Source organism: Xenopus laevis, chromosome 1S (genome assembly GCF_017654675.1).
Source record: "Xenopus laevis strain J_2021 chromosome 1S, Xenopus_laevis_v10.1, whole genome shotgun sequence".
NCBI classification, from domain to species: Eukaryota; Metazoa; Chordata; class Amphibia; order Anura; family Pipidae; genus Xenopus; species Xenopus laevis.
The window spans coordinates 161043866-161177788 of record NC_054372.1 but is presented as its reverse complement, the minus strand read 5'-3'; the positions used below and the strand labels follow the sequence as shown (position 1 = coordinate 161177788).

At 39.3% G+C, this 133923-nt stretch overlaps 3 protein-coding genes across 11 annotated transcripts; 2 read left to right on the top strand and 1 right to left on the bottom strand.

Annotated features, from left to right (window-relative positions):
* The first annotated feature begins 19529 nt into the window (after positions 1-19529).
* Positions 19530-86688, top strand: apc.S (adenomatous polyposis coli S homeolog). 6 transcript variants are annotated; one of them, XM_018244328.2, is made up of 18 exons: positions 19643-19800; positions 35756-35873; positions 55480-55632; positions 58545-58629; positions 59315-59516; positions 60379-60487; positions 60780-60893; positions 62793-62879; positions 69429-69536; positions 72655-72753; positions 74594-74972; positions 75660-75755; positions 75857-75996; positions 76760-76837; positions 78309-78425; positions 78893-79107; positions 79348-84989; positions 85099-85239. In XM_018244328.2, the coding sequence occupies exons 3-18, from the start codon at positions 55498-55500 to the stop codon at positions 85107-85109; spliced, it is 7617 nt and encodes a 2538-aa protein (XP_018099817.1). In that variant the 5' UTR covers positions 19643-19800; positions 35756-35873; positions 55480-55497; the 3' UTR covers positions 85110-85239. The 6 variants fall into 6 exon arrangements, with proteins under 6 accessions (XP_018099813.1, XP_018099816.1, XP_018099817.1 ...); XM_018244324.2 differs by lacking the exon at positions 19643-19800 and adding an exon at positions 19530-19636 and having other exon boundaries at positions 79348-86688; XM_018244323.2 differs by having other exon boundaries at positions 79348-86688.
* Positions 86689-100152: 13464 nt separating this feature from the next.
* On the top strand, positions 100153-106754 carry srp19.S (signal recognition particle 19kDa S homeolog). Of its 3 annotated transcripts, none has more exons than XM_018244319.2 (6): positions 100153-100304; positions 101013-101084; positions 103153-103228; positions 104453-104524; positions 104605-104716; positions 106029-106754. In XM_018244319.2, exons 2-6 carry the CDS (start codon positions 101047-101049, stop codon positions 106157-106159), a joined length of 429 nt encoding a protein of 142 aa, XP_018099808.1. In that variant the 5' UTR covers positions 100153-100304; positions 101013-101046; the 3' UTR covers positions 106160-106754. The 3 variants fall into 3 exon arrangements, with proteins under 3 accessions (XP_018099808.1, XP_018099811.1, XP_018099810.1); XM_018244322.2 differs by having other exon boundaries at positions 100209-100300; XM_018244321.2 differs by having other exon boundaries at positions 100247-100442.
* A 2939-nt stretch (positions 106755-109693) lies between these two features.
* Positions 109694-129823, bottom strand: reep5.S (receptor accessory protein 5 S homeolog). Of its 2 annotated transcripts, none has more exon segments than NM_001091154.1 (5): positions 109694-110119; positions 111834-112002; positions 113277-113415; positions 118787-118880; positions 129330-129823. In NM_001091154.1, coding segments are annotated over 5 exon segments (570 nt in total). In that variant the 5' UTR covers positions 129448-129823; the 3' UTR covers positions 109694-110069.
* Between the last annotated feature and the right edge of the window lie 4100 nt (positions 129824-133923).

Below are 133923 nucleotides of genomic sequence, written 5' to 3'. Positions count from 1 at the left end.
TTACCATATTATAACAACATTATAGTGTAAAAAAAATATTTTTTTTAACCCCCATCGAAGTGAAAAAAATTGTGAGTTAATAAAAATTCGAGAACCAGTAAATTAAAGTGAATAAAATCTGGTGTATAGGTATGTGATTCCATCAAAGTGTCAGAAATGGCTTGTAACCCCATATCGTGAGGGATCGTGGAGTATAAGGATTTAACATCCATAGAAATCCAATGGTATGTGTTCAACCAGGTGAGCGTGGATAATTTTTCAGTGAGGTGTCCCGTGTCCCTAATGTATGAACCCAAGAGTGGGACTAGAGGTTTCAAGTTCCAATCAAGCCAGTCTGAGAGCCCCTCATTAGCCGAACCAATACTGGCGACTATGGGCCTGCCCTCCGGTGCATGGAAAGATTTGTGTATCTTTGGGAGATGGTGGAAAATGGGGACGATAGGAGTACGTCTGACCAAATAATCTCTGTCACGTGTGTCCACCACTCCCAAAGATATGCCATAAAACACCAATTCTTCTATGGCCGTCATGAATTTTTCTTGAGGATTGAAAGTAAGGGCAGATTAGGTTTCAAGGTCGTTAAGCTGTCTCTTAGCCTCTGCTATGTAATCAACTGTGTTCATGACAACCACACTCCCTCCTTTATCTGCCTGCCGTATAGTAATGTCAGTGGCTGACTTCAAGAATTTGAGGGCTTTTCGTTCCTCAAGGGAGATGTTCCAGTTGTCTCTATATGAAACATTAGTATTCAATTTTTTAAGGTCCTGTTCCACCAGGTCCTGGAACATATCCATTGAGGAACATCTGGACTGGAGAGGATAGAAATCGGAATTGCTTTTTTTGTTAATTAGGGTCGACTTGCCAATTAGGGGCTCCCCTGGGGAGTTAACATTAATGCTCTCATTTTCTAGCGTACTTAAATCAGAAAGGCAACAAAGCTCCTTAAACGTCTCGAAACAAACATCCTGTTTAGATGTCCCTTTGTCCCTCAGTTCTATACTGTAATTTCGGTGGGGGGGGGAGGACTAGATCCACTCCTTCCCCTCCAGGCCCAAAATGTCTCCTAAGGGTTAATTTTCGGACAAATCTATTCACATCTAATATTGTGTTAAATAGGCTGAAGTGGTGTGTTGGAGCAAAAGATAGCCCTTTGCTCAGTACAGAGTTCTGCGCTGGAGTCAGAGTGGTAGAGGATAAATTGACTACATTCAAGAGGTTCTGTCCTTCTTCTTGGGGTTGGTTCTTAATTTGTAGGGTTTTTCCCTGGAACCGTTTCCCCCCTCTTCTTGTCTTCTTCCTGACTTGTCGTTCTTCCTGTTCCAGTCTGTTCTCTCCTGTTTCTTCCGATTGGTGTACTGATCCTGACCGTGATAGTTTTTTGGCTTCCTAGTATCCTCCTTTGGCTCCATATCCTCTAAATCCGCCACTGTAGGTGCACGTCTGTTTTGGCGTAAAGAGGTTAAGTCGTCAGTGCAGAAGGAAGTTTCTTCCCCCGAATCACTCGAGAAGGAAACTGATTTAGTACGATCACGTTGATAGCTTTTGGATCTTAGAATAGATTTTGGCCGTTTCCATATATACACCATGTTATTCTCATAATCGATTCGATCCCTATTCAGTTTTCGCTTTTTCCGTGTGCTAACTGTTTGTTCCAGATGTGAGAGGTGCTCCTTTAGATTCTTATCCAGCTCTCCCAGGTCGGGCAAGTTCTCCATGCTTGACAGGAGAAGTTGAGATTCATTAATATTCTCCCTGGTGTCAATTAAATCATTTTTCTTATGGTTGATGATCAATGCCATCAATTCAAAGGAGCATCTTGACAGAGTATCATTCCATTTATTCACAAACACCTCATCATCTCTAGCGAACGTGGGGAACTTCCTAATCCTCAGGCCCCTCGGTATTCTATTCAAGGCCACATATTTCTCAAGTGTTATGATATCCCAGCACAATAACAGTTCTTGTGACATATATTTTTCTAAATTTTTAAAAATTTCTGGAATAATGTTATCAGCATCTTCCTCCACGTTGTCGTTGTTAAAAGCTGTCTCGAGCTGGTTAAACCGTGACACCCTATCCTCAAGTTTCTCAAGGGCATACAGTTTGTTTGGTATTAAAAGTTCAGCAGGCTGATAGTTTGCCATTACTTTAATATTAAAAAAAAGGACCTCTAGTTGGCAATACTCCAAAATATCACTTAAAATAAAGTGAAAAAACCCCAGAGGGGGAAAAAAGGGGAAAAAGGAAAAAACGAGAGAAGTAGGTCTTCCTTGAAAGCTTAGCACTCCAAAGGTTCGAATGGTATGTATATAACCATTAAACCAAATGAGCTTGTTTGGCAATAGATGTGGGTAATGTCCTTTCGTCCTCCAAGGATTTAGAGCAAATGTGGGGTTTATTTTAGGGAAACTCTCAATATGCAGGATGAGTGAAATCCCAAGTGGGTCGTGTTCCCTTTAGTTAGGATGTGTTCAGTGTAGCCTTCTATAGTGAAATCATAGGCTCAAAGGCATCAAGAGATGGACACTGATACAAAGCCAACCCTACCCCGACACGTGTATTAGTAATGAACTTGCATTATTGTGGACTCCAGACGCCACAGAATATCCCCAGAGTTGCCAAAAGTCAGTATAGAAACAGTGCACTCAAGCTTAATACTTGCGTGTAGCCCGCCACATAGTATCGAAGATAATTAGTCAGTACAGTACCTTGATTTGGCCGGCTATTAACAATGCAAGCGAATAGGCAAACAGTCTCCCCTTTATCCGTATTCGGCGTGCGCCACTTTAGTTTGCGCTGTAGCTGCTCCACTGGCCGGCAATACGGTACTATTACCTCAAGGAATCGGGCGTGGTGCTGGTGCGCCTCACAGTGCGCCTGGCCCCGTGTCAGCAAACTTGCCGTATTAAACGTCGGGTCCTCCGAGGGCTGATCGGTTGAGTCCGTTGATGGAGGTAGTCGGCTTGCTTCACTCCATGCTACTCTTCCGAGCCCGGTACGCCACGTCCGTCCAACTCTCGTCCAACTCTCGCGGGAGCGTGCAGGTCCAGGGACTGTAGAACAATAAGTAGAAAAAGAGATAAGGACTGCACAGCTCACCGTTCCCCCCTCGATTCAGGTGCACAGTCCAACAGTGTCCCCACTGTGAATTCAACGAAAAGCTCAGGAAAAGAGACGGCACTTCTGAAAATTGGGATTTAAACCTCAGAGAGGCTTTTTGGATCCTTAAATTGGATACAAGGATCCCGAATGGTCTAAATTATAGACATGATATTAGTTACCTGTTCTAATAAGTTTAATATAGGGGCCCCTATTGAATTTATCTGATAAGCCGCATTTAAATAGCAAGGATCTCCAGACCTCTCGTGGCTAGTGATTTTCATTAGAAAGGCAGGATACCCGCATTATCCCAGCTACAGAAGCCGTCTCGACAGTTTGTTTGGTTTTTAATCACCTAAAGAACACTGTTCTCAGGAAATTCCTTTTTTTAATATGTTTTTATGTTTCACTTCGTTTCAGATTTTAAGGGATCTAAATAAAGTTGGAATTTTATGGATAGCCCACTAGAGGGCATCATCACCTTGTGTATAAAAAATCCAGTTGTAACAAGTGAACTCTTGACCTATGACTAAGGGATAACTCCCGAAACGCGTAAGGTTTTTTTGCAGGAACTCGAATAAATCCCAATTTTCAGAAGTGCCGTCTCTTTTCCTGAGCTTTTCGTTATATATATATATATATATTTATAAATACTTAAAATAAAAAATACTTAGTTTCAGTGGTCTTTAATCGGAGTAATATTCTTATTCATATTGGATGAGAGCATCAATGTCTCCAAAATAGGCAGCAGTCTGATTTTTAATTATCTTGTGCTCCATTTGGATGTAATCAGCTTTTCCTTAAGGGCAAGAATGGGGTCAAAACAGGGTGAATGTGGATTTGTTGGAATGGGTGAGTAACCAACAGTATAGAAATTTACTAATTGTGTAGACTTTAATTGGATTGATGTGCATCCTTTGGGACTAGTCTCATTTGCTGAAATGTTACTAATGACAAATGCAAAAATATGTTGTATACATAGGAAAATATTACCAATGTTACTAATTGCTCATCACATTACCCAGCACACAGTTGTAGAACTGACATAACTGATACTGCAGAGAAGAATATAATCCCAGAATCATATTGGCAAACAGTATTGGAATGTGAAATGGGTGCATTAGGGGTGAATATTTGTAGATTTGCAAGTTGCAGACATTTTCATGCCAACACCTAGAAAAGAATACAAGGCCCATATAGCTCTTCTCTTGCACTGAGCACAGAGTAAATCCGTACACCAGCTCAGACAAGTTGAAAATATTGACTGAGACTGAACAAAAATACATCACTGCTGATTTGAAAGACCCTTGAGTATAATGTCAACAACAGAAGGATCTTTGAGTTTGGCAGATTTTTAGGTGTGAGTTGCTACTCATGCTTTGCATCCCATGCCCACTGTTACCTAACACATTAGAGAAAGATAACTATAGCATAAAAATTGCAATCTTTTCTATGACAGAGGGATGTGGGGAAAATTGTTTGGTAGACAGAAAGTTTAGAAAACAAAATGTAACAATGTGAAAAAGGATGGTTTAATTGCAATAGTCATGTAGAAAACACAGGTAGAGCACCTGTCAGACACACCAACAATTTCCAACCTGTTGATTTATGAACCAAGTGATATCCATAATATGAATTTATTGGTTGCTTTGCTGAATATGAGTACTGAAATTCATATACAATTTAGAAAGACCTCTACGAGAAGCACAAAGATTCTAATGTATACACTGGTGTGTACCAAAAAGAGAGCCACTATATTTATTTTGTGCTAAACAAGTAAATTACAACAAACATACATACAAATTTCACTGTAATAGACACAGCTTGCACAACAGCATGATATTTACAAATAACACATGACTAGCCATAGGTATATGTTAGGAAGGGGATATATTTCACCATTGGAGAAAAATACCTAAGGCATCTCAACTGACACTATCAAATATAAATATGTCATGAGGCTAGCTTTGTAATGCTATTGTTTATTTTTTTGTCGTCCAAACAATCAGACTGTAGTCTTACCAACACTGGACAGAACAGAATTAAAACTTTAAATTTTTTTTAAAAAAGTTTGAAAAAAAAATATGCATATTGTATAACCAGCTTAGAATGTCTTTGTCTAAATCAAGTTTACAGAAAGGCAAATTAACCCTTTCAGGCATAGCTCTGGAACTTCTGAACAGGAGGTTGAGTTTATGGCATGGTGATAAGTTTCTTATGTAGCTAAAATATTTATAAGATACAATGTACTAGGACCACTAGGAGGCAGAATTGAACAAAACAACTGCCAATGAGCTGCACTTTTAACAGATGAATGAGTGCTCTCATGCTTATATAAAAAATATGAGGCTGTCGGTAAGCAAATCAGTAGGGTAGCCAAAATTAAAAATAAGACATTGGGTAAAATTAAGAAATTCTGAAACATTATCTCTCCCCATCTCTCATTATCTCTCTCAGTAGATATATTTTTTATATTATATTTCACAAAGGACACCAGCAATCAACATTAATATACATAGTGATTAGATTCTACCAACTGCTAAATACAAAAGGGCTCATTTACATGTTTCCATCCCCACTCTGAAATGATCTGCTGCAACTTATCTGATTCACAAAAGTGAGCATTCATTTGCACCTGTATTGGCTCTTCACAGGTAATTGTGAAGAACAGTACCACAATGTAGGAATTGTATGAAAAATGCTGTTGCATTGCTGCTTTGTGAGTAAAAATAAGTAAGATTTGTGTCAGAATTGTTTACAATACAAGAGCTAAGGGATTTTGTATACTGTATCTTCATAAAGTTTCACTATACTTTCAAAACATCTACAAATGGGGGCGTGGCCAAGATGCAGACCTAAGCAGACGCGTTTTTCACCTCTCCGCTCCTGAAGGACCCCTTTAGCTACAATTTTTAGCACCTATACTTGCACTACAAAGGGACTATCTGGCGGTTGTCCCCCCATACAATGCCAAAAGGCTTTAAAACCAAAAAATCCCTGGCTTCGAATCAAAAACCACCGCTGCCTGTCTCACCTTCTCCACCATGCCTGGTTTCCAAAATGTCTGACACGGCAGATTCCTCACTGCGAACTTCCCCTCAGTCTGCATGGGAGTCAGATGAGCCAGACTCTGAGCAAGGGGCCCCACAGACGTATTAGGGCGATGCTACCCTGATAGGCCGATTTTATAAAGCAACACCGTTCACAAGTAAAATGGCGTTAAATTGTATTACTAATGTTAAAGGTTTTAATTCGCCCTCTAAAAGATCCCTAGCTATGAGACAGTACACCAGAATGAGGTCAGATATTCATTTCATTCAAGAGACCCATTTCTCTAAATCTTCTGCACCAAAATATCTCCATTATTCTTACCCCCAATTTTATCTAGCGTGAGCAGATAGAAAACATAGAGGGCTGGCCATTTGCTTTCATAGGTGACTTAACTTTAATCTTCAATCTTCCATAGTTGACCCGAAAGGGAGATATTTAATACTAGTTGGACATCTCCAAGATAATCCGATTACATTAACAGTTGCGCATGGTCCTAATGAGAATCAAACATCATTTTATAAAGATTTTTTTAAACTTTTAGAAGAGGAAAGCAGAGGTCCGGGGATACTCGGTGGTGATTTTAACGAAGTTGTAAATCCCTCCATGGACAGACATCCTTTTACCCCAAGTCACAAAAGCAGGGTAAACATTGTTTCGCCAAACTACTAGACCAATATTCATGGGTAGATGCTTGGAAAGAATTTCATCCATTTAAGAAGGATTACACTTTCCCCATAATGCATATTCCCGCATAGACTCCTTTCTGGTACATAAGCCAACTATCCCACTGATCCTGAATTCGAACATAAAATCCTGCCCATGGTCAGACCATTCTATCGTTACCCTCCAACTATACAACTTAATTAATGTCCCAACCAAGTTTAGATGGAGGTTAGACAATTCCTTACTATACTTCCCAGCCAACATGGAGACAATCACTAAAGAACTTGAAAATTATTATAACACCAACAGTACTCCAGACATTAGCAATTCCACTTTATGGGCAGCCCACAAAACCTACATGCGAGGAATCTTCATACAATTGAAGTCCAAAATAAAAAAAGAGAGAGAACAGAAATTAAAACAACAAATGGAATTATTACAACTCTTGGTGGCCATACATGGGCCGATAAAAGCTGCCGACAGACCGAGTCGGCAGCTTATTGGCCCGTTTATGGGGCCCACCGACGGGCTTCCCCGATCAATATCTGGCCGAAAGTTGTTGTCATTATGTAAAAACCATATGGAAGGAGAATACCTTTCCCCGCCCGACTCCTTTTGAGCTGATGTTCTTACAGAAACGGTCAATTTCTACTCTATATGATTACATGGTTCACCAGGCGGACATTAAAGACTTACAATTTGTTAAACGCTGGGAGCGTGACTTTGAAAAGAAAGTTTGCTACGACAATGATACTTGGAGAGATATTATAACAGCATCAATTCACTGCTCTATCAATATTGAGATCCAGGAAACCTCTCAAAAAGTTCTACACCAATGGTACCCGTTCCCCACTACATTTTCGAAATGGTACCCATCTTCCTCACCTCTGTTTTAGAAATTGCGGCCAAATTGGCTCCTTTTTACACATTTGGTGAGAATGTCCGAAAGTGGTGAGATTTTGGATCCGAGTGTATTCTATGATTACTAATGTCACAGGTCCCCTCTCCAACAAACACATATCTGGTGGCAACAAGTACCTAAGGGCATTAATCACTCACATATTTTCTGCCGCAAAGCAAATAATAGCAAAGGCATGGAAGACTCCCACTTTGGACAGTCTACCTGACAATACTTTACTACTGTACATACTGGTTGTCACATGAAACTTAACATGTCCACGACTGAGCTGCTTATATTCCCACCTAAACAAGCCCTCTCCCTTCATTTAAAATTACAGTTGGCAATGTCACCCTACATTTAGTCTCCCAAGGCAGGTGTCTAGGTGTCACTCTATGGAAGGTTTCCACAGAGTAAGTGTCATGACAGCAAAAGTCTTTTAAAGAAAAAATGGCTTTTATTTCAGCTGGCAGCAACAAGTTGCAAGATAAAGGCAGTTTTCTCCCAAAAACAACAAAAATAGCTTTCAGCAGCAATGTATGTGTATTTTTATTTGTATAGCGTTCCTTGAGTGCAAAGTACTGTACAGCAAAACAATAAATTTGTAGTAACAAACAAGGGGTTACTGCAGTAATAAGTAACAATAAGTGGATTATTAGAGAATACAATTCTGGATGGCGGACCTTACACTGTAGGGCTTACAGTCTAAATGGGAGGGAAACTTAAAGACACAATTCTGAGGGGTATTAAAGTGCTACACAGCAACTTGTTTATATAAACTTTAACTGTGTTTCAGAAGCAAGCACATCAGTTTTACCAGTGCAGTGCAACACAGGCCTGGACTGGCAATCTGTGGGTTCTGGCAAATGCCAGAAGGACTGCTGTAAAAAGCCATAGAAAGTGACTATTGAGGGGGCTGGTGGGGGCTGTTTGGGCCTCTGTATACTAGGATTGCCAGGGCCAATTTTGAATCCTAGTCCAGTCCTGGTGCAACAGGACATTATAGCTTCATATACTATACCCCCAAACAATGGTGGTCTCTATAAAAAGATATTGCATAAAACAGCTCATATTTTAAACCCTGTTTCATGTAAAATAAACCATTTTCATAATAATATATTTTTCTAGTAGTATGTGCCATTTGGTTATCATAAATAGAAAATTGCCATTTTAAAAAATAAGGGCTGCCCCCTGGGATCGTATGATTCACTCTACACACAAACAAACCAAACAAACTATACTTCTTAGGTCACTTGAGCCAATTAATAGACAGAGTTGTGTCTTTTGCTTCAACACTTCTTCCTGTTACAGTTAGAGCTGCAGTATTTCTGGTCAGGTGATCTCTGAGGCAGCACTAAGACCATCATGAAATGGTGGTTTAAGGCAAGAGATGTAAAAGGGCAATATTAAATTAAATATATATTGCAGTTTGATAAGATTCTTTAATATGCCATTTAATATGATATAAACTATCTGTTGCTTAAAGATTCATTTTGGGTGTATAGTTTACCTTTAAAACACTTTAATTTTTTGGTGTTAATGTTCCTTTAAACAAAAGCTAAAGGGCTGTCATTTGGGCAACACTGCTATACCCGTTATACTCTAGTCTTATACCTACTTTCTCTTACTTTTATATTTGCAATCCCCTACTCTTCCTACCTGCAATCCCCTACTATTCCTACCTGTTATACCCTACTTTTTCCTACCTACATTAGCTGTTCCTCTGAACAGTCACAACCTGTTTGCCACATCCTTTAGGGTAAGGCCAGACGAGGAGATTTGGGGAGATTTTGTCGCCTGGCGACTTATCGCCACGTCTTTTGCGCGACTATCTCCCCGAACTGCCTCAGCGTCTTTTCCCCATAGGCTACAGCGCAAAATCGCCTGCGCTAATGCACACGCGGCGATGCGTTTTCAATAGTCGCCTAAAGTTGCCTCAGTGAGGCAACTTTGGGCGACTATTGAAAACGCATCGCCGCGTGTGCATTAGCGCAGGCGACTATTCATTCTAGCCTATGGGGAAAAAACGCTGAGGCAGTTCGGGGAGATAGTCGCGCAAAAGACATGGCGATAAGTAGCCAGGCAACAAAATCTCCCCGAATCTCCTCGTCTGGCCTTACCCTAATACAGATCTGACCATGTGTTCATGCTAAGTTGACCAATTATTAAAATGTTAAAACCTAATTGGTACAATTAAAACTTGTTTTTGTATACCCAATGGACTAGCTTGTAAGGAAAGTAACCCATCCACACAAGTTAGGGTCCCCTTATAAGTGAAAAAGAAAAACATTGACGCTGGGGCCCCCCATAAAATTTAAAAAAAATCATTGTTGCCAAGGCCCCCCTTACAAGTTAAAAAAATTTGGGCTCCAAAGAATATTTTTTTAAAAAAAACATTGGTGCCAGGGCCCCCCCTACAAGTTACAAAAAAAATTGGGGCCCGAAAACATAGGTTGCCGGGGCCTATAGAATATTAAAATAATACATTGGTGGCCAGGGGATTAAAAAAAAACCCACAAACTGGTGTTCAGTAGAATTGAACTCAAGGCTTCAGGACTTAAATTTTGCCTGTTTTCGTGACTTCGGGTCTTTATGCCACTTCAGGACTTCAATTTCGGTTGTTTTCTTAATTTAAGTTTTTTTTGGCACTTCAGGACTTCAATTTCGGCTGTTTTCCTGACTTCGGGTCTTTTGGCTGTTTTCGTGGCATCGGGTCCATTGGCTGTCGGTCGCTCGTAAGGGGGGCCGGCTCTTTCAAAACTGCAGCACTGCTGGGCCCCCCTTCATGCCCGGGCCTGGGACACTTGTCCCCCCTGCCCCTCCTGATGGCAGCCCTGCTGGAAGTTATATGCATGTTACACTTTCATGGCTTGGGAAGGTCCAGAAAGCATGTAGACCAAACCTAATTCAATGTATAACAATGTATTTACAAATGCTATAATATGTCAGTTCTGATGAATCTGCATCATTTTTGATGCAAATAAAAACAAAAAAACCTGTAACATAGACCAAAGCTATGCATGTCTAGTGTCAAAATATCCCCTGCCCCATGGTACTAAGCCTTACAGAGGAAGCAGCTAGCAGAAGTATGTGGGAATCTTTGGTGTTGAAAACCATAATATGCAGGAAACAAGCATTTAACCCTAATCACAATAATGACCAGCAGGATTTCCTATTTCCACCCAGAGAAGGTTGACCTTTTAAATGAAAAATCCTGCTGAATCAAAGCTGTGCTAATTCTGTCAGATCAAATTTACCATGGATTTTTACAATTTAATTATACTTTGGTTACTTACATTTTCTAAGTTCTGACAAAACAAATTGCTGGTTGCATTGGTAACCATGCTGATTAAATTTAGCACAAATGTTAATAAATCAGGTACAATGATATTAGCATTGCAAATCAATATCAACACATGCCTGACTGTTATCAGGTTTTAAAGTAACATAAGCACATTGAGACATTATAACAGACAATTTCCCTATTAGATTCAGAAACATCTGCTTAAAGGTGAACTAAAGCTTAACTACAGAAGTAGGGTAGAAATGTTATACATTATGTTTTGGGCTTCTGTACTAGCCCAAGACATCCACAGCCCTTTAGCAGTAAGGGTCTCCAAAGATGCCTCAGTAGCCCCCCATATTATTTTCATTCCCATGCAGTCACTTGCTGAGCTTAGATACCCACTCACAATATACAGTACACATAGAATATAAATGTCACAATATATGGCAGCACTGAAACCAGTGCAACTTTTAGAATTTAATAATCAGCCCTGTAGCATCCGCTTATATTACAGGCAAATCTCATTTTCTGCTTGATAATTTGCGACAACCCCTAAGCTTAGCTTCTCAACAGCTGCTCAGAGCCCACTGAGCACGTGAGTGTCACAGACACTTTCCAAGATGGTGTCCCCCTGACCTGTGACAAGTTTGTAGTCCTGGATCATTGCTGCTATTGAGAAGCTGAAACGTTAGGCTGGTGCAATAAGTTCAGTATATAAAATATAGCATTTTTAGCCATATACATTTTTAGGGTCCAGTTGTCCTTTAAGTGAACAGGGTATTCTTTGTCTGGCCTCCGGATTAAATGCAGGGCATGCTTTATCATACTTCTCTTAAGTATGGAAACAATTATACATGCATCATTTGACACTGCCTAATCAAGGTTCACACTTTTTATGCAGGGATATGTTGAACTGCAACTAAATACTGTACTTCGAAAAGATCCTTTGTCTCTTTGCGCTTTTATTTCTTTTACTACAGACTCTGCATCTTGTACCTGATATTTAAGAGTAATGGTGTCAGGCACAAAACAACCAAGCAGGAGTTTATTTTATTAATCTTATAAATTTCCCTCACTCAAGGTGTTGGGGAAACAATGGTATTTTTGGAATATATATATATATATATATATATATATATATATATATATATATATATATATATATATATATATATATATATATTGGTGCGGGGGTTGTCTCCCCCACATAACTGGTGGTGGAGAAAATTTTCAAGTGATAGGTGCCCTTTAATGCCTGGCATAGACAGTAAGTGCTGTCCCTATTTCTGTGACCTTATTTCTCTTTGTTTTGCTAAACGGATCTATTTACAAATGTTGTAGACATTTAAGCATTCTGAGTTATTTGCATAGGGCAGGCTTTCATCTCAACACCCCTCTTTGAAGGCCGGAGAACCATATATTAAATATTTCTAAAATACTAGCCACCCAAAACTGCAATACTTTATAAACTGCTAAATAATGAATGTAAATGGCAAAATTGCTCAGACAAGCACTTTAAATTTACATAAATTAATTTCTGGGGTTTAGATCCACTTTATATAGAGAATGATATAGCAATGAAGGTCTAATGAATTGTTAATCAATTCAAAACCACCAAACAGTTTATATTTGCATTATGAATATTGCACAGTAGTGATGAGCAAAATATTTCACCAAGCGTGGATTAAATGCAAAAGTCCGCACTTCGCTATCAGTGAATTTTCTTGTGAAACCACTGGAAAATTTTGGAAAAAATGCACATTTACATCAGTGCATTTTGCAAGAAATACAACACTGCCCATTAACTTAAATATATTTTGTGCAAAAAAAAAATCCCATTGACTTCAATGCACTTCCCAATTTTTTTGCCATTTCACAATTTTTCTAGCAGCTTTGCATATTTTTTGGCAAAGTGAAATGGGACAGATTCAATGACAAAACTCCTCTTGGTAATCTTTAGGCCAATGGTGTACACTGCTGCAGAACTTCCCCTGCAAGCCATGCAACTGATGGTGTACACTGAGCTAGACTCAACTCCTGGCAGCCATTTACACATTGTTTTCTATAACCATTCCTTGGTGGCCATGCAACCAGCTGTGCGTACGACACTAGAACCATGGTAAAAACTTACAAACCGTAAATACTGCTCAAGAATATTTCCCTGGGGTCATACCAACTGTGCTTACTGCATTAGAAACTTCCCACGGGAACCATTGGACAGATTATGCAAAATGCTCTACAACAGTGCTCTCCAATTTATTAGTAGTGGGATGATCATTTCCCATATATCATGTTTGTTGGGGTTAGATTAAAATGATGGAGCCTTTGAGCAGACTAGGGGCCAAAATTACCTTTTGTAGGACCACATCCAGCCTGATGACCTCCAGATGGACAGTATGGAAATAAGGGTACCAAACACTAAAGTCAGGTGTAGCGGGGAGATCCCCTGCATGTTTATTTAGTCACTTGATGTAACGTTTTGGGGGCGTGCCGCTTCATCAGACATGCAGAATCTCACGTAGCTAGGTGCTTTAAACCTTAAGTGGTTTGCATATTCAATACATACTGTATACCCTTAAGGGAGTTATCCCAATTACTTAAAGTGATACTGACACTAAAAAATTATTATTCAAAAAATTAATGTACATCAAAAGTTACCTTATAGCTCATGTCGATCGTTTTTCACTGATAGGGCTGCTTTAGTAAGAAATTGTTACTTGAAGTTCGTAAACCTGATTGTTTTGCCAACCTGACTGTCCCTTCTCAACCTGTCAGTTAGAGTTTCTAATGCTAACAGACTGCTGAAGCTCAAATATGGCAGCACCCTCAGAGAGGAACATGGGGGATCAGATGGGTTATTTAAAAGCATCTGTAAATACATTTATGGTAAAATTATAGATAGCATGCTAAGACAATATTATGAAAGATGTAAAAAGGGTTTAATTTCTGGTGTCAGTATCTCTTTAATTACTGTTTACAATGATTAACATAAGATAAGTGTAAATATACATTCCATGAAAACAGTCAAAAAACTAATAAAAGTCCATGTGAGCAAAATCATCCTATTGTGTACAAGTCCTTAATGGTGCTTCACTCGGAATAAGTCCCTTAAAGTGGACCTGTCACCCAGACACAAAAATCTGTATAATAAAAGTCCTTTTCAAATTAAACATGAAATCCAATATCTATTTTTTTTAAAGCATTCATAGCTGTTGTAAGCTCATTTAAAAATCTCAGCTGTCAATCAAATATTGTCTGCCCCTCCTCTATGCCCGTGGCCCTTTCCATTCAGTACTTTCTAGAAGTCACTGCTCTCCACACATTCCCCCTTTCTGTTAACCATTTAATTGTGTAGCCAGGGTATGGGAATGGACATCGGGTCCCCCATTCTGGTGCACAAACAAGATTCTGAGATGATGCAAGGCTTGTCTTAATAACAGTGTGCACAAAATGGCTGCTGCCTGTTTGCTATAATTTTGAAATCCCAGACTGAAGTAAGCAAGATTCAAATAATTTATATAGTGTAATTAAAGTTCATTTTGGGTGACGGGTCCCCTTTAAGGTTTAAGTACCTAGCTACAGTATGTGAGATTCTGCATGTCTGACGAAGGTGCACGATCCTGAAACGATAGATTAAGCGACTAAAAATACGTGCAGGGGATCTCCCTGCTACACCTGCCTTTAGTGTTTGGTACCCTTATTTCCATAGAAAATTTGGAGAGGTGCCGACCCCTCCAACCAACACGGGCCATTCACTTTTCAGAAGAGACTGGGGAAAAAGGAAAAACTGTTTGCCATTGACTCCAGTTGGATAGCCCTGCTCTAGAAAGACTTATCTGAACTGAACAGGGCCATATGTCAACACTTTATTCCCTATATACAAAAGACGCATAAGATGACTCCTTAGAGATCATGGTTTTCACCCGATTAATTTGTTTTAGGAACACAAACAGGATAGTCTCTTGAGCATTACCGATTCTCTCTTGCCCCAAACAATCTAAATGTTTTCTAATGAGAAAGAATACCCATGCTCTCCCCGTTTAGTTAAGTGGCTCACTAGGAAAAGCACTTTAAGGGTTTTTATGGGGGCAAATTCACTAAAGGGCGAATTTTCGCCATCAACTGCTTTGCCACACTCTGTGCCACTCAGGTGCAAATTTGTTAAAAATACACTAATTCACTAAAATTCAAAGTTGAGACTCAGTAGGCGAACACTGGTGAATTTTCACTATCGTTACTTCGGCTGGGCGAGCTTTTCAAAGCGAATTTTCGCTATCGTTCATTTATGCTAGCACTATTACGCTTAGGTTAATTTGAATAGGGCGGGTACCTAAAAGTCGTATGGACATCTTTAATAGTAATGTTGGTGCAAATGCTTGAAGTGGGCATTTTTTCAAACACATGTCCAATGAGCCATAATAAATACAGAAGAGATCCTCTAATGCTCTAGACACGAGCCCACCCTTAAACAAATGTGGCATGCCCCTCAAATTAGTTTAAAAAAATTGTTCACACATAAATCTTTAATAGTTTGTACTTTTGAAGTCGCTAGAGTTTTGTACAACTTTAATGCATTTCCGGCATACAGGATATGATGTCACTGACATAATGTTGCTTTGTTTTATCAGTTCACCTGGTCTGAGGTGGCAGAGTAAACTCTTACCTTCAGTAAAATGCGTATCTTAGTAAATTTGCAACGTCCATTCGCCAGAGTGAAACGTCGCCTGGCGATAGGGTGTGAACGAACGCTACCGACAATCTCAATTGTCCTCTACTCCTGTTAGTGAATTGGTGATGTCCTTGCGGATGAGATTTCTGGTGAATTGTCGCTAGCGACGGACACTTTGCCCTTTAGTGAATCTGCTCCCTGGAGTTAGTGCTTTGTGAAAAACATGTATTTCAGTGGAGGTTCCCAAATAAATACACTGCTCCATTTTCTCTGATAACCATCAGAGTCACTTGCCTTTGATGTTTCCATTTAATATTTCTAATAAATTGTTTCCTGCAGATTGTTTAGTTGCATAATGAGTCCATTCAATAAAAGACTTTGCTGGCTGGTACACTGGAAGCATTCCCATTATGTATCCAGTTTTAATTGAGATTATTAAAACCTAATTTAATAAATGGCAGAGAAATTTCAACAAAAAACAGAGCAGCGCATGTTAAAATCAATAATCCGCAAACAAGATCAGAAAGTACTTAATATAAACAAGCCCCCTAACCATTGCAAACGAATAGGAATCAATTTACATTTTGATACAACATCAATGAGATTACAAAAGGTTATGTAATGTAAATTTCCAAAGCTCTGCTGCTTCAGCCATATGTGTAAATATGCAAATAATTATATAGCAAGCCAGGAAAAGTGTCCCATTCATTATTCATCATTTAGAGATTGGCCAGAACAGGCACTTTCATACTTATTATTCATACTGCACCTTTACTGAGTGACTAGAGCAAGGATTTTCGTATAAGATTTGTGACTCTTTTAATTTAGTATTTGCAATGGGTCTTTATTTTATTATTTGTGTTTCTTTTAAATTATTTCTTACTTTTTGTTCAGCAGCTCTCCAGTCTGTTATTTCAGCAGTTATCTGGTTACTAGGGTCCGACTTATCTTAGTAACCACGGCGCCAATATATATAATGGTATAACTTACTATGGTATGCCAAGCTTGAATTTAATGACAAAATAGATGCTTATGACAGAAAGCTGGATTTTATGGCACAAGATTCATTCTATAAACAAAACAATTTCACAAAACCGTTAAAATATCCATTCAGTGAAACAATACTGTCAGTCACATTAATGAATCAATAAGAACAAAGCTTATTGCCCTATAAAAAACAATGAAAAGTTGCCATCTAATGTCCCCTGTGCTGCACAGCAATACACATGAACACAAAACAAACACTACAGGTTCTTAAAGGGGTGTTTATTTTATGTTACATAATGGCCCATTCTAAGCAACTTTTCAGTTGGTCTTCATTATTTATTTTTTGTAGTTTTTGAATTATTTGCATTTAAATTCCATTTGTAAATGCTATCTTATTAGATAGGTAGGTATGTAGCTCCATATTGTCAAATGTCATAGTTACACTGGAATGCTAAAAATTATATTTCTGTGCTGCATTTACAGTACATCACATATATGTTTTCTCTTACTCAGGTGGCTTTGTGCACACTACATACACTTGCAACTTATAAAGAAGAGGTGAATAGTTAATAATCATATAATGAAAAGAGATCATGTTCACATCCCAATTCATATATCGATAGATCTAAAATTCTTGGCTCAGGAGTTACACACACAAATTCATGCACAGTGCAGAAATAAATAGAAATTTAGTTCCATCAAATAACCTGTGTCCCATTTCAGTCTGATTACACTTTTGGGTGGGTGTGAACAGGGCTGATATCAGAGATCTTGGGGTGCCATAGGACAAAATGGGCCTTGCCCACCTCATCGCACCCCACAGTAAAAAGCCACACAGACATGAGTGTTAAAAGAGTAAAAACTATTTGGCCAAAGGATTATTACGCCTGCCACTATGTCAAGATAGACTCTTTAAGCAGGTGCCTACTTTAACCTAAATTGCATTTAGTTTTAGAATTTCCATTTCTAATGTACAATTAAGAGTCATTTGGTTTAATCCCTTAATCAAAAAAAATAACCAATGGTGGCCAATATGCCCTACACAAGTAAAAAAAAACATTGATGGCTAGGGCTCTGAAATAGAGCAATGCTAATTTAGAAAAACAATTTCTTATTTTGTATTGATTTGCTTTTTTTGTTGCTGTAATAAAAATAAATTGTTATTGCACTTGATATTAACTAAGCCATCCTGAGGTAACTATCTTAGTATTTAAATGGTTTTCATTTATTGGGCAGATTATTGTTTCGGTTTCCCAATGCTGAAAACTGAAAAGAAATTTGAGACCCGAACAGGCCTTAGAAAAACTGAGCAAACTCCCCTCAAATTAATTGTATATGGCTGGGCCAGCACTAGGGTTGCCACCTGGCCCGTAAGAATGATGTTTGATCCCAACGTTATTAATAGGAAAAAAAGATAAATTTATAGGAAGGCCGGTATTTTTTTCCAGTAAAGGTGGCAACCCTAGCCATCACTATAACCTCACCAAAAGGGAGGAGCCCTGCCTAATGTCTGACCTGCTACCCTCTTGAATCCTGTTGTGGGGGCTCACCTGGTTGGCCCAGACGTATTTAGGTCAACTAGCACTGGGGTTGCCACCACAGGCAGGGGGCGGCCCGGTGACATAGGGGCCTGGGCGTGTGACATGGAGAGGTGAGGCGGCTATCAGGGGCTGGACTGCTGACGCGGTGATTAGCGACTGGCTTATCGCCATGTCATTCACCTCATTCAATGTCCTGTTTCCTAATTCGGAAATCCGGACATCAATTCAAAAAACTGGGCTGTCCGGGTGAAATCCAGACAGGTGGCAACCCTAACTGGCACACATCTCATTCTTATCACTAAATTACAAACTCTTAAACCTCTGGAATTATTTAACTCAGGGTTGGACTGGGCCAGCGGGACACTGGGAAAAACCCAGTGGGCTCCCAGCCCTTGTGTACCCCGCTGGGCCAGATCCGCGATCTGCAGGCTCCTTCCTGCTGCATCCACCGGACAAATGTAGTGTATGTGTGTGTGCGCCACAGCAGTGGGGGCCGGGGGTCCAAAGGAGGCCCCCCAGTCAGACCCTGATTTAACTAATGACATAACGACACTTAGGATTTAAATTTTCTTTTATTCTGCAAATCAAGCAAACAAAATAAACGTTTTTGCATTAAAGACCATCACTGACTTGAACAACGACAATTTTAATACAACAATTTTAGGGGGGTATAATGGTTCAGTTGGATGTTAAATAACACTTCACTTGAGTTCTATTATTCACAAAAGTCAAAACACTTTTTGAAATGACACACACACACACACACACACATTCAAAGTCCTAGCGCACACCAGAGCTGCATTATCCATATTCCATTGAGAAAGGTGCACACCAGGATTTTTCAATTAAAACTTCATATTTATTGAATAAGTTTAAAACGGGAACCAGCCAACGTTTGTGTCTTTCTCTAAGACCTTTATCAAGACGGTCCTGATAAAGGTCTTAGAGAAAGACCGAAACGTTGGCCGGTTCCTGTTTTAAACTGATTCAATAAATATGAAGTTTTAATTGAAAAATCCTGGTGTGCACCTTTCTCAATGGAATATATATATATATATCTATCTATATCTATCTATCTATATCTATATATCTATATCTATATAAAACTATTGAATACCGAGGCCAGCAACTAAAAAAATATAACAAATATCTGTGAATTTAATTTTTACTTTTCCACTAAACATTTACATGTAACAAGAACAATGAAATGAATTGCAGCGTCCAGAGACATATTTCTGTCTGTAGCTGCTATTACAGTTGTCCCACTTTTTGGCCTGTCTATATTCTTATGATACATCGGCTCACACAAGTCAGCTACGTGGTGCGTCAGTGCGCTTACGTGTGGTCGTGACGCCAGTCTCGCGAGATGAGACTTGTGGCGCTGAGATTTTTTTTTTAAGGCAGGAGACTAGGAGCCTGCAGTGAGCAGTTTTGCGGCAGCTGTAAGTAGCGATGTGGTGCTGTTGGGCTCTGTCAGAAGAAGCGGGACTGTTGGGCAGTATGAAAGCTGTGTAAGGGAAGAACATGTAGTCAGTCACCTTAGTAGCCGCCCTGCCTTCCGATTGTCTGCAGGTCACTAACAGCAGCAGGGGACCCGATAATCCAAGTAAGAGCAGCACAGCCGGCCCCTAACCCACCGAACCCTTGATGACTGTACCCCCAGTCCCCTACTGATGGCGGCTGTGAGGCTGACGCTTATTCTATGTTGATGGAAGGTAGAGCCTGTGAGACTGGCCAGACAAAGCATGGCTGAATAATAAGCATAGAAACTATTGGGGATAACTTTACCAACTGGTATTATGTGACTGCTCTACTTTAGTATCATTTGCTGAAGGACTGGGCATTGGGCGAATGACTTGACTATGCTTGGTATAGGGGTGTCCCTGGACAACTTAGCACCCTGGGCAGTAACCTATGGCAACCAGTTTTTCTTTGGCATTGGTTGTTTTGTTGCAGCTGGATGAAGTAAACAAAGCACTGATTGACTTCACTGGTTTACTGCCTAGTATTGGCAAATTACAATGACACCCTCTCCATGAAAGGCTGTTAAGGTGGCCATAGACGCAAAGATCCTATCGTACGAACCGAGGATTCGTACGATTTTCGGACCGTTTGTGGAGAATCCTGACATTTTTTGTCTGGCGGAGATCGGTCGTTTAGTCGATGGGACAGGTTGGATTTTGTCCTGTCGGAGCCCATTGCGCTCTCAGGGTTGAACGTTCACATTAGCCCCGATATAGCAATGCCCCTTAGTGGCGTATCAGGGAAAGATCGGCTTGTTTGGCGTTGTCGCCAAACGAGCGGATCTTCTCGTCTATGGCCACCTTAACACAAGGACGGTTTTTCCTGCGCTCACCTGCGTTGCGCTTTCTTCCGTTCAGCCGCAGGGGAGCGCAGGAGTAGACACACTTAATTATTGTGAAGCTGTACTCGCACAGAATCATGTAAGTGGCGAACGCAGCATGTTGCATTTCACCTGCATTCGACGCATACAAGCGTCTGTGTGAGTACAGCCCCCTTCACAATAATTGAGTGCGTCTACTTCTGCGCTCCCCTGCGGCTGAATGGAAGAAAGCGCAGCCCAGGGGAGCACAGGAAAACCGCCTGTATGTAAGAGCCCTAATTGTATTGTAGTCAGGGAAATGTGGTGCAGAGGAGACCTGAGCAGCGGCTTTGCAGAAGGGGAATAGTCAAATGGATTGGGTATCTGTGACTGGAATAGGGTAAGTGCCATAACTGGTACAATAACTAAGCAATGGAATGTTCTAATCAATGTCTCATCATCCTTTCAAGTTGTTAATACATGATTTGACAAGATATCTGCCAATGCAACATGTACCATATTTCCAAATAATATATTGTGTGTTAAAACTCTTTCGGTGTGATGCTGTAAGAAAGCTTTCCTCCTGTACGCAGATCAGATTTATAATTCAAAAGTGTTAGAGGGAAAATCAAGTCTTGAAAAGAAAAATTCATTCTGTCATGATTTTTATAATGTAGTTTTTATTTCTAAATTACATTGTTTACACTGCAAATAATTCACTCTACAATATAAAATGTAGTTTCTGAACCAGCAAGTGTATTTTTATTTAGTTATAATACTGGTGTGTAGGCAGCCATCTCAGGTCATTTTGCCTGGTCATGTGCTTTCAGAAACGGCCATCACTTCAGGATGGAACTGTTTTCTTTGAGGCTGTTGTTTCTCCTACTCACTGAATGTGTCGCAGTGGGACCTGGATTTTGCTATTGAGTGTTGTTCTTAGATGTACCAGGTAACTGTTGTGTTAGAGAGATGCTATCTACTTACCTTCCCATTGTTCTGTTATTAGGCTGCTGGGGTGGAAAGGAAGGGGTGATATTACTTCAACTTGTAAAGCAATAGAGTAACTGAAGTTTATCAGAGCAGAAGTCATGTCTAGCCCCATGTCAGATTTCAAAATTAAATATTTGTTTGCTCTTTTGAGAAGCGGATTTCAGTGCAGAATTCTGCAGCACGACTAACTGATGCGTTTTGAAAAAGTTTTTCCCACGACAGTATCCCTTTAACTGTGGCACAGCAGCATGGGACTGTTTGCGCTTTGAGAACAGACCATACATTGGCATATTTATTGCAGTTGGTTGTTCTTCTGAATGACTACCCCTTCTCTGAGAGTTTTATCCATGTGTAGCTTTTTCATTTGCCTGTCGTTGATACTAATAGTTTTTGCTAAAGCATATTGATCATTGGAGTATTTTTGTACATTTAACAAATAATTGTCACTTTCCATTCAGCAAATCATTGTTTATTTTCATGACAGATTATTGTTGAAGCCCAAATGGTCTATGTTCAATCTGTGATGTGTTTCGTCATTCAGGGTAGTAGTCTCTTGACTAACAAAACTGAAATTAAGCAGGGTAATAATACTAAGATGATATTATGTAAAGTCATTATTGGCAATATTCCCTTTCATTAAATATGCAGTTATATGTATGTGTGGGGATGAGAACATAGCTCAAATATTTTACTTACGCTGCTCTAAATAATGGTTTGTAGTCAAAAATGAATATTTATGTTATATTTATCTATGTTTATATACAAGGCCTCAGTAGAATCAACCAATATATCTATTGTAAGACCCCTGATCATTATAAATTAATGTAAAGCACTGTGTAACTTGCTGGGGCTGTATACATAAATGCAGATGATGATAGCAGCTTCAATTTGTGTTCTGTGCCTGTAGTTGTTTGTTTTTTGTTTATTTATAGTAAAACAAATTTATAAATAGATTATATATACATTAAGTTGTTCCTCTGCATTGTTCTTCTTTTCCTTACTAGCTTATTGAATTGTTACTTCCTCAGGAAGTGGTGCTGTCAGGGAGAGAAATATGTTTTTCATGATATATGTAGAAGCTCAGTGTTTGGATGCTTACTTCTATTGGAATGGAAAATAGTGTTTGTTAAACATGTACTATAATTGTTTCTTTTAATCCTATTTGTCTCATTCATAACTGCTTAGCAGTTTACCTTATGTCTTGTATTCCTTTAACTTTTAAGAACAGCCTAGCTGTTCCATGTAAAGTAAAACAGCATCTCCACAGACTGCAACAGCCAGGGCCAGACCAAGATTAATGAGTGTGGAATCTGGAGTAGCCAGACTTTGTTTACAATCTAGTTTCTTTGGCTACGGTACATTTATACATGGAAAATATATTTCAGAAGTGGCTCTGCTCACTGTACCCTCGTGTTGCACAATTTTGGACTGCTAGTAAAACTATTGTTTGTGGCAAACAGAGAGCAGCTATTAAAAGGTCCTAAGGAAAAACGGAAGTATCTGTATGGCTAAAGGAGAATTAAACTGTTTCAATTTTGTTAAGGGTTAAACAGTGGCCACGCATAAGTAATATATAGTGGCTACCTTAAGTAGACAAACACGTTACAGATCTTCATATATAGGGTCCCAGGCTGCTGGGTAGAATCCACAAAGTAAGCAAATATTTTCAGGTATAAAAAAAAAACCTATTTATCTGGAAGACAGAGCCACAAATGAGACTGTTGCTGCCCTCAGTTATGTTATGATAATCGTATGATAGATTAATTATTTGCATTAAATCTAACTTGCATTCTTGATTGTTTTTATTGAAATCAAGTTTTGTTTATGTCTTAAAAAATGTGTGGCACAATTGCAACAATTAAAAATTCATTTCTATGTTACCTTTTAACAGCTGGTAACTCAGGCTTCCTATAGGACTGACACATAATTTCAGTTTTAAATAATCTTTTGTGTGCAAGAAAGAACTTATATTTATTTTGTGGCAATGATATACAGTACACACATGCCATACCAAATGACACTACAAGACCAACTGTGTGAACTCCTGTCTTTCCAGATGTTCGCACAACTTCCTTCATTGTCAGCAAGCCTTTGGGACTTGTAAGTCATAAGAACTTGATTACTGACAGTTTGGCATTCCTGCTACAGAGTCATAAAAATCCCTGTTGCACTGACAGTTAAGTCATGGGTTTAGCCAGCTGCTTCTGTCTGATACAGGAAGAAACTTTATAAAACCAGATATTCTTTTGCTAAACAGTGGGAAGTTATCAGTAGGTTGCTGATAGCTGGCAGTTTTTACCGTGCTATGTATCCTTTTCTTGTTTCTGACCACTGCTATACATTAGCAAATGGGAGAATTGCTAGATGAGGAATTTCCCCTGTTACTCGTATTAGTATATGATTTGCCTCTTTGGTCCCATAATTCTAAGTTTTATTATTTAAGCGTTGAGTAGTTTAAAGGTATGCTGTTATCACCAATTAAAACTAAGGATGCACCGGATCCACTATTTGGGATTCGGCCGAATCCCCAAATCCTTGGTGAAAGATTCTGCCGAATACCAAACCAAATCCAAATCCAAATTTGCAAATTAGGGGCAGGAAAGGAAAAAGTGGAAGAAAAAACTTTCTTTTGTGACGAAAAATCACGTGATTTCCCTACCTGCCCCTAATTTACATTTGCAAATTAGTATTCGGTTCGGCCAGGCGCAAGGATTCGGCTGAGTCTGAATCTTGCTGAAAAAGGCCAAATCCTGGACTCGGTGCATCCCTAATTAAAACAGTGTGTACAAATAGGCTGCAACGCAAAGTCGCCTGCGCTAATGCACATGCGGCGATGCGTTTTCTATAATCGCCCGAAGTTGCCTCACTGAGGCAACTTTGGGCGACTATTGAAAACGCATCGCCGCGTGTGCATTAGCGCAGGCGACTTTGCGTTGCAGCCTATGGGGAAAAACGCAGAGGCAGTTCGGGGAGATAGTCGCGCAAAAGACGAGGCGATTAGTCGCCAGGCGACAAAATCTCCCCGAATCTCCTCGTGTGGACTAGCCCTTACACTAAGGAGTGTAAGTTAATATCTGTAATAATCAGTGATTCTTATCTAATTTACTAGCTGTTATTGCTTTACAACCCTTCTGGCTGGGAAGATAAGGAATTGTACAGGAATACTATTGGAATATGCAAAGATATGTCTATTTTTAAAAGAAGCACTGTCATTATAATGTCTTTCCATTAGCCTGAAAACTACATAATAAATCTTTACTGGCCTTCAGGCTGGGCTTCAGGGATATATTGATTATATATAAGTTAGGAAGCATTTGTTCTGATGTGACTGACAATCATACAGCTGTAGAAGAAGCACACTGGCACAAGATATGCAGATGCAGGGTGAACACTTTCAAAGTTTTTAATGCGGAAGCGCAACTTGGAAGTTACATTTCCACATTAAAAACCTTTCAAGGGTTTGCCTTGTATCTACACGCCCTGTTTGCCAGTGTGCTTCTTCTACATATGTAATAGGAGGTTGCCATATCCTCCATTACCGAGCACGAAGCTTACTAAGCACCATAAAATAGAGGGTGTGTTAGTGCCTTCCTGCTATAACAATCATACAGCTCCTTAAATCCTTGTGTACACTATTAGATAGTTGTTTTATTTTTGTTATTCATGGGATCTAGTTTTCACAAAACAATTTGAGAAGTTTGTAGAACTTTTTATCTATTAATATTTTCATGAAACCAGGTCATGATATGCAGTATGTAGTAGTGTTAAGTCTAAGCAACTGGACATGCTGACTAATCTTGAAAATGCTTTACCACTCAGCTGAGTGTCTTCTTTATGATGAGTAGTGGAAACAATTTAAAGATTACTCAACAAGTCCAGTTGCTGTAGACTTAACACTTCAGGTTTGGGATCTGTTATCTGGATACCCGTTATCCAGAAAGCTCCAAATTACGGGGAGGCCATCTGCCGTAGACTTCGTTTTAATTAGTTTATTAAGATCTTAAAAAATGTTTTCTTTTTTAATAATCAGTACATTATAATTGATCCCAAATATAAGTAAAGGGATAGTGTCATGGGAAAACATGTTTTTTTCAAAATGCGTCAGTTAAAGGAAAACTAAACCCCCCAAACAATGTAGGTCTCTATTAAAAGATACTGAGTAAAACAGCTCATCTGTAAAACCCTGCTTCATGTAAGTGAACCATTATCATAATAATATACTTTTTCAGTAGTATGTGCCATTGGGTAATCATTAATAGAAAATTGCCATTTTAAAAAATAAGGGCCGCCCCCTGAGATCGTACGATTCACTGTGCACACATACAAACCACATGTAAGGTCACATGAGCCAATTAACAGACAGAGTTCTGCCTTTTGCTTCCTCACTTCTTCCTGTTACAGTTAGTGTTGTAGTATTTCTGGTCAGGTGATCTCTGAGGCAGCACAGATAGAGTCACGAAATGGTGGTTCAAGGCAAGAGATGTAGAAGGGCAATATATATGTAAATATATATTCCAGTTTGGTAAGATTCTTTAATATGTCATTCAATTTGATATAAACTATCTGTTGCTTAAGTATTCATTTTGGGGGTATAGTTTTCCTTTAATAGTGCTGCTGGGGGGAGGAAGGGAGGGGGTGATATCACTCCAACTTGCAGTACAGCAGTAAAGAGTGACTGAAGTTTATCAGAGCACAAGTCACATGACTGGGGGCAGCTGGGAAACTGACAATATGTCTAGCCCCATTTCAGATTTCAAAATTGAATATAAAAAAAATCAGTTTGCTCTTTTGAGAATTGGATTTCAGTGCAGAAGTCTGCTGGAGTAGCACTATTATCTGATGCATTTTGAAAAAAAAAAATGTTTTCCCATGACCGTATCCCTTTAATATTTAAATGACTTTATAGTAGAATTAAGGCAAGTGTGTATGGAGTGTTGGCTCTGCTGAGTGCAGGTACATGGAACAGAGTGGAGATCAACCTGACAAATGTGAAAGTCGCCATTTGTTAGCCAATCTCCGCTCGGATTACCTGTACTCAGATAGAAGCTGTACTTTCAGTGCAGATAGGAGATGCAGCTGAGGCAGGTTTCACTTCTCTCCACCTGCAGAAAAAAAATTCAGGCTGAGAGCACCAGAACCAATGTTCCATGTGCACTTGCCCTTAAGGAATAGAGATCCAAGTTGTAGAAATACCCCTTATCTGGAAAACCTTCTGACCATTCTGGATAACAGATCCCTGTTATGATACCTTTACAACAAACTATCCTAATGAGACTTGAGATCGATTATTGATTTAAGCTACACTGTAGCAAGATCTGAACACTGGGGGTCTTTTTAACACCGTAACCTTTATTGATTGAATAGCATACAGTTGCATAAAGAGTAATTTTCTCTTCCTGAACAGTAGTTCTTTGAAGCATAGTCCAGTGGCAGAGTGCAGATATTCAGGGTATCATACAGTCACATCATATACAGTGAGAAAACAAATACAATGTAACACAGTGTAACAGATAATAAAACTAAACCGTGTCAATTGTTAATTACAGGTGTATATTTTGGATTTATATTCAATGAGCAAAGAGGGAGTACTCTGTTATGGTGGTTAGATGGTGGTATTAGAGAGAAGGCCAGCATCCCCATACTTTCTTGGAGGTTGCCCCTTTGGTATAGATAGAGGAATTGTATACGAGCTAGATATGCTTCCATTTATTCTAACCATGGTTGGTGGATGGGGGGGGGGGGTCAGCTTTTTTCCAGAGCTGCGTTATGCATCTGCGAGCTTGGACAAAGCTCTGTCTTGTCTCCTTTGAACCATTAACAAAACCATGTACAAAATGTGTATGTAGGTTTAATAAATATCTAATGTATTTGGTTTGAGATTCTGCCTTTTTCAGCAGATTCAGCCGAATCCATGTGCCTGGCCGAACCAAATCCGAATCCTTAAAATCATATGACTTTTCATCACACAACCAAGGAAGTGACATTTTTTTCTATTTAACCCCTCCTGACCATAATTTGAATAAGCAAATTAAGATTGGATTCGGTTCAGTATTCAAATGAATCTTTCATGAGGGATTCAACCAAATCCCTAAATAGCGGACTTGATGTATCTCTAATCTATAGAATTATAAAACCCAGGATGGGATACAAATCCTTTCCTAGAGCAGGTGGTTATTCCAGGGTCCTGTGTGCAGGACTAGGCACATATCTAGCATCTATTGAATAAGCAGAGACCTGATACAGGGATCTCATCAGGAAACTTCTGTAACGCCTCTTAATTCAACTAAACCACATTATGCTGTTTTTGCAGCCACTGTATCTAACCACTCTCCATACGCTACATATTTATTGTTATTACAACTTACCCATCTTTCTATTCAGACCCTCCCCTATTTACAATCCAGTATTTTATTCAAATCCATGCATGGTTTGCTAGGGTAAATCTGACACTAGCAATCAGACTGCAGAAATTGTAAACTGGAGAGCTTCTGAATAAAAAGCTAAATAACTTACAAAACCACAAATAATAAAAAATTAAACCTATAGCAAATTGTCTCAGAATATCAGTCTCAAAGATTTTTCAGCATGAAGATGCATAACTGGTCTGCTCCAAAATTTGCCCTGCACAATGTAAGGAAGAGGATCAGAGGGGAAAACCCCTTATGGATATTGCACAGAAAGCAAAGTGGTACTGTGTGAATGCTGGGAAAAGCCACTCTGGTGCCAGTATTATGGTGTGCTCTTTTTATATATCAGTGCTATCCTTTGAAATAATTCTGACTGCAGGCACCTTGGGCAATAGGATCAAAGTGTGTCATTCTTTCTTTTGTGGAATGTTTTTGATATAGATATTGACTAATCTTGCTTGTTGTGACATTTACAGATGAATAGTATTTCTTAAATATTCAGTCAGAAACCTTCACCTATTTTAACATACTTGGGGACAAACATTTTCAGCATATTAGGCTGCTCCGTCTTGTAAATGTTAAGCATATTCTGGATGAAATAAGGTGCTGTATTGTTTTAACAAATATTCTTTTCAACTTGCAGGAATGATATGTTATTTTAAAGTTGTAGCAATCACTACATAACATGGTGTAAAGCTTAAACCAATATAAATATTTCCCAAGTAGGTTTTTGTTTAAAAATTGGACAGCATGGCCTTTTCTTATAAAGTTCATTATTTTTTAGCCCACACAGCAATGGTATTTAAAGTGTGTGTTGGAAATGTTTCATCCATTTTAACCTGCCCCTTTTTGTCCTCGTTTTTTTTTTTTTTTTAGCCCTGACCAGTTTGACCCCCTAGTAAAGCCATGGGTCTCACCTTATGGCTGCATTATTAAAAAAAAAATGTTGGCTTTTAAAGTTACCAGAACTATGTTTTTTTTACACCCTTGGTAACTGGCTGCTCTTTTCTAACTGAGGCAAAGTCTTCAACATTCTCACCTTGCCTCTTGGCAGGGGTGGCCCTGGTTATCTGTCAAATCTATGGCTTGGTCTGTGCTGCCTCTGTACTAATCACTTCTGGGCATTTTTGTATGCCTGATTTTTTTTTTCTCTTGACAAATATGTTCAGCTGTCTGTTCTTAAAGGAGAACGAAACCCTAAAAATGAATATGGCTAAAAATGCCATATTTATATATACTGAACTTATTACACCAGCCTAAAGTTTGTGACACTCACATGATCAGTGGGCTCTGAGCAGCTGTTTTATCAGCATTATATTGTGGCAGCTATATTATATATGTACAGTATATTGTGAGTGGGTTCCTAAGCTCAGAAAGTGAATCAGTAGAAAAGTAGATGTGGCATATGTAGAGGCACAGATAGGGCTGTTGGTACAGAAGCCCAAAATATAATGTGCAACATTTCTAGCCTACTTCATTAGTTAGGCTTTAGTTCGCCTTTAAAGGGGAGCTATTGCAAAAATGATAATTTAATATAAGCTTCATCATACTGAAATATATTTCTAAATATATATATATATATATATATATATATATATATATATATATAAATTCTGTATCATTTCTGATATAATCAAGTTTATATTCACTACCCCTCTCTCAGCATTAGTTTCTCTTCATTCTGTCATGCAGGAGTTGGGCGTCAGATAATTATTGACCGTTAGATCCTGTATCTTATAGGGGTTACTTTTGCCTAGAAGATATGTTAGAGCTCACTCTATTAAAATCACCAGAAATCCTGTCTCTCTACATGCAGAATTTGTGCAAAAGGCAGATATTTTGTTGGATTTTGTTTGTACTGTAATCAGTTATTTGAGCGAGCTCAAATACAACTGCTAGGAAAGGAAGCCTGTAAGATATATTGGAACTAACTGTCAATGAATATCTGACACCCAAATGCTGCTAGAAGACAGAATAAAGAGAAACAGATGCAGAGAGAGGGATAATGAAGATAAACTTGATTATTTCATAAGCGGTACAGAATTTTTAATCAACTATAAGTAGAAAGTTTCTTATTTCTTTTTTTTTTTAGATGCTTATATTAAATTTTAATTTTCGCTATAGTTCCTCTTTAATCATTTCTGATATCTTTTGTTTGGCACCAATACAGAATGTTGAATGTAAGACAATTTTATTACAGTTACACTTAGATTCATGTAAATCACCAGTGGTAAACCATATACATTGTCTAGTTGCCCAAAGTTGCCTTGTGAAGTTACTAATAACAGTTATGTGATCTGAGTTTCAATAGTAAGCTCTCTGACATTTTGCATTACAACAAAATGCTACGTCATTACCCTTACAGTGCAATAAAAACATTAAGTTAGAATGTTGAAGATTTGGCATAGTTCTCTCATATCCTTTCAACAGTTCTGCCCCTGCTTCACCCACTACTCCCCACACCACCTCAACAGAATGGGGGACCCTAGGCAAGTACCAATAATAGGTGACTTTATGAAAACCTGGCACTTTATGGCTTACATATAAATACTGACTGATACAAGTGGTAAAGAGGGCCCTGCTGATATAAAATCATTTTGTTCTGTTCTAGTAATCGTTAAATGAATCATGACTGTCATATTGTGGTAAAAATAGACATTCTTCTCAAGTGAAGTATATTTACAGATTCCGGATGACAAATGATATGTGAATTTATTTGAAGTTTGTTTTTTCCAAGTTTTTGATGTTACCATCCCTTGAGGCTAGCATCTTATGTAACACTGGAGTTATCTCATTGACATTGTAAGATATTGCTTTTTATAAGGAGGCTAAAATGATTACAAGAGACCTTCATTGTATAGTTTTCTTCTTGATGGGAAAAACAAGAATACTTCTGTGTCTGAAAAATGCTTTTTGACACAGTCTTTTAAAGTAGACATTCCAGTATTTATGAAGATTTGGAGAATCTGGTAAATTTTACATTAGAACTGTGGTCCCTAAACTATTGGGCTGGATTGCCTATAGCTGTGCTCCCCAACCAATGACTTGTGAGCAACATGTTTACCAACCCCTTGAATGTTTCTCCCAGTGGCCTCAAAGAAGGTGCTTATTTCCAGGCTCGAAGGCAAGTTTTAATCTCATAAAATCAGGTGTACTGCCAAGTAGAGCCTCCAGCAGGCCGCCAATCCACATAAATAGCCAATCACAGCCCTTATTTTGCACCCCAGGGACTTTTTTCAAACTGTGTTACTCCCCAACTCTTTTTATATTTGAATGTGGCTCATGGTTTAAAAAGGTTGGGGGACCCCTTCCCTAGAGGCTCAGATCAATTTTGGGAAGGATGCCTAGCAGTGGTGTAACTCCCGGGGGTGCAATTGGGCCAGGGCCCGCACCCCCGCAGAGCCCCCTGGCAGTCACGCGCCCACTGGAGTCGGCTGCAGCAGCACGGACGAGGGGGGGGGGGCGGTCTGCCGGCTGCACGGCTCCCACCTAGTTCCGTCACTGATGCCTAGCCTGTAAGCCAGTTATGGTGGCCATACACTGACAGATTCTGCATAGTGTCAGAAATATTGGCCAGTGGGCCTTATGGATGCATACTGTACAAGATGCCATATACACATGTGCTCACCTTCTTTTTGTTAGTTTAGGCTGACGGCTAAAAAGTCTGCACAAAGTGAAAAGAACCTGTGACCTTTCTTTAGTGCCTTATCTGCCAATACACCGTGCATCAGCCAGAATGCCTTGAGCGACATAGTTGAAATCAGCCAAAGGCCCACCCAAACAAATATTGGTATGTAGGCCAGGTTGAATGTGATACTTGTTCCTCTAGTCAAGATATAATTTAAAGCTCAACCTAAAGGTAACACACACTTCCTGCTTTATATAATTCTGCAACTATGTCTAAATTACTGGCACAGTGGTGTTTTAATGTATCCGTATGGCATATATTATCCATTATCCTTGGGACCCAGAGTTTTCCAGATATGGGTTCTTTCTGTATTTTGAAAAATCTCTCTTAGCATTACAGTTCTTCAGTAATGTTACTTTTAGGGCAATGACCTGACATGACGGTTAAAGTAGATCACTGCATATGCATCACATAGTCACTCCAAGTTTCCCTGCGACTACTTGATGCATATGTTGTACCACCAGGGTTTTGTCTTTTATGCCGAAGGAAAATAAGTGCTGGTGGCAAAATATCCAGGCTACCATAGCTCTTACAGAGCAATTGTAGCTCCTCTCACTAATACAAATAACCCCAACTGTGCAATTTATTTTAAGGTAAGTTTTTGGGAAAAATTAAAGCAGACCTGTCACCTACACATAAATGTTGCATAATGAAAGTTCTTTGCAAATGAAACATGGAACACACATTCTTTTTTTAATTACAAAATCCATACCTGTTATAAAGGTGTTTAAATATCTGAACTGTCAATCAAATATTATCTGCCCCGCCTCTAGAGGTGGGGCAGTCAATTACTTTCACTTTCCATTGAGCAATTCCTACATGTCACTGAACTCACATTCCCCCTTCCCTCCTCACACTCTATAATTATGTAGGGCACTGCCCATGGACATAAGGTCCCCCATTCTGGTGCATACACAAGATTTTGGAGTGATATACAATTTGTCTTAATAGTGAGCATACAGCCTTATTTGCAGGGAATATTTTTTCTTTTGGGTTATATTTAAGGGCCATCTCTATTTGGTGATCACAGTACCGCACCCAACAGGAGCTGTCAAAAGTAATTTATTTCAAACAAAAATATATACAATATGGACATATTAAGTTCAGCTTTTGTGCATATGTCTTGAAAGTTTCCAAAGAAACAGTACATCATTTTTATTTAATATTTTTGTTCAGGAGAATCATAAGTGCTTGTTTTGTATTTGGTAACATCCCTGTATACATTTACATGTTAAAGTATTGCTAGAGGCAATGCAATGTTTGGTTGTTGTAACCACTTCATACAAAAATATAAATACTTTATACACTCCTTTTAACCACCCATGTATACACCTTATATGAAGCAATGATTTTATTGTCTCTGGATATCTGCATCCATTCATGCTGAAAAAGGAGAAAAGGCACAGGTTACAAAGTAGAAAACAGATAAGCCCTGTAGAATACAGTTTATCTGTTTTGTGCTATCTAACCTGTGCCTTTTCTCCTTTTTCCCATTCTATTTAAAGATGAGCAATCCATATAATATAGGCTGTAAGCAAAGAGCAAAGAAGCACTGGTTTACAATCACTGTTCATTTTCTCTCTGGGCTCCAAAAATACATATTTTCACAAAATAAGAAATGAGGGGCTAGGGTCTGAATGAGTCATCTGCTAATTATTCCATGTGTTCCTCTGTTTTCTAGATTTGTCCTTGATACATTGCTTTTTAGTGTTGCCCTTTACTTTGTTTTTTCTGCATTCTGTAGTGTGCTACACTTTGTTACACCTCAATTAAGGCATTTCGGCTTCAAATGAAGAAGACATGAAAAGACTATATCTGTGCCTGGTTATTCCCAGCAGTCTTTTGTCTTTTTATCTCTTTGCACGCAATCCGCTGATCAGTGAGCTGACATGGGTTGCGTTCAGTCATGATACTTGCAGTTCAATTATCTAAGCTAGTACTTTAAGGGTTAGTCCACATGAGCAGATTCGGGGAGATTTAGTCGCCTGGCGACTAATCGCCTCTTCTGCCCCAAACTGCCTTTGCGTGTCCCCTATAATTTGCAGTTTCTACCTTTTTAAATAATTTTTTTGGGATGTTATAATATGCTGGGTGCACAAATTTCCCTTGCTCTCTTATCTTATGTGAACCAATTATCTTATCTTAATTAACAGTTTTCAGTACGAGTACCCTATACCTGCATAGTGCATTTGATACAGAAAACATAGTCTGTTTTAGCTTCAAACTTCCAAGTAGTATAAATGATTGTGCTAAACTGTAGGAATGCAATGTTTGCATAGGAAATCCTAGCTTTTTATATTGACCATGTATGCAAGCCCTAACTTAAAAGTATTACAAAAGCATAACTAGCTTAAGCAATTATCATATTCCATTTTTAGCTGAATGTACAGTATCTTCGTAGGGCAAGTGGGAGATATAAAGCCTCAGCCACCCATTATTTTTCAAGCCCAATTTGGTTGAAAAAAAGCTATAGGCATTTTAATGGAAAAGGTAACGTTTAAAAAAGTAACATCCAGCAGTATGGTTTTACATATTCATTGAGTAAAAGTATGATCAGAGTTTGTGTGTTCTCCCTATGTAAATAAACCTTTTAGAACAACCTGTACAGATTATCATGTCTGGATATTTTCAGTATAACATGGTCTATGCTGAAGTTTTAGATTGTATCACCTGATAAGTATTGACACATTTTGACCTTTGCAAACACGTAATACTAACTGATCTGCTATATCTATATATTCTGCAATCAATACTCTTTTATTCGATTTTATGCATCATCTCAGGTATAAATACCAGTGTCTTATCACAGAAACTAAGGAAATTACTTTCAAAAGCTTTCGCTGCATGCTAGTTTTAAGTGACCGCTAGCTAATTAAAAGCCCAATCTTCATTGTTTAGAGCTTGAGAACTGGGCTGGTTTTACAAATTTTACTTCCAAATATGTTAGTGGTTCCACAATGCAAAATAAAAGAGGTGAAAAGAGATAAAGGTCTGTTGTATTCTTAAAGTGAAATGCTTGTGTTCTGCAAGATTTGCATGAAAAAGTAATTCTGTATGTATATTCTTGCTCGCGAATATCTTTACTGTCTTATATTAAGCGACATAACATTTAGGCCATTTATTTAGTTAGAGCTGGGCAAGGGGACTAATATTATCAAAAGCTGAACTGAGATTTGACTAAAATGAGAGAAAATGTAATGATGATATATTGATGACAGTATTAAAACTGGAAATGTTTGATCTTTTGCTGATTGTTCGCAACGAAGCTTGTCTATTAGTGATGAGCAAAATTTTTCGCCAGGTTTCACAGCGAAAAAGACAACCATAGACTCCAATGGGTAAAAAAACGTGTTGCCCGTCAAAATAAAATCTGATACAAACTTTGCCACTCACTCATTTGCTGCATGCTGTAAAGTAGCATGGGAAGGAGAGGGGCCAAAGGCCTGCAAGTTTGTGGGCCCCCACAGAGTTTATTTTTTTGTGCTTGTGGGCCCAATGTGTTGATAGTACACTGCTGCTGGAAGATCTTCAAACAAGCATATATTTGCCCATCTTGGTCAGCCACATGGTGGGCAAAGTGGGGCAGATGAGCAATCCTCGTCACATAAGCAGACCAATAAGCTACTTCTAAGCATGCAATAAGTTACTAAGACTAGATATCAAATGTCAGCATAAAATTGTACTTCCCAGTGTTTCATGAGGTGATCCTAATTATAGCTAAAGATTCTGCTTTGCCTACCAAAACAATCCTATGGGGTTTATTTAACATTTAATTCATTTTAGCAGGCTTAAGGTATGGTGATTCACAATGTAAAAACATCCGTTATTTGGAAAACACCAGGCCCCACACATACCGGTGCTTCTACTTTTTCTAACTTGAAACTCTCAATAAGAAAAATTCTGAGTGGATTTTATACACCTCAACATTTTTTTTTTAAGCATTCAATTATGCGGATAGCTGAATTTCCATGCCTTGCAACCCCCCTATTGCCTCTGCATTACTTGTTGAAGTGTTAATTTGCATTGAAGCCTGTCACAGTTCCTGTCCTGCATTGCTCTTTTACAAACTATAATAAAGGTACCATGCTACTCATCATTATTTTTATTTATTATATGATGTATCATTATATTCTTCATGTTTTATGTTTTTCAGTACACTAGTTAAGCATTTTATTGCTGCTGGATAACAAACTGCTGTGTCTGGGGTCTCACGGTGGGATGAACAACTTGCTCAGAAATTGGGGAGAGAGAGACAAAGAGAGACTGTTCCAGTGAGTTCCTCCCTTTTTCATTGCTTTAGACTTAGAGGCACAACTATAGTTAGAAATGTATTTACAGCATGGACATGGATGCCCATTTAGGCTGACTGATGACGATGGGACACTTGATATAAATAGCTTTTTGTTCTGGATATTATTTTAGTTAAAGGAATACTGAAAGATTTCTATGAAACTCATAGGAACTTTGTATCGTATCAGTGAAGAGATGCTGCATGGCAAACCTTAATGAAGCCAACCGTCCAACACAGCTAAGGGATCTTCAGTGGCTGTTTCAGTCACGCTGGGCTGGGGGCAGAGCGATCCTTCCATAGGCTGAAGTCTTGTTTTAATCTGTAATTAGCCTATGGAAAGATCATGTTGCCCCCAGACCAGTTTGACTGAAACAGCCGCTGAAGATCCCTTAGCTGTGTTGGAGGGTTTGCTTCATTAAGGTTCACTGGGCTGGGGCGGCTTTGGGTTCTTTAGGCTGCAAATATTTGGTGTGCAGCGTCTCTTCACTGATAGGGACACGTTCCTATGATTTTTTTAGGAACGTGTTTGTATCGCTTTAAGTAAAACTATTACTATAAAATATGAAATTACCACCTGTTGACCTATGATCTTTCAGTTAGATGTACTAATAATACTGTACAAATAAGCAGCCATGTTGCACATGTACAGGACTTCCTTTTACTTAATGCACAGTTGGCCAAAAGGTAAATTAAAATTTCTCAAATTATTCTGTCTACTCGATTACAGCAGCCCAGCATTATTCACAAACCACTTCACAATGCCCCTCATCACACCATGTGTTTGATCCATGACCATATTTTTGAGAAACTGACAAATGTCTGTTGCTGCACAACTGCCTACCAACAATGAAATGTCAGCCATCTGTCACCAGCATTTATAGGTAGATTTCAGAAGAAAATGTTCAAATGCACGTTTTAGGGTACAAATCAGCATCTAACGGGTGGTTTTCATTCATTTCAATGGCAGGATGCTTTTGTTATAACCTTTAAAGATGCATGTTTGAAAGATTACACATATATTGAGCACCACCCACATTTTAAACATGTATAAACATGTATATGTGTTTTCGTTCAAAGAATATACCTTTAAAGAGCACCTGTTGGCAAAATAAAATTATCCCCAACCAAAGGTGCGGGCTAATAGAGTTGCACGCCGGTTGGGAGTAACAATATTTTTTTTTAATCCCCCCCCACCAGCGCTAAGGCACTGAAAGGGGGCCCCCAGTGTGAATGGCCATGACAGTTAGAGCACATGCACATAACGTGCTTCTGACATCACACGCATAATGAGCAAGTTGCAGCATTCGCTCATTATGCGCATGTGTGTGCCTCAACAAGGCTGCTTGAACCAGGAGCTACCTCCAGGTGTGGGTGGCCTATCGTTGGCTGGGCGCATAAAACAAACTGTTACCCCCCAACCGGGTTGTGGGCTCTATTAGCCCACACCTTTGTTTGGAGATAATATATTTTGCCAACAGGTGCCCTTTAAGTTGCATTTTATTTGGAACTGTAAAGTTGTTCATACACTGATAGATCCACTCTCCTGTTGAGGTCCCAAAACAAGCAGATTATTTGGCTACTGATGCAATGGGGGGGGGGGATTTATAGCTATCCATCAGTGGAGGACACTGTAAACAATCAGATTTTGCCCTTACATTACAGAATTTTCAATTATCCATATCTGGTCAGTTTGGCAGATTATTGACTCTTTCTGAATGGGTCAACTTGGCAGCTTTTATTGGCCTGTGTTTGGCCAGATTAAAATGTGAGTTACTGTACCCTTATGCAGTGCTAGATCCTATATCAGTAAAGTCTGTACACTGCTAACTAAATCAATGTTTGTGTCATTTGATTTGATATTTGGTCATTTGTGTTTCCAGTAAAACACTGTTGCAATACCGGTTAACAGTGGGAAATGTAGTTAACACAGAAGTTTAACACAGACTTATCAGTGTATCAAAGCTGTAGAATCTGTTGAACTCTGTGGGGAAGACTGTGTTACCAAGCAATTTATGGTGTAGCCACATAACTGCAAGGGTTAATATATTTGAATAAACGGGTATTATGCTGATTCCATGACACCTGAAAGTACCTGAACACTTAGTCAACTAGGCTGCATGAGCAACTGATACCAATTTCCTTTTAACAGGACTGGCTTAACCCAGTAGGTGTTGAGTGCTAGCAGTAATTCTCTTATTATCTTTTCAGTACAACTGCAATATGTTGAATCTGTTCTTACTCATAGAGCCTGCATTACATTTGACTTGTTCAGGCCAACAGCAGCTTACCATAAGACTTGGGGCAATAATGCCAAACTAGCCGAGTGCTTTTTGGAAGGGGTGGCCATTGGCAGAGCAGTGATGGCAGATTGAATGGGGTATGGACAGAAAAGGAGCAGGATGGGGGGCACTGAAGAAGGCCCAGAAGAAGAATTAATATGCACCACTTCAGTGGTGGAAACAATTTCTGTATTTCTTCCATTCCTCCAGAACTGCCCAAATCTGCATTAAGGTGAACCTTTCAATCTTCACATCAACCCTTCCCCTGTATTGGTTGGGAGGGCAAGGGGTCTGTAGTCCCCCAGAAATTCCAATGCCATTTTTAGAATAGGCTGCTGGCAGCTAGACGTGGAGCAGGCAGAGAAATGCTACCATTAGCATAATTTCTTACTAAAGTTGTAGCTCACCTTTAGGCTAGGGCCAGATGGGGCAGAAATCAGCAGGCCGATTTCAGCATTCAGCCCCTGACCACTAGCCGAATACTCTTCTCTGTTCACGCCTGGAAGCTTTGTGTCCATTCTGGTGCAACACATTCAGTGGATATTGGCACCAAGTAGTGAGGTTTTTCAAATTTTGTACCGAAATCCACCAAGCCTGCAGAAGAGAAAGGGGCAGCGGATTTTGGAGGCAGCCAGTCTCCTCCAAATACTTTTCCACCAGTAAGGGTAAGGTCACACTGGGCGTTTAATTGCCTCGTCTTTGCGGCGACCAATCTCCCCGAACGCCTTCCCTCACTCTGCGCTGGCTAAAATGAAAAATTGCCGGCGCTAATCTCAAGCGGCAATTCATTTTCCGAAGTTGCCTCACGAGGAAACTTTGGGCAACTTCGGAAAACCAATCACCGCGTGCGCTTATCGGCGGCGCTTTTTCATTTTAGCCAGCACAGAGTGAGGGAAGGTGTTCGGGGAAATTGGTCGCCGCGAGGCGATTAGTCGCCAGGTGACTAAATCTCCCCGAAACGCCCAGTGTGACCTTACCCTAATAAAGTAAATAGCTGGTGGTAAAACATATGCAAGGCAACTTAGTGAAGCAGAAACAAGGCATATGTTTTCTTCACCTGTGATTCACTTCATCTCCTCATCTACCATTGGACTAATAAAGCACTCATTCAGTTATAAGCTGCTGCAACACTATATACCCAGGCCTCTAAGCAAAATGCAGGGGGTGGCTGCCTTATTATTAGTAGCTTCACATGTAGGTTTATAAGTGGAGGCTGCAGCATATCATAACTGGATTCTATTGTACGTTGGCCCTGGTTTAGCTTTGGGAAGCCTCAAAGCAGTGTGCAAAGCCGCCCTCACCAGTACCCGACTACTGTAATGGCTGTGGGAAAGCCGCCCAGTGTTGGCAAACCTTCCTCGTGTGAATAAATAAATCCTAACTGGCAAACTAATTTCACTAGCGAGTCGGCAAAAGAGAGCTATTCGGGGTGTGTTGTGGCAGTCTCATTTATTATTGTGAGGGAAGAAGCGGCTGCTGCCAAGGACTAGTCTTGTGGGCGCAGAATGAGAGACAGAGCGCGCTTCCGCCACCCCGCCCCCTTCTCACCTTCAGCGCTAGTGCGTTTGGGTGTGTTTGACAGGATCATGTGACCGCCGGGAGCGCGCCTGCTGTACAGCGTTCAGGAGCAGGATGGAGAGCTCCGGAGCCATGGTGCTGCCGACGGGGTAGGTGCACTGCACAATTCCACATAGATCTCTTTATTAGCGCAAAGAGACTCGGATGGCCGTGTAGTAGCGCATAGTGATGGATACCGGCGCTGTCATTATTTTGTGGGTTTGTAGCTGAGAAATCCTTGAGAGATGGTGGGGGGTTCAGTCCTCTCCTTCCATGATCAGCTCGCGTCCATTGTAGCAGCCGAGCAGAAATGTAAAGACTTCTAGATGCAGTACAGATGCAGTATAGATGCAGTGTTGTGGCTCAGTGGAAAGCCTCTGGCTTCGGTACAGCCATTGGCAACAAAGGGAATGTAGCATTGCGCTGAGTGCTGCTGCTGCTGTCACTGAACAAAAGCTGCTGATGCACATCCCAGCTCTCCTCTTTGACCTATTTAATGTGTCTGTCTTGTCTCCAGCCAATTGCTCTTGCCCCTGCTGCACCATCATGTTTATTGAAAAATAGGAGTCTAATAGAATTACACTGTGCAGCTAAGGAATATTCCTTTATGGATCTGTTCAGATCATCTGTTTCATGAGGATAGATCATCGGGTTCATGAGGATAGTTTCAGTTGCTTTTAATAATAAAATATGTGTGTGTGTGTTCTGGAGGTTGCTCAGAGTTGTGCCTCTACAGTTGAAGCATCTCTGGTCCACTGTTTGTGTTGCAAAGGAAGCCATTTCTCTTGTCACTCCCATTTTGCTACATCCCCCAACACATTAGACTGCTGGTTATTTATCAGAGATTTCCCTCTTGATTATCTGTAAGCAGAATTTTCAACATTACTGTTTCTAAGAATGACCATGGTGCAAAAAAAAAGGTTGAATATTGCCTCTTGCTGGTTTATATTTACAATATGCAAACTAAGTGGCAGCAATGGGAATTGACATTGTAGAATATAGCTGCTTGTTATATTATTTTTCCACTAAAAAATGTACCAAAAAACCACTGGAAGTTGTTTTTGGCTGATGCACGTTATTTCTGTATATCGCTGTACAAATGCATGATGATGTGTTGCTGCAAGCAAGGAAAGGCTAATTCTGTTTATTCTATGTTGCTATTGTATATTTGGTAACTGAATACAGTAGAGGATTCCGCTTTGTTCAAGGCTTGATTCGTTACCGTCCATATCTGTGCTTTATTACATTTTCTATTTACCAATGGATTTTCCTGCATTTCTGGGCACAAATTGTAGGTTTTTCTCACGTTTATAACAAGCAGAAATGCATATGCCTATCCACAGGATAAAAAAATCATATATAAATTTATACCTTTTAAACATGCCAACCATATACCTACAGTAATCTCCAAATCTGACATATCTTTCTATGGAAAAAGGCAGCTGAATTTCAGGGATAAGATTCACTATTTATTGTAAATATGAACTTGGTGGCCTGATTTTAGAATTGCAAAAACATATCTGCATTTTTATGTACTCAAACCTATTAATAGTCTAGTTGGAACAAGCTAGTTTTTGTGTAGCCTAATCATGGCCTAACCAGTGGTCATTATTGCCTGTACAAGAAATAGGGCCACTCTCAGTGTTTCTCAATTTTTTAATTGAAGGATGTCCCTTTAAAGGAGAAGGAAAGTCCTGTTCTACTTGGGGCTGGCAAAAGTTAGTCACCCCCATGTGTTCACATTTATATACCTGACACCCCAGGCCGGTACACCTATCAGGAGAAAACTGCACCTGCCTGGGGTTATTCCAGCAGGCACCATGGAACGATCGTCTTCCGGCTTCTCTCTTCTCGGGGGGTGCGCATGCACAGTAAAGCGAAAAGCTTAACTTCAACGAAAAAGCCGGCTATTTTATTCTACTGCGCATGCCTCTGCCCCCGGAATTTTCAAGAAAGAAGAAGCCAGAAGATGATATCCGTGGTGCTCGCTAGAGATGCTGAGAGAGGGATAGTGAAGATAAACTTGATTATTTAAGAAACAATGCAGAATATTTACTTGATTGTATTTAGAAAGTTTCTTATTTCAGTCTGACGAAGATTATATCAAGTTTTGATTTTCGCGATAGTTCCCCTTTAAACATTTGCTTTTACATTTTAAGCTGATTTCTTGTTGGAAGAAATCTGTTAGGTAGGTGACACAGTTCTTACACGGCCCACATCCTTTCTTGTTATTCTGCCTGTCTTTTAGTGTTTTTTAACAGTCGTGGATTTGTGGTGGTGATTAATTCAAGTTTACTCATGAGGAAATCCTGAAAATCTGCCCCCCCTGAGACCCACTCTAGACAAGGACTCCTTTTTATTACACAAATCTTCATCTTTGGCTTTTTGTCCAATATTTTTTCTCCACGCTTCAGTACACTCTCTTCTCCATGTGTATATTTAATTGTTGCATGTTGCATCACTGAAAGCATTTAGAGCAGTATGGGGCCTGTTATGCAGAATGCTCGGGACCTAGGTTTTTCCTGGATAACGTATCTTTCTGTAATTTGGATCTTCATACCTTAAGTCTACTAGAAAATCATGAAAACATCAACTGAACCCAATAGGTTGGTTGTGCATCCAATAAGGATTAATTATATCTTAGTTTGGATCAAGTACAAGGTACTGTTTTGTTGTTACAGATAAAAAGAAAATTATTTACAAAAAATTTTGATTATGTGGCTAAAATTGAGTCTATGGGAGACGCCATTTCCATAATTCAGATCAAGGATCCCATACCTGTAAATGTTTTCAGACTCTGTAGTGAAATTTCCTTCTGCAACAGAAATTACAGGTATAGGATTGGTTATCCTGAAAGCTTTGAATTATAGAAGGCTGTCTCCAATAGACTCCATTTTATCCAAATAAATAATTTAAAACATGATTTCCTTTTTTCTGTAATAATAAAACAGTACCTTATACTTGATCCCAACTAAGATATAATTACAGTAATTCTTATTGGAGTCAAAACATTCTTACTGTATGTATTTAATGTTTATTTCATTTTCCAGTAGACTTAAGGTATATAAATCCAAATTACAAAAAGATCCATTATCCAGAAAACCCCAGCTCCCAAGCATTCAAGATAACCGGTCCCATATCTGTATCAAATCTAAATCAAATCTAGGGTCTTATAGCAGAGTCCCAGATATAAAGGAACAGTAACACCAAAAAAGTTGTGGTGTAAAGTAATGAATATATAATAAACTGTTACCCTGCACTGGTAAAGCGTACTTCAGAAATGCTACTATAGTTTATATAAATTGGCTGCCCCTATTACTACATAGCAGCTTACTTATGTAAACTATAGTAGTATAGTTTACATAAGTAAGCAAACACACTGCTTTTTACCAGTGCAGGTCGAAACTACTTTATATTTTAATTACTTTGATACACATTTTACATCGTTCCTTTAATGCGGGGCCCATTCAGAAAGGTTAATGCACAATTTAGAGGGCTGCTCCTTTTAATTACACCACCACTGAACACATGCTGTACTTTATTCATCTGGAAAGTGGTGGGGAAGGGATAAAGTGCAGAAATGATGGCGGCTTGTGCCTAAATTTTGCACCTTGCACCCTTACATATGTATATGAGTCCTACGTGTATGATCGAGGCACAGGTCATTAATTCTGTTTGGCAAAACTGGTGACAAGCAGTACTTGAATTAACTACAGGAGAACAATATCTGCTGTAGTTTTTTCCCAATAACAGTCCTGTTTCTTTGCATGTGCTAGAGAAACAGATGTAAATGCTTACCTGTTGACATTTTAAAACCCGTCTGGTAAGATAAAGGATAGTCAGTCTGTCATTTTGGTTCCATACATGTGTCTAGTTGGCAGCTAATTTAAACCACTGGGCACTTTTTACTGCCATGACCAGGTCAGAAGAATAGTGGTGACGAAAAAGATCATCTATGCCCCAAATGAATACTTGAGCAACAGTTTATATCAAATTAAATGGCATATTAAAGAATCTTACCAAACTGAAGTATATATGTAATTAAAAATTGCCCTTTTACATCTCATGCCTTGAACCACCATTTTGTGATGGTCTGTGTGCTGCCTCAGAGATCAGCTGCCATATTAGCTTGGTGTGACATCAATTCCTGCTTGAGTCTCTCCCTGCTCACTCATAACTCTGGGCTCAGAGTACATAAGGGAGGGAGTGAGGAGCAAACTGAGCATGCTCAAGCCCAAGCCCTTGAGGTTTAAGCTGAAAACAGGAAGTCTGATACAGAAGCCCATGTGTACACGGAAAGAAGGAAAGAAATGTGGTGGTTCTTTTGACAGAGGACTCAGCAGCATTACTTTGAGGGTTTACTGGTATATTTATATAGACCTTTCTGATAAAGCTTACTTAGTTTTAGCCTTTTTTCTCCTTTAAGTAATATTGGTTGTTCGTACTATTAAATAGCTACCTCCAGTTTGAATTGCCCTTGGCTTTGTGTAATGGAAATCATGATTTTAGTTTATATTTCTTTTTCTCCATAGTTTTCTTAAAAGTCTTTCTTAACTTTCAGTTATAGTCTTGTTTAAGATGCAGTTGTCTCGACCAATAGAAAATGAGGTAAGCTGTGGCCAGTCTACCTGTTGTGCTATAAGCACCTTAGCGCAAAGCTCACATTTAGCCACCACTAGGAGAACTGCAACAGTCAAAATCACCTCTACCTGCAGAATTTCAAGTTATTGGGAAATGCTCAGCCAGTGGTGGGAATTGCTTGGGAAAGCAAACTATTACTCAAGTTACAGATGACAATAGTCTGCCACAGATCAATGCTTTTCCACTCCAGATAAAGCAAAGTGCCTGCTGCTGTGTAAAGGTATTTTTGTTAGTGTGGTTTTCCCGAGAACCCATTGGTTTGGAATTATCGTTATTTATTTCACATTTTATTTACAATAACTGTGGGTCAAGAGTTTGTCTTTTGTGTATTCCTTAAACTGTGGGAGAATGACCAATACTACTATGTGATGAGGTAAGCGGAGCCTGACCAAATGTTTTACCTGACTGCAAAGGGGGCCTGGAACCAAAAAGTTATCTTTGGTTTAGGGTAAAGCAGTTCTTCAAGAGAGTAGGGTTTGGGAGCAAGTATGTCTCGGCTCCTAACTGATGCTTCTTACTACATTGTGCCACAGAGCATCCAGTATTCAGTAGAATAGGAAGCAGCAGATGTTTTAATTTTTGTTCTGTCCAGTTTTAACTGTGGTAATCAAGTAGCCTGTGTGCCATGTGCATTAATGTATTCCTGACTTAGCTTCCAGATTTTGCATTACTCAAGTTCTTCAATGCATTCGCTGCTTTCTTGCTAAAGCCCTCATAATATTCTCTCAAAGCTCTCTGGTAGAATAACAAGCATACTAAAATGTTCCAGGTCTTTATGGGAAGTTGTTAGTATGACTTTCTGAAAATTCACCAGAATGCATTGAAGTCTATGGGTGACAATATTATTTTGACGTGCAACAATTTATTTATTTATTTTTTTTTGGACTCGTGACATTTTTTTTCTATGGGTGTTATTTTCTTGGCGCAACTAGGTGAAAAATTTTGCTCATCACTAGTAGAAAACACTTTTTAAAATGCAGGATAGCAGTACATTTATGTATGTAGAGGGTTGGCTTTGATATTTTTGATTATTGACCCTTCAAAAACAATAAGGATGGCACTGGGAGCCCTTCAAAGTTGCCTCACAAGAAAACTTCAGACGACTTCAGAAAACAAAGTGCTCCAAATGCCACCCCGTCGGCAATTTAGATTCTAGCCAGCGGCAAGGCTCTTCGGGGAGATTAGTCGCCCAAAGAAGAGGCGATATGTCGCCAGGCGACTAAATCTCCCCTAATCTTAGGGTGTGCCCTTACCCTAAGAGTTTTCTGTGTCCTGTTTCTCATGAACAGTCTGATAACATGACTATCATTTTGGCAAAAGCAACAAAGTTTTACCCGCTAAAGTATTGTTTTGCCACAAATCTCTTGTGTTTAAGGCTGTGCCACACATCACCAGCCTAGCATGCCTTTAGTCTTTTATAGTAGGGGTCTCCAACATTTTTTTTTACCCGTGAGCAACATTCACATGTAAAAGCAGTTGGGAAGCAACATAAGCATGAAAACATTTCATGAAGGTGCCCAAGGAACAGTAACGGCAAAATATGAAAGTATTTTAAAATAATTCTATTATATAGTAGTGTTGCTCTGTACTTGAAATGCTGATGTGTTTGCTTCAGAAAATCTACAATCGTTTATATAAACCTGCTGCTGTAACAGTGGGGGCAGCCATTCCACGGTGAAAAAAAACAGAAAAGGCACAGGATACTTGGCAGATAACAGATAAGCTCTGTAGTATATAATGGGATTCTTCAGAACATATCTGTTATCTACTGTTTATATAAACTATCGTAGTGATTCTGAAGCAAACATGCCACTGCAAGGCAAAACTACATTATGATTGAATTTTTAAAACGCTTTCATTTTTTGATGTTACAGTTCCTTTATGTGATGTGATTGGCTATTTGGTAGCTCCTATGTGGATTGCCAGCCATCAGGAGGCTCTGTTTGGCAGTACACTTGGTTTTATGAAAAAAAAACTTGCCTTCAAGCCTGCAATTCAAAAACAAACACCTGATTTGAGGCTGCTGGGAGCAACATCTAAGGGGTTGGAGAGCAACATGTTGCTACTGGCTGCGAATCAATGCCTTACTGATATGGAATCCTTTATCTGGAAAGCTCTGGGTTTTGCAAAGGCCCTTTTCCTCAGACTCCATTTTTTTTTACTATGGAAAGTGCCATTTATGGCCCTATAGCACAGCCACAAGCAAAATCTGACAGTGGCCTGCTTACTTCTTGCTAATAGGGTTTATATACACACCAGGAGCCCTGTGGCAGGAGATAATGAACCTGTAAGCGAGTAGCACATTCAAGGTATCTTAAGGGTAAATACACAAAATAAAAGATTAATACAATACATTCAGCTCTTAATATTTTCATTGGGAAATTAATATAAAGAAAAAAAACATGATGTTATAGTGACCCTTTAAGAACGTTTAAGTCATGCTGATGCTCTCTGGTAAAAGTCAGTCAGAATACTTTTTTTTTATTTTTATTTTTGCTAGCTGCCTGAATATTCTCATCAAAACCTGAACCCCGGCTTTAATTGCAGTACAATTTGTGTAGCTCTTTAGATGTTACTTTTGAACATTTATTTTATAGATTTTTTTCTTCTTTGCCCTAGGGGTGTTCTTCACAAATATCTCCCCGCTTCCGCTGATAGAAGGCAAAGCTATCCACTCTTCAGGGCAGAGGTTAAATCTAGATTAAAGGGGTTGTTCACCTTTAAATTAACTATTAGAATGATGTAGAGAATAATATTCTGAGACTATTTGCAATTAATTTTCATTTTTACATTTACCATACAACATACACAAAAATCCTAGACCGCCAATGCCAGTAAGAGTTTATGCATTATGATTTGGTGGAAGTATACTACTGTAACCACACTATAGTCATGTACATGTATGCTTTGGGGCAGTTTGAGGGCAGACAGAAAGGGTATCAATGGAAATGCAATCTTGAAGGAACAGTAACACCAAAAAACAAGTGTTTTAAAGTAATGAATATATAATGTACTATTGCGCGCTGCACTGGTACAATTAGTGTGTTTGCTTCGGAAACTCTACTATAGTTTATATGAACAAGCTGCTGTGTAGCCATGGGGCAGCCATTCAGCAGTGAAAAGACACAGGAGATAACAGGTAAGCTCTATAGTATACAATGGGATCCTTCATAAGTTATGTTATCTACTATGTATCCTGTGCTTGAAAACCTGCCCCCATGTCTACACAGCAGCTTGTTTACACAAACTGTAGTAGTCTTTCTGAAGCCAACACAGCAGTTTTAACAGTGAATGGAAACAGTACATTGTATTGTCAATCCTTTAAAACACTTTTTTTTGGTGTTACTGTTCCTTTAAGTCATATGAGGAGGACAGTTAGATGAAACAGATTAAGTGATAGGCAGACAAAAAACTTTAATAGGCTTAAAAGATTTTTAGCCATGCCAATCTCAGAACACAATGCTGTGTCTAAGTGTAGACTGACTGGTAATTTTTGTTATTTGGAACTATTTAAATGCCTGAATGTAAGGCTTCTGGCCCAATCCAGGCATGCTGACACTACACACACTGAGATGAAAATTAAATAATATACAATACCCTAGGGATATCAACCCAGTGCTAAAATTAGTTAATTAAGGTAGCACTTTGCTGTTAGGTATTTAAAGTTCAGCTGTGAAACATGCATATAGAGATAGTTTGACAACAATATCTCCACTAGAGAATATCTTTTCTAGAGAAAGCCTTTACAGTTTTGCAATCAGCCATTCAGAGTGCTGTTGGCTTCACTCATTTAATCGCTTTATTGCTAATCTGTGGGATAGCAAATGTAATTTAACTTCTGTAACTTTGTCATCAAGATTCACTGGGAAAACTACATTAGCAAAAAATGAAAATGTTCATAGGTGACAGCATGCAGCCCATGCGAATGTGTATTATCCGTTTGATGTTGGCAGATTTCTTGAAAAAGACTTTAATTGTAATATGTAGAACACCAAGTGTAGAATGCAGACAAAGTGTAGATGATTCAGAATACAGTACTCACTGGACTAATGAAAACCCAACAGTGAAACTTCCAACACCTGCAACTGAGGATTTCTTTAGGCCAGACTGTGCCCCAGAGACAGTGAGGGGGATGCAATGATATTTTCATCACACATCTTATGCATAGGAATACTGCTACAGCTGGATAGCAAAAATTACTTTAAGGCTTTAAAGCAATACTGATCTCTAAGGAGAAAGCCCCCATTCCTGTGTGCAATCTGCTAAATTATTTTCCATGTAACATCTCTGATGCTCATTCTGGAACAGTTCCGCCCTTCAAGGGATTTGCTGACTATACTGCAAAATATTCCTAAACATTTGGGAAGTCTCTGGGCGGCACTGTCTTCATGCTTTGGAAATTCCTGGCATGTTACAGCAACCCACTGTAACTGGCAACTATGCCTTCTGATGGAAAACGCATGCTTATCCAATTCAGCAACAGCCAGCAAGAGTAGATGGAGAATACATTCCTGTAATTCCCTGTAAGGCTTTTTTTTTTCTTGCTTTGACTTTTTGTCAAAATATTAGCCCATATGATAGCAGATATTTACAAGGACAATTTTCAGATTAAAGGGGTTGTTCACCTTCCAAACACTTTTTCTGTTGTTATTTTCAGATTGTTCCCCAGTAATAAAGACTTTTTTCAATTACTTTCCATCTTTTATTTTTTACTCTCTGCTGTTTCAGTCTGGCAGCTCAGTAATTCAGGTGCAGATTCTAAACTGCTACAATTTTGCAACATTTAGTTGATACATTTCTCAGCAGTATTTTTGGAATATTAGCAACTTATTGTATCAATTATAACAGCTGCCTGTAATGAAACCCAGCGATTCTGCTCAGCAGGAACAAATATAAGAAATGTATCAACTAAATGTATCGATTTAGAACAGTTTACAGGGTCGGTGACCCCCCGAGCTGCTTTAGAAAGGTGAAAAGTTAGAATTACACTTCAATTTTATAAAAATTGTCACACATAGAAAATAGTAACAAAAAAAGTCTTTATTTCTGGAGATCAATCTGAAACCGACTAAACTGAAAAAAGTGTTGGAAGGTGAACAACCCCTTTAAGTTGTGCCTTATTAATGATCAGAGACTTTTCTGAATGTCATGATGTATAAAAAGCTAGGTGATATTCAAATGATGGTATTGTGTCCACGTTTACTATATATAATTCTTATTAGTTTAGAATTTTAATCCTGAGACATACTTCTGATTTATATGTACTATATGGTTTCATTTTGTCACATGCACTTTAAGGGCAGAGACACATGCTCAGACAAATCTCCTCTTCGTTGGGGCGACTACTTTCCCCGAACTGCCCCCTCGCCTTCCCGCAGCTAGAATGAAAATCGTCGGCGGGATGGCACTTGGAGTGCTTCGTTTTCCGAAGTTACCTCATGAGGAAACTTCGGGTGACTTTAGAAAAATGAACCGATCTGAGTGCCATCCCTCCGACGATTTTCATTCTAGCCGGCGGGGAGGCAGTTCGGTGAGATTTAGTCACCCCGAAGAAGAGATTTATCGCCAGGCGACTAAATCTCCCCGAATATGAGCGTGGGCCCTTACTCTAAAATGTATTTGAGCCCTTTTTTTAATTGAACGCAGCCATCTGGTTGAAAGATTTATTTAAGGGTAGTGGCACATGGTAAGATTTGTTGCCTGTGATTTTTTTTTGACGCGGCTGCAATAAACAGACCTCCTGAAAATGCCTCTCCATTTCCTCCCTGATATCTGTGTAAAGATCTGCCCTTTTTCTAGCATTCATATTCTCTGTGCAATCGACTGCTTTCTCTGTCATGTCTGACTCATGCACTTTTAATTGGGACCTGACTCCTATCTGTGATTCAGCTCTATAGAAATGTTCTTCAAAGCTTGAACTGTTCTAACTGTCTCTGTTAGCAAAGATTATTCCATATTTTTGCACAATTTTTTGTTCTGCCTGACTCTTGCTTCGGCCATTCATATACATCTCTCTGTTCTCCTTCTCAACTATATCTCTTCACCTGGCCCTGCTTTTATACCATGTAATACAAGTCATGGGGCCACATGCTTAACATCAAAGCAGCTTATTAATGACTCAATACTTTAGCTGCAATTTATCTTGTATTTGCACCTTGTTCTTCTCTTCTTTAATCATATCCAGGATTAAATATTATTCTGTAGTATAATCCCTAATTATCTTAGTACTGTGCTGTCCAACTTTTTCCACTTAAGAGGGTGCTTCCACATTCTACATTCCACATTCCAGCTTCAGAGTATATTTAATTAATGTTATATCAGTCTTTTGACTATATAAGAAGCCACTTTTAATCTTTTGACATGTAATGTTAAAATAAATGTTGTACTTTAAATGTCAGTGGTATGGTATCCTGCTTGTGTGTGTTTTAATCTCATCAGATGATTCATGATTAAAATGATTGTTTCACAAGCACTGCTGTTTCTGCCACATGGTGATTTCTATGAAATGTTTCACATTGCTGGCCACTGAGACAGCAGTCAATGAAGTGTTACTCAAAATAAATCCAGCGAGAGGAAATCTGCTGGAAATTAAGTAATGTTTTCTGGCAGTGATGTATTCAGTGAATACAATATTTTTTTTTTTTTTTAGCCATCGCTAGAATGAGTTTTTCCCCCCTCTGTTAATGCTGTGTGACAGTTTTTGGAGTAGAGGAGCCAGGCAAAATATAGTGCCCTGGAATATAAGCAGAATACCCAGAGATCCCTGTCAGATTGGGTTGCCCAGAGCTGTTCCACATAGTTTAGACATACACATATAATTGAAGAGGATTTTACGCATGCACACAGATAATATTACGTTTGTTTAAAAATCTTAAAAAGGGACATGTGCCAGTGTTCAGTGGAAACGGTTTTTAATTTAGCCCTATGCTGTTAAACAAGAAACGGGTAACTAGACTTAATGTAAAATTAAGGTCTTATAATACAATATGGTATCCAGTATAAATAAAGCATTTACAGTTTGCTCACGCCAAGGTAAATGTACTTCGGTCACAGCCATTTGGAAACTGTGGTGGAGATATTTCTAGATTGGAATGCCAACCAAAAAGGTACTTTGTTTCATAATTAATTCGAGCTATTCTTAAATATATTTTCTACTTTCAGATGTTGCCTTGGTTCTTACTGCTAGGTCCCCCCCCCCCCGAGGTATTTATTGTGAGTTATGCGCAAGACTGAAATTACCAGGAAGGCTTTTGGAGAAGTTGAAGATTTTAGAAAGACTACACTGCCTTTCCAGACCAAAAAAAAACATAGTTGGCACCCAGTCCCTGGATCTCCCTGGCTAAAAAGCCATCCAACCCCTTCTTAAAGCTATCTAATGTATCTACTAGTGCAATCATTGCAGTAAAAGAATTGCACAAATTAACAGCTCTCACCTTAACAAACCCTTTCTGAATATTAAGATGGAACATCCATTCTTCTAATTGAAATGAATCTTCTTTAATCCTCACAATGCATAAAAAAATGTTTTTAAGACGTTAAAGCAGCGGTGACCAATTTTATTTATGGCATTTACAATCCATTAACTTTTTAAAATAGACCTATGAAAAAATTACTATGGAAATTGTAAGCAATAGTTGATGTGGTGGAATACACACACATCCTTCGTTCTATATCACTTCTATATTCTGTATTTTGAACGCCACTGCAATTGGGAGGAAACCATCAGCATCACAGCATTAGCCTGTCACTTATCTGTGAGAAACACTGCCTAAAGCACACAAACGACATTTCCCCTCCATAGGATTATGTTTTTTAACTTGACAAATATCCATTAATCCCAAGACATCATGAAAATCATGGCTGGTTTCTTGTAGTGACTTGCAAAAATAGATTAAGTATTCAACACAATTTTGGATGTTTTGTTGGTACAGACATTCAGATTTCTGGATGACTGATGAGAATTTTTATGGTGCAAGGAAAGGAGATTTTCATTCTAAGTGCCAGACATATCTTGCTAATTACTTCTGTCTATGAGGTGTGTGTACAGAGAGTGGAGCAAGTAGTTCTGAGGGTGGTGGCAGACGGGGAGATTAGCCTCCCAGCAACAAATCTTCTCTACCGCGGGCGACTAATCTCCCCAAAATGCCTTTCCGTCAGCAAAGAATATGAATGGCTGGTGGGATGGCATACAAATCACTTCGGATTTCCAAAGTTTCCTCATGAAGCAACTTTTGGGCGACTTCGGAAATCTGAAGTGATTCATATTCTTTCCGGTGGGAAGGCATTTCTGGGAGATTAGGCGCCTGCAGTAGAGAAGATTTGTTGCTGGCTGAAGTGGCATTATTGGAAATAGTGTTTCTATCAAGCTAATATTATTGTTATAGAGACATGAATAGAATGCATTTTTTAAAAAAGTGTTTGAATGCTAATGAGGGCATGTTTAGGCAGTGATGGAAAACATAATTTTTTTAATTCAAAGTACAAGCCAGTTAATCGCTATATTTTGCCAACTTTGCAGTAGTACCAGATTAAAGGAGAAGGAAAGGCAATTTACATTGGTGTGCCATAAGTTAGGCACCCCCCAAGTGATTATATTTACTTACTTGACCCCAGGCTGGTGCTCCTATCAGCAGAAATCTGCACAGGCCCGGGGTTCTTCCAGTGAGCATCATAGAGCGATTCTCTTCATTCTTCTTTGGGTTTCAAATTTCCTGGGGCAGACGCATGAGCAGTAGAACAAAATAGCCGGCTTTTTTGTTAAGTTCGGCTTTTCTCTCTACTGTTCATGCCCAGCCACGAGAAGACCACTAAAGCAGGAAGAGGATCGATCCGTGGTGCTCACTGGAAGAACCCTGGGCCGGTTCAGTTTTCTGCTGATAGTAGTGGTGTCAGGTAAGTAAATATAATCACTTGGGTGTGACTTAACTTTTAAGACGCACAAGTGTAATTTGCCTTTTGTTTGCCTTTAAGGGCAGAGAGGGAGTTTGCCTTTAGCCTCAGAAAGTGCCCCCATGGCTACATAATGACTTTGGTAACTGATTTAATGTATTCTTTTTTTGTGATAAATGTTTAGTGTTTGCATTAGGGATGTCTAAGCTGCACCCCTTCGGCTGTTGCTGGGGGTGTAGTGTAACACCAGCTATATTTCTGCTGTTTCAAAATCCTGTTTCCTACATGCTTTATTTAGTGGCTAATAAGTAAATGTATATAAAAGTACTTTCAGTTTTTCTCTTTGCTGGTTCTTCAGAAGAATAAACTTTCATGTCGTTCCAAAAAAATGTGTCTTTCTAAATACTCACTGATGCCCCTCATGCCACAGATCAAATTAGGCCTCCAGTATTATGATTCACGGAGCAGTTGAAATTACAATATTTAATCCATCGTTTGCAATTTTCTCTTGCCTGCCAACCGTGGCCTACTTTTGCACCAGTGAATCCCATTTGCCTTTGGATTAGATTTTCATCTAGCTGGAGATGCTAAAACAGAATTTTGACTTCAAGACTAAGAAAAACATTATGCTAAAAGGCAATATATACTTAGTTGGATTTACCATTCACACTTTGTATTTTATAAATTGTGATTATATTTGCATTGTTTGCATTGATGTATGATCTTTATACATATATTTTTGAGTGTTTGTGAATGTAGAAGCTGCCATTAAATCTGTTGTGGTAATGTAGCTTTATGAAGTCCTGAATCAGACTTGCCCAACATTTCATTCTGAAACATTTTTTGTCAAAATGTGTAATGTTGGGTATAGTGATATAAATGTATTCAAAGAATAAAATGTTACCGAAATCCCTTTAATAGGTTGTAAATAACTGCGACAAAATAATTGTGTTAAAAGAAATTGTACTTCCAGCTAAATAATGTAGGTGAAATGTGTTCAGCTTTGCTATAAACATGTAAGGATTCTACTAGCCACACCAAATCTAATAGTGTTGGTTTTATTGTGTTAGCAAGATGTATATATATTTATAGTTTAGAGGTTGTGTAGCTAGGGCAAAAGTATCTATACTCTGTTGTTTTGGATCCATGTGAGTGTATCCCTTTAAGGCTTATATATGCTAAGCCCTGTAGTGTAAAGAAGAGCGCTATTTGAGCAGTTCTTACTTGCAGTTTTGTCCTCCCCCTCCCCACATCATTTATGCCCTTTACTAACACATGCACCCACAACATTCCATGATCTTTCTTGTTCTTGCATCCTTCTTCCAGTGTGTCACCCACTCTCTGAGGGGCAGGTTTATCAAAGGTCGAATTTTGAAGTTATGTGAATTTTTTTAACCTCTAATACATTCGAATGTACTTACAACTCGAATGAAAAACCTCAGATGTCAGGAAGGCAATTAACATCTTCAAATAGTTCAATGGACCTCTGCCATTGACTTGTTCATGAACTCGGCAGGTTTTAGGTGGCAAGTATCGAATTAGAGCTGTTTCCAGGGTCGATGTTTGATCAATCTCACATTCATATTCACGTGAATTCAAATTCGAATTTGCGAGTTTTGCCAAAAAAAAAGAAATTCAAAAATTCAAATTAGAATTTACCATTCGAACCTTAATAAATCTGCCCCATAATGTTCCGCACAGTGATGGTAACACAAGCTTATCGCAAGGGGTGGGCGGAGTAAACTATGAATATTTTCTTTTATACTTCACTTAACATGTGTGAAAGTGGACTTTTATGTAAAATGAATGCATTGATGTAAGTCAAATCTGCTTGTGGAATATTACTTCTAGGATTCCAATAATGGAACAACAGCAAGTTCAGCTTTGTTTAATGTTCAGGTACAATGTACAAAACACAGTGCTACGGATTATAATGATGTTATGGTGAGGTCAGTCATTGGCTTTGGCAAGCAGGGTTCTGTAGGAGGCCCTAGTAAACAAACTCTGTATAAACTTAAAATGCAGCAAGTAAGTGATTGTCGTGATTCTAAGTGGCTGTTTGTACTGCAATAGAAATTAACCCATTTGTTTCTTTTGACAGCAACAATTAACTTATTTTCAAAGAAAATGCTAACCGTCATTTACCTCTCAACTCGGCACCATGATGAGAAATTTGTAAATGCTTTTGATTTAAAAAAATCATTTTATGTTCCTGTGTAGGCCTGGGGGTAGCCCAGCATGGCTGCTGCTTCGTATGACCAGTTGTTAAAGCAAGTGGAGGCACTGAAGATGGAGAATACAAACCTTAGACAAGAATTAGAAGACAATTCCAATCATCTCACAAAACTTGAGTCAGAGGCATCAAACATGAAGGTAGGTTTCTTTATTTTTTTATTTTTTTTTTTTAACACCTACAAGGACCTAATCCAACCTAGCATAATGTAACAGTGGTCTGGCATTTCATGGTTGCAGGAAGTAAGAATTCATATATGCAAATAATCGCCCACTCCCTTTCCAACTGTATGGGCAGAGCACTGAATTGTCTGTGTCCATACGAAACTTCTTGTGAGCAGGTGTGAGAACCTCTGCATTGACACACAAGCTCTTTTAGCCGAGTAATCTTTTGTTGAAGATGTCTTATTAAAGGAAAACTATAAACATTGTAGGTCTCTCTAAAAAGATATTGCATAAAACAGCTCATATGTAAAACCCCGCTTCATGTAAATAAACCATTTTCATAATAATATACTTTTTTAGCAGTATGTGCCGTTGGGTAATCCTAAATAGAAAACTGGCATTTTAAAAAAAAAAAATAAGGGCTGCCCCCTGGGATCGTATGATTCACAGTGCACACAAACATACTGTTTGTTAGGTCACATGAGCCACTTGACAGAGTTCTGTCTTTTGCTTCCACACTTCTTCCTGTTTCAGTTAGAGTTGTAGTATTTCTGGTCAGGTGATCTCTGAGGCAGTACACAGACAATCGCGAAACAGTCGCAAGAGATGTAAACGGGCAATATTTACTTAAATATATATTCCAGCTTGATAAGATTATGTAATGACACTTTATTTGATATAAACTATCTGTTGCTCAAGTATTCATTTTTTTTTAAAAAGTCTGATTTTATTTAAAAAAAATCACGAATTTTTTGTGATTTTTGCATTCGAAGTTTATTAAATAACCTATGTGTACAGCACTGCATGTACAAGATGTGCTATAAAATATACATGCATATTTTGAATCCGTCTCCCTCACATAGTTTGAGGAATGTGTAACTTGGCAAGTAAAGTATACCCATACTGTACTGAGCACATTAATATACAATCATGGTAAATACTAATTAGGACATTTGATACAGTGTCCTTAAAATGGGCAAAATTGCATTGGTTTCCTAATGGCTTCTGTGTTGTGTTTATTACAGCGCAGTAGACTTGTTGGAGCATGGATTTCAATCATACTTTGCAGACTCGTTCCAGAGCAAGTTCTGTGCTTTGCAATCCACGTCCTCAGCACAGATAACACAGGGCACAAGCTGTGAATACTTTGGTTTTGCCACCAGCTATGAAGTGTCAGCACATAAAGCCACCAGCTGTGACATGATGCTTTCAGCAGTGAGCATCACAATGAACAATCGAATATTTATAGGGAACCCAGAAATAACGAGAGTTTTCTGATAAATCATAAATTCGTTCTTTTATCTGCATGTAGTAAAATTATACTTTGAATACTTTGGCTTGTATCATTTAGATCAGGGCTATCCAACTGGGGCCCGCAACCCCCCCACCTTTCTGTAGCCCCCCACATGCTGTGTCTGCTTATCATTTGTAAGCGTTAAAAGGTATCATCACTACAGAGATTGTTTAAACCTCAAATTCAGACTAATCCCCCTGTATTGTTCAAACCTGTGATCCCCCTGTATTGTTCACACTTGTGACACCTCTATTGTTTATATCCTAAAGGACTGTACTGTTCACACCTGAGATCCAGACTGAAACTGCCCAAATTGTTCACCTGTTCACACCTTATTCAAAATGCTAATGGGGCACCAGCACTGTGTCACTGTATGTAGTACATATTAGAATGATAGCTTTCCCTGTCTCCTGCTCTGTTCTGCCTTCCCTCCCTGTGTGTGCCATTTTCTGCTTGCCCAGTGCTGCTTGTGTGTACCATACTCAGTGCTGCTTGTGTGTGCCATTCTCTGCTTGCCCAGTGCTGCTTGTGTGTGCCATTCTCTGCTTGCCCTACGCTACCTGTGGGTTTAAGCCTGTTAAGGGTTTGTTTTTGGGGTTATTAGCATTTGGAAATTGTTGTTAAGGACCCCTAAGGTGTTTAATCATGTGTTGGGGGGTTGTTGTATTATCCACAGGGGAGGATGAGGCATATGGATCTAAGGGTATGTTTTAACATGACTTCAATTTTTCACATATAAGTGATGAGGGATTTCCCTGCAGTGAGCACCAACCATTTGGTTTTTTGGTGTGCTACCACCTTTAATGTGGATATGATCTTAAAAGTTCTTGTGGTAACATGGTTGTGTATTACAGTGGGTGTGGTTTAAAAGAGGGAGTGGTCAACACTGACTTCTATTATTGGCCCTCCACAACATAGGCCAGTAAAAATTTTGGTCCTTGGTACCAACAATTTGGTTCGCTATTCGGCCGAATCTTTCGTGAAGGATTTGGGGGTTCGGCCGAAGGATATAGTTGGGAAATTGTAAAAATGGAAAGAGTAACTATATATAAGCTAATTAGAAATTTCTTGTTCCTTGTTAAATGGTCACAGCAGAATGAAATTTCCTTAGGAGCAAAGCTTGTGTGTCCTTGAAGGAATTGTACTTGTAAACACTCTGCTTTAGGCAGGGATCTGTGATACATTATCCACTATTAAACAGTATAATCAATGTGCTATTGTTCTATGAGCAAGGTCATTGGTAAGAAAATCCAGCACTTGGTTCCCTAGGGTCTTCATTCTCTTGACTGTGCATCATAATGGACATAAAATGGACTGTTGCCTTGTATTTTACAGCATAATGTAAAATCAGGAATATTACTCCAATTAGAAGTCCTTGTTGTAGTATGGTACCCATGTGTCTTATTGCTTTCCTTACTTCTATCATTTGTATTTCTACCTCAACTAAACAGCAGTGACATTTATTTAGGTTTGCGGTATAGACTAGTATTTCATTGAAATGACTTTTCTTCTTCAGTTGCTCTTTTTGTTTTCTTTGCTATGCATGCAAAATGGTGACTATAGGATACTTATTTCACGTTCATATTTAATGCAGGATGTTCTAAAGCAGCTGCAGGGAAGTATTGAGGATGAGCCAATGGCTTCTTCTGGCCAGATTGATCTGCTGGAACGTCTTAAAGGTAACAACTAGTTACATTAGCATTTTTCTTCAATATTTCCCAGGCACCTCTACTTGCACTCTTGTTTCCACATACAGAATTACATACAGTTTCCAATACAGAAATTAGCCCGCTGGTACTGATAAGTGTCTCACTGAATGGCTATATTATAAGCAATAAACAGTGTGCCAAGCTCTACCAACTTTGTCTATTTGTAAAGCTCTGTCCCTTTGCCAAAGTTGTCACATTGTACATGAAAATCAGATTTAATGAAAACTATCTTGGGGCAAGGGGTTCATTGTCCTTTGCAGAATTATTATTAAAGGGGGACAAATATTCACCCAAACAACTTTTTGTGATTGCTCAGAATGCTCTTATTGGATATCCTAAATCAATAATCAATTTACTGTTCTCTCCAGCTGTACAGACAAAATGCAAGAAAAAAAAAAAATACTATCCCATAGCAATCAATGGGTGGTTAGATTTTTTTCAGACAGATGTAAGTAGAACATTAGACGCAAACATCTGATTGGTTGCCATGGGTAACTGTCCAGATGCAAATGAACCCAGTGTTTAAAAATCACTACTGTGTTTATAGCACACCCAGGGATTACTTCTGCAAAACTGAATATTGATGTTCTGTGCTTTTTGGACCCTTTTCCATTTTAATTTATCTTTCTTATTGACTTCCCTTTTAATTTTACAGACCTAAATCTGGACAGCAGTAACTTCCCTGCAGGCAAGACTAGGCCAAAGATGTCCATGCGTTCTTATGGAAGTAGGGAAGGATCTCTCTCCGGTCATTCAGGTGAATGCAGTCCAGTCCCTGTGGGTTCCTGTCAAAGGAGAGGCCTTTTAAATGGAAGCCAAGAAAGTACTGGGTATTTGGAAGAAATTGAAAAGGAAAGGTAAACTGAATTCTAAAGAAAGTCTAAATCTGGATATGTGTTATTTCAGAATTGCCTCAGTTTCTTTTACATAAATTAGTCTCTGGATTTTCTCTGAGTTGAAGGCCACCATTTTCTAAACTAAACCTATGCTCCATATAGAAAAATACATGTATGCACATATAGGGACGGAATTCTCATCACCAATATTTTCTTTCATAATCACACATATTTTTAATCATATTTCTCATTACAGGATGCACATTATTTCAAATATAAATGGCTGAGAATAATTTGTAGAACAGAACCACCCTATTAGAGAACACAGAGCAAATGGTGGCACAAAAATGCATACTTTAGCTACTTGTACACAGAAGATTTTGTGTATAAAATGAAAATTATTGGTTACTTGCTGTTCCTTAGCATGTTGTTCTGTAAAATGAAAAAAAAAATGCATTTATACTACATAGTGACGTCTCTTGAGATGTTGTTTTGGTGTTAGTGCAGTGGGCTGGTGTGAAATAGTACCAGTCTTTATAGTCCAGTAACATAGTAACATATATGGCAATTTTTGGTTATTATACATAATGTTTTTATTAATTGCTTAATATATTTTGAAGTAGCCACTAAGGGTATCATGCCCAGCTGGCTTATTATCACTAACGGTACCATTAGCTGTGAAATACGGTCTTCTTAAAATATTGATTAATTGGTATCTTTAATTATTTACCATTGTATTTATTGATTTACAGTACTAGGCTAACAAATATGTATTATACAGATGTTTCCCATAATTCCATTTGAATAGGTTTTTGTATTCTCTTGATTGCTTTGCAATTCTGCAGGAAGCATCATTACACATTTCTGTCCATCTGCATTTTAGGTTATTACTTATTGCTGAGCATGAAAAAGAAGAAAAAGAGAAGCGCTGGTACTATGCCCAACTTCAGAACCTTACCAAGAGGATCGATGGCCTTCCTCTTACTGAAAATGTGCGTCCGCTCTTTTGAGATCAAGTGTCTGTTGTATTTCTATCTTGTTTAATATTCATTTCTTTGTCATTCTTCCTGTTGCCATTACCTTTTCTCTTGTGCGCTACTGATAATATTCCTACAATGCATGCCACTGAAGCAGTGCATGAACATATACATTTGTATTCACTTGCATCTGCATTACTTTCATATACATTTTGTATTAATATGTCTTTATTTACATGTTCTTTCTATACCTTTTGTAATGTCATTCTATGAGCTGAACCTTTTAATGTTGTTGGTGGCTTTTCAGTTTTCCCTGCAGACTGATATGACTAGAAGGCAGCTAGAGTATGAGGCCCGGCAAATCAGAGCTGCAATGGAGGAGCAGTTGGGAACATGTCAGGACATGGAGAAGCGAGTGCAGGTAAAGCAATGTGACATGCACACCTGGGGTCATTGGTTGGACTCCTTTTTTCACCATTGGGTTAATGACACAAGGGAGGATTCCAAACATTTTTGTTACCCAAGCACTTGCTGACTCTACCAAAAGGCGACATAACACTAACATTCCACATTCATTGCTTCTTATGAGAATTGCCTGATCTGCATGTGCATTTGCTGGAGAAGGCAATTCCCACTGTAATGATTGGAGGGCGAAGCCAGTTGTTTTTTCACTCTCTCGTCTTCCAAACTGGAAAGCACTCAGATGACAAACGCTTGGCATCCTCTTGCATGTCAATACCTGAAGCTAGTCAGATTTTTACTAACAGGATCTCAAAAACTGTCTCAAATCACTTCTTGTTGTAAGTAACTTATCACATTAAGGGACTACTTTTAGAGGGCCATACAAGCAGAACAGCTTTCTTGCATACTGTATATTTCCAATTTTTTTGCAATCGGTCCTCGCACCATATGGTACCCTGCACTATGGCAGGCTGAAAATTAGATTTTTGGGCAACCAACTTAGGACAGTATTTAGGCTTTTTTGTCTTGATTACGTGAGTCTGCATGGCTGCGTCAGGCGAGCATTGAGAGATGAGCCTAGCAGTATGGAACTCCTTGACATGTAGAGCCAGGCTGGGGATAGAAAAAGTATCTTAGCATCTCAGTGCAGCACCAGGCATCCAGTCAGACGGGAGAGTATGGCACACTAAACTGATCATGCTGCCATTCTCTAGATAATGTAGATCTTATTACCATTTTATGAATTTTCTTAAAGGAGAAGTAAAGGCTAAAATTAAGTAAGCTTTATCAGAAAGGTCTATAAAAATACACCAGTAAACCCCCAAAGTTATGCTGCTCGGAGTCCTCTGTCAAAAGAAACACAGCTTTTCTTTCCTTCTCTTGCATACACATCAGACTTCCTGTTTTCAGCTTAAACCTCCAGGGCTAGTTCTTGAGCATGCTTAGTTTGCTCCTCTCTCGCCCTCCCTTTTCCCCCTCCCTGCTGTAATCTGAGCCCAGAGCTATGAGTGAGCAGGGAGAGACTCAGGCAGGAATTGATGTCACGCCAAGCTAATATGGCAGCTGCTATCCTAAACAAACAGAGAGCTTCTAGAGCGGTTTACTCAGGTATGGTAAAACATTCTGCAGAATAAATATACACTATAGCTTGCACTATTGTGGCTAATCTATTGGCTATAAACTGCTTTGGTAGCTTTCCTTCTCCTTTAAGTGACCACATTGCCATGTCTGGGTTAATGCAGTGCTCATTATTATAAAATGAACTATCAAAAGGGCAGTGCCCTGATCATTTTCCAGTGATTTTTAGGACCCAGGTTTTCCCACATCTCCTTTATATATTGTTATATTACTCTAATAGACAGAGCAGTGTAATTTTACTTGTATATACTTCACTATAGCAACAGTTCATGCGGTATTGGTTAAAATTAATTTGCAGTAATGTGCAAAAGTTAAAAGCATTTCTACAACTACTTTCGCTGATTTAATTTTTCATTACTTTCTAATTTACTGTATAACTACAATATTCATTTCAAGGGTTTTGTAATCACTAGGTACCTGTTAGTGAATACTTCTGATATCTTTTATTATAGATGGTGATAACTTCATTCCAATCCATAACTACAGGCTGATAATGATCCAGTTAATTGTCATGGAAAGATTTAATTTATTTGTGGGTCTATAGATGCACCAGATTTTGACATGATATGAGAAATCATATTCCATAAGACAGTACATTTAGGTTTGACAGTACGGATGTGTTTTCAACTGCATACCAATGACAACCCACAAAGTACCCATAATATTGCAGTGTTGATGAGTTGTTTCTGATTCACATGTTTCACTGAATCTTGTTTTGCAGACAAGAGTAGGCAAAATACAGCAATTAGAGGAAGACATATTACGAATTCGGCAACTGTTGCAGACTCAAGTGGCTGAGGCAGCAGAGGTATGCTTTTTAATACATTATGTGTTTCACTTTTTATTTATATGAAAGGATAAGTAAGCATTTAAAATAAGTGAATGTAGTATTCCTGAGAGTGCTATTCTAAGCACTTTTGCAATTTACATTCATTATTATCTTTTAATTCCAAGATATTGAGGGAAACATGTACCAATTTATATGACTGAATTGTTACAACAGTGCCACCTGCTGGTAGGTTTCTGACCCTGCTGAAGTCAAGGAAGTTGTCAGGAGAATGTGTTGGTCTGATGTTCTGTTTAGGAAAAACAGTAGAAACCTCAGATAACTTATATATTTTCTAACCAGAAGAACATCAGACCATCCCTCTTTCTTTCGCTCTCCTGACAACTTGGTGGTCAGAATGGAAAGTTGCAAACTGACCAAAATAAATAATGAATGTAAATTGCAAATGTTCTTAGATCAGCACTTTTACAGTCACTTATTTTAAAGGTTTACTTGTGCTTTAAAGGAGTTGTTCACCTTCAGCAACATTTAGTTTGATGTAGACAGTGATTTTTTGACACAATTTGTGTTTGGTATTCATTTTTTTGTGTTAAAAGACTCAAATTAGTTGATATCCCTTTTGGGAATCACACCACATCTTCTGGCTGCTAAATGATTCACATGCCTTGTGCTGAAAACCTGTCTTTCCCACTGTTTATCTGTCATGTAAAGTGACACAAAGCTACATATTGCTTTTATGTGAAATACACATACATAAATGTGTACATTTCAAGAGAGAACAGGCCTTAAAGGGGACCCGTCACCCAAAAAAATTATTCAAAATCCTATTTTATCACATTAGTCATGCAAAATGAACTTTAATTACACTATATAAATTATTTGAATCTTGTTTCCTTCAGTCTGGGAATTCAAAATGATAGCAAGCAGGCAGGAGCCATTTTGTGGACACTGTTTTTAAGGAAAGCCTTGTATCATCTCAGAATCTTGTTTGTCCACCAGAATAGGGGACCTGATGTCCATTTCCATGCACTGGCTAAACAATTAAATGTTAAAGAGAACGGGGATATGTGGGGAGAGCAGTGACATCTAAGAAGTGCTGAATTGAAAGTGAAAGTAATTGTCTGCCCTGCCTCTATGCCACGGGCATAGAGGAGGGGCAGACAATATTTGATTGACAGCTGAGATGTTTAAATGAGCTTACAGCAGCTATGAATGCTTTAATAAAAAATAGAAATTGGATTTCATGTTTAATTTGAAAAGGACTTTTATTATACAGATTTTCGTGTCTGGGTGACGGGTCCACTTTAAGGTTCATTGCAGAACTTGAGTCTGTTACTTTTGTATGACAGTTGTGTAAAAAGCAAACCTAGGGATGTAGTTTATGACCTAGTGATTGCACGTCAATTAGTGTTAGTGAGTATCCTCCTTCTAGGGCTCCTGATTTAGTGCAGATGAGGACCCCATCCATTCTGTTGTGTGGTGGGGGCAGCTATATTCTTAAGGCCAGTTGTCCACCTCTGAGTTAACTTTTAGTATGATGCAGAGAGTGATGTACTGACACTGTACTGACAATTAGCATTTGTTTTTAGATGGGGGTCTGTGATCCCCATTTAAAAGTTAGAGAAGAAGAAGGCAAATAAATAAATAATGAAAGCCAATTGGAAAGTTGCTTAGAAATGGCCATTCTGTAAACTGTTAAAAGGTGAACCCCCCTTTAAGTTCACCAAACAAGTTGCAACATGGGATAAACACTTATTGGAAAATACTTTATTGTTAGTCAAGCTGTCTTAAACCAGAGGCTTCTCATTATTTTCAATGGTAAATGCACTGCATATGGCAAATACTGTTACTGTCATGGAATTGGCTATAGGTGCATTGTAGTATTTTGACTGCCAAGTTCTCCTTGAGATGTTCTAGGACAGTGGTCCCCAACCAGCGACTCATAAGCAACTTGTTCCTCTCCAACCCAGTGGCCTCAAAGCTGGTGCTTATTTTTCAATTTCTGTCTTGGAGGCAAGTTTTTGTTTGCAGACAAAACCAGGTTTATGGCCAAATTGAGCCGTCTGTAGGCTGTCAATCAGAATTGGGCAACTGAATAGCCATTCATATCCTTTATTTGTCACCACCCCAGGAACTTTTTCCATACTTGTGTTGCTCCCAACATCTAAGAAGTCATAATGCACAGTGTGCTATAGACAATTAACTAAAAAGATGTCACTGCTAAAGTCCGAGGCATTCATATAATCATTGGCTCATTTAATGTCAGACAGTATCTCATGTCTGTCTAAAAGGCTCATACACCAGACACAGCTTTGTGCAGTTTTGCAGTAAATGACCATTCTGACTTGGAAATTGAGCTCTTCTTTGTGTCTGTTTTGTGTCTAATTATTTTGACGGGGACAGCTTGTTACTGTAATCAAAAGTATAGTCAGTTTCCTTTTTTCAGAATGAAAGAAGTCTACCCTGTGTTTTAATGTAACATTTCCATGATTTTTCCTTTCTTAAAGTGGACCTGTCACCTACACATAAAAAGTTGCATAATGAAAGTCCTTTGCAAATTAAACATGGAACACAAATTATTAATTTCATTAAAAAATCCATACCTTTTATAAAGGTGTTTAAATATCTGAACTGTCAATCAAATATTGTGGGTAGTAAATTACTTTCACTTTCCATTAAGCACTTCCTACATATCACTGCACTGCTTATCACAGGCTCTATATTTATGTAGGGCACTGCGCATGGGCATTAGGTCCTCTATTCGGGAGCATACACAAGATTTTGGGTTGATACTCAATTTATCTTGTGTCCACAAAATGGCTCCTGCTTGCTTGCTGTGATTGTGTAATTCCAAGACTGAAGGAAACCAAATTTAAGTAATAAATATAGTCTAAGTAAAGTTTATTTTGTTCAACTAACATGATAGAAAATAATTTGGAATTATTTTTAAGGGTGACAGGCCCCCTTTAAATTAGATTTATCTTGATTTTATTTTTGATCCAAAGTTAGCAACATGCTAACATGCACCTGAAGGTGCAAGCAGATCTTTGTTCAAGCTGTGAGTACCAGTCTCGCTTGGCACAGTAACATTTAAGGACTTTGTTTACATCCGCCTAATTCCTTTGACAGTTTGGATGATAGTAATTCTGTTTCTAAATGTAGCTGCATAATGACTGCTTCATTAAATCACATGGCAAATGGTGCAGCCTGATGGAATCATGAATATCGGTGTATATATAGCTTTGCGGAACAAAATAACAGAACATTCAAATTGACCTTTAAAAGGAAAAAAAAATCTCTGCTTTTGCCTTTATGTTCTGCTTATTTTTCCTTTTATTATGTATGAGTGCATAGCTTATTGTGCCCATCACAGAGCAAGAGTTATTTGCAAAGTGCTCAAGTGGATGTTAAATTGAACACAATTTTTCACAAAGGTACTTACATGCTCCAACAGTAAACACCAATGTGCTCACTTTGTGTACTTTATATTGTGCACATGGAAGCAAAGACATTCATTTGCACTGGTGTATCACCACCTTGATGTCACTGACACTGTGTCTGTAATGACAGAAAAAAAATCTGCATTGTGGATTTTTCATTATAGGCAGCAGAAGACAGGGGGAAACCATTCGGGGAGACTAGTCACCCCAAAGAAGAGGCGATTAGTCGCCAGGCGACTAAATCTCCCCGAATCGTTACCCTAAAGCAGCTCTGGGAGGGGGGTTGCCAACTCTAACTTCTATAGACTGAGGAGTCTGAGTCGAAGGATTTATGTACCAAGTGCACAGCCCTGATTAGTGTGCCCTTACCAGGGGAGGCAGATTTATCAAGTGTTTTTTTTTTTTTTTGATACGAATACGACCAAACTCAATTTGAATTTTTATTCCAAAAAAAAAAAAAAATCGAATGTCAAGAAGGCTACAAACATCTCCTATTGACTTAATGACTCAGGAATTCAGCAGATTGTAAGTGGCGAATAGTCTAATTCAAATTCTTAAATGGCCAGAGTATGATAAATATCGAAAATCTAATTAGATTTAAAAAAAAAACAAAAAAAAAAAAAAACATCGAATCGAGTTTGGATAGTTCCCTAGTTGAATTTGACAGTTTTGACCATAAAAAAAATTTTTCAATTCGACGGGTAATAAATCTGCCCCTTAATGTCCTGATTCATCCAGTGCTGGTAAAAGAGCCTTACAGAAAGTCAGATGAGGTTATTTTTTTCCAGGTTCAGTTATTGTCTACAAGAATAAACGTGTGATTCCAGAGTGCAAAATGCAAATATCGTGTTCAATTAATGATAAATGTATACCTAAAAATACATTCTGCTGATATGATTTTATTTAACCCACTGTTCAACTACTATCCAGTAGGATTGCAGGATGATGTGTCCAAACTTTAGTGTTTATAGACTGATACCGCGATGGGTGGTTAGTAAGGTCTGGCTATATCCCTATAAGTATGTTTCCACTTTGTCAATTTGTCCTGCTTAGACAAATATTTCTACCTTATTCAGTTCCTTGTTTTTGGTGGTAACTAAGTTACCATAAATATTTGTTGATGGCATAGCAATCAGGTTTTTTTTTTATAAATTTGATTTAATTTAGTTATCAGTAGCTGGATATCAGTCCAACTTGCAGTACAGCAGTAAAGAGTGACTGATGTTTATCAAGTCACATGACTGGGGACATCTGGGAAACTGACAAAATGTCAGATTTCAAAATTAAATATAAAAACATCTGTTTGCTCTTTTGAGAAATGGATTTCAGTTCAGAATTCTACTGGAGCAGCACTATTAACTGATGCGTTTTGAAAAAAATATTTTTTCTCATGACAGTATCCCTTTAAGAATAGGTCTTGTGCACAATGCCCCTGACAGTGTGCAAAAAAAAAAAACAAAAAAAAAAAAAAAAAACCTCAATCAGACAAGTTTTTACACTTGCCAATGTATAGGACAATGTGCTGATGTCACAGGCTCGTTTCGGAGCACAGAGAGCTGCAGACTGTTCTTTGAATCAAGTGCAACTTGCGTTAGGCAATGCTAGATTCTAATGCAGTCAGGGCCGGATTTACATATTGCTGCTGGTTCACTCGTGTACATGAGCAAAATTATCTTTGTCAGGTCTGGGACATTGGGGATTGGAGTGCAGTTAATTTAACAAAAGTATTAAATCTTCTGCTTGTCTCCAGTGCTTCAGAACCAATGCTGATAAAGCTGGGTGTCAGACCTCCCCTAAAATCCTGCTGCCCTAGACCTGGGCCTTTATGGCCTTCCCACAAATCTGGGCCTGAAAGCGGTGAGCGAGGGGAGTGACACAGGCACCCACATTGCCTGACCCTAATTTGCACATCATTCAGACACACAAGTTAGGAGCATCTCTCTTCATTGAGTGCTGGATGAAAAGTACTGAGCCCAGTGTAGAGAGGGTCACAAGTGCTCTGTACATGAGATCTCTTGCACTCGCGCCCCCTGTGGCCATAAATGACCCCTCATCTTAATTCCTAGAATGTGACACATACACAGTGCTGGGCATTTTAACAGTACAGTAAATACATGTATAGGATCTGTTATCCATAATGTGTGCTTCCTGGATAAGGGATCCCATATCTGTATTGCAATAAATCAAAAAGCCATGTAGAACTTACAATTTATCGTGATAATAGTTAATGAAATAATGTATTTTATCTTAGGATAACTGATTAAAAGTAGCACGTATAGTGTTTTGTGTGCTATATAATTGAGCGGGATATTCTGTTGAGATACTAAATTTAGTGCTGTCTCTTGGTTTTTCTCAGTTCAGGGGCAGAGACAGACGTGGAGATTCAGGGAAGATTTAGTCGCCCGCAACAAATCGCCCCTTCTTTGGGTGACTAATCTCCCTGAACTGCCTTCCCGTCGGCTAGAATCAAAATCGTTGGCGGGATGGCACTTGGAGCTCTAAGTTTTCCGAAGTTGCCTCACGAGGAAAGTTTGGGAGACTTTGGAAAACGAAAGGCTCCGAGTGGCCGGCGATTTTGATTCTAGCCAGCGGGAAGGCAGTTCAGGGAGATTAGTCGTCCGAAGAAGAGGGGATTTGTTGCGGGCGACTAAATCTCTCCGAATCTCCACGTGTCTCTGCCGTAAAAAGCATAGTTGCTAGTGTGTGATACATTCCACTGATGTTTGTGTCTGTTCTTTCTGATTTGTGATTAGATGAAGTGCCATTGTTCTCTCTGCCTTTGCAGCATTTAGTCGCTATTACCTGGCGCTTGTGCACTGCTGAATAAATGTAGCGTGAAAAATTCATGAGATCATGAGTGCTAGTGTTATAGGCTCAGCTGCTGAAGGAAGGTCTATCCATGTCTCTACCCATGTCTCACAGCTCATTCTTTGTCTGCCAGAGCTCTAATCCCCAGCCCACACTTCTTTTTGTCAGCCCGTTTTTCCCAAGTTCTGATGTTCCAGCTTTAGACTGTGAAAGGGATCAGTGGTAGTGAATTAGTAAATGAAGAGACGGAGAGAGCAGCTGAGTCCTGAGGCTTGCTTTGTCTCATCTCCCATGTAACTCCTGTCTGTTGTCACATTAACAGCGAACTCCACAGAGCAAGCATGAAGCGGCCTGCAGGGATGCTGAGAAGCTGCCCGATGGACAGGGAACCTCAGAAATCACAACATCCAGCAATATTGGAAGTGGACAGGTAAAAGGAATCAAATATTACTTTTTTTTTTAAAAATAGATTATGCTCTTTTTTTCTTTAAATGTACAGATTAAGTTCCTTCATTTATTTTAGTTGATCGATTCGAAATGTTTATGGCATAACGTGTTGCATGGAACCATATGGCTTTAAATGCAGTCTCATTTGATTTCATTGGAGCAGGAAGGTGGGTCATACGATTCTTATGTGTATGACGTGAAACAGTGGGAAGGTCAGTTCAGAAGTGCAGAGTGTGGGTGCCTCACACATTGCTGCCGAAAAGCTGACATTTTTCTTTGTTCACAGAGATTGCAAAAACAGGGCTTTTCTGCACTAATGTAGTGAGAGTGATGAGCATTGTATTCAGGTTCCCTTCGACTACATTATTGTACCAACATTATTATAAGGTTAAACATATGGAATTGTATTTGAGCAAAATGTGGAAAACAAAAGTTAAAAACACGCACACATTGTATAGACTGGATTGACGATTGATTATTTAATAATAATGCTTGGAGACAGTTACATGCGTTTTATTATAGTCAATACTTATTTTAGTCACCGTGACTCACTTTTGCTTTGTGATTCTTTTGCCACTTAGCATGTGCACAGTTGGGTTTGGATTATGTTTGCTATGCAGCCAAATCATTTCGTAAAGATTTTCTAAATGGAAGAATCAAAAAAAAAAAATTGTTGCAGTGCATTCCTGATGCATTTAGTATACAGTAGAACCCCCATGTTCCATTTTTCAGGCCACCAGGAAAATATTATGTAAAATCCAGGAAAATGTAAAATTAGGGAAATGTGTTAAAGTAACGTTTTCTTCAAGTACTGAAAGGATATAAGCACAGGAGTGTTTTACTTTGAGATTCAATATTGACTGTGTTAATAACAAGGGTTAAGCATTGCAGCGTTAATGTTACACTATGGGTGGCTTGTGCAAGGCATCCGTCCATATATACACAACCTAAAGCAATAAGTGATTGGTGCAGGACTGTATAAGGGGCAGACTCATTGGAATTGACCATTTACAGGCAGAGCCATGGACAAATATACATCTGCTTAGTATTTTAAACCTTTTTATTTCACAAATAATAACATTCATAGAGGGAAAAAAATCAGTTTTGGGAAAATAAGGACAAAATTTTGATGGAAAATCCGGGGAAACTTTACTTAAAATCAGGAAAATGCACCCATTGACATGCATTATAAATTTGTGGGACCACAAATAAAAAATGTAAAATGCAGGAAAACTTTAAATCAGTGTACTTAAAATTGAGGTCTCACTGTATACTGTTTCCTCTACATGATAAAATGGGTAATTCACTTTTAAGTTAACTTCTAGTTTGTTATAGAATGAGCAATTCTTCAATTGGTTTTTATATAGTTTTAAAAAAATGTTTGCCTCTTCTGACTGTTTCTAGTTTTTACTCACTGACCCTGGCAGCCAAAAAAACGTATTGCTCGTTGAGGCTACATTTTTATAGCTGCTGTTACATTACTTCTTGTAGCAGATCAAATATATCTTGTAGGGGGGCTCCTTTTGCTTAGAGCTCACTCTGTTAAAATCTCCAGACATCATGTCTCTCTACATGCAGGATTTGTGCAAAAGGCAGTTATTTTGTTAGATTTTGTTTGTACTGGAATCAGTTATTTGAGTGAGCTCTAATTCATCTGCTAGGAAAGGAAGCCCCCCCTATAAGATATATTGGATCTAACTGTCAATAAATATCTGACACCCAACTGTTGCAAGAAAACAGAATGAAGGGAAACAGATGCTGATAGAGGAATAGTGAATATAAACTTGATTATTTCAGAAACCACGCAGAATTTTTAATTCTATTTAGAAAAGTTCCTTATTTCAGTGTGATGAAGCTTATTTTAAATTCTAATTTTCACGATAGTTCTCCTTTAAGCAAATGCTGCTTTCAATAGCAATTTTGTTTACAAACAATTTTAAGAGCTCTGGAAATCTTTAATAAATGTGTATTGGAAAGATGCTTAGAATTATATATTTTTTTTTATTAGGCTAATTTTTATTTTGGGCTTGACTTTCCTTTTAATAAAGGCGGCACCTATGTAATAGAACAGAAACCAAAAAGGAATGTAGCTCACTTGTCGATTGCCATTTTCTTTACATTTAGGCTGAGGGCTCACTCTCCTGCATAAAGAGTTCTTGGGCACTAATGCACTAGTTTTTTTATTCACTGATGCAAATCATAGATTTTAAGCCAGATGGCTGCTTTCTGTGGTCAGAGCCTTTCATGGGGCATCTGGGGAATATCCTGGTGTATGAATACTACAAGGTGGAGAAGGTTAATCACTGGATGACTTAATGATCAGACTGTAATCCTTCCAAACCCCTGAGACTGGGTCTGTATGCTCTGCTCTCTTTTCTTTCTTTTTTTTAATAGTGAATATTTGATGGTGTATTGATAAGCTTTGCTGGTAAGTTAGGGTCTCCATGTTCTTATTCTGTACTTCGTATGCACAGTCATGAGTTGCTTATAAAATATTCACTGCATCCTATTTGTTTATCATTATAGATTCCTCATAAAATGAGATTTCTCATAAAATGCAGATTATGTGTCCAGTTTACACAGAATGTATTATTATGCTGGGGGGGAGGGAGAGGGTGATAACACTCCAACTTGCAGTACAGAAGAAAAGAGTGACTGAAGTTTATCAGAGCACAAGTCACTTGACTGGGGGCAGCTGGGAAACTGACTATGTCTTGCCCATGTCAGATTTCAAAATTAAAAAAAATCTGTTTGCTCTTTTGAGTTGAAAATTCTGCTGGAGCCGCACTATTAACTGATATGTTTTGAAAAAAACAATTTTCCCCATGGCTGTATCCCTTTAAATATTTACTTTTATATTCTTACAAATAAATATTGGATTCTCGTGTGCAATGTGCTTTTCCTTGTGTTCTTTTACAGATCATGCTGATATGTACATATATTATCAGTCATTATGTTATGTTATACTGTAATAGAAGGTCAGCACATGGATTTATGCCATGTAATATCTGTCACAGGAGCTGGCAATCTTTGTTTATTGAATCTCCGACCCTAGTTTGTGTTTACTCATTCACTTACCCATGTCTTTGTGTTGATTTTAGGGTTCATCAGGTAGAGCAGATCATGACACAACCAGTGTAATGAGCTCTAACAGCACTTACTCTGTTCCACGACGGCTCACAAGTCATCTTGGTACCAAGGTAAGGGGTATATGACGATCGCAAACCTTTGATCAGTTCTATATTTTCTATATTCCTGTTGTTTCTCTTCTAAATTTTTTTTTTCTTCATACCCCCAAAACAAACATGGAAAATTGCTAGTGTGCATCTGCCAGCAGGCTGTCTCTTCATTCCTGTGCTTAGATTCCAAGAAAGTGACACCCATAGCACGAAAATAGGAGCCAGCCTATAATTACAAAGGCTGTTTTTGCTGTGTGTATTATCATTTGAGGTTTAGTGTATTCTAAAAATGGAAATGCTTTTAGGTCTTTAAATGTTGCCATGTGTTTAAGAGAACAAGAAAAGATATATGTTCTGTCAGATAACGGTTACATAATATACAGTTATTACATGGGAGGAATGATCTCTGAAATAAAACATGGCTGTGGTGTAGACAAAGAAGCCTCCATGTGATGCCAGATTTCATCTACTAAGGCAGATTGATAACATTGATCTCTAACAGATGGTGGATTTGTGTTCTGTTACATACTACCGATCATATCATAACTTCCCCTACAAGCATGCATGGAAATACTTCAACTGTATTTCTTATATTGATATGTAACCCTTAGCTGTTACCTAATTGCTAAACTTTAGTAACGTGTTTATCTGCTTAGTCTCATTGGAACCATGCTTGCTTTTGTTGTCCTATTTACAATTCAAGATGACATTGGCTTGAATGGGTTTTACAGCTCCGTTTGCACATAATAATAAATATATTTTGTGCTCTCTTTTTGCACATTTCCTGGTGTAACTGTAGTTTACTTGAGAAATGTTTATATTCTATTTTTGGTGTTATTCTGATTTGCAAAGCCCCATATTTATACTGTATGTCAATATTTAGTTTTTCATAGATAACTTAGCATTTATAGTTCAAAAAGCACCAGCAGGGAGAGAGAGAGAAAACACACTATCGCTGTGTGTTAGTGTAAATATTGATGCATGAGGGATGCTGGAGGGCCACCTTGTCCAGAGCAGAATGAAGACAGCAATAACAATGGAGGCTTCAGGCACAATAGAAAAAACAATTAAAACAAAAAATCTCCTATAGGCCCTACTTTTTTTTTTTTTTTTAAAGGAATGCTGTCATGGGAAAATATGTAGTGCTGCTCCAACAGAATTCTGCACTGAATTTTTTCAAAAGAGCAAAAGGATTTTTTTTATATTTAATTTTGAAATCTCACGTGGGACTAGACATATTGTCTGTTTCCCAGCTGCCCCAGTCATGTGACTTGTTCTCTGATAAACTTCAGTCACTCTTTACTGCTGTACTGCAAGTTGGAGTGATATCACCCCCCTTCCATTCGACCCCATTCAGTTACACTGAGTAGGAGAAATGACAGCCTGCCAGAAAGAAGTTCCATAGTGCCACTGGCTGTTTCTGAAAGCACATGACCATTCAAAATGACCTGAGATGGCTGCCTACACACCAATATTACAACTAAAAAATACACTTGTTGGGTTAGGAATTAATTTTATATTGCAGAGTGAATTATTTGCAGTGTAAACTGTAATTTAGAAATAAAAACTACACCATAAAAATCATTACAGAATCCCTTTAATGTAAAACAATAAACAGATTTTTGAACTTTATATTATAGCCCCGTGGATTTTCTAGTATGCCTGAAGCCTCTTCATTGCTATCATATTGCAGTAGATGAACAATCCTAACATATAAAGTTCATCCAGTCTAATTTATATATACAGATTATATACATAATATAAAATGGTGTCTCTAACTATGGCTACTTTCATGTGGTACCTTCGCATATTATCTTTGTTCACCATGTTAAAGTTGTGTTTGTCTTGTCTCTCTAAATAGGTGGAAATGGTATATTCGCTTCTATCAATGCTTGGTACTCACGACAAGGACGATATGTCTCGGACTCTTCTAGCCATGTCAAGTTCTCAAGATAGCTGTATTGCTATGCGCCAGTCTGGGTGCCTTCCTCTGCTCATTCAGTTATTGCATGGCAACGACAAAGACTCTGTGCTGCTGGGAAACTCACGTGGAAGCAAAGAGGCCCGAGCTAGGGCTAGTGCAGCACTGCATAACATCATTCACTCTCAGCCTGACGACAAGCGAGGGAGAAGGGAGATCCGTGTCCTTCACCTGTTGGAGCAGATCCGGGCTTACTGTGAAACATGTTGGGAATGGCAGGAGGCACATGAACAAGGAATGGACCAGGATAAGAATCCAAGTATGTGACCAAGCGTTGAGATGATGTGAAACTGTAACACATACATAGCAACAGAGATAACTTAACCTAAAGATGACCATACATAGAAAGATGTGCTCATTTGGAGAGGTCACCACGATATGCCCACCTTGAGGATCACAACGAACTGAATACAGGTGGTCGGATCGAGGACAGCATAAACAAACCATTGTGGTCCTTGATCCAACAGGATTTTTAAACCTGATCGATTGACATCTGGCCAACTTTTGCCCAGATATCAATCGGGAAAGCCCGTTTGAGGGCCTCCATACACTGCCCAATAAGCTGCTGACTTGATCTGTTGGCAGCGCATATCTGCTCATGTATAAAGAAGAAGGAAAGCTACTGAAGCCATTTATTGCCAATAGATTAGCCACAATAGTGCAAGCTATTTATTCTGTAAAATGCTTTACCAGATGTTCTCAGTATGTTTAGGATAGTAGCTGCCATATTAGCTTGGCGTGACATCACTTCCTGCCTGAGTCTCCCTGCTTACTCATAGCTCTGGGCTCAGATTACATAAAGGAGGGGGAAAGGGGAGGGAGAAAGGAGCAAATTGAGCATGCTCAAGCCCTAGTCCTAGAGGTTTAAACTGAAAATAGGAAGTCTGTGTTTATAAACTGTTGTTTGAACTGCTATATATATATATTTAAAATCTGTTTCTTGCAGTGCCTGCCCCAGTTGACCACCAGATATGTCCTGCTGTTTGTGTGCTGATGAAATTATCTTTTGATGAAGAACACAGACATGCAATGAATGAACTTGGTACGTGCAAATGATTGCGACCCTGCGGCTTGCAGCCTTCCTTTTTAATACCATTTGTCTCTTGTGTAAATATATACTAAATATATATTTCTCTTTCCAAGGTGGACTGCAGGCTATTGCTGAGCTTCTGCATGTAGATTGTGAAATGTATGGACTTATTAATGACCACTATAGTGTTACGTTACGGAGATATGCTGGGATGGCATTGACAAATCTCACTTTTGGTGATGTAGCTAACAAGGTAATGATCATTACTTATATTGGTGAGATACTGCAAAAGGCTTTGAGAAAAAATCTGCTCTGCTTTTTTTTTTAGAAGTATTTGGAAATAAGTCTATAGTTCAAATTAAACTTTTGTGTTTTTAAAATCTATCATTATTAAAAATGATCACCCAGCCCAGGAATTGTTTATGTGCTCCACAGGACCCTTGAGTTGGGCAACTCCAGAGTTATGCAGATAATGCTGCAGCAGGACGCATGTCCATTGTTTTGATCAGTAGACATTCTGTATTTTTTGGGGGGGGTTTTTTTTTGCAAACTGTAATTTTTTACAGGGCTATCTATATCTTTTAGGTACGTTTCACATCTTTCAAATAATGCTGACTGTAGCACCAGGAAAGGCAATGTATATTAATCTCATTGCCAGGTAGTAGTCCCAGCACCACCAGGCCTGATATTAGCTTTATGCACAGGGACAGTTTAACATATAGTAAACATCATTTTTAATATACTGGTTGTATATAACTGAGTGATTCATATAATATATGTATTGTATTTTTATACTATTGCAATGACCCTCTGTTTCTTCTAATAATTTATTGTTTTGATGTACTGTGCTTTGCCTACAAGGAGCGCTATACAAATAAAAATATACATACATACATATTATAAAATACATATGATAATATAATGGTACAATATTATAAAAATAGCACCAGTATTACCAGCATTATACGTCTGAAAGCTATGTTTCAGCCTAACCTTGCTTTACATTTCTTTTTTAGGCTACACTGTGCTCAATGAAAAGTTGCATGCGAGCTCTTGTAGCTCAGCTTAAATCTGAAAGTGAAGATTTGCAACAGGTAACCAGCTTTGAATATGTTTTACAAGTTTTTACATATGTAGCATATAGAATAATGTGCACAGAAGAGAGACATGGTAACATTGACTGTTTTTATTTATACACTATTGTTGCTCTGTTACAAAGCAGAGTTTAAGAGATAAACAATAGAAAAAGGTATTTTAGGCTTTCTCTGTGAGAAAACAAACGCATACATTTCCACAACAGGAACTGAACCAAACAGCGTTAATTACAACATATGCAGCAAATTTATTTTTAAAATTTTAGTCTCTTTTTCAACCAAAAACGTGTTTAAATAAAACACTGTTTATTTAGCAATACTGTTGGCTGGGGTCATAGGAGAGTGACTTCTTTATATAATTCATTGGAGCACTTCTGCAATTTCATCAGAATGTTGTTTAGGTGAGAACCCAACACTCCCTGATGCTTACTGGTCCCAACGAACTTAAAAGGTGCTGATAAAACAAATTACCAGTCCACTAAGAACCCCCTAATAATGAAGGCTGCTGCTTAGACAAGGGAGGGGTTTATTTATTCAAATGTAGAAATGGAGCTCTTAACAAATTGCCATGTTTGTGAGAGAAGGGGGGGTAAGGTCTGTGATAATAGCTTTACTTTTGAATTAGTGCTTTAAAAATAGGAAAATAAGTTTGTTTGCTTTTTTTAAAAACAATATGCGTAGTGTAACTTCAACACAAGTCCCCTTTATTATGTTCATTTTTAGGTGTATCCCATTCATTCATTTTACCTTAAGGGTACACATTTGTAAATGTAATTGCTTTGTAAATTATATCCTTATTAACGGTGAGTAGTGATGTCATTTTGTCACATTACTCGCTAAAACCTGTGTATTATAATAAATATTATAATAAATAAAGTACCCCTTGTTGGAAAATATGAGGATATTAGAAGTCCCCTTGGAGTTCCATAACCTGTATAAAAGAACTTGGCCTTCGGCCTCGTGCTTTTATATGGTCCTGGAACTCCTCGGTGACTTATAATATCCTTATATTTTACAATAAGGGGTATTTTATTCACTATATATTCCTTGAAATACTGTAAAATATAAGGGCATACTATTTTGGGTGTGTTTTTGAGTTGAAGCTGCCAGTCCTAAAGGAACAACCTTGTGCAGTAATACATAGATACATCTAATTGCCTTGGGTTGCTGTTATTTTAAGATTTTTCCCGAGGCAGTAACTCCCATTTGTATGTATGAAGCAAGGTCTAAGGAGGAGGTATGGTATTTTCACCCAGTAGGCTATGTTCTTGTTTTTTTGCTCTAATAAAAATAATTGGAGTGGGAAATCTGTTTTATTTAAACACACTTGCAAAAAAACAGATCTGCAACATAGATTTACTAAAGTAAGGTCTGGCCATTAAAAAACAAAGTGAGTGACCATTCAGAAGCAGTATAATTTCTAATGCTATTTTCAGTCATTTGCTTTGGCTTATGATTTCTTTTCTTGTAGGTTATTGCAAGTGTTTTAAGGAATTTATCCTGGAGAGCAGATGTGAACAGCAAAAAAACCCTTCGAGAAGTGGGAAGTGTCAAGGCACTTACGGAATGTGCTCTGGATGTAAAGAAGGTAATAGGCATAACACATGCAATGAATGACACTCTTTTGTTTGTATGGTTTATTGTAAAGGTATGGGATTTGTTATACGAAAACCTGTTATCCAGAAAACGCCGAATTAAGGAATGGCCATCTCCCATTGACTCCATTTTATCCAAAAAAATTTTCATGTAATAAAAAAACAGTACCTTGTACTTGATCCAAACTAAGATATAATTAAGCCTTATTGGAAGCAGAACCATTTGGGTTTATTTAATGTTTACATGATTTTCTAGTAGACCATCTATGAAGATCCAAATTACAGAAAGATCCATTATCCAGAAAGCCCCAGGCTCAAGCATTCTGGATAAAATGTCCCACACCTGTATAAAGAATTCATATTCTGTTAGAAATTCCCCATCTCACATTTTCTAATCTCCAAATCTCTGAAAACCTTTAAATTATAAAGCTGATTCTGTGTTTTTTTTTCTCTTTAATAGGAGTCCACTCTGAAAAGTGTGCTAAGTGCTTTGTGGAATTTGTCAGCTCACTGCACTGAGAATAAAGCAGATATCTGCTCTGTGGATGGGGCATTGGCATTTCTAGTTGGCACATTAACTTACCGAAGTCAAACCAATACTCTGGCTATCATTGAGAGCGGTGGTGGAATACTCCGTAATGTGTCCAGCTTGATTGCTACTAATGAAGACCACAGGTTGGTTGATTATTGTTTGTGTTTTTGTTTCCTGCATTCCATTTATATGTTGTATACTAAGATTTGCTTTATAGCTGAAACATTTACCTGTATGTAATTTACTCTTTTTTTATAGATTACATATACTTGATATTATTCAAGTATCTTAATTTTTGTCTTTTGTTTGTTTTTATTAAGGCTGTCAGAAATAATATACTGTTGTGAAAGTCTTAAGTATTTTTCTTTATGCTTAAATTACAGACAAATCCTAAGGGAGAACAACTGTTTGCAGACCTTACTCCAGCACTTGAAATCGCACAGCTTGACTATTGTAAGCAACGCCTGCGGCACCCTGTGGAATTTATCAGCACGAAATGCGAAAGACCAGGAGGCCCTCTGGGACATGGGGGCAGTCAGCATGCTCAAAAACCTTATCCACTCAAAGCACAAAATGATAGCTATGGGCAGTGCTGCGGCTTTAAGAAACTTAATGGCAAACAGACCTGCAAAATACAAGGATGCCAATATTATGTCCCCTGGTTCAAGTGTGCCATCTCTTCATGTTCGGAAACAGAAGGCTTTGGAAGCTGAATTAGATGCACAGCATTTATCTGAGACATTTGACAATATTGATAATTTAAGCCCCAAAACCACCCACCGCAATAAACAAAGGCATAAGCAGAACCTGTGCAGTGAGTATGCTTTGGATTCTAGCAGGCATGATGATTCCATTTGCCGCTCAGATAACTTTAGTCTTGGTAACTTGACTGTTCTTTCTCCATATATTAATGCAACTGTGCTACCAGGATCTTCTTCACCTCGACCAACTATGGAAGGTAACAGACCTGAAAAAGACAGAGAAAGAACAGCGCAGCTTAGCAACTACCATTCTACAACTGAAATTTCTGGAAACTCTTCTAAGCGTATTGGCATACAGTTGTCGACTACAGCTCAGATTTCTAAAGTTATGGATGAAGTATCAAATATTCACCTGGTTCAGGAAGACATGAGTTCAGGGTCTGCTTCTGAAATGCACAGCATGTCAGATGAAAGAGCTTCACAGAGGAAATCTTCCAGTAATCACCCCCATTCAAATCCATTTAGTTTCACGAAAGGTGACGGTTCCACGAGGGGTTGCCCGGTAGCATTTACGAAAATGGAATACAAAATGGCATCAAATGATAGTTTAAACAGTGTCAGCAGCACAGATGGCTATGGGAAACGTGGCCAAGTAAAACCATCTGTAGAGTCTTACTCTGAGGATGATGAAAGTAAATTTTTTAGTTATGGACAGTATCCTGCAGGGCTAGCACACAAAATTCACAGTGCAAACTACATGGATGATAACGATACAGAACTAGATACACCAATTAATTATAGTCTGAAATATTCAGATGAGCAGCTGAATTCTGGTAGACAAAGCCCAACACAGAATGAGAGATGGTCCAGACCAAAGCACATAATAGACAGTGAAATGAAACAAAGTGAACAAAGGCAACCTCGAACCACCAAAACAACATATAGTTCATATACTGAAAATAAAGAAGAAAAGCATAAAAAATTCCCTCCCCATTTTAACCAATCAGAAAATGTACCTGCTTACACCAGATCAAGGGGGGCGAACAACCAAGTAGACCAGTCTAGAGTGAGCTCTAATCTTTCTAACAATTCAAAAGCTTCCAAACCTCATTGTCAAGTTGATGACTATGATGACGACAAAACAACAAATTTTAGTGAACGCTATTCTGAGGAGGAACAACAGGAAGATGAAACTGAAAGACAAAACAAGTACAATATTAAGGCTTATGCTTCAGAAGAACACCATGGGGAACAGCCAATTGATTACAGCCGAAAGTATTCTACAGATGTTCCTTCATCAGCACAGAAACCATCCTTCCCATATTCAAATAATTCCTCAAAGCAAAAACCCAAAAAAGAGCAAGTTTCATCTAACAGCAACACTCCAACTCCATCACCAAACTCCAACAGACAAAATCAGCTTCATCCTAACTCTGCTCAATCCAGACCTGGGCTAAATAGACCAAAACAAATTCCTAACAAGCCTCCTTCTATTAACCAAGAGACTATTCAAACATATTGTGTTGAAGATACGCCCATATGTTTTTCACGAGGCAGTTCTTTATCTTCGCTCTCCTCTGCTGAGGATGAGATTGAAGGACGGGAAAGAAATTCAAGGGGACAAGAATCAAACAACACTCTTCAAATAACAGAACCTAAAGAAATCAGTGCAGTCTCCAAAGATGGTGCAGTAAATGAAACCCGTTCATCAGTCCACCATACACGGACTAAAAACAACAGACTTCAAACATCTAACATATCTCCCTCTGATTCATCCAGACACAAATCTGTTGAATTTTCATCAGGTGCTAAGTCACCATCAAAGAGTGGTGCGCAAACACCCAAAAGCCCACCAGAACATTATGTCCAAGAAACACCTTTAATGTTTAGTAGGTGCACGTCAGTGAGCTCATTAGATAGTTTTGAGAGTCATTCTATTGCTAGCTCTATAGCTAGCTCTGTGGCAAGTGAACACATGATTAGTGGGATTATAAGCCCTAGCGATCTTCCTGACAGCCCTGGTCAAACAATGCCTCCAAGCAGAAGTAAAACACCACCACCTCCTCAAACAGTGCAAGCTAAAAAAGATGGCAGTAAGCCTATAGTTCCTGACGAAGAAAGGGGAAAAGTTGCAAAGACAGCAGTACATTCTGCAATTCAAAGAGTTCAAGTTCTTCAGGAAGCAGATACTCTCTTGCATTTTGCTACTGAGAGTACACCTGATGGATTTTCATGTGCATCCAGTCTCAGTGCTTTAAGTCTGGATGAGCCATATATTCAGAAAGATGTACAGCTGAAAATTATGCCGCCTGTTTTGGAAAATGATCAAGGGAATAAAGCAGAGCCAGAAAAGGAGTTTATAGACAATAAAGCTAAAAAGGAAGATAAAAGATCAGAACAAGAAAAGGATATGCTTGATGACACAGATGATGACATCGATATACTAGAAGAATGTATAATTTCTGCCATGCCTAGGAAACCTTCAAGGAAAAACAAGAAAGTTCCCCAACCAACGCCAGGAAAACCACCACCACCAGTTGCGAGAAAACCAAGTCAGTTACCGGTTTATAAACTACTTTCATCTCAAAATAGACTTCAGACTCAAAAGCATGTTAATTTCACACATTCAGATGATATGCCTAGAGTTTACTGTGTTGAAGGAACGCCAATAAATTTTTCTACAGCAACATCTCTTAGTGATCTCACAATAGAATCCCCACCAAGTGAACCGACAAATGATCAGCCAAATACTGACTCTCTGTCCACGGACTTAGAAAAGAGAGACACTATTCCTACTGAGGGAAGGAGTACAGATGACACAGATGCAAGTAAACCTTTAAATCCTACTACAGTACTGGATGAGGATAAAGCTGAGGAAGGTGACATTCTTGCAGAATGTATACATTCTGCCATGCCTAAAGGAAAAAGTCACAAACCATACAGAGTCAAAAAAATAATGGATCAGATTAATCACACGTCAGCTGCAACGTCCTCCGGTAATAGCAGAAGTATGCAAGAAACTGATAAAAATAAGCCAACCTCACCAGTAAAACCTATGCCACAATCTATTGGTTTCAAAGAACGCTTAAAGAAAAACACAGAGTTGAAACTAAATCCTAATAGTGAAAATCAGTACTGTGATCCGAGGAAACCGAGTAGTAAAAAACCCTCAAAAGTTGCAAATGAAAAGATTCCAAACAATGAAGAGAGAACTAAAGGATTTGCATTTGATTCCCCTCACCATTATACGCCAATTGAAGGGACACCATACTGTTTTTCGAGGAATGATTCATTAAGTTCCCTAGATTTTGAGGATGATGATATTGATCTTTCCAAAGAAAAGGCAGAGTTAAGAAAAGAAAAGGGAACAAAGGATACTGACCAAAAAGTAAAATACAAACATGAGAATAGAGCTATAAATCCGATGGGCAAACAAGATCAGACTGGACCAAAGAGCTTAGGAGGAAGAGATCAACCTAAAGCATTAGTACAGAAACCAACTTCATTCTCTTCTGCAGCAAAGGGAACCCAAGACAGGGGGGGGGCTACTGATGAGAAAATGGAAAATTTTGCCATTGAAAATACTCCTGTTTGCTTTTCTCGGAATTCATCTTTGAGCTCACTAAGTGATATTGATCAAGAGAACAATAATAAAGAAACTGAACCTTTAAAACAAACAGAAACTTCTGAAGGACAGCTAAGACTGGGCAGACCTCAAACTTCAGGGTATGCACCTAAATCTTTTCATGTGGAGGACACACCAGTGTGTTTTTCTAGGAACAGTTCACTCAGTTCTTTGAGTATAGACTCTGAAGATGATTTGTTACAGGAATGCATAAGTTCTGCTATGCCCAAGAAAAGGAAGCCATCAAAAATTAAGAATGAAGGTGAGAAGAGTTGTTCAAATAGCGTTGGTGGCATTTTGGAACCAGATCTTTCACTAGATCTGAGAGATCTCCAAAGCCCTGTTTCTGAAAATGCCCTTTCCCCAGACTCTGAAAACTTTGACTGGAAAGCAATTCAGGAAGGTGCAAATTCAATAGTGAGTCGTTTACATCAAGCTGCTGCTGGTTCACTCTCCCGACAAGGATCTTCAGATTCTGATTCCATTCTTTCATTGAAATCAGGAATTTCCTTTGGATCCCCATTCCATCTTACTTCAGACAAGGAGGAAAAGATAATCACTAGTAACAAAGGGCCAAAAATATTAAAGTCAGGTGATAAAAGTGCACTTGAAAATAAAAAAATTGAAGAAGAACCGAAAGGAATTAAAGGGGGCAAGAAAATTTATAAGAGCTTAATAACAGGGAAATCACGCTCCAGCTCAGACTTCTCAAGTCATTGTAAGCAATCAGTACAAACAAATATGCCCTCAATCTCCCGAGGAAGAACAATGATCCATATTCCTGGTGTTCGTGCTAGCTCTCCCAGCACAAGTCCTGTATCAAAAAAAGGGCCTGTTTTTAAAAATGTACCATCCAAAAGTCCAAATGAAAACCAGAGTTCTAGTAGCTCACCCAAAGGTACAAAACCTTTAAAATCCGAATCATTGTATGGTAGCAGGCAGCCATCGACACCAAGTGGATCAAGTAAAGGAAACTCCAGGTCAGGATCTAAAGATTCTGCTTCTTCGAGGCCATCTCCACAACCATTAAGCAGACCTTTGCAGTCTCCTGGTCGGAACTCTATTTCACCTGGTAAAAATGGAATAAGTCCTCCAAACAAATTTTCTCAATTGCCAAGGACATCATCTCCTAGTACAGCATCTACAAAATCATCTGGCTCAGGAAGAATGTCTTATACATCTGCAGGGAGGCAGCTGAGTCAACCGAACCTTAGCAAACAATCGGGACTGCCCAAAACGCCTAGCAGTATACCTCGAAGTGAATCTGCATCAAAAGGTTTGAACCAAAATGCAAACACTGGGTCAAACAAAAAAGTAGAACTGTCTAGAATGTCCTCAACAAAATCTAGTGGAAGTGAATCTGACCGATCTGAGAGACCTGCTTTGGTGCGCCAGTCTACCTTTATTAAGGAAGCACCTAGCCCAACATTAAGAAGGAAATTGGAAGAATCCGCATCATTTGAGTCCTTATCTTCCTCATCAAGAGCAGATTCTCCAACAAGATCACAAACTCAGACACCTGCTTTGAGCCCCTCCCTTCCTGATATGGCTTTATCAACGCACTCCATTCAAGCTGGGGGGTGGCGGAAAATGCCTCCCAACCTGAATCCTGCTACGGAACACGGTGATAGCCGCAGACGTCATGACATAAGTCGATCACATTCGGAATCTCCATCCAGGCTTCCAGTCACACGATCAGGTACGTGGAAACGTGAACACAGTAAGCATTCATCTTCACTTCCTCGTGTTAGTACGTGGAGAAGAACTGGAAGCTCATCATCCATTCTTTCTGCTTCATCCGAATCTAGTGAAAAAGTAAAGAGTGAAGATGAAAAGCAGCAGATATGTTCCTTTCAAGGACCTAGATCTACATCCGAGTGTTCATCTTCTGCAAAAGGAACTTGGAGAAAAATAAGAGAGAGTGAAATTCTTGAGACCCCAAGTAATGGATCATCAAGTACTATTGCAGAGTCCAACTGTAGTTTGGAATCTAAAACTTTATTTTACCAAATGGCTCCTGCTGTTTCTAAAACTGAGGATGTGTGGGTAAGAATAGAGGATTGCCCAATTAATAATCCAAGATCAGGAAGATCACCTACTGGTAACTCTCCACCAGTTATTGATACTGTTTTAGATCAGGGTCAGAAGGAAGAGGCCGCAAAAGACTGCCATAGCAGGCACAATTCGGGGAATGGGAATGTATCTTTGCTGGAAAATAGACAGAAATCTTTTATCAAACTGGATGGCTTAGATACAAAGGGAACTGACCCAAAGTCTTTAAAAAACAACCAGCAAGAGACAAACGAAAATACTGTTGCTGAGCGTACACCCTTTAGCTCAAGCAGCTCAAGCAAACACAGCTCTCCAAGTGGGACTGTTGCAGCACGTGTCACACCCTTCAATTATAACCCCAGCCCCAGAAAAAGCAACTCCGATAACAGCACATCGCGACCTTCCCAGATTCCCACCCCTGTGACAACCAGTACAAAGAAACCAGACTCCAAAACAGAAACAGACTGTAGTGGATCTCAGAGCCCCAGAAGGCACTCTGGTTCTTATCTGGTGACTTCAGTTTGAAATGAACTTCTAAGAAAACTCTGATGTATTATTTGAATATGTTAATGTATATTGTTAAAAAGACACAAGTATATAAAACAAAGGCTGTAAATATATTTGACTTTTAGTGGGAGTTGTCTAGGAAGCCATAATTTAAAAACAAGCTCGTTCATCAGTTACTGCAGGAGACTTACAAAGTGAAAATCATGGAAACACTGGCAAGAATATTTGTAGAAGCATTTTACATAAACCTCTTCAGTAGCAAAAATAATTATTTAGTAATCGGATGTTCCTTATCACTGATTCTCTTTACAATAATGGATGCTACCATAAATCCTACTTAATGTAGTTGTTTCACTATGTTCTAGGAGACCGACATAACCACATCAGGGATAACCGGTATTTATGCAGAAAAAGTATTGTTTTAGTAATTGTGAATCAGTTTGTGTGCAACTAACCACGTGGCTGTGAAATTCACAGCCCTGTGGTTTCTACTGATTTTTTTTTTTTAAATCAAGGACTGTCCCTGGCCTCGCTTTACTGCATGACAGAATTGACCTTTCAGTAATGGTTTTTGCTCCCATCGTGCATAGGTACCGTAGCTGTGGTGTAACCATTTGCACACGTTTGTGCTCTGCAAGAAAAGGAAATCTGTGTTACTGGTAACTTGCTGCCCACGATAATCCTCCCTGGACTGGGTTTTCTCAAAAGTAGTCATTTGCTATGCTGTATGTTGTATATTCTGGTATTTGAGGTAAGATGGCTGCTCTTTTATGAAGGGGACGGAATGTCTCTACATGACCTAAGTGAACATTTCTGAATAAATTAATACTGTATGTAAATTCTAATTTGTCTTTATTGTGAACTTGTTAGGTGGCATGCACATACTGTATTTTTTTTTGTATATCTGATTAATGAATGAAGGGAAAAGGTAACTTATTTTTTTTATTCTTTTTGCAGTACTGTTTAAAGTTAAAATTGTTGCCAAGTGCAGGAGATGGACAAAATGGAAACGCCAAGCATTCTCTGAATAATTATACATTGTATAGGCTACATTTTTGTTTTTCTGCAATGATTATGTGCTTCTAATAGTGTGTCCGAATGCCCAGCAAGCCTAAAAGTTTGATCATGTGGTTATGGTGGATTTACTGTTTTTTTTTGTTTTTTTTTTCAATTCAACCTGCTTTATTATTGTGGGATATCTAAACATATTGAGGAAACAGTCCGCCAGTGCTTGGCTGTAATTCCCCAATGTATAGACACAATGATGGCAGCCTATAACACACAGGCAATGTAGGTTTCAGGTCTCCTTTGGTTTTTATTGTCCAGCACTTACACTTAAATTATACCCACATATATGTATAATGGCAATGGTAAATCAAGGACTTTTTTTTTGCATATCTTCCAGTGGAATAAATATACCTTCACAGCGTAACAAATAGCTCTTTTTTTCCCTCTAAAAAGCATTCTTTGTTGCGAGATTACATTTTGCAATGGAGAGTTGGACTTTACGATCTTTAAATGATCTTTTTATCGTTAGACCAAGATTATCTTGAAACGATCGTTTAAATGTACGATTTGTCCATCAACTAAAAATACCATTTCAAGCAATGTTGTCTACTTGAAGCCAAGAAAACCGAGGTAGCTGCCTGCTTGGCCCTGCAAACAATGGGACAATAGATAGATTTCACTGTGCGATGAAAATTTTCTAACCTTGCCGATCAATTTTCTGAGCGATGTCGGATAAAAAAATTGTTAGATGCACAATGGTTGATTTCCACTAACCTCCCGATAATTTCACAGATTGGTTGGATTGCACTAAAATCGGTCGTTCATCAAAGAAAAATCTTTGCGTCTATGGGGACCTTAAAGGGACTGTCAGGGGAAAACATGTAGGAGAAATAACAGCCTGCCAGAAATTAGTTCCATCCTAATGTGTAGGCACAAGTCAAATGACTGGGGGCAGCAGGGATACTGACAATATGTCTAGCCCCATGTCAGATTTGAAAATTGAATATAAAAAAAAAATGTTTGCTCTTTTGAGAAGTGGATTTCAGTGCAGAATTCTGCTGGAGTAACACTAGTAACTGATTAAGATCGGACTACTACTGGCTTGACAGCTTGGAATAACTCCAATTTATTCCTATGGCAGTTGACTGGATCCGCTGATTTACTTTTTGGTTCAGGCAATTGTCACTTGATTAGCAGAGGGGGTGAATGCCAATGTTTTTGTTACCCAATTATCTGCCTACCCGCCTATCTGACGTATGGCACCGGCATGCAAGATCTTCTTTCAAAAAACATGGCAAGCTTAAATCCACTGAGATGCTGGAGTTACAGATGTTTTTATATTTAATTTTGAAATCTGACATGGGGCTAGACATATTGTCAATTTCCCAGCTGCCCCAAGTCATGTGACTTGTGCTCTGATAAACTCTTTTCTGCTGTACTGCAAGTTGGAGTGATATCTACCCCTCCCTCCCCCCCCCCCCAACAGCCAAACAAAAGAACAATGGAAAGGTAACCAGATAACAGTTCCCTAACACAAGATAACAGCTGCCTGGTAGATCTAAGAACAACACTCAATAGTAAAAACCCATGTCCCACTGAGACACATTCAGTTACATTGAGAAGGAAAAACAGCAGCCTGCCAGAAAGCATTTCTCTCCTAAAGTGCAGGCACAAGTCACATGACCAGGGGCAGCTGGGAAATTGACAAAATGTCTAGCCCCATGTCAGATTTCAAAATTAAATATAAAAAAATCTGTTTGCTCTTTTGAGAAATGGATTTCAGTGCAAAAGTCTGTTGGAGTAGCACTATTAACTGATGTGTTTTGAAAAAACATGTTTTCTGATGACAGGATCCCTTTAACTATACCTTTAACAAAGATCACAACATAAGCAGCAGCTCACACAATTTCAAGATGGCTACAATTTACCCATGCTGGGTGAATGTCATGATGATCTGCTAGATAGCTAATCTTGCACTTAGTAGTTTCTTTTCAGACTTCAATCAGCTGAAAAATATTGGCAGCTCAGTCTGAAATACATAAAAAATACATGTAATCAGTGTTTCTATTTGTTTACTTCAATAAATTTAAATAGTGCTCTTTTCCCCAATTGTTTTCACTATCATACTCATATAAATATTTTTGAATTCATAAATTATTACAGTCCTGTGAAAGTCACAATTTTCCCTGGATAACTTTTTTTTGTCCTTTTCAGTATGTCACCAGTTTTTTTTTTGCCAAGGTAGTATGCAAAGTTTTTATAATAAAATAACTTGAAACTTTTGTTTGTGAGTTCTGTATTGGGGGGGGGGGGGTTAGGCTATTTTTTTCCATTTAGGTTTCAGTACTTATAACATCAGTTCCAGGTATCACTTATTGATGATATGTGTTTTGTACTTTTAACCTTTACTTTATATCTGTCATTATATCTCTGTCAGAAGGTTTCGAGAAGGGAAGAAGAGGAGGGACACCTTATTCCTACAATATACACAGTCAGCTGGTGTCTCATAGTCTCAGTTTACTATATATTATCTTCTCCCTAGTGAGTAAGTAACTCAAAGCTGCTGAACATATACAAGATCACTGTGGACAGAGAAAGTCTCAGTGACATATTTCAGATACATGGTTTATAATCCGTTATTCTTTAAACATGGTTTGAAGTAAGGATGCACCTAATCCAGGATTTCAATGTGGGATTTGGCCAGGATTCATACTTTTTCAACAGTAATTAGTTTAGGCCTGGCCGAACCAAATCAAAATCTTAAAAATCATGTGACTTTTCACAAGGAAGTCAAAAAACAAATTTACACGGGCAGTTCGCTTTAACCTTTCCTGTTTTTAATTTGGAAATGCAAATTAGGATTTGAATTTAGATAATAGTTTCGAATAATAAAAATGTGGATACAGTGCACCCCTATTTCGAAGCATGCTATAAACCATAAAAGTGTAGTTGGAATCTGTGCTAAGGTTGAAGGCTTTGCATTATTATTATTATCTTGTATTTTTAAACTACCACAAATTCCAATATGCAATAGAAGAGTGTATACATTGGACATACAGATTGCATGCATTAACAACCATTAACCATAACAAGAGGTGATTAATTAAACAGGGATCCAATAGGGGCAGGACTGATGAGCAGGGGCAAGAGAACCTGGACTAGGCTAATATAAAAGAGGTAAGTGCCTAGTGCCACACATTATGTCCTAAGCTTCATCTTACCTCTAGTTCTGGACCTTACTATTTATATAGGGTTTTTATGGCAAACCCTAAAAATGAATATGGCTAAAAATGCCATACTTTAAATACTGAATTTATTGCACAAGCCTAAAGTTTCAGCTTGTCAATAGCAGCAATGATCCAGGACTTCAAACTTGTCACAGGGGGTCACCATCTTGGAAAGTGTGTGTGACACTCACATGCTCAGTGGGCTCTGAGCAGCTGTTGAGAAGCTAAGCTTAGGGGTCGTCACTAATTATCAAGCAGAAAATGAGGTTGGTCTGTAATATAAGCTGAGTCTACAAGGCTGATTATTAAATTCTGATGCTAATTGTACTGATTTCTGTTCTGCCATGTAGTTATTATCTGTATTCATAATTTGTAACAAAATAACCCCTGTTTTGGGTACATATGCAATAGCATTTATTATACTTATATATATATACTTTAAAGCCTTTAGAGTGCTCCCACAACCCCCCTGTTTTGATATTGTATTCATAATTAGCCTTATACTGTGACATTTCTATTCTATGTGTACTGTATATTGTGAGTGGGTCCCTAAGCTCAGTAAGTGACAGCAGCACAGAGCATGTGCAGTGAATCAGCAGAAAAGAAGATGGGGAGCTACTGGGGCATCTTTGGAGACACATCTTTACTGCTAAAGGGCTGTGGTTGCCTTGGGCTGGTACAGAAGCGACAAGTGTTCATTTTACTTCACATACCAGATATTTCCAACCTATGCAAAAAAAAAATGTTTTTATGGAATCAGTGCTCCTCATTTATATTGCACTTTATTTCCTCTTGTCTGTTCTGTGCTCAGCCAATTTTTTATATTTTGTTTACTGGGACCTTCAAGACGTTGAATATATCTGGTTGGTTAGTCAGCCAGCAGGCAAAATGGATAATATAGGACTGTTCATGCATGGCCAAATTCTATTCTATTTGTTTGTCATCTGAAATCTGTCACTCTTAGGTTGGTGGTGGCACCTGCTAAGATTCCGGGGAGATTAGTCGCCCAGCGACAAATCTCCTCTTCTTTGGGTGAAATGCTTACCACTGGCATGAATATGAATCGCCGGCGGGACAGCATACGTAGCACTTCATTTTCCGAAGTCGCCCAAAGTTGGCTCACGAGGAAACTTTGGAAGACTTCAGAAACCGAAACCATCCTGTTGGCGATTCACATTCTTGCTGGCGGGAAGGCATTTCGGGGAGATTAGGCGCCTGAAGAAGAAGAGATCTGTTCTCCCCGGAGTCTTGGCGTGCGCCACCACCCTTTCTAGTCTGCTGGTGCACAAATCAGATGTTGCTGGATATTGCAAGATGGTCTGTAAAAGCTAAACCCTGAAGTGACAGACAAGTATGGCTGAAATCTGGCCATCTATTGCTGTTTTTGACTTGCCTGATGTGTTTCTCAATGGTGATTCTTTTGTATAACATAATAACAAATAAGCATCTAATTTCATGCCTTCATCTTTAACATTGCAGTCAGTTGCAGTGACCCAAACAGTGATATTGGGGTTCTCTACTCTACACCCATAGCCACTGAGCTCTTTACACCAGCAAATATCTCCTACTTCATCCCCAGCCAGATCACTGAAGTTAAGGAGCAGCAGGTCCAGAAGCAGGGCCGCCATTAGAAATCACTGGGCCACATACAACAAAATTTTCGGGGCCCCCTGGGCCCAGCCCACCCTGTTGCCCAAGCTCCACCCCATATCCTGCCCACTCCGCATAACAATTAAAAGACCACACAGACATCCGCGCTAAAAAAGTAACCCCCCGCACATATTGATGGTCAGGGCCCCCTTATAAGGTAAAAAAAAAAAACATTGGCGGCAGGGCCCCCACCATAAAAGTTTTTGTAAAAAACCATTTGTGTTAGGGCCCCCTTACAAGTTAAAAAAAAAATTGGGGCCCCAAAAATTATTTTTAACAAAACCTTTGCGCCAGGGCCCCCCTTACAAGTTAAATAAAATCGGGGCCCCATAAAAAAATTGGTGGCAGGGGCCTATACAGTGGTGTGAAAAACTATTTGCCCCCTCCCTGATTTCTTATTCTTTTGCATGTTTGTCACACAAAATGTTTCTGATCATCAAACACATTTAACTATTAGTCAAAGATAACATAATTGAACACAAAATGCAGTTTTTAAATGAAGGTTTACGTTATTAAGGGAGAAAAAAAACTCCAAATCTACATGGGCCTGTGTGAAAAAGTGATTGCCCCCCTTGTTAAAAAAATAACTGTGGTTTATCACACCTGAGTTCAATTTCTGTACTCACCCCCAGGCCTGATTACTGCCACACCTGTTTCAATCAAGAAATCACTTAAATAGGAGCTACCTGACACAGAGAAGTAGACCAAAGACCTCAAAAGCTAGACATCATGCCAAGATCCAAAGAAATTCAGGAACAAATGAGAACAAAAGTAATTGAGATCTATCAGTCTGGTAAAGGTTATAAAGCCATTTCTAAAGCTTTGGGACTCCAGCGAACCACAGTGAGAGCCATTATCCACAAATGGCAAAAACATGGAACAGTGGTGAACCTTCCCAGGAGTGGCCGGCCGACCAAAATTACCCCAAGAGCGCAGAGACAACTCATCCGAGAGGCCACAAAAGACCCCAGGACAACATCTAAAGAACTGCAGGCCTCCCTTGCCTCAATTAAGGTCAGTGTTCACGACTCCACCATAAGAAAGAGACTGGGCAAAAACAGCCTGCATGGCAGATTTCCAAGGCGCAAACCACTTTTAAGCAAAAAGAACATTAAGGCTCGTCTCAATTTTGCTAAAAAACATCTCAATGATTGCCAAGACTTTTGGGAAAATACCTTGTGGACCGACGAGACAAAAGTTGAACTTTTTGGAAGGTGGGCGTCCCGTTACATCTGGCGTAAAAGTAACACAGCATTTCAGAAAAAGAACATCATACCAACAGTAAAATATGGTGGTGATAGTGTGATGGTCTGGGGTTGTTTTGCTGCTTCAGGACCTGGAAGACTTGATGTGATAGATGGAACCATGAATTCTACAGTCTACCAAAAAATCCTGAAGGAGAATGTCCGGCCATCTGTTCGTCAACTCAAGCTGAAGCGATCTTGGGTGCTGCAGCAGGACAATGACCCAAAACACACCAGCAAATCCACCTCTGAATGGCTGAAGAAAAAGTCCTGACCTGAATCCTATTGAGATGTTGTGGCATGACCTTAAAAAGGCGGTTCATGCTAGAAAACCCTCAAATAAAGCTGAATTACAACAATTCTGCAAAGATGAGTGGGCCAAAATTCCTCCAGAGCGCTGTAAAAGACTCGTTGCAAGTTATCGCAAACGCTTGATTGCAGTTATTGCTGCTAAGGGTGGCCCAACCAGTTATTAGGTTCAGGGGGCAATTACTTTTTCACACATGTTTGGATTTCTTTTCTCCCTAAATAATAAAAAACCCTCATTTAAAAACTGCATTTTGTGTTTACTTGTGTTATCTTTGACTAATAGTTAAATGTGTTTGATGATCAGAAACATTTTGTGTGACAAACATGCAAAAGAATAAGAAATCAGGAAGGGGGCAAATAGTTTTTCACACCACTGTAGATTATTAAAATAAAACATTGGTGGCCAGGGAATTAAAAAAAAACCCACATTGGTGTCCGTAGAATTGAACTCGTGGCTTCAGGACTTCAGTTATAGCCGTTTTCGTGACTTCTGGTCTTTTCGCCGCTTCCGGACTTCAGTTATAGCTGTTTTCGTGACTTCTGGTCTTTCCGCCGCTTAGGACTTCGTATGTTCAGCACTTCCACATTCTGCCTCTTCGGGACTTCGCAAGCAGAGGCACGGCTATTCGAAAAGTACAGCACTGCCGGGCCCCCCTCTCCCCCTGATGGCGGCCCTGTCCAGAAGTAACCCAATGTTCACATAGCTCCCTTCTCTTAGTATTTATTTATATAACACCAACCTATTCAACTGTGCTTTAGAGCGATTATACATCATCCATATTAGTCACTGTCCCAGTGGAGCTTAAAATCTAAGATCCCTATCACAAGTACACACACTAGGGCCAATTTTTATTAAGAGCCAATAGACATGTCAGTGTGCAAAGCAAAAGATTTAAAGGGGCTGTGCACCCCCATATTCAACATGGACCCAGGGGAAAGTACCCTATGGTAGAGCCTCACTGGTGCAAAATCCTCCTCCTCTCCAACAAATTTGTGTCGGTGCTGCATTAACCCTGTGATGTGACTAAATGGACTACCCAAAGTTCCTTTCACAAACAATACTCTTTATACTACTATTGTTATTATTTTGGAGTCAAAACAATCTCACTGGGTGTATTTAGAGGCAGATTCATCAAAATGTGAGCAGATTTTGATACATAAAAACACCCACGTTCTACTTATTCCTTTGGGATTTTTGGAAGAGTATTTTATAAAATGGGGAGTTCCAATTTTTACCCAATATCCCTCTAAAAATTCCATAGGAATTAATAGAACAAGGGTGAGTGTTTATGCTTTACAATCTGAACGTTTTGATAAATCTGGCCCCCAATGTTCTGATTGCATTAAATTCAATTGTATAAATCAATTCATATAACTTTCCATGTACAGACTGCATTTACCTTAACATTTTGCTGAGTGTAAATGAGAATGTCCGCAAGAAAGATAACTGCCTGCAGATGTAAAAGAATCTGCATTACTGTGTTTAAGGTTACTCTACTGCCTGTTAGTCCCTAATAAGGGGCATGTGTCCATCATGAAAGAGATTTCTCTGTCCGCCAAATATTTGAGGCTAATTTTAGAGGCACTGCACTAGTAAACACATCCAGGTCACATGAAATATCCGCAACACAAGGAACGTATTCCATCCCTGCCATGGCCCAGGTCTTCCCACAAAGCAGTAATTCATTGGCTAAATGTTCCAGCCACTCCAGCCAGACCACAGAAGTACGGCATGGTGAGTGCAGTCAGGAAAGTATATTGATTGTTTCTTTCTGACAATTATTTGTTCATAATGTCATCATGATATATCTGGCAAAACAGAGCTGTATGTACAGGGGAGTATAAGACTTGCCTGTGTCCCCCAACAAAAAGTTTAAATGCTACATAGTGATCCATATGTAAACCAGCCCCCCAAAAACATATACATGAATATAATGTGGGTATTGGCAGGACAGAGGAGGGGTAATGTGGCTCCTTATTGGACCCTCACAGGTTTCTCCCCTGAGCATGTCCACACTGCAGGTGTCACTACTGGGTGCTGTGCAGCTGGGGGTACAGCCAGATAAGCACAAAACTGTCGGACAGGGACCAACCCAAAAACCGTAGACCAAGGGCCCACTCTCAGTACTATTATTCTTCCTCTCCTCATTCAACCTCTATTCTCCTAGTCTTTTATTTACATATAATCTATTATTCCATCGATTTAGCCTCTTTGTTCTCATAGAGATACGGAATGGCCAATGAAATAGGCCAAATGTTTAGCAGCATGAGGGTCCACTGACACCTGAGCCCACCCAGAGTTTTCCTTGTATCCCGGTGGGCAAGTCTGACACTGCCCACAGATTACTGCTAATGTACACTGTATCTATTACAATTGCATTTTCGTCAACTGCCTCATTTCCTTCCTACACCTTCTGCATTTATCTCCTTGTCTACAGTGTGTATGTTGCGCTTGCTTCCCCCTCTTTGTGTTGCCTGTTAAAGAATTATTCTTGATACCATTGATATGTATAGGGAAATATAGGAAGGTCCGTATCTTTTACCCCCAGAAATGATAGAAAGCTGCTCTGTAAGGCAACCTGCAGTCCCGGGTTTGTTACTGAAATGTCCCAACTTTCTCTTTGATCTCCTGCACTAAACAGCCAGAAAAAGATATACAATGTTTCTAACTTAATTTGCTTTTGGCAGAGAGCCCAGAATAGATACTTTTGTAACAGTTTAAAAGGGAACTCCACAAAAACATAACTTAAAGGGGTTGTTCACCTTCAATGTACAAATCTTATGAAACCACTAACAATGCTCTCAATGTGTTATAAAAACCATTTTCCATAACAAAAAGTAAAAATGCCATTGTAAAAGCGAATTTTTATACCTATTAACTCAGTCCTTCTCCTGTCTCTCTGACCAGTTTTCTGAAGTGATGGGAGTGGCCTATTTTGAACCTGACACACCAAGAACTTCCTATATGATGACATCATCATGCCCAGGCTTTGCCCTTACTTGTTTCCTATTGGATGTTGATACTGCCCTCCTCCTAGTAATTTATTGGGTGCTTGTGAACTGTAACCGGTCACATAATTTGAATGGTCATTGGTTGATTACTCAATTGTAATGGCAGAGGTATAAACAAACCTGCCTTGCAACAAACAATCACACAGCCATGCAGACAAATACTGCAGAAAAGGAAGGAGCAACATTGTTCTCCCAATTCTGGCACTCTCCTTCTGCCTAGACTAAAACTGAATGTAGTGCCAAAGGGGTGCAACCTTTTCGGGGAATAAATACTGGCTTTTCTATATTTTTATCTTTTAATACCTTTGGCATTAAGCATAATGTCAGTTATTTACAAAATTGCAACAAAAACCAGCACTGACTTGCTTAGAAACGTATGTAACTTACACATCTAGCAGGGACAGTAGGGCTGCCACCTCACCCTTTTAAAACCAAACACATATGAAATCCACAGGCTGCATGGCTAATTATCAACTCATTTAGATGCTGCAGACTGAACTGATTTCTGTGCAGCCATGTATCATGCATCTAAATGAATTGCTAATTAGCCATGCAGCCTGTGGATTTCATATGTTAGGGTTTCCACCTCACCCTTTTAAAACCAAAGTGATTTTGTGCGCTCTCCCGGGGGGGGGGGGCGGTAATTTACCTAGGAAAACTATACCTTTTTTAAGTGTTCCACTTCTGGAACAAGATTTAGAGCTCTAAATACCAAAAAATTAAAAAGTTATATTTTTCATGATATAGGGATCTATACCAGAAAAATATTTTACTTTATGCACAAAAATTCAACTCATTTGGAAAGCCTCAAGCTCATACAAATAGTCAGCTGCTGAATAATGATTTTTTATGAGGTAAATACACAAAATAATACATGCCCCCCCCAAATAATATATTTCTGGAAAGTACAAGTGTCATCTCCCATAGTATCCATTTTAAAAATGATTTCTTTTTTCTCTGTAATAATAAAATAGTCGCTTGTACTTGAGCCCAACTAAGATTGGGTTTATTTCATGTTTACATGATTTTCTAGTAGACTTAAGGTATGAAGATCCAAATTATGGAAAGATCCATTATCCGTAAAACTCCAGGTCCCAAGCACCTCGATCCCCCCATCTGCACAGTTGAAGTCTCTGCAGCACACAGCCCACACTCCCCCTCCCTCCCTCCCACAAACTTGTAACAGTTTCTCTTCAGTACCTGAATGCTGCTCAAATTCCCCAGCACAGGAAGCAGTGGCAGATTGACAGCAGACATAGCCAATAGGAGTTAAGTTAGCTGCCAGTACAATGTGTGATGTCATATAAGGAAGAGGAAGTGAACACTGTAGTGTTTTTGGGGGTCAGTGACCCCCTCCCAGCACAGGGTCTGTGTGGAACTGAAGGATTAGTACAGGGACACTTCTGAGGTGAATATCTCTTGAACTGTACTTTTTCTGTTAACTATTTCTCTGGAAAAGTTTGTTCTATTCATGTGAACTGTTAGATTTGTCATTTTGTTACAAAGGTGAACAACCCCTTTAAGCTTTTTGAAAAGTAAACATAATTTCAAGCAACTTTGCAATATACATCAATTAAAAGATATGCAGACTTTTCATGATTTTTAATGGTTCCTTAAGCCTAGCCCAATGCTCTCCTGCTGATCTGTCTGACTACTTTGCTGAGCTGGCTGACTACTGTTACTTTGTATCAGCAACCATCTGTCCTCCAAATCCCACAATTCCCTGCACATGTGATTTCAATAAGGAAAGGAACATCACAGTGCAATGCATTGTGGGTTATGTAGTTCCTGCATGCTGTCTGTAAGTTGTGGAGAAGTTGTTACAATTTGTAACATCAGTGTTTAGTCCCTCCTTCCCTGCCAGGATTTCAAATGATGCAGAAAGAGAAGAATTGTTAAAACAGCTGGATTTTAGCATAGAAAATGGCATACTTTTTGAAGAAACAGGTCACAGAAATGTGTTCAAACTTTCATAACTTGCCAAATGTTGTAAAATGGGCATTGTCATTAGGGGGTGTGGCCACAAAATGGGCGTGGTCACAAATTTCCACCGCTGCCAAACTTTCTATTTCCATGTTGGGAGGTATGTTTTTCTTTTCAGAAAGTGCTTAAAGAACCAGTATCATCAAAAAAAATTTTCAAAAATTCGTTAGTACATAACGAAAAAATAACACCAACATAAATTAAAATTGAAAATAGCAAAGCCTTTATTAAGAAATAACTTACAGAAACTCCATTTCCTGTCCTCTTCAGAAAAGGCGACCATCCTTCCTGCAGCGCTCGATTTGTCCTCCCTGGCTAGCTCCAATATTCTACTGACAGCGTGTGAAGCGAGTTGAAGCTGCGGATCAAGACCCTGCGGGACCGACACATGAAGACTTTGCTGCTGTACGAGTGCAAGAAACACCCACGGGAAACCAACTGGTGCAGGCAGCCAAAGATGCAGGCAGTTTCCTGGGAGCAAGCGGTTCTCCTCCACAGGCAGCTGAGCGCTGAGGTGTCACCCGGCTGACTGAGAAGAGCACCTGGCAGAGCGACTTCAGGAAAAACTCAGGTTCCGGTTGAGAGAAGCAGTCCTGATTCCGGATCTCTGTCCCCATGCCCTCCGGGTTGCACACAGTTGATCCCAGTATCTCCACAGCTCAGTGCGAGGCAAAGGACGGGGGTGACTTACGGCCAGTCTGGAGCTGCCTCAGTGCAGCAGTGCAGCGAGTCGCCATCCAATTTGAGATGTGCGGGTGGTTCTGCAATAAATAAATAATCGGCTGTCTTGCGGTTTGCTTGTCCTTTATTTAGCGCCGCTTCCCACAAGTTTAGGAGGAATTAGCGAGCCCAGTGAGCACCTTGGGCAGAACAGAGTGGAGCTGCTGTGGATGAACTTGTGGGAAGCCGCTGGGAAGCTTGCTGTGAATCGGCACCGGTTCAGTCAGGCTGTAATGGATGCGTTGCCCTCCTCTACTCAACACTTCGTGTTTGCCCAACATTGCATCAGCGCAAGGTGCTCACTGGGTCGCTAATTCCTCCTGAACTTGTGGGAAGCGGCGCTAAATAAAGGACAAGCAAACCGCAAGACAGACGATTATTTATTTATTGCATAACCATGAGTTTCTGTAAGTTATTTCTTAATAAAGGCTTTGCTATTTCATACCTCCCAACATTTTGGAAGTAAAAAGAGGGACAAAAATTTTTTTCATATGTAGAGCAGCGAATTTTTTTGACCACACTCTTTCTGTGACCACACCCCCTAATTACCATGTTAATTTTACAAAATTTGTCAGGTTACGAAAGTCTGAAAATATTTCTCCTTATCTAAAGTGTGTTTTTGTGTCTGAAAAGTGTTACAAAGTATCTTATTTGCACCTACTAGCTGTTCTCTGCTCTCTGCTAAAAGCCAATTAAGTTAGAAACTTTGTTTCTTTTTCTCGCTGTTCAGTGCAGCTAAAAGAGGGACTTTTCAGTACAAATGAGGGATTGCGGGTTGAGCTGTCAAAAGAGGGACTGTCCCTCTGAAAAAGGGACAGTTGGGAGGTATGCTATTTTACATTTTAATTTGTGTTGGTGTTATAAAATTTGATGTTGCTGGTCCTTTAAATATTTGATGGGTACACCTTACTTATTTGTTGGCATTATTATTATCTTTTTAATACTTGAAGGGGAGACCAACAAAACACTTTCCAGCACACGATGACTAAATTAGTTAAATAATATTAGTTATTTGTCCTGATTGCTGGTTCTGATCCTTGAAACACTGCACCAGCAGCAATTTGTCTCCCTGATTTGTTAATCCGAGGCTTCTGCCGTTTCCAGAGTCAGAATCCACAGAATAAGTCCCATTATGGTATAGGTACCGGAAATGAGGCTTGAGACGCAAACTGTTGCGCTTGTGCCAAAAGCGTGACTGCTTCCGCTTCCAACCCCGTGTTGTGCGGAAATACGAGTCAGCAAGCGTCGCGGAGAAGTGATGAGCAGTGCTGTGTGATTGCTTTACTGAAAGGAAAGCGGTGGGTAAGTTTGTTCGAGATGCTGTAACCGCACCGCTGCCGCTTTATTCCTTCTTCCGCGCGTTGTATTGAGCCGCTGGGAAACATTTATATTGGGAAAGGATTTGGCCAATTTCGGCGCATAGTGTTACAGAGCAGGGGCGTGAGTATAAAGTCCCACCCTGACTTGCTACAATTTCTTACTGCTCCTCACTAATATTTCTATCCACATTATTTGCCAGTCTATTTTGGTTCTTTAGCCACCAACATAACCATTCATTTATTTATTTATATTATTTAATCCATGTTTTTATACCAGTACCCCCATATATACCCCCAGCTGGTCCCTATACCCCCAGCTGGTCCCAATACCCCATATATACCCCCAGCTGGTCCCAATACCCCATATATACCCCCAGCTGATCCCAATACCCCAAATATCCCCCCAGCTGGTCCCAATACCCCATATATACCCCCAGCTGGTCCCAATACCCCCATACACCACATATATATATACCCTGCCAGCAGCTGGTACCATTACCCTCACACACCACATATATACCCTGCCAGCAGCTGGTATTGTTATGCCACATACACCAAATATAATTGCCCCCCCCCAGTATGTGAAATGCAGGTGCTAACGTGTGTGCACAATAGCCCTTAGATAGAGTGTAGGCCTTGGGAAAAACTTCAGCTTTTATTTAACCTTTTCTCCTTTTCTTCTAACTTGCAGGGCTGGTCGGCCGTTTGAGAGAAATATTTAAAACATGGCACATTTGGAGAAATCCCATGAAAGTGTTGACAGGTAAGCAAGTTCTCCTGGAAGCAAAGGCATTTAGATGTGATGCTTTCATCAATCTGGATAGAGAAATGAGATAATATGTAACATATACTATTTTGGTTCTTGAGTCTATTTTGGGTATTGTATTTCTGTAACTTCTTGTAAGGCAAAAATGCAGCAGCTCAGTTTTATGTGTAAGCATTGAGTGTCATTATACACAAGGCTGAGAGCAGATGAATTGCGAGACTGAGGCTGGACCAGTTCTCCTCAATCTGAAAGACCTAATACATGGACTGTTGTCTGAAACTATCTGTGTGATCCTTTAGCTGAGGCATAGTTAGCTCTGCTGTAGTTTTTTATAAACAAGCTGCTTTTAGCCATGGGGCAGACATTCAAAACTGAAAGGAGAGAAGGCACAGGATACACAGCAGCTAAGAGATAAGCTCTATAGTATACAATGGTGTTATGTAGAGTTTGTCATCTACTGTGTATCCTGTGCTTGAATGGCTGCCCCCATGGCTACACAGCAGTTTGTTTATATAAACTGTTTCTGAAGCAAAAACATACGTTTTAACAATGCAGCGCAAAAGTACAATATATTGTCATTCCTTAAATCTCATGTTTTGTTGTTGCTGTTCCTTTAAGGACTGGCAGGTTGAATGGCTGTTTGCACAGTTTTGCTTTCTCCTTGCCCCTTTTCCTCTGTCTAAGCCTCACTCCTATAATAGAGCTGTGTAATCTGCTGAGGGAACAGGAGAAGCCAGTGGTTGAACAGTAAATGTACAGGGGCACAATTATCCCACCTTCTATATTGACTACAGCCTTCCGTTTTTGTCTGTATCTCTCCTAAGTTGCTACAAACTTACCCCTTGTATATATGTGAGGCTGTGTGCTTATTATGTATCTCTGCATATAGACCAGATATAGAGACTGGTGCCCCATAAAGCACGACTGGAAGGCTCCTAGTTAATCCAAAGGCTGCACCAGAGCAATGATATACTATGGGTTTGATGTAGTTCAGATCTGTCTCTTGCTTTGTCCCATTCAGGATTCTTCAGGATGGCCATAAAGTAAATACTTCAGGTGGTAAATATCCCTAGATGGCGATAATTAATATCTCTTAATAAAGAGGGTCTATTTAATGGCACAACATGACTTTTTTTTTTATATGCTGTAACTATACCTTTGAATGATCAGATTAGTGGGAGAACCAGTAGTTTCACAGCTAAGAAAAGGGTTCCTTTTATACCATATTTCCTGTACCAGGAGTTGAGGCCAGAATATACAGAGTTAAGTCACTTGGGTCTTGCTATTGTGCTGCATATGCTGCAGGGTCAGTGTTTCATCTTTATATGGATGTCTCTATATCTATACAGGTATGGGATCTGTTATCCAGAATGCGCGGGACCTGGGGCTTTCCGGATAACAGATCTTTCTGTAATATGGATCTTCACACCCTAAGCCTACAAGAAAATTATTTAAAAATTAAATCCAATGGGCTGGGTTTGCCTCCAATAAAGATTAATTATGTCTCAGTTTGGACCAAGTACAAGGTACTGTTCTCTTATTAAAGCGAAAAAGGAAATTATTTTTTAAAATTTGGATTATTTGGATAAAATCGAGTCTATGGGAGATGACCTTTCCATAATTGGGAGCTTTCTGGATACCGGATCTCCGGATAACGGGTCCCATACCTGTATCTATGGTTGTATAAATCAATAACAGACGAATGGTAAGAGACTGGAGAGAAACAAAGATTTTGGCCAACAGAGCTTACAATCTTAGTGACCTGTACAAAAGAACTGAACAGATTCCTTAGTTACTATGGCTTGGCTAAAGAGCTTACTGTTACTGGAAAAGTCTGTAACCTGCAGCTTCTTGGCTGGTGACCCCTAAAGGAACCGTAACATCAAAAAATGTTTTTAAAATATAATGCAGTGTTGCCCTGCACTGGTAAAACTGCTGTTTGTTTCAGAAACACTACTATTGTTTATATAAATAAGCTGCTGTGTAGCAATGGGGGCAGCCATTCAAAGGAGAAAAGGCTCATTGATGTTGAAAACAATGTAACATGTTCTGTTTCCCTTTTTAGGTTCATCTGCATTTATCCAGCTTACTTAAATAGCAAGAAAACTATTGGTGAGGGAAGACGCATTCCTGTTGAAAAGGTAAGGAAGCCAAGCACACTAGTGATGTGCGGGCTGACACGATACCCGCGGGTTCTGGTCGACCTCGCACAGCCCTTTGAGGGTGCGGGTTGAGCTCTTCTGCTTTCCCCGCCAGCCACCTTCAGGGTTCCGGTTTCCGCGTCTGCTTGCCCCGCCCCTTTTGTGACTTCATCGACAGGGCGGGTCTATAAAAGGACCCCGGAAGTGCGGGCTGGAGCAGGGCGGGTTAGGGTCGGGTGCAGGTCAGGAAAACCCTGACCCGCACAACACTAAAGCACACCTATATTATATCATGATGGTAAGTTAGAGTGCTATGGCTGGCAGCATGGGTCCCAAGTTATTACTATGATTATTATGTATTTTTAAAATGTCAACATATTGCACAGCGCTGTAAGTTCCCCCATTAGCCGACACTTGGTGCACGTGGCAGTTGCTGGTGGGCAGTGTACCAGTGGCAGCTTAGTCAAAAGTTACACACTGAGGGGCAGGTTTATCAAAAACCCATGTTCTATTCATTCCTAGAGGATTTTTCGAAACCTATTTACTAGTGGGTGAAAGTTCACTATTTGTTAAATCCATTTCTAAAAATCCCATGGGAATAAATAGAACATGGATGAGTTTTTCTGTGGTCAACTCTGATCTCATATTTTCTCAAACCTGACACTGATTCAGTAATACCATCAAGTGGGGAAGTAAATTAAGGACAAATATATATATCCCTTCCTAAACATTTCCATAAGGCAAATTCACAGGGTAAAATAATGATATAAAAAAAATTGTAGTGGCCCTTTAAAGCAACAGTAACGTCAAAACATATGTGTTTTAAAGTAATAAAAATGTAATGCAGTGTTGCCCTGCACTGGTAAAACTGTTTGCTTCAGAAACACTACTATTGTTTATATAAATAAGCTGCCGTGTAGCAATGGGGGCAGCCATTCAAATGAGAAAAGGCTCAGGTTACACAGCAGATAAGCTCTGTAGAACATAATGGTGTTATGTTATCCATTTTTTAACCTGTGCCATAGTCTATTTCCAATTTCCACCATTGCTACACAGCAGCTTGTTTATATTAATTATAGTAGTGTAATTTTTTGTTGTTACTGTTCCTTTAAGCAGAGTCGAGAGGTAGTGGGAAGTGTGTGTGTGTTGTGTAGCTCTGAATATACTGCATGAATGGAACATACACCTGTCCACTAATCTGCTTTCTATTCTGTTTCCACCCAGGCTGTGCAGAACCCGACCTGTTTGGAGATTGCAGATATATGTCGTGCCAACAAGCTGAATGTAGTTGTGGAGGTGACACTTGAATTCTTGTTGTGTCTTATGTTGTGAGCTGTGTTGTGAATTACGCTAATGCCAATGTTTCTCCTGAGCAGGGGGATAAAATGTACACTCGGGAGTGGAACAGAGATGCTCAGTTCAGGGGCAGAGTCCGGGTGCAGCTCAGAAACGAAGACGGAACTACTTGCGTGGAGAAACTTTCATCAAGTAAGCCTGGCACCAGTGATCTTCTGAGACAATATGCAGTTGGTTTTTATTTTAGATTTCTGGCTTTCAGTTATTTAGCTTTATAGTCAGCAGCTTTCCAGTTTGCAAAAAAAAAAAAGCAATAGGAGAGGGGCTGAATAGAAAAGAAAGTAGCAGTGCATGTGTAGCCTTGCAGCGCGTTTGATTATTAGATGGCGTCAGTTAGTGGAATCAGAAAAAGCTAATATTATTTATATAAAAGAAAAATGCAGGCCAACTACAAGTTAACTTATGAGTAAACCACCTCTTTAAAGGGGAAGTAAAGTCTAAAATAGTATAAGGCTAGAAATGCTGTATTTGTATACTAAATATAAACATGAACTTACTGCACCACAAGCCTAATCAAACAAATAATTTATGCTTTGAAAGTTGGCTACAGGGGGTCACCATCTTGTAACTTTGTTATACATCTTTGCAAGAACAAGACTAAGTGCACATGCTCAGTGTGGTCTGGGCTAAATTATCAAAACAGCACAAGTTTATTTAATACCTGCCAGAAGCCGATACAGCAAGACTGATTAATAATCCGAATATACAGACTGCACTGCTCCTGTGTTGTCATGTAATCTAATGTGGATTTTATAGTCTTTGTATTGTTTTAATACAAACTTTCCAGAACCAGTGGCTGCAGTAAAATAATCCTCCAAATAGAATCCCAGTTTATCTGTTTAAATCTGGCTCCATGATCTTTGTCCCTGTAGCTGGAGCTGGAAACAGTAAAGGCAAAAATAAAATCCAATACAAATCTCTACACAGTCTTCCTTTAGAGGGAAACAAAGCTGCTTGAGTTCTGCATGGCTGGGGCGGGGCTCCCCCTGCTGTTCATAATTATGATTGTTTCCCTGCTCAGCAGTTAGGGACTGTCTGACAATTCCTATCCACAGCAGTAAATGAAGGGAGAATTTCACTGCATACAGTCAGGTTTCTTATAAAAATGGTACAAATCTTAAAGTATATTAGAGATTTCTTTTTCATTAAAGAAAGTAAAAATGGGAATTTTATTTTGTTTTGCCTATACATGCCCTTTAATAGCCAGTATCAAGATGTAGTTTTCACATCTAAATGTACAGTGTAGGATCATAGGGCATTTTATTCCTAACCTGCTGTTCAGTATAGGAAACATACGATCATATAAGGGAAGGATGGGCTGATAGCAGTTTATCTATGTGACCAAACCCTAATATTAAAGGAAAATAGAGTACTGGTGGTTTATTTGTCTAAGCTGTGCTGTGTTTCAGCGCTCTCATTCAGAAATCTTTCCCTTTGGCTGTAGGGAAAGCTGTAATGCTCCGAGTAGCAGAAGAAATCCCAAAGCTGAAGAGCAGAACACAGAAGAGTGGAGGCGGAGAGCAGAGTGCACAACAGGGAGACGGTGGGAAGAAGAACAAAAAGAAGAAGAAATGATTTGTCTGCAATAGACATTGAACTGAGTGTGAGTGGTGCCAGACTCATGGGGAACCTAACGCTACATTTACATTTCTGAAAGTAACACGTTTCAGAGCTTAGAAGTGCTTAGTAAATTCAGCTCTGTTTGATTTATAAAGGCTCATCTGAACAGAAAATCCTGAGTTTATTTTCCAAGAATCCTTCTCAGAATAAAAGCAACGTAATGTTCATCACACGTATAATAAAGCAGCAAGACGCAATCTGTTCAACTCCAACCCTGACTTTTGTTTTTATTGCAGCAAACAAGGCCTAGGAACACCCTATGGAAATACTATTTCCACTAATGCAAGGTTTTTTTTTTGTTTATCAGAAGGCAATGGGTTTACAGTTAACCATCACTAATCCATGAATGAACCCAGTTTCACAAAGGAATAAACCATAATTCAAAATGTGTGAAGTTCTCCGTGTTTTGAAGAGATGAATAGTAAGTTGGAAATATGACTGAGCATTTAGCCACTCAAGAAAGAAGTTAGTTGTAATACTGTTTTGTATCCCACAAGACTGATTGTGTAACCTTTACTGGTGTTCCTATGCATTAAAATGGCACAACCCAGACACTGACTGCTCAGCTCTGTTTAAGATACAGGACTCTTTGGTCTCCTCTGCTGGTTTCACCATAGTCATGACAACATGCAAGGTTCAGAGTTAGATATATTTATACTGTAGACTAAATGAGTAAGAAATATCTTCTAGATACACCTTAAAGGGCATGTAAAGCCAAAAAATAAAATCCCATTTTTACTTTCTTTAATGAAAAAGAAACCTATCTCCAATATACTTTAATTTAAAAATGTGTACCGTTTGTATAAGAAACCTGACTGTATGCAGTGAAATTCTCCCTTCATTTACTGCTGTGGATAGGAATTGTCAGACGGTTCCTAACTGCTGAGCAGGGAAACAATCATACTTATGAACAGCAGGGGGAGCCCCCGCCTTACTTACCAGCCATGCAGAACTCATGCAGCTTTGTTTATGACGTTGAGCGTGTGCACTTAAGCTGGCCATAGACGCAAAGATCCGATTTTCGGACCATGTGTGGAGAGTCCCGACATTTTTCGTACGTCGGAGATCGGTCGTTTGGTCGATCGGACCGGTTAGAATATTTCTGTCGGCTGCCGATAATATCTCTGCGTGTATTGCCGATCGTACGATTTTCAGTGGGAGACTGTCACTAGTGTTGTCAGACATAAGTATCGTACGATTGCTGTCAGGGGCAGAACATTGGGTGATCTGTTCTTATTTGATCGGAATGGTAAAGACTTTGATCTGAATGGTTAGTGGAGGGTCGGGAGATGGGAAAGTCCGATCGTACGTTGATTCGTACGATCGGATCTTTGCGTCTATGGCCAGCTTTAGTCTTAGTCTTGCAAAGATGTTTAACAAAGTTACAAGATGGTGACCCCCCTGTAGCCAACTTTGAAAGCATAAATTATTTGTTTGATTAGGCTTGTGGTGCAAAAGTTCATGTTTATATTTAGAATACAAAATACAGCATTTCTAGCCTAATTCTATTTTAGACTTTAATGGGGTTATGTAATTAGAGGCACCAAGTTTGCCCGGGGCAGTAACCTATAGCAACCAATCAGCAGGTAGAATTTCCTGGTCACATGTTTAAAAGCAAACATCTTATTGGTTGCTACTGGTTACTGCTCCTGGGCAAACTTAGTGCCTTTTATTACATGTGAGGGTAAGAATCTTCTCACAGGCTGCCTGTATTGTTATATTGCACTGGACTTGATTATGACACATATATAGGGCTCAGAATAGGGAAATATGGAAGAATTCAGAAGGAAGGTTTTATGCCAATGCATGTGTAACCAGGTGACCAAAAGAAAGGGTGAAAAAGCATCTTTTTGCCTTCAATTAATCCTCAGATGTGAGTGCCAGGGGAAGTAATACTAAAGACTGTTTTATCTGTTTAATAAATATTGCTGTCAGATCCTGAAAGCTGCATTGACAGGCCATATACTCCATTTCCTTAGTCCAGCGGCCATATTGGAACTGAATAAAGAGAGAAGGCGCACCCTTAAATTGAACTACGGGGTGCTAATCCATTGGTGACTTCCCATAAGGGTCTCCATAGCGAATTGCAAATATTAAAAATAATGGGCTTACCTTATTATTTTCCATTATTTTTTATATTTTCTTATTTTTTCTTCCTTTTGTATTAAATGTATTTGTTTTTCAAATCGGGTGTGCTATCCATTATTATTTTTAATATTTGCCATATTGGAGCTCACAGTGGAAAGGTATTTACTTGTGATTAGTAAGATATGAAGTCTCTGGGGCAAATTTACTAAAGGGCGAAGTGACTAACACTGGCGAAAATTCAGCAGCGTGATGTAATTTCGTTACTTTGCCGATTTACTAACGGTCGCTGGCGTAACTTCACTAGTGAAGGAGATAGACTCTAGCGGTACTTCGCTCCCCAACGCCTGGCGAATTTGCGCTCTGGCGAATGTAACTACACAAATTCATTAAGATGTGGATTTTACTGAATGTTACCTCTTGCGCCAGACTTTTCTTCTCAGACCAGGCGAAGTGCAATAGAGTAGATAGGACTTCCACCAAATTTAGTTGAAAAATTTTCTAAGTTCCAAAAAACGCTGGAGACATTTTCCTTTTTCAGGGTGACAGGCTGCAAAAGAGCATAAAATGTTTTTGGGGTACCTGTCTTCCCCCTACATTTCCTTACATATGCCACATAAACTATAGGGCAATATAAACTATAGGGCAATATAACAACTTTATTTTATTAAGGTTTCCCTGGGCTTGTGTAATGTAATGTATACGTCCATTGAAATATAACTTCCCGCGGTATGCAAATTAGCCAACACTAGCGCAACTTCACTTTGCTTGGAACAGTAACGCTAGCGCAACTTCACCAACGTTCAGCGCCCTGGACGCAACTTCTGATTTTAGTGAATTAGCGTTGTCCTGGCGAATCTACACCTGCCGAAATTTTGCACTGTGAGCGAAGCCGTTGCAGGCGAATTATCGGAGGTTAGTGAATTTGCCCCTCTGTGAGCAGGACACAGGGGAGAGGTGCGGGAGGTGCTGCCTGTCACTGCAAGAGCAGAGGGACTGACTGACTAAGGAACAGACAGTTAAGCCAGGGGGCTGATAAATCCCCCAAAGAATTATGAAATACGGGGAATACAGGGGTGTGTTTTGTGGATAGACCACAAGGTATCAGTGCAATGAGAGAATCACCAGGAAGGCTGCTCCCAGAGGGCAGTTCTTCTCCTGCAACAGGTTCCTCTGCTGCTCTGAAGTGTGTGCTGTGGATCCCACAAGCTTACAATCTTTTACTAGTTCCTATTGCCTTAGTTCTATATGATTTTTACCTCTGAAATGTGATTTTCTGTACATAGTGTATAGGTCCCATTATCCATCATTACTCTGCCAATCCATTACAGCCAGACACACCCCTGATATGTGTCACTATTAATTGCATTATGTCCTACCCCCAATTCCAAAGCAGAGAAGAGGTGAGTGACAAGTACTTCATTTATTCCAGCCCACTGGATGCAGGACAAGACAATGCATGTTAAAAGTCTTTCCCGCACAGAGTAAGAGCGGGACAAGCTCGAGACACTGCTGACTGCTGTTAAATAAAAATCTCAGTCATCTACAGACAACAGCACAACAATAGTACAACTACGTCAATACATTCTTTCTTCATATCAAAAAAGGTATCCAAGGCAACAATAGTAACCCTTTAGTGCCTGCACAGTGTGAATGCCAGAGCTCTGACACAGATGTGCTGCAATGGCTTTTACACTGTGAGACACGCGAGGGGTAAAAATGATCACTGTCCCTAGAATAGTTAAGCTGCTTATATGGGACCCTTCTTGTTTTGGGGAATTTAACTGCTTTTCTTCTCATCCCCCAGCAGATTCACAGTGGCCTTTTTAGCTGAAATGAGAGAGAGAGAGAAGCAGTCAGACATTGGGTCACTGAGTTCTTATACAGGCAAAGTAACCACATTGCAGCTAATTTATGAGAACAGGGTCTGCCCAAGCCTCCCAATTCAGAGCTAGAATTCTTTTAACTCTACGGGGCAGATTTATCAAGGGTTGAATAGTTAATTCAAGTTTCAAAATTCACACTTTTGAATTTTAATCCCTCTATTCGAATGTAAATTTGAATGTGAGCTGTATCACACCTGGACCATGGAAATATTTACCACCTAAAACCTGCCGAGTTCATGTACAAGTCAATAACAGAGGTCCGTTGGGCCATTTGGAGACGTTAATAGCCTTCCTGACATTCAAGTTTTTTTTGTGAGAAAAAAGAAAAAATGTATGAATCAAATGCAATTCCAATTTTGGGGTCGGAACCATTTGATCGAATATTAGATATTTAAATCTTTTCTTAAATAACCTCTTAGTCCAATTGTGAGTATATTCATATTAAAATGAAATTAAAAATTAATTTAAAATTCAGACCTCTATGTGTGCTGAACAGCTCCTGGCAAACAAAAGTGATCAAAATCCACTTCTCTCTTGCTACTGCCATGAATATACAGCAAGCGGCCCCAGAACTGCAAGTATTGCCTCAAAATGCAGCCTTTTTTGGGGTAGGAGTAAAACAAAGCTTTCTCCATCTGAGTTAACAATGAACTGAAGATCTTGTTTTAGAGCAAGTACTTGCTGTTTGCAAGGCTGTGCCCTATATAGACAATCATTATAACCTTTACAGAAGACTTAGGGGCCGATTCACTAACTTCGAGTGAAGGATTCGAAGGTAAAAAACTTCGAATTTCGAAGTTTTTTTTGGGCTACTTCGACCATCGACTACAACTTCAAATCGAAGGATTCGTAGTAAAAATTGTTCAACTATTCGACCATTCAATAGTCGAAGTACTGTGTTTTTAAAAAAAAAACTTCGACCCCCTAGTTCGCCACCTAAAAGCTACCGAAGTCAATGTTAGCCTATGGGAAAGGTCCCCATAGACTTGCCTAACTTTTTTTGATCGAAGGATATTCCTTCGATCGTTGGATTAAAATCCTTCGAATCGTTCGATTTGAAGGATTTTATCATTCGATCGAAGGAATTATCCTTCGATCGAACTATCTGCGCTAAATCCTTCGACTTCGATATTCGAAGTTGAAGGATTTTAATTCCTAGTCGAATATCGAGGGTTAATTAACCCTCGATTTTCGACCCTTAGTGAATCGGCCCCTTACTGTATGCAGTATATCCCCTTGTTAAACATACATTCAATGAACACTGTTCTTCTGAACAATGTCTGGAATGACCCATTTTACTCCGAGTTTCAGAGAGAAATGCACTATAACCAGCATGCACAACATTTGCTCCTTCCTTAAATAAGGGCTAATTGAACTCCTCACTGCTATTATTTGGAACAAGCTATTATTATGAAATGAATGTTTCAATTACACAGAATCAGCAGCATTTGTGTCATGACTGTTGGGTCTGTTGGTTTTCTATTACTCTACTACACCTACTAGTAAATTATTTGCCATGTAGAAATATAATTTCTACCAATAAACAGTGATGTCGGGCTGCTATTATTCTGAACACAACTGTATATATTACAGTATTTAGCATAAACTATATGTGCAGTCACCTTATAAAAACACAGGGAGAATCGGAGGAACGTTACCTTCTTTAGAGATGGTGTCGGCAGTCTCGGATGCTTTGTCTTTAACATCCTTTACAAAGCGGTCCATCTCCCCCTCGTGCCTTAGGAAAAATGGGCGAACAATTTTCTTGTAGATGAGTGTAGCACCGTTGGAGGGGCTGGGAGACATGCACCACAGCAGAAATCCACACTGTATGGGGGCAGAGAAAGCAACAGACATGTTAGCTAAGGCCGTAGATCATGTGACCATACAGTGAGCCAGATGGGCCATATATTCCCCAGCACAAAATGGAGAGTCACTGTTGCATGTTCTAGTTATACAATGTCTGCCTGTATAATTTACCAATGCTCTGTTCTTCATCGTCAGCCATTACAATATGGAGTGTACACGTGTGTTGTACAACTGGCCTAGTACATGGAATATGTTGGGTAGGACTTCTCTACAGATGATGGAGATATGGGACACACTAGTGAGTAGGGATTTGTAGCAGTGTATGGATGCCTGTGTATACTGCATTACTAACAATCACAAGCTCAATTAGACTGAGCAACAGATTATCTCATATATGTGCCTCTTGCTATAACCTGTGTGTTTTGCTCACTGAGACATTTTCATATGCAAAAATGCAATGCAATTGTTCATGACTGTCAGAGAATTCGCCTTAACCTAACCCCACCCAGCTGTATCCTCAGAAGTCCTACTACAAATGCATATTTACTAGGGCTGTGCCAGGGACTTCCCATAGATACATATACTCTTTAATAACCTCACGTCCCACATTCACTCAGTCTGACAGAAACTTCGGCTTACAGACGGTTCAGCAATGTTCCCTATGGCCTGAAACAAACATCCTATTTATCAAAGTCCGAATTTTTCTCAATACTTTCCGAAAACAAATCTATACGGGTTTTTTCTCCTTATGTAGCAATACACTTTCCTGAAAATTTTGTCTGCGGGAAAAACCCTAAAAAATTAAACCCTAAAAACACCCGGAAAACCACAAAATCTTAAGAATATTGTACGAAACCCAGCGCAGATCGAAATATCTTTGGGACTTCTCCCATTGACATATGCAACCTGCTGAATTTTTGGATTCTGATTTTTTCCATCCTTGGGGTATAATAAATCCACAAAAACATTTTTCCCCCCTAAAAATTCGGATTTTATACTGAGAAAAACACATTTTTCCGGTTTTTGCCATTCGTAGCAACCCCCTAAATGTCTGATATAAGGCTTATAAGTTCTATATGGAAATCCCATATAAAAGAATGTGCAAAAAATGGCCATGCACTTACAAGTTCTGGAGTAAACAGGCAGCAGGGAAGATTTATCATGTGGCTACTTGCCCGTTCACTTAATAAACAAGCACATCATCTTCTGAATGATTTTTGAAGGAACCTTAAAAAAGTCTCAGTATATTCACATAACAGCAGAAAACAAGTGCAGCAGGAGGGAAAGCAAACCTTAATCATGTAGTAGAAGGGGAACCAAGACAGGAATAGGTCTGCAAAGAATTCAATGATGCTGAAGATTCCATAAACAACCCAGTAGGTCAGCCACTGTGTGTCGTCATCTTTACTGGCGCTCTCGATTGCTTTGATTCTGGTGGGAGAGGAAACAAATCATATATTCAATATAAAATCACTCACGCAATCCCTTAATGGGACATACTGCACATGAAGATGAATACTAGAGAAGCTGACTGTATATTGCGTACATTAGAAATAAACACAAATAGAACATGTACATATACTCCACTCTGTTACAGAGACACAGGCATAGTATCAATGTTTTATGAAACACAGCATCAGTGTGGGTCAGGATGTGAGTGTACTGTGTGTGTGTGTGTTATAGTTCTGTAATGGGAGAGAGCAGTGACACAGGACTGGATTTGTGTTCAGCCCTAAGCTCTGTTCCCATGGTTACAGACCCGTTAGTAACCGGAGGGCAATAAACTCTTAGGCCTAGGCACACGTAGCATAGTGAAACTATTCCCCGCTGTCATTATGAGAGGAACACCATTACAGTTTTTTTTGTTAAATAAGCACATATCAGATAGTTAGAATTACATTTTTTTTATTATTAATCATAAAAGAAAATTGTTTGGGTGGAGTTGCCCTTTAGGAACACATCACATGGATAAGGAAGTGAAGCGAATGATTTCTTCACCTTTACACAATCTGCTCATAGTCATGTAAGAGTAATTGTGTGTGGGTGTGTATTTAGATCTACTATATATGCAACACTGAGTATCTGATGCACAGTACAGATGTATAGATACCAGATCTTTTAAAGCTGAGAGCAATTAAATTCCATTTGTTACTGTATCATTTATCAGAAACAAGGTGTATACTATGTGATCACTAGGTGGCGCTCTCATTCAACTGTATGAAAGCAAACAATGGAAATGATGTGTTGTGAAGCACAATGCTGCATGAGAGTGCTTATTATGTGCTTATACAATTACAAAAATGAAAAGAAAACAGTCAGGTAAATTGCTAATAGAGAACTCGAAATACAGTACCTTGGCAGAAACAACTTCTGGTGCCTCAGGCAACATCAGGGATGAATTGCGTTGGTGCAGAAAATGTATCAGGCAATTGCATGATCCCCATAGCTGTGACTAACTGCACAAAACACTGCTACGGGGATACAATTGTCCCCTGCACGCAATAACAACACTCACACTGCAGACATTGGGGACTAATTCACTAAATCCATCAGCTCAATATGTTACATGAACTCTATAGAATCCATTTACACTTTCATTTTTATAAGACAAAACAGATATTTGGGAGTTTCCGTGTGTAAGTAGAAGTGCCGTGTATCCCGGGTTGGGCAGATTATCCTATTTGCTTCTGGCGTGAAATCTCAAGTTTCATCTGATCATCTTTAATAAACTGGGACATCTGTCAGACTCTTAGCTGGTTCATTAAAGCAAATGTTTGTTCAAGAATACAAACACTCTTTCATTAATATCCTGGTTTCAAATGCCTCTTGCCAAAGTGTAACCGTAATTGTGCGTCTCCCAGCCATTCCTTTATTTTGGCAGAACCCATAGTGTCACTGCACGTGGGTCTACACATATTGGTCATACACAAGGGCTATCGCCCTTAAAGGGCATGTAAAGTCTAAAATAGAATATGCTGTATTTTGTATACTAAATATAAACATGAACTTACTGCACCAAAAGCCTAAATAAACAAATAATTTATGCTTTCAAATTTGGCTACAGGGGGTCACCATCTTATAACTTTGTTAAACATCTTTGCAAGACTAAGACTAAGTGCACATGCTCAGTGTGGTCTGGGCTGCTTTGGGATCGTTATAAACAAAGCTGCTTGAGTTCTGCATGGCTGGTAAGTAAGGCGGGGGCTCCCCCTGCTGTTCATAAGTATGATTGTTTCCCTGCTCAGCAGTTAGGGACCGTCTGACAATTCCTATCCACAGCAGTAAATGAAGGGAGAATTTCACTGCATACAGTTTTCATTAAAGAAAGTAAAAATGGGATTTTATTTTTTTGCCTTTACATGCCCTTTAAAGAGGAAGGGATCTGAGCAAAGCAAAAAGCACTGAGCCTGATGTATTTAACTTGCTATCACAGGTGGGTTCAATACAAGCTTATACTATATGAAAATAACCCAACTGGGGTCACCAGGGGTTTAGTTTAGAACTATGAGAAGTAATCTTCACCCAAAAGGAAAGGCACCTAAAAACAAGACAACATTCTGCACCACTAAGCTGCATGTACATTGGCAAATACAGTCTATTACCATTCAAATTAATGAAGGGGCAAATAGCAGCGTTTTTCCAACTGCCCCTGAGCTGGAATCATGCAAAGTCTCTCTGTGTGCAACTGCCATGTGTGTGATACCATGGGGGGGGGGGGGGATAAACCAGCTGAAATCATTACATTTCTATCTAAAGTGACCCTGGCAGATCAATGTAGGATCATGCTAACTAATAAATCAGCTAACTGTTCAAGGGACAGTGCTTCTCTGCTTTACATCCACATTCATTACACAATTAATGTTTAATAAGCATTCATAATAGCATGGGATGGCTCACAGAGTATTGCCGGTAAAGCAGCAGGGCCGTGCCCAAGGAATGGCCACCAACAGTACCTCAGCCATGCAGCAAGCCGACCCTGAGTGAGATTTGTATTTGGATGAGCAATCATTCTCTACAGCAGCATGAAAAACCACATCCTGGCATGACCCAAATCCACACGATACAACCAATTTAAACATTAACTGCTTAAGTGCCAATCCGATTTATAGGTCGGATATATCTTCATAAATTGAGATTAAACCGGATTTATAAGCATTGTAAATATCCATTATATCACCTGTCCCTGAGCTCCCCATTTTAGCCCTGTTTCTGAACACTGTGCCCCAGATGTTGCTGGAACACAATTCTTACTGATAGTGCTATAGATCACATTGTGACAATTTTCCAAGCAGGCAGCTAATAAGTCAATAATGAGTGTATGACCAACATACCAGCTGAAATAGTGGGGCCAAGCAATTGTATAGGGGCGGCACATAGAGGGAAGGGTCATGTATTTTCCGGCACTACTGCTTTTGCACAGACTGAGGACCAAATATCTACTTCCTTAAATACTATAACTATATGTATTTTTAATTGAAAGTATGTAAATATAATTCAAGTGCAAAGTGGTAAACCAGACGCTAATTGTCATGCACCCAAAATGCAGCATTTTTTAGCCATATATTTGATTATGCAAATGCCAGGGTCCACTCCTGGGAATCCCTAGCTTTATATACAGTATATAAACATTTTAGAATTTGTTTTCCTCTCTTCTCTAACAGCTCAATCGCTTCATCTAATAAAACTGTTCAGCATGGACTGTTTCCTCTACAATTGCTGGCATCTTCTCACTGTCATAGTGCAAATTAAAAAAAGCCTCAGCTCACAAAACCTAGCTGTGAGAATAAACACAATCACAAGACAAGTGTCTGACTATGCCTCTAAACAAACCATATTCCAATAAGGCTATACCACTCTTTACACAGGCGCTGCAGGAGACCAGGCTTTAGAGCAGTTCATTCTCAATCACAGCTGGTCCTATTGCTGGAGTCATTCGTGTCATGAGTTCCAGAATTACACAAGACTTACCATGGACGTAGGCATAAAACAGCTGCTGCGTGATAAAATAAGTGACAGAATTGATGCACAAACTTGGCACCCCCAGTGATTTTAAATTTCATCCTGATTATTATTGTTATTGGGTTATAAGTATACAGGGGGCAGCACATCATGGGGCAACAAGCAATTTAAAACCAAACAAGAAGCCCTTTTTGCTTCATCCTAAATCTATCTATACATATGACATTTAGGAGACATGGGTGCTAAAAGCTTACTCATCCTACACAAACAATTTCGCAACTAACCAGAAATCCTATATGTCTGCCCTGTAATGGATACCGTACCAGGTATTAGTAAACACATTGCTAGATGAAATATTGCTGATAAAGCAGTTAAAAATATACTGTACATGAAGAAATTTCTCTTTTCTTTGTCTTATACTATGGCAATTTTCCCTACAGGTGGCTGGACTGCTCAGGGTTTTGCTTGCCTCATCCTGTTTCAATTACCAATATGTTTGATATATCAAAGGCTAATATTGATTAGTTGTCAAGTTAACAGTACCAAATCTATCAAAATACAATTAGCTGCTCATTCAAGTTTTGCCCCTAATCTTATTGGCTATAACATACAGTAAACCTGAACAGATCTAGACAACCCCCCCCCCAAAAGTGAGCAAAAAGTGCTCATGTCTTGCACTTTGCATGAGCATTTATGTCCCTTATTAATTTCTCTGTATATAAAAAATTCCTAGTTGCCCATAGCATATTAATACTCAGGTATCACAACATATCCCAATGACTATGTGGGTATCCTCCAGGTAATATATAGAAAATGTTCAATGTCAATGCAATGAGCAGTAATGATGGGGTTAATTTTTCTAATATTGAAGTGTTAAGTTTCATTTTTCACCTTCTAAAGCAGCCCTGGAAGGGGGGGTCGCCGACTCTGTAACTGTTCTAAATTGATACATTTAGTTGATGCATTTTTTTTGATCTTTAGCTCGGCTGAGCAGAATCCCCGAGTTTCATTAAAGGCAGCTGTTAGAATTGATACAATAGTTGCTAATACTCCACAGATACTGTAACAGTTCAGATGCTCCTGGATCACTGAGCTGTCTGACCAACACCAGAGACACGAACATTCAACTTTAAACTTACACTTTGAGAAAACGGTAAAAAATAAAAAAAATGGAAAGCAATTGAAAAAAGTATTTGTTTATGGTGAACAATCTGAAAACAACTGAACTGAAAAGTTGAACAACTACTTTAAAGGAAAACTATACCCCCGAACAATGTAGGTCTCTATAAAAATACATTTAATAAAACACTCATATGTAAAACCCTGCTACTTTTAAATAAACCATTTTCATAATAATATACTTTTTTAGTAGTATGTGCTATTGGGTAATCATAATTTTGAAAAATAAGGGCGCCCCCTGGGATCCTAGGATTCTCAGTGCACACAAACAAACCATTGTTGCAGAGTCAGCGCAGCGGAGCTCACGGGGACCATCTTTAGCAATTCAGTAATCTTCAGTAAGTAAGCTCCGTATTGGAGTATGCGCAGTAGTAGTGTGGTCCTGAACAACTGCGCCAAAAGTCACAGAAATAGCCAAAGGGAAGAAGACCAGAAGATTACCAAAGCACCGGAAGATGGAGCCCGTGATTTCCGCTGCGCTGACTCTGCAACGAGGGTAATTACCGGCTTATGGGCCTTTACTTTTGTTCACTTGTGCGGGGGGAGCAGAGGGTAGGGGTTTTTATTAGCAAGGGGATTTAGTTCTCCTTTAAGCAGCCCTAATATACAACAATAACAAGAGGCTCACAGAATGTACACAGCACTGGACATATTAAACACTTACGAAACATATGCAGGATAAGCAAATCCAATCAAGTTGCAGAGTAGGGAGGCTCCATATCCGATCACAAGGTAAATTGCCACAATACCGATGATTGCTGTGGGACAAAGAAAACACAGAAACTTTAAATGAAAATATTGGCTACAAATGTGCTGCAAACATATTTTAAGTTCACAACTAGTACACAAATGATATATCCCCAGTAACATGTTTCACTGCATCACTATGTTACGATAACTCCCCACAATATATATAACTATAAAAACAAAAAATCTGAAAAAACAACAGTAATACAACCCCTATTCAAACTGATATTCTAATAGAGCATACTCTAAATAGATGCAAGTCATTACTCAGAGTTGAGTTCTAGGTCTGTTACTATCTGAAACAAGAGACCTCATGCTGCCTCCCTCACCCCATGCAACGAACTGGGAAGAGGGTGCTGGGGAAATTGTTTGTATAGGGAGTGCAAATGTACATAACATTTTGGCGTGCAATAAGGTGTAGGCATTAAAAATCAGAAGTGCAAAAGCGAGTGTTCCACAAGGAATTCTCGGTTGCCTGAATTTGTTCCTTTGATTTCAATGGGTTAAACCAGGTCTGAGGTTTTGTAAAATAATAAGAGTAATTTAAGTTGCTAGTCTGGAACCAAAAAAATACACACCTTTATGAACAGAACAACCAGCTCTTTGTAATGGATTACTTTCATGATTGGGAAGCAAGAACTTTATTGAAATGCACATTTATCCTATACCCTTCATAAATATCCCAAACATTTATTGCACATGGGCAGAAACTGGCTTGTATTAACTGGAAACTGCTTCCACCTGAAGGGCTACTGTAATGATCAGACACTGAAGTGAAACTATCAGATGGGAGTCTGTATGGTGTAGAACCCAGGGTATACCCCTATATGGCAGAACAGAGTCTTAGGGGGTTATTTATCATAGTCCAAATTTATCTCATTGTTTTCTGAAAAATAATCTGACCAATTTCTCATGGGTTATTTTCCCTTATTTATCAATACATTTTCCCGAAAATTAGGGGAAAACCAAAAAAATCGTGAAAATCTGCAGAAAATTCGTATCGTACGATTGTTTTGGGATTTTCCGCCCAAAAAAAAAAAAATCAGTATATTTCTGGATTTTTGCACGAAACCCAGCGCAGATCAGGATATCTTTGGGACTTCTCCCATTGACTTACTGTATATACAACCTCGGCAGGTCTGAGATGCCGGATTTTCGGATTCAGACTTTTTCCATTCTCAGGGTTTAATAAATCCTGAAAAATTTGAATTTTTTTGGGTTTTTGGCATTCAGACTTTAATAAATAACCCCCCTAGAGTCATGGTAAAGTAAATGCAGGATTTAATGAGACATTAGTAACGAACCAGGTGCACTATGAAAATAAAAAGAAATATACAAGTCCGAGATAGAAGGAATCAGCAGGTATAAACAGTTATGCCAACTAACTAACTATTTCCTTATTAATATGGCCTTACTAAGTAATGAAATCACAATGTAGAAAATATACCGGTAGGCAATATTTAGATTTCTGAAAAGAACAGCCTATGATTTTACTTTAGGCTTGCTTGCTTTTGCTCTATAACTGATTTTCCCATTCCACTGTAGGGCTGCCACAAAGGGTTCCCTCTCTGCCTTTACCCTAATCCATCTTCATATTGGCCTTCCAGACGAGATCAAATAAGCACTTGTGCTGCAAGATACTCCCGGAAGCCCAATAAGGGGGGTGGGGTGAAGATTGGGGCATATAGTTCAAGCAAATATGGCTGAAAAGCAGATTCTCTGCTATGCTAAGGGCATAGTTACATAGTTAAATTGGGTTGAAAAAAGACCAATATGTTCAAACCCTCCAAATGAAAACCCAGCATCCATACACACACCCCTCTCTACTTTTAATTAAATTCTATATACCCATACCTATACTAACTATAGACCTTAGTAACACAATAGCCTTTGATATTGTCTGTCCAAAAAATCATCCAGCCATTCTTAAAGGCATTAACTGAATCAGCATCACAACATCACCCGGCAGCGCATTCCACAACCTCACTGTCCTGACTGTGAAGAACCCCCTACGTTGCTTCAAATGAAAGTTCTTTACTTCTAGTCTAAAGGGGTGGCCTCTGGTACGGTGATCCACTTTATGGGTAAAAAGGTCCCCTGCCATTTGTCTATAATGTCCTCTAATGTACTTGTAAAGTGTAATCATGTCCCCTCGCAAGCGCCTTTTTTTCAGAGAAAACCACCCCAACCTTGACAGTCTCCCCTCATAATTTAAGGTATAATTATGTTTTCATCCCTTGAGTTAATGCCCTTTTTTATGCAAGACAGAACTTTATTTGCTTAAGTAGCCACAAAATGACACTGCCCAGAATTGCCCATTTACTTAGCTCGAGTGAAGGAATAGAGGAAAAAAACTTCGAATTTCGAATGTTTTTTTTTTGGCTACTTCGACCTTCGATTCAAACGTTTCGAACTAAAAATCGTTCGACTATTCGATAGTCTAAGTACTGCCTCTTTAAAAAATACTTCGACCCCCTAGTTCGCCACCTAAAACCTACCGAGGCCAATGTTAGCCTATGGGGAAGGTCCCCATAAGCTTCCTAACAATTTTCTGATCGAAGGATAATCCTTCGATCGATGGATTAAAATCCTTTGAATCGTTAGATTCGAAGGATTTAATCCTTCGATCGAACGATTATTCCTTCAATCGTTCGATCGTAGGAATAGCACTAAATCCTTCGACTTCAATATTCGAAGTCGAAGGATTTCAATTCGGCAGTCGAATATCGAGGGTTAATTAACCCTCGATATTCGACTCTAGGTAAATCTGCCCCCAAGTGTATAACTTGCATTTATATTATTTTTGCCAAAGTGCAAAACCTTGCATTTATCAACATTGAACCTCATTTTCCAGTTTGCTGCCCAGTTTTCCAACTTAGACAAATCACTCTGCAAAGTGGCAGCATTTATTGCTAAAATGTTAGAACTTATTGAGAGCCTGAACCAAAAAGTTCCAAAAGCCACTGCTCTGTAAGGAAATAAGAGCCATACTGGGCTCCTTACCTGCTACCAGGAAGCGAAACATCTTGTAGAGAGTAAGGCTGGATCAGTCTGCACTACACCTCCCCTCTGCAACTGCCAAAAATCACAGCCCTGTCATTCCTCCGCCTCCACATAACACACACTCCCAGACTAACAAAATCAGCTGCTGTGCAACATGTGTTTGTGTGTGTTTTTGTATGTATGCGTGTGCAGTCTATTTCCCAGCATCCCTTAAACCCCTCTCCCATGGGCATTGGGATATGTAAAAATGAAAGTCTCTGTTTGGAGAAAGAATCTCCAAATCAAGTCTCTACCACTGTTGAAAACATACAAGAAAAAATCCCCTTCAACAGGGGATTCTGGGAATAGTAGTTCAGTAAAAGGAGGAGGGCCACAGATTAAGATAAAACATGTGCAGGAAAAAAAATATAGTCCTACCAAGCTACAAGTCTTGATCTAATGCAGTAAGCTCTGCCATGCAGCATGTACAGCAACTCTATGTTACGATGCCAGAATCCATCACTTGGAACAAGGTTGGGGAGGGTTTGAATCAATCTGTGAGCTAAAGGGTAAAACTACACAGAAGATTTTGATCAGATTTTGTGGGTCAGATTTTATCTGATCTTGCCATGCAACAGCACAAGATTTGTACAACGCTATGAAATCGGATCACCCTATAGCTAGAATGTAAAGTCGGATAGTGTTGTTTGTTCATGCACCTATATCCGGCAGTCAATGTATTTCAATCAAAACGCATGCAGCGTTCCCATCCGACAGTTGTGTCGTGTCGGAAACATTTCCATGTAGTTTACACACCAAACCAAAAAGAATGACGGCACTCCATTCAAGGAAAAGGCTGGTTTATTACAGACCCCACAGGGATCTCAAGCCCTACGCGTTTCGGGACTCAATCCCTTAATCAGTCCCGAAATGCGTAGGGCTTGAGATCCCTGTGGGGTCTGTAATAAACCAGCCTTTTCCTTGAATGGAGTGCCGTCATTCTTTTTGGTTTGGTGTGTGACAAGCGGTGGGGACGCTACAGACTGAGCACCCAGCAAGGAATACACGGAGCAGCGCAGGAGGGGGAAGCTGGGAGCGGTCTAATTGGTGTATTCCATGTAGTGTACGCATCAGATTTCTGTATTAGTCCCATTATATTTTGACCCATGCAACTGCATCCGCCTTGTAGGATATGTTTTGTCGATCTGACACCATCCTAAAAAATGAACAGTAGCGAACTTTAGCCCTACGAGGGGAAAGAAAATGGCTGCGGCAGCACAGACAGAATATTGTAGTTTCCTTTTAATGAAGTTATTTATGCCCCATTTTTTACATAAACCCAAATTAATGAGCTCACATCAAAACTGGGGGTATTTTTTCCCCTTGATGGTTCAGCAATCAGCTGCCCTACTGCTTTGTGTTGCAGTTGGTCATGTTAATGAACAGCTAGCTCTAATACATTGCTGGTGTTTGCCCCCTTGACCTGCCTAATGAATTGTAACAATGCATTGTAACTTGATTCATTCATGGTGGCATAGAACTGTTAATTGATTACACAAAAAAAATCTTATTTTTAAGTAACACAAAAAAATTTCCACTGAGGAAACAATTGAAAAGGGAGCACAAATAGTTTGAAATAGGGATGCACCAAATCCACTTTTTTGGATTCGGGCAAACCCCCGAATCCTTCACGAAGGATTCGCCCGAATACCGAACCCTAATTTGCATATGCAAATTAGGGGTGGGAAGGGGAAAACATTTTTTACTTCCTTGTTTCTGACAAAAAGTCACGCAGTTTCCATCCCACCCCTAATTTGCATATGCAAATTAGGATTCGGATTCGGTGGCCAAAATCGTGGCCAAATCCCAAACCGAATCTGGATTCGGTGCATCCCTAGTTTGAAAGTCACTGCACCAATTGGTGGCTTAACATCATATTATAGGTGTTCTGTGTGGCTTATCATATGCAATATATCTTTATCTGCTTAGTACAAGGAATGAACCTACTGACAACATAGAAATACCATGGATTCTTCAACTGTCTGAAAGAACATCCATACAGTTCATTGTTTTCCTTCTGACTGTAAATTCAGAAGAACAGACCAGGAGGTGGTGTTGCTGTCAGAAAAAATGCATTATTTGGAAAAAAAATCACATAAAGGTGCTTATAAGAGCAACTTGATCAATGATACATTTTTTAAGGTTAATGTATCCTTTAACACACACACACCAACACCTACCTGTAAGGGTCCTTAGAATTTTTTTTTATACATAAATAAAAGGTATAGCATTCCTTAGCATATAAGCTAAGTAACCAAATGCTCAATTTTGCACATACTCCAATGATAAATGAACACCAGTTCCAGCTGAAGGAGGATGAGACAGAAAGCCCACAATACATAATTAATGCAAAAATAAACATCAGCTCTATCTGCTAGGAAATGAGACTTTAGTATTAGTTAACACAAATGAGCAAACGGTCCTTGTAGGCTTTTGCTTCATGCACCAGTCTGGTATAGATTATACAAGAGCACAATTCCAACACCAGACTGCCATCTTCTGCCACCATCCTTCAAAGATAACTTATTAAACCATTGGCCTCACTGGAGGTATGAAAATACATATTACATAATATATATTACTAAAAAAATTACCTAGCCCGATAGTTTTGTCCTCATACTGCTTTTAGTGTTTGCCTCTATAACCATATGTTGTATCAAGTATTTGTCACTGCATTCTACCTTACTAAATATAGATGTAAATGTGTTTCTACACGTTGCATTTTGTACTGCTTTCATAAAGCATTTCCCCAAAATCCTTTCAACCCAGCCAGTAATTCCGCAACCTGCTGGCTGCTTTCCCAGGTTGTACAGAAAGCCAGCACCTCTCAGCAATGCAGGATGCCAGCCAATCAGATCTGGCAGGGAACTACAGCTTATGTTTCCTTGCATGAAGGCAGAGCTGTGATTGGCTACCCATAGCCTACCACTCATTTGTAACACAGACATTGGACCAGTAAAGGATCTTTCAGGCCCACCAATAAGCCTGCGAGACCGATATCTGGCTGAAAACCAGCTACATAAAAATAGGTCAAGGATAAAAAAAAAATTCCCCACTGGTGGAAATAAGGGTGATCCTGCATGCAGCCACACAGTGTGTTGTGGAAAAGCGGATCCTAGCAACCATGTAAAAGCCTAAATTCCATGCAAGAAAACTGCATAAAATTTAGGAAGCCATAAAAAGTGAAAGCCGATGCAAATTGCCCCAGGAAAACAATATCAACAGGTATAGGATCCTCTCATTGGAAACTTAACAACCAAAATGCTGCAAATCATGGCATTTCAATTTCCAAAAATCATTTAGGGGGTTATGTAATAAAGGGTACTAAGTTTGCCCAGGTGCAGTAACCCATTGTAACCAATTAGCAGGTAGCATTTACTGGTCACCTGTTGAAAAGCAAACATCTTATTGGTTGCTATGGGTCACTGCTCCTGTGCAAACTTAATGGCTTTTAAAACATATGGGGGTTAATGGTTTAAGCAGCATTTAGACATGGTGCTCCAAACTAGGGAAAAACTGAAGTTTAAGTTCCAGAAACTGATTTCCATCTCCTCCTTAATACAGAAACATAACTGTCCAGCCCTTTTTGGCACTTTGCTACTTATTAGGCCTGTGATAGAAGCAGATCTCATCCCAGTGATTTTACATACAGGCTGCTTGAACAGGCAGGCCATTGAAAGTGATCTGGGTTATAATTAGACCTGCTTGGGGTGCCCTTATTTGCAGGCTCTCTTCACAGACAAAGCAATGTCTGTTTTAAAGCAAACATGATTTAAAAAGCTGGGGCAATAAAAGATGAAGACGTATTATTATTGATTATTGATACTTATATGCGCAAGCAAACACAGAAGCAGAAAAGGAGTAGCACCTTGATCATTAAACTTTACAATGCAAAAGCTTTGGGTAACAGTATGATTCACTCCATCGGACTAGTCAGTACATCCTAAAAGCTACAAATCTCAAATCCCACATCAGTGAAAAGTAACTTGAGGACCGCAGGCATCCCGTCCCTATAGCAAATACAATAGTGGCTTAAAAGCTCTGCTTTGGAACACTCACAAATATATATATTATCTCCAGATTTGCACAAGCAGACAAATGATCTACTCCTACACTCAGCACTGATGTTAATGGAAACATATTGGCACAGATTATTTCATAGAGAATGTTTTATTTATTGACTTACAAACAGCTCCAGGTTTACAGCACCTAAATATCATTCTCATCTCTTGAAGAAAAACTGTACCCAGTTTATAAGAAGATTATATACACTTTATTTTGCTTTTACTATTTAGCTCACAGTGGCATAGATTATTCTCCATGGAACTCTATTTTAAACGTGCGTTTATGTGTGAAAGAAGTAATGATTGCACTGGTGAGATAAGCTCATCCCAAAACTATACAGACAATACAAGTGACCTGGACTTTTTTAAAAAAAAAAAAAAAAAAATAGCTTAACAAATACATTTGGAACTAAGCACCTCTGCAATAGAAATACCATACTCTTACTCTTGAAGAAATGCCTGCAAAATGTGTATCTATTTACTGAACATTGCCTTGTTAACTGCAAATTAAAGTATTATTTAGCCCATCCAACATCCCACTTGCATATTTGTATGATTCACAAAAGCCATGAATATCCTATAAAACAGCAGTCCCCAACCTTTTTTGCCCCAGGGGCCGGTGTAAAGCCCTCATTTTTTTCAAGGACCGGGGGGGTGCATGAACACTTACATTTTGCACGTGCCATGTCGAATTCGGACACACCAGAGTCAAATTTTGCCCACGATACATCAAATTCTGGCGATTCGCGTCAAATTTGGACTCTGCGGCACAAATCAAGTATGTTTGAGGCCCGGTAGTGGGCCGTGGCCCAGTGGTTGGGGACCCCTGCTGTAAAATACATGCTTATGAACGGTGCATAGTGACACCATCAGTTATGTAAATTCTTAGTGATATAATGTGTGTCTCAACATACTAAATCTAGTGTGACCTTAATATGGCCATGGAGCTCCTTGGTGACTTAAATTTTACAAAAGGTGGTTCATTATGCTTATGGACTTCCATAGCAATTGCAGTGGCTTTGTTCCTTGCGGTAAAACTAATGGAAAGGTTCCATCCATAAAAAATTAATAATTCAAGCAAATGGGATTACTATAACATGCACTGAAAATCAACTGTAGGATAAGCTCCAGATATCTACAGCGAGTATATTTTCAGGCTCCTTATTTCTCCTACTCTCCTGTTGTAAACTACAAGAAACTGCAATTTCAAAGTTAAAGGGGAAAATGCTTAGTCAGCTTAAACCACTATATTGATTCCAAGAAATGACCCTGAAGTGACACTAGCACATAATTTATAGGAATGTGTTGGTATCACTAGCAAAGAAGCACCTCGCTATTGTTTTTGTAACTTCTAAATCCGACACCAGCCCAGTTTTTTTACAGCCCTAGAAACTCCAACATGGGTGGAGAAGACGTGTTTCTGTCAGTCACACTTAGGGTTGCCACCTGGCTGGTAAAAATGTTGCTTGTTGCCAATGTTATTTATAGGGAAAACCCACAAAAATATAGGAAGGCCGGTATTTTTTTCCAGAAAAGGTGGCAACCCTAGTCACACTAAGGATAGTGTGATTCCTCTATAGGCTGGTATACAAATGTAAACAGCACTCCAGACATTTATCAATAGGGATGGGCGAATTTTTTCACCTTATTTCACCGAAAAAACGACGCCCATAGACTTGTATGGCATTGTGCATCACAATAAAAAGACACGCGTCAAAAACATTTCGCCGCGCGACAAAAATTTTTTGATGCCCATATAGACTTTAATGGGCGTCTGCGACATTTCGCCAGCGGCAAATTTTTGGCGAAACGAAACAGGTCAAATTCACCCATCCCTTTTAATCAATTGTCCCAGGCCCGGCATGACTGACAAAACCAGCTCTGTTTAAATGAAAGTCTCTGCACAAGTATAAGCCATGCTGGATAACCTGGGATGCAGCCCTCCTGTACTAGTGATACAGATACCTTCAACCATTTATATTAAAGTGATATCTCTACACTTATTTTTGCATATTGAAAAATGTGCTATTTGCAATTAAAAGCAGCATTTGTCAGGTTCTGCATTGTTGGCTTTGTCTGTAGCAAAACCTAAAAGGCAGCTCTCCTCCAGGCAAGACTTCATTTCACACAATATCTTGCGTGCTTTCCACAAGCCTGTTAATGAGCTGTCGGCTTCCTCTACACAGACAGATACTCCTTTCAATTGTAATAGAAAGTGCCAAACAACCAGTGAAAAGGCTTCATTCATGCATATTGGAAACTTGCTTACAATAACATTTTCTTTCACCGCCAGAAAAAAATATAGGTGGGGCAAAAGGCATAATTCTTTTCAAAATAGGTGCACATGTGTGGGAACCTGTGATACATAGTGCACCTGCCGCACACTAGAGACACACACTGACGAAGCAGTCACATCCGCTAGACCTATATGCAAAGCATTCTCATTGGAAACCCAATTAGTTGCCAGAAAGTGTAGCTGAATAGCGGCTTGAGTCTCCTGTGGGGAAGGAAGAGTGTAAGCTCCTCTGCTGGCTGTAGGCCTCTCCCATTGTGCAGTCAGGTACAATTTACACCCAGTAACTTTGTATGGAAGGAGCACATCTATGGCCAATGCCTTTTCAATCCATTTATTACAGCAGAAAAAAACAGCACAAGCTTTCGGGGGGGGGGGTACACAAAAAGCTTGTGTTGTTTTTTATGCAATAAATGAATTGAAAAGGCATTGGCCATAGGTGTGCTCCTTCCATACAAAGTCACTGGATACTATTTGGTTTCTGAAGCAGCCAGAAAGTGTAGGCACCCTTGAAAATAAAGTTAAGTGGTGTGCTGAGGAATTTTATACAATTTACACCCCTTATTGCCAGCAACCCCTTTTTGTATATGAAGCTCCGACAGAAGTGCACCGTGTGAATAGAATTACATGCGATGGACCACAGCTAGCAGTCCTGTGTGGGCTCGGCCAGACAGACACTATATACATTATCAATTCATAATTTGCAATATCTTTCTTAACCAACGTTTCTGCTAAAAGAATAGGCCACACAGTGTGTGTGAGGGAGGGGAGTGTAAGGCCAGAGACAGAGGTTAGTACGTTGGCAGCAAGGCTACTCACAGTGACAGCTGCTCACTCACACTCTGTCACTCACACTGAGTCACACACACTATGTCACACACACTGAGTCACACACACTATGTCACACACAATCCCTCACACACAAGTGAGCACAGCAGGCACGAGTTTATGAGTCAGCTGATGAGCCCCAGTGGCAGTTAGCAATGGGCTATTTAACCTGCGCCACCCCAGCACTGACCAAGGCGCTGGGTATTGTACTTGCAGACAGTCTCTTGTCTCACCTATGGCTATATAACGTCTGTTTACTCCTGTCTTGGCTTCAATCTTCTCCAAGACGTCCGTGCATGCGTTTTTCTGATGAAGGAACTTCTCGAATCTGTCTTTCAGTGCCGCGGCCATGTTGTTCGCCGTTCTGTCAGTGCGGACTGGAGACTGGTGTCTGGATGCGACGGCTGATCCGCTTGGCTGACTAGACAGTCACACAGGCGCACTACAGTCCGTCCGGCCGACTAGTCTTGCTGAAAGAGGAGGGGAAGGCGGAGTCACGGCGAATGTGAGCTGCTCGTCAGCATTAGGCCCAGGGAGCCTGCCAGCTGCCGCCTCTCACAAGTACTGCAGCCCCACCCAAAGCCTCACTGCAGTGCTGCCATCATGGGCACGGCTATTGTTAGTCTGCCGGGGTGTTGCCTCTGTGGGAGGGGCAGGGATGCTGCTGAGCATCTTGTACAGACAATAAGGATCCTGTGAGGCAACAGCAGGCGCTATAGTTCATGTTACATTAGCTTTAGCGTTGTACTAGACGCAGGGAAACATCTTGTGGTGTATGAACAGCAATACCTCACCACGTCACTCAGGCGTTCTGGTTAAATAACAGGTGCAACTCTCCTAAATTTGCCTCGGGCTTAGAATCCCCATAGCAACCAACGTGATGTTGTTTTGTGAACAGCAGACGAGTAGGGTCGCTGGAAGTTGCAAGGACATGAAGGGAGATGCAAATGATGCTCCATTAAAAAAAAATGAAAACAAAAAACAGGCAGTTGTGTTTTTTTCCAGAAAACGTGGCAACCCAAAGGGCTTAGCGGGCACTGACTGACTAACCATTTTAGTTTGTGGGAATATTCCAAAGTTAGGGTTGGTGTAAAATTCATTTGTTGTCTGGCCCAGTAACCACTAGTTACACCACTAGCCAGGGTTACACTATGCCAACAGGACACAGGGAAAAAGCCCGGCAGGCTGCAGCCTTCATGGGCCCTGCCGACCCAGACCAGCCCACCTGTATGTACTGTCACTTCTTTCTCTATGAGGGTGGAGCAGGCGGGAGCCCCTGGGGCAGGTGGGCCTTGGACACCAAGTCAGACGCTACTACACCAGCCATTACCCTAAATAATACGAATTTGCGAATGTAAATACACTACTAGTGATGGGCAAAACAGCAAAAAATTCCCCAAATGCATTGAAGTCAATGCGCAACAATTTTTTTTTTTTTGACGTGTGACAAATTTTTCACCCATTGGAGTCTTTGCCGTCTTTTTATGGCAAAACCTGATAAAAAAATTTCACTAATTACCACCAAATTTTGTGAATCCAGAACAACAAATTACTGTTCACCCCAAATACAATACAATTGACTGTCACTTAGCTTTAAGTGGCTACCTCCAATTAGGAACCTCTGGTATAGGTAGGGTTGCTAACTGACTGGCAGGTTACTTCTCCAGCTGATGAAAAATTAGATTCCATTCCAATACTATGTTGAAAAGACACAGATGAAAGCTAACTGCACCTCTCTCTTCAGTAGGTATCAAGGAGAATGATTCCAAAGAGCCCCAGTGAGCACATTTACGTACAGAGGGACATGAAAGGATCACCTCTACCCTAAATTACAAATCAGGGAGTTCAATAAGCATCTTTCAGCTACTGTAATGCTGAACCACAGTTACCAACAATAACACCTTAAAAAAGCCAGTGGCTGCAGTTTAAATGATAGGTCACACACTATAGAGGTAGGCATAACTGTAGAGGAAGCAGACCCTGCGGCTGCAGGGGGGCTCAGGAGGTAAAGGGGCCCCATGAGAACCTAATTCATATACATTTTTAATAAATACTGGTAAAACAAGTAAACCTCTAGACATTTTTGGGCCCTGAAAAATTATTTGCTGTTGAGCCCAGTGATATCTAGTTACACCACTGGTTTAATCCATTGTAATGGTACACTTTTGGATGAGCCTTACACAGATCATCTGACATTATTTTCTTTTCAAAACTTTTTTATTGGTTTATTACAGTGCATCCATTCACATTATAAAGTAACCATTTTTCTGATTTTCAGCAGACAACAGATGTTCACCTACACAGAGGAAATCACCAGCAGTTCAATCAGTTACAAAAAGAGATGACATTCCATTTGTGCATTGCATACCAATAAAAATTTTAACTAACAAACATAACTGTCTACAGCTGAGTTCTTCTCCATCTTCATTTATCGCGTTCTCCCAAACTAGTGCCAAAGAACAATAAAGTATTGACATAGAGGTTGCAACTCAATCCGATAACCCAAATCAGTGAGGGAAGGAAAGTGCACATTCGTGGGGAAATTGCACAGTAATATATCAGTATTACATATTAGTATATGATATCCAAGGCGTCCAGATCTTGGTAAAGGTAGTAAATTTGTCAGTTGTGATACTTAACATTCTTTCATTAATCATTATCCAGTTCATCCTATGACGAAACATAGCTATAGGAAGGGATCGTTTTTTCCATGAGGCAGCAATGGTTTGTTTCGCTGCTATGAAGATAAACTGTATCAGGTGACGAGTATATTTACAGGAGACTGGGAGTTTTGTATTTAACAGCACAACCAGGGGATCTTTTCGAAGATTAACTCCCATGATAGAATCTATTAAAGTAAATATCCTAGACCAAAATCTAGACGCCTCTCTACAGTGCCACCATACATGTAGCATCGAACCCTCCAGACCACAATTCCGAAAGCATAACGGGCTGAGACTAGGATAGCATTTATGAAGCTTAGTAGGCACCATATACCAAGCAGATAGCACTTTATATTGAGTTTCTTGCGCCAGCAAATGAATCGAACTCTTGTGCGTAATCTCCCAAGATTGTTGCCAAAAAACGGGTTCTATTGTCGTATTCAGCTCTTTCTCCCATTGCCTAACATAAGTCGGAGGAGAAAGCAGGGAAGGGCTGAAAATTTCCTTATATAATAGGGAAATTAGTCCTCTACTACAAGGATATTTGATACACATGTGCTGTCTGATATTATTTTCAAGCATCTCTCTGGTAAAATGAAAAATTCATAGAGGCCCTGATGCAACAAAGCAGCTCCAAACTGTAACATTTCCACCAGCATGCTTTACAGTTGGTATCAGGTTCTTCTGAACTGCTGTTTTTTTTTGCCAAATATGTCTTCTAGTACTGTGGCAAAACAACTCTATCTTTCCCCTGAGCAAATCGTTCCAAAAGTACTGGTTGTTCATGGTCATACATTATTTCTCGTCAGCCTCTTTCTGATGATGCGCACTGACACCATTAGTGGCAATGTAGGTCCCGTTCCAAAATCTGTGGATTTTATCGAAATAGAAACGGAAATTTAATTCAATTGACCCAGTCAGTTTTTTTCGAGATATGGTCTTTGACGAGGACCAAATACAGTACCTTGATGCACACAATAAACAATGGTAATAGTAAAAAAAATAGTACAACATGCCCATGGTAAGGGGTTTTTTTTACTTTCTAACATTTTTTTATGGTTTTTGAATATTTTCATTTGTTTGTTGCCAACCTGTCGGGTATGAGATTTTTACTGCTGTATGGTTGCCTCACAGTAAACCCGTATTTCATTTGCAGGAGTCAGAGACCCTGACAACCTCCAAAAGTTTTTAGTTGCAGACCAGAAAAAACCAGAATAGTATAAGATCTTAATAGCTTTGCACTTGAGGAATTAGTCCAGAATAATGTACTATTTGTAAAGCAGGTTTGTATTAATTTGCAGATACAGCCTTACATAGTAAACTTGTGGCTAGATATTTAGGGTGTTATGAGGGGGGGGGGGGGTTGCTTAAACAATGGACAAAAAACGTTGGTTGATTCTTTGTATCTTCTTTGAATTTGGATGTTGGAGTGTGCTAAAAGGAATCTGTGGGCCACACTCTCCATTCCTCACTAATACAGTCCAGCTGAATTTCCCCAGACGCCCTAACTTGGGAAACTAATTGTCGCTCAGTCTGTATCAAAGGGAGGATTACAGTGCTGAATAAGGTTCCCAGAGAGAGGAGAAAGCAGAAGATGATTCCAGGGTGGAATTCCTGCTTGATAGAAGGCTGCCAGGAAGAGTTTAGAGTCTTGGGTAGAAAAAAGAGAAGATCAGATGTGTCTGCCAGAGAATAGAGCAGTGACTGCTAAGAGGCAGCAAGCTGCTATAAGATTATACATCATCATCATTTATTTATATAGTGCCGACAAGATACACAGTGCTTTACCTTAGTTATAACAAACAGAATAAAATGGTGGATAACAAACAAGGGTTTACAAAGTACAATAGGATTAGAGGGCCCTACAAATTATAGTTTACAAACTGAAGGTTAGGGTACAATTGAAACATTAGGATTTTAGAAACAAGTTTGTTATTTTTGATACAGCAATGATTGATAAGGGACATTGAATAACCCTCTTTAAACAGGTGGGTCTGTAAAGAGCATTTGAAAGTTTGGGAAGAAGGAGAAAGTCTGACAACTCGTGGCAGAGAGTTACAGAGAAAAGAAGAGGCCCGAGAGAAGTCTTGTAGACAAGAATGGGCAGAACTGATGAAAGGAGAAGCAAGGCGAAGTTCAGAAGCAGAGTGAAGTTTTGTGAAGG

Bases quoted from the DNA above. Each gene is read 5' to 3' on its own strand.
- apc.S (XM_018244324.2), top strand. From the start codon at position 55,498: ATGGCTGCTGCTTCGTATGACCAGTTGTTAAAGCAAGTGGAGGCACTG. The intron at 60,894-62,792 runs GTAAAGCAATGT...CTTGTTTTGCAG, and splicing joins ACATGGAGAAGCGAGTGCAG to ACAAGAGTAGGCAAAATACA. The intron at 69,537-72,654 runs GTAAAAGGAATC...TGTTGATTTTAG, and splicing joins GCAATATTGGAAGTGGACAG to GGTTCATCAGGTAGAGCAGA.
- srp19.S (XM_018244319.2), top strand. From the start codon at position 101,047: ATGGCACATTTGGAGAAATCCCATGAAAGTGTTGACAG. The intron at 104,525-104,604 runs GTGACACTTGAA...TCTCCTGAGCAG, and splicing joins AGCTGAATGTAGTTGTGGAG to GGGGATAAAATGTACACTCG. The intron at 104,717-106,028 runs GTAAGCCTGGCA...CTTTGGCTGTAG, and splicing joins CGTGGAGAAACTTTCATCAA to GGAAAGCTGTAATGCTCCGA.
- reep5.S (XM_041574730.1), bottom strand. From the start codon at position 121,894: ATGTTTCGCTTCCTGGTAGCAG. The intron at 113,416-118,786 runs GTAAGTGTTTAA...CTCTCCCACCAG, and splicing joins GCTTATCCTGCATATGTTTC to AATCAAAGCAATCGAGAGCG. The intron at 110,120-111,833 runs GTAACGTTCCTC...CTCTCATTTCAG, and splicing joins CGACACCATCTCTAAAGAAG to CTAAAAAGGCCACTGTGAAT.